General features: G+C 39.4%; 5 protein-coding genes and 3 long non-coding RNA genes across 11 annotated transcripts in view; 4 read left to right on the top strand and 4 right to left on the bottom strand.

Moving 5' to 3' along the window:
- Nucleotides 1-6,513: 6,513 nt before the first annotated feature.
- Nucleotides 6,514-37,915, bottom strand: LOC137851199 (uncharacterized). The gene is made up of 3 exons (XR_011093051.1): nucleotides 37,785-37,915; nucleotides 16,404-18,114; nucleotides 6,514-8,912 (listed from the first exon to the last, which is right to left on the bottom strand). It is a non-coding gene; the product is annotated as an uncharacterized lncRNA (long non-coding RNA).
- On the top strand, nucleotides 24,989-39,779 carry LOC137851200 (uncharacterized). Its single transcript, XR_011093052.1, has 3 exons — nucleotides 24,989-25,407; nucleotides 26,136-26,210; nucleotides 37,525-39,779. It is a non-coding gene; the product is annotated as an uncharacterized lncRNA (long non-coding RNA).
- On the bottom strand, nucleotides 39,712-45,477 carry LY96 (lymphocyte antigen 96). Its single transcript, XM_068672116.1, has 5 exons — nucleotides 45,113-45,477; nucleotides 43,598-43,687; nucleotides 42,476-42,604; nucleotides 41,561-41,613; nucleotides 39,712-40,297 (listed from the first exon to the last, which is right to left on the bottom strand). The coding sequence occupies exons 1-5, from the start codon at nucleotides 45,204-45,206 to the stop codon at nucleotides 40,196-40,198; spliced, it is 468 nt and encodes a 155-aa protein (XP_068528217.1). The 5' UTR covers nucleotides 45,207-45,477; the 3' UTR covers nucleotides 39,712-40,195.
- Nucleotides 45,478-55,178: 9,701 nt separating this feature from the next.
- Nucleotides 55,179-59,604, bottom strand: TMEM70 (transmembrane protein 70). The gene is made up of 3 exons (XM_068672107.1): nucleotides 59,344-59,604; nucleotides 58,922-59,033; nucleotides 55,179-57,973 (listed from the first exon to the last, which is right to left on the bottom strand). The coding sequence occupies exons 1-3, from the start codon at nucleotides 59,470-59,472 to the stop codon at nucleotides 57,525-57,527; spliced, it is 690 nt and encodes a 229-aa protein (XP_068528208.1). The 5' UTR covers nucleotides 59,473-59,604; the 3' UTR covers nucleotides 55,179-57,524.
- Nucleotides 59,605-59,632: 28 nt separating this feature from the next.
- Nucleotides 59,633-71,580, top strand: ELOC (elongin C). The gene is made up of 4 exons (XM_068672108.1): nucleotides 59,633-59,761; nucleotides 66,772-66,828; nucleotides 68,951-69,094; nucleotides 71,150-71,580. The coding sequence occupies exons 2-4, from the start codon at nucleotides 66,825-66,827 to the stop codon at nucleotides 71,338-71,340; spliced, it is 339 nt and encodes a 112-aa protein (XP_068528209.1). The 5' UTR covers nucleotides 59,633-59,761; nucleotides 66,772-66,824; the 3' UTR covers nucleotides 71,341-71,580.
- Nucleotides 71,581-82,350: 10,770 nt separating this feature from the next.
- On the top strand, nucleotides 82,351-115,799 carry UBE2W (ubiquitin conjugating enzyme E2 W). The gene is made up of 6 exons (XM_068672106.1): nucleotides 82,351-82,500; nucleotides 99,616-99,707; nucleotides 104,872-104,974; nucleotides 107,205-107,360; nucleotides 108,394-108,469; nucleotides 112,869-115,799. Exons 1-6 carry the CDS (start codon nucleotides 82,486-82,488, stop codon nucleotides 112,880-112,882), a joined length of 456 nt encoding a protein of 151 aa, XP_068528207.1. The 5' UTR covers nucleotides 82,351-82,485; the 3' UTR covers nucleotides 112,883-115,799.
- A 2,040-nt stretch (nucleotides 115,800-117,839) lies between these two features.
- LOC137851194 (uncharacterized) lies at nucleotides 117,840-127,743 on the bottom strand. The gene is made up of 3 exons (XR_011093050.1): nucleotides 127,201-127,743; nucleotides 125,037-125,089; nucleotides 117,840-123,991 (listed from the first exon to the last, which is right to left on the bottom strand). It is a non-coding gene; the product is annotated as an uncharacterized lncRNA (long non-coding RNA).
- A 154-nt stretch (nucleotides 127,744-127,897) lies between these two features.
- Nucleotides 127,898-144,179, top strand: part of STAU2 (staufen double-stranded RNA binding protein 2) — a 169,474-nt gene continuing 153,192 nt past the window's right edge. For all 4 annotated transcript variants that reach the window (XM_068672105.1, XM_068672103.1, XM_068672104.1 and 1 more), the window contains exon 1: nucleotides 127,898-128,035. The gene's annotated coding sequence lies outside the window, so the exon portion shown is untranslated. The remainder of the gene's footprint in view (nucleotides 128,036-144,179) is intronic.

Raw genomic sequence — 144,179 nt, 5'->3', positions numbered from 1 at the left:
TCTCTTCCCTCCCTCCATCTCACACATCTACATTTCTTCTAAAAGATATTTGCAGGCTGACAGGGAGCAGGCTTTGTATTGTCCCCCAAGCACTTCACCTCTGAAGAACAACTGAGGTCCCTGGTCCCGAAGGAACTTCACAGACTTGCTGGCTGCTCATGACAGGAGGCACAGCCCCCAAGCTGAGGTTTTGTTGTCATCATCCTTCCACCATCATCATTTGCTGTTTAAACAGTGAGCCTGTACAGTTCTCTGGCCACACAAAACCCAATGAGATGATGGTCTGTGCTGAAGCAGGGCTGATCCTGCTTTCCACAACCCCCATGGAACTGTCAGCTACATGGCTGCTCATGGTGGCAGAGCAAAAACTCTCTCCTTAAGATGGTGTAATCACATCTGACATCTGAAAACTGGAGAAAGAGGAGTGGGGAGGGGAGAGAGCAGAGAAAAAGCTCCTTCTTCTGTTCCTAGCCACAAATCTCAGGACAGGGTTCAAAGAAAATCAGCACAAAGGGCCCAAAAAGTGTGGGCAGCATGTAATAGAAAGGCCATTAATTCAGAAGAAGGTAATGTATTTGGTAATACTTTGCTTATCACGTTAAAAGTTCTTTTTTGAGAAACAATATATACATATAGAAAAAATGCTCTAAAAGGAATATTAAGAGCAAGCCAAAGGAAAATTTAGGGCAAAAAGGGAAATGGTGATAAATAAATGATCATCTTAAAAGATGATGTTATTTTAACCTCTCCTAGCAAGCAGTGTCACTGAAGGCCCACTATATGTCCTAATACAAAAGCTCTTCTGTCTGTATACGTGTTTATTATTTAGCTGCCTCAAATTCAACAAGAAAAGAGAAAATGTGAGATAATTTCCAACTCTGATCCTCTCACTTGAAATTCACATGGACACCATCACAGAATTTTTCCACGCTCATTAATGCCAGCACATATTTTCTCTTCCAGACAAAGAATATTAACAGATCTCCATGACCCAGCACTGCTTTCCAGAGGCTGGCTGGAAACAACGGGGCTCGTACGGCCGCAGGCACTGACATCCCGTGGCAAGGGCTATCAGCTTGCATTAGTCACAACAAACCTCCTCCCATCACACAGGGCCCTCTGCTTAGGAGCAGTTGCTGGGTGAAGACTGCTTCATTCTTATCTCCTTTGGTTGGCAACAAAAGAAATTATAAACGAGTGACAGGCAGGACCAAACTCAGGAGGAGTTTTTGTAATGGAGACTTTGTCTTCTGGAACTTCAGCAGTGAAGCCTCATCCTACAAATCCCAGGCACAGAAAAGGTCATTTTCTAAATCTGAAAGGCAAGCATAAAAGCTTAATGATGAGTAGTAGAGGTTTCTTATTAGTTTCAGGATCTTTGAAAGCTATTTCTTAGGAGACTGTCAAGATTACAGCTTAAAACTTCTTGCCTAGTATTTTAAATTTGATAAAAACAAACAAACAAACCCCATGCTTTTTCTTTAGTCAAAAAAGAGAAGAAGAAAGAGTACTGGGGACAAGAGCAAGGAAACTTTTCATCTGTTATTTTTTAAAAGCAGACATCAAGGACATTTTGAGAGCTTCCCAGAGCACAGAACTTTTAAAGCCTGCTCCAGAGCTCATTTCCTTGCCTTTCCTTGTTCAAGCCCCTGGTTCTGCTTTAGTTTTAACTTCAAAGCCTGTTATTTCCAAGAGCACAGCCTTTTGACTCGAGTGAATGTGGACATATTGAGAGGTTTGGTCATGCTTTAGCAGGTGTTAGTTAATGGACTTTGCTGCAAATTCTAATTTAGTCCAGATACGAGCATTTGTTCTTAATCTTCTTTAAACTTAGGGTAGGGGAAATTGTGCTATATTATAAATCAAAATTTATTACAGCACTAGCTGTAAATAGTAAAAAAAAAATAAAAATATAAACCTATTAGTAACAGGAGCTGCAGAATAAGTATAGAAGGGCAAGAAAGACAAAAAAAAAAAAAAAAAAAAAAAAAAAAGAGAGGTTGTTTCTGAGGATTTTTTTTCCTTTTTTAACCAAGTAATGAGATCTAGGAAAATGGCATCTCCTCTTCCAAGCCAACAGCATTGCTTCAGTCTGTTATGTGAGAGGATCCCCTTGTCAACTCCGAAGTGCATGTATTTTTCAAAGGAAATATTTTGAAATCGGTATATAGAGTGTTCTGAAAATAATTTAAAGCACTTCTTACATTTTGACTGATTTGCACCTTGCCATGAATCTGGAGGAAGAATGGACAATTAGGCTAACAACAGCCAGAAAAACACACGCAAGAACAGCAGAGAGCTTACAAACAGTGCTGGGCAAGGAGGAAGTAGAAAAGTGGGGGTGGGGGAGAGAGATAACAAGTTCATAGTCATTTCTGTAGTATACATCTAGAGTAATTACATTTAGATAGCTAGTAAAGGCACTGAGCAAATCCCAGAAAAAAAAAAAAAAAAAAAAAAAAAAAAGGTGGAGGAAGAGCATTTAAAGTTTGCATGTCCAGGCTTCATTTCAAGGTATTTTCAGCTCTGTGTTAGTGAGGCCAACCCAACCTATAGATCAAGCAGGAAGGCAAAATCCAGGCAGCTGAAATTTGGGTGCATCAAAACCCAGATGGCCGCTGTGCTGAAAGCTCATCCTTGAACTGTACCTGAGTGGTTCTGAGATACGCAGCAGCAATGTTCAAGCTGTTTTGATTTGTGTGATGCTAATGTTTGCCCAGTGGCTTGGCTTGGTTGTAGCTTCTAGTCTCACAGGCTTAAACCTGCTCGTGACAGACTGGCTTCTCACAGCTGCCTTTGGTTGGCCTCCTGGAGAAAGGCCCCAACCCATCGGACAACTGTGGGCCATGGGCTGAGGCTTGCTGCTGGAGGGTAAGTCTGAAGACAGAGCAAGAGCAGCCGAGAGAGCCCTTAGTTAGTAGCAAAAACACACTAATTCACACATAGCAATGCCAAATCAGTCATCACTACCCTGCAAATGCTTAGACATATTTTCTGCATTGATTTTAGCAGAGGAAGGCAATCCCTATAGCACTAACATTTCTAGACAACTGTGATTTTACATAGTAACCACATATGTGGTTCCCAAAATTCCTTGTCCAAACAAAGGGAGTGCCAGACAAGAACATGCCTATTGGCCATTTCCCTCCAGCCTACAGCCTCTCACACAATTAATGAACCATTTCAGTCCTTCTGAAGCATGGCACAAAGGGATCACTTGGGCTGCAATTAATATGATCTATTTTGCCATGTTTGCTATTTCTGTCATATTACATTATGCTTGCTGTATTACCATTATTTACATTTTAATGTTATAAATTAAATGTATCAGGGCATTGCAGCGACAACCCCATGGGAATACAGGATGTTTCTACTCAAGTGGTTGATTAAAGTGCTGCCTTCACAAAAAAATGTCATTCAAAACCTCATTTTTTTGCTCACTAAATATGGGGAGTAAGAATACAATGTAGGGAAAACCGTTGATACTCTCAGGTCGTGGTGTTTGAAGCCATCCACCACTGACCCAAAGCCTGCTTGTCCTTCTCCACCTGTCTGAAGCCACCCATTCTCTCATCATCCAGACAGGGCGTAAACCATTTGTTTGTCTGGTGCACAGCTGAATCCTGGGCCAGAGCTGCAGCTCCTAATCATTAATAGAAACAATATATTTGTCCTCACATGTCCAGAAACATGGCCCTATTCATTTTGTGTAAAAATAATGTCCTTTAAATATCTGTAAGCAAATAAAGCAGCTGTCTGCAGGGGGAGAACCAGAAAGCCTTGACAGGCTAATCCAGCTCCTTGCTGGTGTGCTCGAATCACTTGGCTACACCAAGGCTGGCTTTTCAGTCTCCTCATGGCCCTCAAATCTCCACGTGCTTTGGGGAATTGTCGTATCAGAGTTCTGACAGCGTGAAAAACTGTCAGCTTGCAATCCAATGGCTCATCTTACTGATATTTTATCTCCCCTGTAAAGCTAACGGGGATGAATATACAGCACGCCTCATGGACGCTGCCTTTCACCATCTCCTCCAGTTTCAGTCACCCTCAGCAGTGACAACACCGCAAAAGGTCTACTTGTCTGGCAAGTAAGGATTAAAAAAATCACCTGTCTTCCCTGCAAACCACTTCTTTGGCTAAGATCCAGGTGTTTCAGGTGGTTATCAGATCCATTTTTAACCCCTGGATAAAAAATAAATAAATAAATAACAATCATGATTAAGGTTTCACTCAGCTAAACAAGACGAAGTGGGCCCATGAGAACCCCATAAAGTTCAACAAGGGGAATCCCAAACATGAATACAGGCTGGGTGATGATTGGACGGAGAGCAGCCCTGTGAAGAAGGACATGGGGGTGTTGGTGGACAAAAATATGGACATGAGCAATGTGTGCTTTCAGCCCAGAAAGCCAACCATATCCTGGGCTGTATCATAAGAAACGTAGCCAGTGGGTCGAGGGAGGTGATTCTCACCCTCTTTTCTGCTCTTGTGAGACCCCACCTGGAGCACTGTGTTCAGTTCTGGGGCCCTCAGCACAAGAAGGACATGGACATATTAGAATGAGTCCAGAGGAGGGTCATGAAGATGCTCAGAGGGCTGGAGCACCTCTCCTATGAAGACAGGCTGAGGGAGTTGGTTTTTTTCAGCCTGGTGAAGAGAAGGCTCCAGGAAGACCTTATAGTGGCCTTCCAGTACCTAAAGGGCATCTTGGTAACTATGCCGTTTCTTTTAGTAAGGAAAATGAATGTTACAGACCATTAAAGAACTAGAGAGGATAGCACCTAAGAGAGTCATATCAAGCAACAAAAACTTGTCGGAGCACACTGATCTCTCTAGTTAAGCCCATGTTTTCAGGGCTGGACAATGTATTCCTGCTCCACCACAGCTCCTGCAGGACAAGCCCAGTCCTTGAGACAACCTGTCCCTGAATCAATAACCACTGGCACCAGCATGATCGGGTTTCTTCTGCACTGCTTTGCAGGAATCCACACTTGATGCAGTAGTACATATTGATATCTTCGTTACTTTCTACCACACCATAAATATGTGTTGCTTTAATTACTTTCATCTGTGACATGATATTAAGGGATACACAGGGTGCCATTGAATTTCCTGGGCTCAGCAGCATCAGAGGCAGGACTCTGCCTCTTGAGGTATCAAGCGTCTTTCACACATCTGACAAAGTTAGAGAGAAAGTGAAAGAGTGAATTTGTTTTCCAGGCAGGCTTTTAAAAATTCTTCTTTCTGTTATGCATCAAAATTTCTTTTTCCTTTTTCTTTTCCTATCAAAAATGAATGACCCAACTCCTTTAGGTCAGTTTCTGTTATTGCATTGTTTGTCAACTTCTAGGTCATACAAATGATATTCACTAATCAAATGGCATGCCAAGGCTTTCCTAATTCACTTGTCACTGAACTTAATCCCTTGTCCTTCTATACACATTGTAGATAGATTTCAAGCAGAAAACTATCAGTAAGTACTTTGATTCTTTGACACAAAAGTTTTACAAATATAATTTTTCAACATTTTTATTTTTACAAGGTACACAATAATAATTATTAAGCTATTTCTACCCCTTATCAAGTAATTTTCTCTATTTCTTTGGATGTTTCCCCGCACGTTCTGATAAATGTAATCAGTTTTTGTCCTTGTTGAAATGACTTTTTCAATTTCAGATATTTTTTTCCAATGATCATATGCACATAAATATTTATCATTTTATATGTATACATATTATTCTTATTCATATGTTCACTTTATAATCAGCTTAATCCTTTTCGTATATACTTAATTATTTGTTAACCTGAGATAAGAAAGAAAGAGCTTTCTATGCCTTGTCTGGATTATGAAGACTAAGAACAGTCTCTTTCCAAATTATTATATTATTTTAGGTATTCCAGGAATTTTGAGTTATTTCAAAGATTTGTTAGATGAGCACTTGTTGTTGTTCTTTGAAAGATTCTTAACAGTAACTGGAATTTTAGGAATCCAATGCCTATCATTAAATTCAACAATTTTAAATTGAAATTACTCTTTTTAAAGTTAAAAGACAGTCTTTTGTTGTTGCTGTTCTTGTAAATACATTGTTTTATTGTACAGATAGAGTTCATCTATATACTTATTGCTGGCAAAAATATTAATATTTCTCCTATCTTTTCTTTTGGAGTTGCTGCAGTTCATCCATTGAAAGATGAATATAGTATACCTAGACGTAATTTCTTTAAGTTATTTGCAGGCCAATTACTTTGTGTGTCTACATCCTCAGACATTTTAGGTCAAATTCTTCTTCAACACTGGGTTCTTTTCTCTGGCCATGCTTAAGAAAACCTAGATATTTATCACCAGCCTTAACAATTTGTCGGGTTTATTAATTCCATTAATAAAGGATTAAAGATCTAAAGATGAAAAGAAAGAGAAAGAAAGAAAGAAAGAAAGAAAGAAAGAAAGAAAGAAAGAAAGAAAGAAAGAAAGAAAGAAAGAAAGAAAGAAAGAAAGAACGAACACAAGGGGAAAGAAAATAATTTCAAAGACCAAGAAGTTTATTTTTTCTGTAGAACTTGAAATAACAACTGACTACTTAAGTCATCAAAAGTTCTGAGACTTTTCAATATTGTTTAAAAATACACCATGCCAATGCTTATTTGTATAATACTGATGTTAGGATGGATGGAAGAGGCAGTCCCTGTGCTACCGCTACTTCCATAAGGTCTAGGAAACACTTGTATTTCACTCTTAAGGCTTTCATAGATTTAATGTCAAATGGTCAGTATTGATACACAGATGAGGAAAAGAGTCCTGTCAAAAACCACATATAAGGAAAATCCCCATTAGGCTGGCAAATGGTGGTGTGCATGGGGGCCTCCTGGGCTCTCCTGCTCTGCTTGCAGTCAGCTTCCCGAGGTTCTGGTGGGGAGACAGGGGCTGAAGGCTGAGCAACTTAACCATACCACCTGTGCTGCTTCTCCCTCTGCTCCCAGGCACAGACTTCCCTCAGATCTGTGACTGCAAGGCCACTTATTTTTGCCTAAAAGCCCTGGCACAGACCCTCGGAACTTTGTTCACCTGTGTGCCAAGGGGTTCCTCAAGGAAACCAAGTGTATTTGTGTTTTGTTCACCTCTTCCAGGACGATTCTCCCCAGATGTGACTAGGCTCCTGCACTTTGGGTTGTGTTACATGAAACATGGATTTTTTACATTGACATTTCAAAGCCTATCCCCACATCTTTCTGAATAAAAGGAACTCCTGAATAAGGTTCTAGCTATGATGGTTAATTGCAGTCAAAGGCATTTTTTCCTTTTACTGTTCACTTAGCATAAGATTAGAAGGGATCTCTTGAGTCCCAGGATATCACAAGCAACCACATCACACAGTCCCTTTCATCAGATGAGGAACCTCCATGCTAACATTCCTATTTTTGTCCCCAATCTGATTGGAAGATTGTTGTAGAACCCCACTTCTCTAACATACAGGAGTCATCTATTTTGGAGCCTAAATTTTTGTCACACATGTATTTATTATTTATTCATTTAAAAATACTAAAAGCCATCCTTAAATCACTGAACAGCCTCAAAACAACTTGAAATAAGAACATGACCTTTTACCAGTAGCTCATGCACAGGCATACACTAGATCCAGGCCCTGAATTAATAAGAAAGCCTTAATATTTGTCTGATACTATGGCTACTACTTAGGGGTAGGAAAAGAGATCTTTTATGGCATCCTATTAAGGAACTTAATAGAAATGTGTTACTTTGTGACAAAAGTATTTGTTGTTCATGAGTTAGGGATGACAAAAGGATGCTGGAAAACTTTTAGTGCCATATAATTCTGTATTATTGGCTTATGAAGAAGTTCAGTCACTTGCTTGAAAAATTTTCATGTCTGTGAAGCTTTCCAGTTACCTTATGACAGCAAATTTGGAGATACAAATGTATTGAAACTGTATATGTGGTTTGCCTCATAAATAAGCTGCTGGGGATCCTTAATGCTTCGGTACCAAATACTGTCTGCTGTGTAGTACAATGATGCAGAGAAAAGTCGGTCAACCTAATGTTGATGAAATGCTTTTCATTCAGTACTCAGCATAAGTGAAGAGATCGGCATTGCCCACCGTCTCCTGGGGAAGAAGAAAATCCATACAGTCTGGGAACTGAGGAAGTGCTGATGTTCATGCTCTTTCAAATTCCTTGAAGGCGTGACGCAAGGCAGTGTCTAGCCTGGGTGCCTGACAGACATCAGCTCACAGTGTTTGTCAACCTGCCCAAATGCCGAATACCTGGAACATGACAATACTGAAAACCTTCACATAAATATCTGAATTAAGTTTTGGCACCAAACTTTAACTAAGAAAAATCAACAGTCTAACAGAGAGCAAAGGAACAGGAAAGGATAAAATACATTACCAAGTTGGGAATAAATACCAGAGCAATCAGTAGTCCCTGAGGATGCACAATGGGAAAGGAGAAAACACTGCAGAGCAGAGCACTGTTTCTGACCTCTGAGCTAGCAGGTCTGACTCTCTTATGGGACTTTCATGTGTGGAAAGATGAAGGTTTAGGTGAGAGAAGTATAACTATGAACTTTGTTTTGACTGTGATTCAGGTGTTTTTAAATCACTCTCCACACTTTTGAAATTCTCTAGAAAAGGAAGACTTTCAGGTGCAGAGCCCCACTGCGCCTATTACAATACCACAGTTAGAAAATCACAGTTGTGCCAAGCAGGAAGTCGGTTTTACTAGATGGAGTATGAAGTTCCACCAGAGAGGAATACAGGAGCAGAAATGTCAGCTGACAGATGCACTCAGAGAAGACCAAGAGGGTTCTGCCTGTAACAGCAAGAGTATCTCTTACTTCCAACAAAGTGAATCAGCGTCTGCAGTCCAGATGGTGCAATGTGGAGGGCTGCAGTGCCTGGGAACAAATGAGAAAGGGAAGAAGATATTTATCAGAAAGGCAGAAACCACAGCCTAGCAGATTCTAGGCTTGTTCTCAATAAAAGAGTCATCCGAGTTACTGGCTAATAAGCAAAGTCTTTCCCACTTCCTGGGAAGGTGCATTTATTATTGATTCTTAGCAGAACAAAATAAAACCACACAGACACAGAATACCACACAGAGAAATGTCTCTTCTGCATCAGGGCTTACTGCTTTTTTATATTTTTACTATCTTAATAATTCATTACCAAAAAAAAAAAAATAAGTCAAAGCAAAGCAAACTCGTTCTTCCTCCCCCAGTATAAACTCTTCAGCTGATGATGTTAACAGCAAAATAGATGTGCAGATATGATGCACAAAGGACAAGCTGCACCAGCAGTATTATGCTAAGCAAGAATAATTATTCTTCTTTACTCTGGTACTGAGAAACATAGATGTTCAAAGGCAGAAAAACAAACAAACAAACAAACAAACAAACAAAAAGGCAGAAAAGGAATTGAGGAAAACTGTTTTGTTTTGGTTTGGTTTTTGTCCTGTCCCATTTTTCAAGCCTGCTTGCAGTTAAAAATATTTTTTTTCAAAGTTTCGTAATACAAAGTACATCAAAGAGTGCCTGTGCCGTGCTCTGTTTACATGCTCTGTCTACATGGCAATGCCATAGCCTCTAAAAGACGAATACTCTCACAGCGCGCTATGGTGCAACAGTGCCTCAGACACTCATAATTTAATTCACTGGCGTTCAAAAGAAACATTATCCTCAGATTATCACAGAGCACATTATATTGTAAAGATTTCCATTCACTTGAAGGACTTAAGAAAAAAATGAAAATAATAACATAAACCGGCTGGTTTATTTCTGTGTCAGCACATTCTTTGCTCCACCTTTCACCTGAACATCCTGTGCCCCTTCTAGAAGTTCCTTAATTAACCCTTACTTTATCTTACAACTATCAAATGTAAATTAATAGTCATGTGGGGTCATCTTTCCAAGGTTACACTGTGTGGCATCCACCTGCTCTTGCCTGTCAGAATTAAATGTGGAGAGTGCTGAGCTGCTCCGTAACGTACGTCATTTGAAGATACAGCTTTTCACCTATACAGCGAAGTGTGATCATAATTTGGGGTTTATTAAGTGAGCACCAAAGTCCCAGGAAGGGAAAAAATAAATCTATAAGACGCTTTTTCCCTCTAGGGTGGAAGAAAAGGATGAACACACATTTTGAGATTTCATAACCTTGCTTAACTTTTTTATGCATGGTGGGTTTATTTCAAAACAGTTTTCATTAATAAGGAACAGAATTCCCTTAAGTGACCTTAGACATATGCAGCCTCCCAGATGGTAAGGAGTGCTGCTTTAGGCTAAATAAGCAAGTGATGTATAGTGTATGAAATGAGCAGAATTCTTCTCCTGTTCTCAGTCAGCACAGCTGTGAGTGACAGCACATAGCAAGTGACCAACATGCTCCATCACAGTGCTGCAAATGAAGTTTTATTGCCCCTGAGTCACAGCAATGGCAGATATAACCATTCAGGTATAAAGTATTTTCAAACGCATTAGTATTAGTCTGTCAATTCCCTGAGAATAGATATGCCTCCCCTTTGTTTAGAAAAAGTCTGAGGGCTAAATTTGCTATTTGAAAATAGTAAAATTCAAGGCAGCTGTGTGTTTTTATTAGTGACTTCTTAAGTAGGAACTGTGAAACAGATTGAATGTTATTACACAGTGGTAGATGAAGTAAACTGTATTTACACAGCCACTCCTCCGGTAATCATGAGTTATTAACTGAGGCAAATAATTATTTTAGAACTAATAATTTTAGTAAATATGACATTTCCAAGTACATTTTTTTACACTTTGGTCCTGAAAAAAAGTGTAATAATTGCTATATTTTGCTACATGTACTCTATTCAGGTTTTAAAACTTCTATTTTTACCATGAAATATATATATTTATTAAAATTAAAAAAAGAGAGAGAGAGAGAAGGAAAAGAAAAGAGACAAGAAAAGGAAAGCAAAGCAAGGCAAAGAGGTGAACAAAATTTAAAAGAAATAGTTCATTTTCAAAGATCTTATGATTGGATTTATTGTTTGTTTTTTTCACTTCCAGATCAACTTTACTTAATAATGTCATTTATCTTGTACAAGCTCATTTTAATATCTAAATTAATAAAAATTATTAATTTAAAAATTATGCATCTTAATCTGTTACATTATCTATGTTGCATACATACCTGTAAGGTCTTGTAAATTCATAATAAAATCTAGAAATGTGACAGAAAAATAAAAGCATTTTCTTTACTTCTCCCAGATGGCATTCTTCATTAATTAGAAGGTAAAGTTTCTTAAACTTTTGCCATCAAAACAAAATATAAGAAAAATATATTGAGGAGGCCACGTGTAAGAAGTTCCTCATTTCATAACTCATGCCAACCAAACCTCAAAGCTCTCCAAAGTAGAGCCATTTGTGCCCTGTATTAACTTCCCTTTTCCTTGCAACACATAACCACACAACATGCATGTGCTCCTTCAGAATCACATTGATAATCCTAAATCTGACCCCAGAATAAAACCAGCTTTTGATCAGTAATGAAACCATCTTTTGTTTCTGCTGTTCTCTAGTAGTTCATGGTTGGATCTGAAGGACATGTCCATTAATAAGGTAGATTCGTACACTTGTCAGTCAGATAAGGGGAGTTCAGTGAGCAAAATGACATCTGAGTGTATGGCCATCTACTTTCCCATTTTCTCAAATCTGTTTATTTGGTTGAACCCAACTACTGTTATATCATTTATATCATTACCTGAACAAAATTGTTATAGAGACTAGTGTGCACACACACTTGCTCCCAGGTACATACACAAAAGTAGCAGTTAATATGCATTTGTGCACTGGGTTACACAAGGACCATGTGTAACAGGATCTGGAGAAGATAAACTTCCTTAATCAGGGTACAACAACAGTTATTTTAAGAAAGGCAGGATGTCTGTAGGGGTCTGGCCTTGGACATGATGAAGAGATCTTTTCTGCCTGTTTTGTTAGCGAAGAGGAGATGAGTGGGCTAGATTAAAAAAATATATCCTGTTGGAACCCTGAGGCTGGCTAATAATCCATGTTTCAATTTCCAACAAGATACCATTGTTAGGCTAGATGTATTGTATATGTATACTGTTGCCCTTTTCTGGGCAGAATCAAATCCACTGTGCATTGTGTTCTGGGCCTTACACAGCTAATAGCTAGCAGAAGTTCTCAGATGGTTTAGGTGGGTGTAGCTCCACCAAGCCAATGGAGATGTGTTTGGTTACATCACTTGTTGATGTAATTGGGCACTTTATTTGTGCTTTTGGCATATCAGTCTCACTCCTTTCCCAGCTCTTGCCATGAAATTCTGAGAACAGACCATTCTTGGATCTATCCAAGACAACACATCTTGGTGGTACTTTGGGGCAAAACCAGCTATGAACTGGCAGTTCAGCTCTTGCAGTGGAGCCATAATGAAATCACATTTTATATTTTGTGATTAATCTTTATTCCGTGGGCTGTAGTCAGCTTTTTGATCATTGCAGCTCTTTGCATATCTCTATCAAACACTGCTATTGAGGAGGAAGGGGTAGGATTTTTAGTCCTACTACTCCAAATAGAATATCCAAATCTTCATTTCTCTGATCATTTTGATCTTCTTTCTGATCTATATATGCATTTATTGCAATCTTAGCATTGGTCTTTAGTTTAAATAGTTCTTTCCCTCCCTGTCCTTTGTAGCCTTGAGCAATTCCCAGAAAGCAATTCATTTTGCTAGACAAAGTAACATGTTTTTAATACATTTGTAAATATCATTAATATCACAGTAATATTGTTTTCTGCAAGTATTATAAAATGAGTTGATGATTCTTGATTATGCATGACCAGCACAATACACACTCTACAGGGAAAGTCTAAACAGTGCCTTGCAGAGGGTCATACATGGTGGAATTTATCCCTGTGGAGCTAATCCCTATGGAAATATCTGCTGTAAAGGCGCTATATAATACATTTTAGTATCTTCAGTGCTTTTTCTCCCCCATTACCACCGTAGATGTTTCTGACTTTTTTTTTTACTTTGTAGTTTTCAACAAATGAAATCCTGTCATATTGCAAGAAACTGCTGTTATTCTTTCCTAAACCCATGAGTTTGCACTCTGTAGTGTTAAATTCAACTCTAATTCTGTTACTCCACTATTTATCACAGTCATACCCCTTGGTGGTGTTTTTTTTTGTTTTGTTTTGGTTTGGTTTTGTTTTGTATTAGGACTCATCTCTGTCCTAAAAACATGTTGTCAGCAAATTCTGTTAGCAAACAACTGCTCTCTGTGACAAGGTCATTAACAAACAGATAAAACAGGACCGGAGCCAGAACTGCAAACAGGACCCCTTTCTGGTCTGCCACAGATCCTTCCAACACAACCCACAGTTGTCTTCATATAGCTAGTCCTTCAGCCCTTCTCTCCAAGTGAAATAATAACTTCTCACGTGGTCCTGCATCAAAGGCATCAGTGAAGGCAGCAGGGTACTGCCTGCTCCAGCAAAGGTTGTCAAAGGCAGATGTCTAGCTAAGTCTATCAGTCTCTGACACTGAACCTCATCCTTTATTTAAATTCTTCCTTCAAATTGTCTTTTACATCCCCTTGTACTCTGAAGTCAAAGCAGCATACTCAAAGTGACCTAGGTGAGAGTGAGGGTAAGGTTTACAAAAGAAACAGAGCAGACTTCTTGCTGAAGTGGAGCTTCATCTCCTTTGCAGCCCATTTCAAAGAGAGCTCTAGTCTTTATTTCAATCCTCAGAGTAAAAGCTTTGGCTATTTTGCAGTGACTTGGTAGCAAAACTGACTGAACAGATTTATGAAACCAACCTCATAGCTGCAGCTACCATTTCTACCACACTGTGAATGAAAAAATCACTTCTGTTTGCACTAAGTACAGTGCATCCAGACTCCTTGTACCCTTTTCCTCTTACTTTCAGAAGGGCTAGGATGATATAGATCATAGGATCATAGAATGACTTGGGTTAGAAGAGACCCTGAAGATCATCAACTCCAACCCCCCTGCCATCGATAGGAATGCCACCCATTAGATCAAGTAGGCCAAGGCCCCATCCTGCCTGGCCTTGAACACTTCCAGGGATGGGGCATCCACATCTTCTCTGATCAACCTGTTCTAGTGCCTCCCTACCCTTACAGTGAAGAATTTCATCCCAATGTCTAGTCTAAATCTATTCTCTTTTAGTTTATGACCATTTCTCCTTGTCCTATCATTATTTACCTGAGTAAAGATTCCTTCTCCATCCTTTTCATAAGACCCTTTTAAATATTGAAAGGCTGCAATGAGGTCTCCCTGGAGCCTTCTCCTCTCCAGGCTGAACATCCCTGGCTCCTTCAGTCTTTCTTTGTAGGAGAGGTAGGTCCTCCAGCCATCTGGTCATTTTTGTGGCCCTCCTCTGGACCCGCTCAAACAGCCCCACATCCTTCTTGTGTTGGGTGCCCCAGACCTGGACACAGCCCTCCAGGTGGGACCTCACAAGGGCAGAGCAGAGGCGGACAATCTCCTCCCTTGACCTGCTGGTCACACCTCTGTTGATGCAGTTGGCCTTCTGTTGAACCAGGATACAGTTGGCCTTCTGAGCTGCAAGCATGCACTGTCAACTCATGTTGAGCCTTTAATCCACCAGAACCCCCAAGTTTTTCTCCGCAGGGCTGCTCTCAATGAGTTCTTCTGCTGCTCTGTGCTCATGTCTGGGATTGCCCCAACACAGGTGCAGCACTTAGACTTGTTGAACTTCATTAGGTTCACATGGGCCCACTTCTCCAGTATGTCCAAGTCCCTTTATCTACTATAAACTATTAATAATACTATAAACTGATTGAGGATACAAGAGAATTACTTTTTTTAATAGAAAAGGTACTTAAGAACATATTTCTCACAATGTCTCAAACAAGCAATTATTATTGTTACATACATCACTACAATTTTCAGTAGAATCAGACTTGGATCAGAACCCAGCTGTGCATAAATGCAATAAGATGATCTTACAGATGAGGATGTTACAAATAAGAAATAATTAAATATATAGAGAAAGATGGAGAATGCAAGATGCTCGAAACCACCTGCGTTAACAGCATGTTAGATCAACGATAATCGGAACTCTTTAAAACCTAACCTAGTTTCCGTCATTTGTGTCATTTGTTTTCTTTTGATGTTTCACTCAACTTGAATGATGACAGTTTCATTTGTATTTCAGTCAGTTTTGTTGTCAGGCAGCAAGCCTACATTGCAGTTGTGCTGTAAATACTTAAAGGGACATTTTGAAATAAACTACTTAAATGGGTTATGAAATAAAATCTTAGAAACCTCTTAGCATAGATTTTTACAGACATAATGCAACTTCCCATGGATATTTAAATAAAAAAAGTCTAATGCATGGACACATTTCTGTCTTTGAACAAAATAAAAACATGAAATTAAATTCACTCTTATTTTTGTTTCAGATGCCAGCCTTCACACCAATGAAGATTATAAAGGTGAAACAGTGAAAAGGTTTTTGTTTAGTATTGTTTTGTTTCGGTGGTATGTTTTTGTTTCTCTGAAGAACTAGATTTGATTTTCTTCTTCAGCCTTGAGGACTTAATGCACTGAGAGTAGCATAAGCTGTTAAACCCCACATTTTTTTTTGCTATGTTGCTGCTCCATGTGTCAAACAACAGCCAGAAAATAAGTTCAGTTGTTTTCCAAAGTTTGGTATAATCACAAGTTGGCTTCCGTGACAAACATCATTTTTTGGCCACTCCAAGCATTAACGCCCCAAAATCCATCTTTGAAGAGAGCAAGCATTCCTACCAAATTGATTATTCTTTAGTCTACAACATGCATGCAAACTGAACCTTAAACCTATCACTGTAAGCCTCCTAATTCATGGCCCAAAACATAGCATGGAGATGAAAAATCTCTGTACTCTTGAATTAATGACTTCTTGAAATATCTCAGAATTTAGAAATTTAGCTGTAACAATCCAGAATTTCTGCTCTTAAAAAGAAAAAAAAGAAAAAGAAAAAGAAAAAGAAAAAGAAAAAGAAAAAGAAAAAGAAAAAGAAAAAGAAAAAGAAAAAGAAAAAGAAAAAGAAAAAGAAAAAGAAAAAGAAAAAGAAAAAGAAAAAGAAAAAGAAAAAGAAAAAGAAAAAGAAAGAAACAAAAAAAAAGCAGATATGCCTTACTGCCAGTACAGCAGTACTCTCATGAATGCAAGGCCACATGAATTACTTCCATACAACTGACAGAACTTGAAGTGATATAAGCCAATCTTAAAAAAATAATAAAATAAAATAAAATAAAATAAAATAAAATAAAATAAAATAAAATAAAATAAAATAAAATCCTTTTTGAATTGATGAAGGGCTGCAGCATTATTTAAACAACAAAAGTATTGCAAGTAGACCTGACCTCAATGTTCTGTTTTTGAGACATAGAGCAGGAGAGTTTTGCTTTGATCAGGCTCCTTGTTGAATTTGTCAGTGCAAATCCAAAGGCATATCCAAAGAAGCACGGGTAGGAGGGTTCAGAGGAGCTGGATGAGCTCAGCCTGTGGACCTGTTACAACAGACTTATTTATAGTGTAGTAGTAGTGCACATGCATTCCCTGAAATACAAATCCGGCTTGCATGAAATAGGCATATTTCCAAAGGTGTTTGGAAGGAAGTTGGGACAAGGAATACAGACTTGCTGCAGTTGGAGTTTAGCTGCTCTTCAGCTGTTTTTCCTTTCACTTAACATATTTCCGAGTTTCATATTTATTTTTTCTTAACCACTAGTTTCCTCATTTGAGCTTGGAGAAGGAAGGGTCCTGGGGAGATTGGTTTTCCTGGTGCTGAGGAATGAGCAGAAGACAACCATGTCCTTAGCTGGTGAATGTGCACAGCATTAGCTGGCATGGCAACATCAGTGTGGAAGCTGCTTGCCTTCATCAAGCAAGAAGCAAGAAAGATAAAATTCAGATCTGGTAGGGGTGCCTTTAGATGGCCCAGGTCTGTAGCTGGGGTCCTGGTGCTGGAGCAGCCTGGAGCCAGATGCACCACACACCACCCCCCATCCTGCTCCAGCTCTGTCGCTGTGGGTCTTCCTCACAGGACTTTCAACAGCATGTTTTGATGTTTCTACACTTAATGTCACTGAGGATGTTAGAAAGGGTGTGCAGAAGGGACAGACAGACTGTGGGTGGGTGCAAGAGAGAATGAGGGGGAGGTACCAAATCCCAGTGATTGGTTGTGTCTCTTGGCCACACAGGGAACTGGCTGTGGGTGCCGCAGAGAGAAGTTCATGTCCTAATTTGCCACCTGCCTTTTGTCCTTCATCCAAACATTCATGCACTCAGGGTGGCAGATGCTGTTACCCTGCACCTCCACATCTCCCACACTGACCAGCAAACAAAGCTCTCAGAAAGACATATCTGGTCATAGCCAAAGCCTTTAAGCAGAGAACAGCATAGGTCAGCCCTGGAGATTTATACAGCTCAGTGGGTACTCAAAGAGAGCACAGCACTAGCTACAATCAATAGTGGTGAGGGTAGCATGCTGCTGCAGGGTCTGGTCAGCCATGGACAAAGGGGGTGACAAGCAACTCCCCCAACAGTTGTGTCATGATGTATCCCTCCCTTACCTTTTGGGAAATAGACAGTGATCTCACAGGATGCCATCCAAACGATTTGCTAGATAATTCTACACACTAGGCATTCTTCAGATATAGAAAATAATGAATGTAAAAGATCAATATGTGAATTATTGATCTTGGCAAGGCTATTTATAGTTAATTACAGCACTGAATGCTAACTGAAGTGGCTACTGGTTACCTACCACACACAATAAGGTCACTAGTAAGTTTACATACACACACACACAAAAGACAGACTCTAAAACCTGCACTGCTATAGAATTTCATCTCATCTGTTCCAAGGGCAGTTTACAGCACTTGGATTATTTGGGGCAAGGCAGTGTTTTAAATACAAACACAGTTGTTGCGGTCATCTAAAGATGAACATATTTCTAACAACAGGAAGCATCGCCAGCATTTCTGTGCACCTCCAGCTCAGTGGGGATTCACTGCAGGGCTTTGTGTGTTAGACACAGTACATGTCCTCCTCACAGTATATGTTCCCAGCCTGGAAGAAAAAAAAAAAAAAAAGAAAAAAAAAAAAAAAAAGACTTGAAGTTATTGCAGAATCTCTCCTTTACTTTCCCAGTGTCATTTCTGTTCAGTTCATGAAGACTTTCCACAACCTGGGGTTGCTGCAGCAAAGAAAGTAACCATGGAAAACATGTAAACTATACTTCACCTAGAACTGAATCTATCTGGACTACCATCACAATTTTTTATTAAAACAATTTTTAAAGGTAATTCATTCACATAAGTCAAACCTAAAACTCCCCTGCTCATCACTCTTGTATTATTAGCAAAAGTCAGGTGCTTTTAAATTTGTCAGCCTCTTTCATGAGGTGTCCTGGATAATACCCTTCATATTTTAAAAGGCAGCATTTGCTCTCATTTCATACCTGAATGATGCTAAGACCTCTCAAAGATTTCCAGAAAAAAAAATAATAATAATAAAAAAAAAAATTGAAATGTTTCTGTTCCCTTTTCCACACTCACCAGAATGGCTGGTAGTGGATCTACCTAAACAGAATCTAAACAGAATACTCACAGGACATGAACCCAGGTTATTTGTATTTGCTGACCAAGCTCACTGTCTCTCCCAGTACCACACAGCAAAAGGCTTCACTAGAAAAATGTATTTGGAATTAGTGTATTCCTACCAGTCCTTTTTACTTCTGTGAACACTCATTTTCCAGCAAGGAATATTAATCAAAAAAATCCTGACTAGCTGCACTGTCATCCCAGTTTATCAACATACTACACATTGGTACATCAGAACTCACCTTATAGTATGTAAGACACCTGTAGAGTCAGCCAGTCTAGGTTGAGGGGCTACCTGAGAGAGGCAGGGCACCACTGGGGAGGTGCTGAGAGCCAGAAGCCAAGTACTGCTCTGTCTGCATGTGCAGGAAAGGCAGGAGAAACGTTTGAGAGATGTTTTGGTGGAAAACTGATTTGAGTGGAAAACTGAGAATCTATCACAGAAAATTTAAAGGAGAAAAGCTGAGAAGACAAGGCTTGGATGCCTTGTAGCTGTTCAGACAATGTGAGCTAACCTTTTAAAAACTACATATTCTTTCATGGTGGAATTCACTCTCCGTAACCTTATAGTAGACACCTGAAGATGTCTCTATTGTCAAGAGAAAGAAACAGGAACTCCTCAGGCACCAATCACCTTATAGTGCATTGACATCTGAAACACTTTAGCAGAAGCAGTCCTGTGTAGCTATTTATTTCTCTCCATTGACTATTATAGACAAGTTGACAGCTAGCTTGGATGTAGGCATTGCAGATGCCTGTAGTTTGGCAAAAGGAATCTCATCCTGTTCGTGGCTGAATCACACACTATGTCCCCATGAACTAGTCTTTGAGACACAGGACAATCCAGAAAGCTCTGTTGCAGAGATACTTCATGGATGAGAATGTTTCTTGCTTCCTACACTCTCTTTCTACTGAATCGGTCAGCATTCTGAAAGGGGACAAAAAAAGCACTTCTGAAGAATCAAACCCTTGATATGAAAAAAGAACATTCTGGCAGGACACAGAGTGCCTAATATTCATGAACCACTATTATTTTTCCTCTTTATTGAAATAGAGATCTCCTTGTAACTTGCTCAGATGGCATAGTCAGTGCCTCAGGCAAGCCTATGCAGCTGGCTCCACAGCTTGCAAAGGCCTTGGCTACATTACAAGTGTCATATTTTCTCACAGATAATTTGTTCTTGAATAACATTGCCTAAGTAATAGGGTTTCCATCAGTATCAGCTTTGCATATCTCCTTCCTTCTTTTCACCCCTTTTTATCGTACAGACACATTAACTGTGAGCCTTGCAAAAAAGCTCTATTTATGTTTTAGTTCCCCCGAGTCTCTCTTGCCACCTCCAGGGGAATGGAGGGCACACAGGATCAAGTTCCATATTCCACCCTCATGTCTTTTTTTAGCACCTGCTTTAAAGAACCCAGAGCCACAGTGAAACAAGCAAGGTTTAGTGAGTGTCTACGGCACTTGTTATACAGTAGGCCAGTGACTGAAACAAACTGTCTTCACCTGGTGTGCCCACTTCCATGATCCATTCTTGCAAGCCCCGGGACTTTTGAGGACTTGATGAAGGCAGTGGGATGGGGTTTGTGCATGTACGAGTGATGGAGAAGTGGATATGCAAATTCCAAGTAAGGAATTGACTGAGATACACCAAGAAGAAAGGCATCTATTTTTGTTTAGCTATATAATTTCTGTGTTCTTCATATGAAATATTTAATCCACATTTGCTTCTTTGCAGTGCCAAGACAGGAAAGTTTGACACTAATATATAGCCATTTTTATCCTGAAGGAATGTTGCCCTTCTAATTAAAATCTCTTCCTCTGTCTAAGTAATTCCCCTGATGACACAAATTACACATGGCATGAATGGCAGGACATCAGACTGTGATCTCCTGAAGACCATGGAGTGAGGCCATGCGTGGTTATTATTTCACTTATGGACAGTGAAACTCCCTGCACCCTAATCCTGGCTGAATAACAGATTTCAAACTTGGGTTATGAAAACAAGAATTAAAATCCACCATATCCTCAGGAGGCAGCCCCTCTCTGCTGCAGGAACTGTTTGCTGTAGCTGTTCTTCACCCCGCATGCCCTCTTGTCTGAGCTACCCTGCTTAGTGCTGTGCCAGCAGAAGTCCCAGCTTCTCACCAGGACAAGCACTTTCCTCCATATCCGTACAGGATTTGACACAAAGAGGGCAAATGCATTAAAATGGTACTACGACAGCCTTCCTCACCAGCTCCTGAAGCCTAACACTGAAAACCCTGAGGAATCCAGACACTGTGATCGATCTCTTTCTTTATAAGTTTTGAATAAATGGCAGTCTGGTGCTGGGTGGGAGTAGAATGGTTTGTTACTCTACCCACACCTTCAATAAAAATAAACCCAAGCTTTGCCAGAACAGGGAAAGCAACATGAGCACAGGCTAATATTTACAGCATCTAGCTTTCTCCAGCTAGATGAATCTGGTTAAAAAGCAAACAACTTCCATAATTATTTTTTTCTGTGTTACTTCTCCAAATATATCATTGGTGGGGTCTAGATTGAGGGCAACAACCAAGGGAAATTTTATCAAATGTTCAGTAATGTGGCTGCAACCCAAGTTGCCATCCAGCATGTAATTCCACTCCATTGAGGACTCAGCAGGGTTCGCTGCAGCAGATAAACAAGTCGCTGTATTACCCTGAAGTGTGACAAGTGCCACCACGATGCTGCCTGGAGAAGAAGGGATTGAATACAAAATTCAAGCTCACTTTCCCACCTGGGAAAACTGAAGAAAAAGTCTCAGCACTCTGCTATGTGCTGTCTTTTCACAAGCAGTGCATATAACCTATTCCTGACCTGGAGGCAAGACAAAACTGGAATACATTGTCACACTGATGGCTTTCTCTCTTCTTTCCTATGCATAAAATGTTGAGGGTGCAAGCAGGGGGATTTGGGTTCCTTCCACTGCAGTCCCATGGACTTCAGAAAAATCACTTTGGGTATGTCTATATATATATCTAAGAGGGTAAAAACATACAAACCCTCTCCTCTTCCTCTGGGGCCTCTCTATGCTGAGAAGAAGAAGCAAAAAAGAGCCCAAAGCAAAGACTAGCTGCACTGCTGGAGTCCAGAAGTACATTTCCTTTTGACATAACATTTCAGGCACAGTTCTGCAACATCACTTTTGTATTTTTCCAGCCCCAGCATGTTATACTCCTGCAAAACCATTCATGTTTGCCTAATAGAAAAACAAAACAAAACAAAACAAAACAAGACAAAACAAAAAAAACTATGAGGTGCTTAGGTAGGAAGCAATATAAAAGCCCCAGGGAAATATCTTGCATGTCATGATAGCCAGTAAACTTTGACTGAGCTTTTGACATATACTTTCCATTAGTGTTCTTGGAAAATCAATGAAACGTACTCCTAAGCTACTTCAGTACTTTTTATTTTTTTTACCACTAAGTGCAGAGACAGAACTCCCAAAAGGTATCAACTGCATCCCAGCACAGGAGAAGTGCAGACAACTTTGTGAAATATTTCACAGTTGAAACTATATTAATATGACAGAATATTAATATGACAGAAGCCAGTTAACACCTCTTATTACAATTTCACTTGAGAATAACAGTCGGGCAAGATGTTCTTATTCCAAACAAACATGTTTAACATTCCCTGAAACACCATAAATTTTTCCATCAGCCTCTCTCTGCCATGCTCCCTTCCTCTTGAAAAAAGTGCCAAATCATGAGTTAATATTTGAGCCTCTCTCTGACTACCAGTGTTGAAGGTATCTACCAGCTACACCATGTTCCAAAACACCACACACATGGACTACTTACAGCCATACAGTGAGCAGTCAATCTTGGACTATCTATAATTCCACCTCTTAGGGAGAAAAGACAGGATAAAGATTAATTCAGGATCAGATTATCCCAAGGAACTCATCATAACACCCGTAGTTTTTTCCTAAATTAAGGTCCTACTTCACTCAAATGGAATAACAAATAATATACAGAAAGTTGCATGCTGCTTCTAAAAAGCCCATCAGCTGAAGAAGCAGCTACACCCACAACAAATCCCAAGCACTGTCTATCATTCATTCAGCCGAGCTGTTTTGTGTGAAAGTCATTACAAGAGTTTTACTGGCAGTTAAATGCCATCCTCAAAATGTTACTTGATGACAAGTCAACAGTATACACTCGGGTAAGATGTTGTTCATACTTGTTTTGGGGTTCCTGTCCAGATCAGTCCTATGCAGACTTTTTTCTGGCTAGCTGGCCTCCTTGAGGGTTGTTCAGAAGAGGATTAAAACTCTAGTATTTACATCATCACTACCTGTACACAATTAATTCTTACTTATTGCTACATTTTTACAAAAAGAACCAGTCAAAGAAATCAGAGTTTTGCAGTTTGTTTTATTCAGAACGAGGACAGTTTTTGCTGTTTTGTTGGAGCATTTTGCTAGTTTGCTAGGACAATACAAAGTCCTTCCACTTGAGGACAGCAGAAATCACATCAGAGTGTCCAAGACCACGTAACAATCAGTCCCAAATGCTTTCTGTCCCTTCCCAGGCTGTCACATTTTTCAGTGTGTCCAGAAGTCTGCTTCTGCCCAGGGTATGTGATCCCCAGAAGCACCACGTAGCATTATCCCTATGTAGCACATGCACAGCCACCCTGCCACACGTGGGGTGACAGGACCTGCTGTCCCACAGCTACACTACCAGTCAGACACGTTTGTGGTGCTAGAGACATAAGGTGGCAGAAATACTCAACAGTTTCCCTGGTACTTCTGTGTGTACTCTTGCAGGAGATCTGGGATTCAATTCAAAGGGGTTGAATCAGTTTCCCCTGAGCCCTGGGAAGGTGCCTCAAACATCAGCCAATCTTTCCTGTGGATAATGAATTGCATTTTTGTGTTTACTACTCACTCTCTGAAGACCATTGTGTAAACTACTTGTGACACCAGCAACAGGACAAAAACAAAAAAACTAAATGAACTGTCACTTTGAAGGTCCCAGTGGGGACAAACCAAAACCGTAGCTCTGAATACCCTCAGGTCACCTCAGCCCTTAGGGAAAGGATGCAGAGGGATGGCTTGCAACAACACAAACCAGATGTCAGATCAGATCCTCCCCACACTCTTTATTACTCCTTGCTGGGACCACAAAGGGTACTTCCCCATTTTTATTTATTTATTTATTTATTTATTGCAGGCCGCTGAGAATTGCTGTATCCCCACGTCAGTTTTCCTGTGCCAGGAAATGCTAAGTGCAACTCATAGACCTTCATTAGCCACTTTCCATAGATCCATGCAATAGAAATCAAAGGCGCTGACAGATGAAACCTGGCAAGTTTCCCTGGGCTGCTCCAGGATTTCTGCCCTCAGCTGCTTGCTCTGTCGGAGATAACCATCCATGGCAGAGTCAGCAAAAGGGACAGGAGCCCCAGCCTCAGCTCCTGCAGGGTCAGCCCAGCATTGCAGGGCTCAAGGAGCTGTCAGACCACTAACAGACAGACCTTACAGACCTCCCCACAGCCAGTTCTTTTGCTACTCCTTTGTCACCTCCCTGTAGAATTGTTTTACTTTGCTGTTGGCTTGCTTGCTCTTACAATTGCTTTTTTCTCACTGGACTACAGATTTCTTCTAATACATGTTATTTCCTCCTGTGCAAAGAAACTGAATATAGCCACCAATCTTTCAGTATATATTTACTTTTCTTGCTACCATCTCTCTGCCAACTAATTCCTGAAGTTCAAAAGGAACAGGTAATAAAACATAAGAGGGAAATGCAGGTGCAGGTGAATTCCTTATTCAGTTATCCTCAGCAGTGATGTTATTGTGAGTTATTGCTGCGTCAGACATAAAGCAAGTGTTGGGCTTGGCATGCTTTTGAATTAAGCCTCTAATTTTGTGTAACAGGACTATTAATCCCTTTTGTAATCAAAGTTCCTTGAGCGTGTTCCCCACCCATGCTTTAACCCACTGCTGGTGTAGTCCTAATACAAACATAGCAGCAACAGTTGAAACTGAAGTGCCTGTACATCCAGATCTATCAAAGTGAACTGGTCTCAATCTCAGAGAGAGACAATTGACCTCTCACACAGAAGCCAAGAGCCTTAAACATAGCATTTTGGTAATTGCCACTTTTCTCAGCAGCATCAGGGGAAATGAAGCATTTGTCGCTTTTGTTTCTAGAAATCCCCAGCAATCAAAGCCACTGACAGACAGTGCTGGAGAAGCGACACCTACTAATGAAAAAATACATTCTGTTAGAGAGCCGGGATGAAGCTTTTCCAGAGTGCCTCCAGCCAGCCAGCTTTCCTGCCAAACACCAAGGGGTTATAGAGTTGATCATCTTTTTAGAAGGGAAAGCAAAATTTTCACTGAAATCTGCCAAGTAAATTTGTAACGAGCTTATCTGACTCACTAACTAGCTAGTGGCACAGCCTTTCTCTTTGAAAACCTTGCCCCTGCCATTTTCATTTTTGTTATTGTGAAGCAAGCAAAGTAAGCTGACACAGCCAGGAACTGTGTTATGATTCGTAATTGTGGGACTGAGAATCTATTTTCATTGACTGGACAACAGACAGAAAGGGTGACTCTGCAGCTGACTCCCAGGACAGCATGTAAGATATGCGTGGTATGCAGTAAGCTTTGTAGTCTCCTTCGGGAGAGGAAAATTCCCTAGATAAGGACAAAGCTAGGAAAGAAAAGGAGGAACCAACTGAAAAATCTTACAGCAGTAGAGAACTTCAGAGAAAGCTAAGGTATGTGTGAGGATCTAATCTTTTAGGGGTAACTTTCTTAAGCTAAAACAAAGAAAGAAATGAACATTTAAGCACCTGAATTAAATAATTGTACCTAAAATACACCCCACTAGCACAAGTGCAAGTAACCTTAATTTACCTCTGGTCTTTTGAGATCAAGGCATGTCTTGAGCTATTTCTTCTAACACTGACAGAAACAGTAACAGACAAAAATAAATAAATAAATAAATACATACATACATACATAAATAAACAACCACTACCTCTTATCTGAAAGGCTTTGGTGATCTGGTGTCTGGCAAAGATTATTGTCCTGAAAAGCCAGAGCATTGTTCCCTCTATTTAAGAAAAATAAATAAATAAACAAAATTGTTACTCTATATCCACAATCATTTACAGCTGTCTTAAGCCATGTATTGTATATCAATCTCATATCTACACTGAATAGTGGGCCTTTGCAATCAGAGATACTCATTAATTTAAGGAATGAATATGCCAGCTTTCCCTTTCTCTGCTGCTTTATTACCTCTGTCACATGTCAAAATGTCACCGTCCATTTGGATCTCTCCAATTTATGGGACAATATACTCAGCAAACTAAACTTTATTTCACGAGGTCATTAGGTTATAAAGAAAATCAAATGTGGGCTCACTCCCTTTTGTACAGATGAGTTTAATGTGAGTTCTCTAATTCATCCCTTCACTAATTCACAAATTCCTCCCTCACAGTGCAGGCATCCCTTGCGTCACACTGGAAGCATAAGAGCCTCAGACGATGGATCCACTCCAGAGGCTTTTTTGGGGGTAAGTTGGTATGGTTATACCCCAGCTTGGATAGCTGATCTACACATTTCCATAGGTTAGTGGGTTTTGAAGACTGCCAGACATCTTCTATGCAAAGCTTCAGTAGAGAAGAGCTGCAAGGGACAGGAGGCTCAGGTGACAATGGCAACAGAGTGGCCCTTAGCTCTTCCTGCCCTGTGTCCTGCCTACGCATTGCTCTTGCTGTGACCTAATGGCAGTGCTCCCAGTGTACACCAGGTTTTGGCATGACCAGGAGCTGGCGCACTCACACACACGCCTTGCTGTGGACCAAATATCTAGCAAACCCAACATCTCAGACAGCGTAGGTACAGTTGTTCTTCTTGCCTCGATGAAGACATAAGAAAGATCTGAGCACTCATGTCTAGCTTGACAGTTGATTTTCAGGTAACAGTTGGTAGTACATGCTTTCAACACAATGAGATAAGTGATAAACGTGGATATAAAAACATATTAATAGCAAAACTAATAAAATACAACACAATAATACAATGATCATGCGATGTAACACAAGATGCAATGTGCCATTTGCAGATGGTACGTATCTCATAAAAACGTCATACCAATGATGTCCAGCAGTTTGTTCTATTTCTGTTGCAATTCTGACAATCCAGCCAGCATCGTGTTTGATAGCAATGGCCACCTGTTTTTGGCAAATAATAGCCTTTTCATGTTTGGTGATTAAAGTTTCAAGTTCTTCATTTTGAGAATACCCTGTGTCACATATTGAGCCTAAGGTTACAGTCCAAGTTGTAAGTCCATTTTCAACCAGTATTAGAGAATCATTAAGGATGGAAAAAACCTCCAAGATCATCTGGTCCAACCACCCCCCTACCACCAATATCACCCGCTAAACCTAAGTACCATGTACAACCTTTCCTTGAACACCTCCAGGGACAGTGTGTTCCTTGAACACCTCCAGGGACATCACCTCCCTGGGCAACCCATTCCAATGCCTGACTGCTCTTTCTGAGAAGAATTTTCTCCAAATTTCCAACCTGAAATATCAATGTCGTCACTGGGAATACCAATGACCTTTCCTACAGAAGTAGCTTAGGGTCTCCAGAGTGAACTGCAAAGCTGTTGTAGCAGGTAAGGGCTAGGCAAGGAAATTCAGACTCAAGCCAACCCCAAGGCTGTAGATTATGCTGAATTATTTTTCCTTAGGCCTTCATAAATTGGCCAATATTCCATTCAAGTCAAAAGACTTTCCTTTTCTTGTGTATGTAGAAACCTAAGAATATTATTGTGGCAGAATTTTGTGTGGAACCTCTTTCTTCAGGATAGAGTTAAATTCACATTCCACAGAGTAGCCAGAAAAAAAAAAAAAAAAAAAAAAAAGTAATACACTTTAGTAAGGTATGAAATGAAAAGTCTCATCACTGCTGGCTATTAAACAAATAAGGCAAAGCTCAGTAAATGAAGTGCTAACTTGGAAAGTCTAATGAACTACCTTCTCTCTTCATTTCACTTTGCCAACATCAACACCTTCATCTTTAAACACTTAAGTGTTTGTCACTAACACTGCTGTACAGTATTTTATGAACCCAGTGAAAAGGTTGCTTTACATTTCAGAGAGTAAGGATTCCCTATTTGCTGAACAGCCTCCAAACTCAAAGCCACATGCAGCCCACAGGCCTGTAATTTCTTAGCAAACAGGTCAGAATAACATATTGCATTCAATTTTAACACCAACCCATGGAGATATAAAACCTCAGTTACAAGAAAGCTGCCCAGAAAATCCTTTAGAGAAGGAACACATACAAGTCCAACAAAACTACAAGGCACTGAAGTTTCTGCCTTTAAATATTTATCCAGTCCCATTGGGTTACTTGTTTGTCTGTTGGTATGAGGGGGGTTAATTACTTGTGTTTTCACCCAACCAGTCAGGGACAGAGCTTTGGTTCTGTGCCTAGTCCAGTGTGGTCAGAGCATGTTCCCAGCTTTGTGGTCTGCCAAATTGCTTGAGATCATTGGTGCCCGTGTTAAGGGAAGAAAATCAGGATCTCCACACTCTGTAACTCTCTGTGCCTGGCCATCCTAAGTAGCAAGGTTTTTAGTGAAACCTCTTTCTGGACAGCATGGCCAGAAGCCTAACAATATTTTCTCATTTTTGGATGGCTCAGATCCAGCATGTTATAAGCAAAAGCAGGTTGGCAACCAACTCCCTGCAACCCAGCAGTAGCACAGGATGTCTTTACCAGCATATCTGAAGGACCACTCCCCATCACAACTGACAGCAGCAGCATCAAGAAAGTGATCATCCCAAGACTGAAGACATTACCTTAGAAAAATCGCTGTAAGAGTTTTACAAATCTTTCTACAGATAGACATTTAGCTATTCTTAGCACTTCAGTGAAACATATAGTGATGTTTCCTTCTCATTTCATGGGACAGATACTCTGCAGTTCTAAAAGGAGTATCCCTTCAGGCCCATATCTGCTCATTATCAAAAACATAGCCTATGAGCAAGTAGGTGAGTGTAGGATTTCAAAGTTATGAAAAGTCTTATAGGTGCAGGACTTCTATTAGAATAATATCTGCAGCAGCATTAGTTCAGATTAATTGTTAATATTTTTATAGAGACAAAAAAATTCTATCTAAACTGCAGTGTCACATTGGCTTACCAGAAGAAGGACAAAGACTTTCCATCTCTAAATAAAGTTAATAGGTCTGTATCAGCTTTCAGCACATGGAATTTACCCAACAGATGTAAGAGAATAGAAAAAGTTGTGTTTGTTCCAGTTTTGAACAGACTGTGATGAGTAAAACCAAACACAGGAGCCATTTCTGAAAATCCCTAACACATGTGTTCAAATGAGCTGGCTTCATTTTATCACAGGATTCTTCAGCACCCTTGATGTTGTAATACTCTAAGCTGTGGCTGCTTAACACCTCTTAACACAAGGTACAGCCTACACAGAGAAATAACTTCTTGCTGGTTTTCCCCGGGTCAGAGGGTTTGGGGTTTTGTCTGTTTTTTGTTTGTTTGTTTTTTTGTTTTAAATTGAAATTTAGAAAATGTTTAGGTAATTTCTTTACTTTATGGATGAGATCCATGTCTGTACAGACGGGAAATACAGAGGTCTATTGATATTCTTTTATCCTAATATGGCTTCCATCCTAACAAACTCAAGATATTCATGCAGTAAGGGTAGTTGCAGCCTCATCCAAATAGGAAGAGTGAGGGGAACCTGTGACTACATCAGGCAGTACAGGAGCTTTAACTACATCAGCTAGTGTTAAAAAGCAGCTCCCACTCCTTTGCTATGTCTGCTGCTAAAGCTTTTATGTATACAAATATATATTGTACAAACACATAATTTCTTTAACAAACTATTACATTTATTTCTGTTTGTCTTTATGAATAAATATCTGTAGCATATGCTGATTAAAAGAACAATAATTTTTAACCATACATATTATATTCAAAAGCTGCATGCAGAACAAATTTATTGTAGAGATTGTAAATAAAACAAGATTTAAAGAAGACATAGAATAGCTAGGGCTTGTCTTGAAAAGAAAAACTGAAAGAATGTGTAAGGGCGTATGGCTGGCATGGGGCTGGAAACTGAAGACAATAGCAGAAGCAAAACCAATTAAAATTAATCCTAAGCCTGTAAAAGAGAATGGCAAAACTGCATCTGAAAATAATATTAATGGACATGACATTGCAGGATATATTCACAGTAGTGTCCCAGGGAAACAAACAAACAAACAAATTAAACCAAAACAACAACAAAACCCCACAAAAAAAAAATCAAAGAAAATGTGCTTCTAGTTAAATTAAAATTAAAGATTAAATAAAACATACTTTCTGTTTTCTCCAGAATTTGGCTTTATGTGAAATACCAACACAGGGGTCACTTTGCAGTATGAAATACCATTATTACAGCAGCTACTGTACCACTTAGTTTTTTCACCTTTGCAATGCAGGCTTTGGACAATTTTCTATTGTCTTTTGCTTTCTTACAGTGTAAGCACACTAGGCTGGTACATACTGTTAATCACTGTTTTTAATTTGAATTGCTATTAGTTTCTTTAATATTCAAAGCAGCCTTGCTAGAGAGTGAAACAATAGCTCCAAGGCAACAGAAGCTGTTCAAGTCCTTTATTTCACAGCCTTACTTTCAGGCTGATGCTGAACTATGGGCAGAGGTGATCCAGCTGTCTCTACATCCAGATGACTCTCCATTTAGATGCTGATGGACAAGATAGCCTCCTCTTCCTTCTTCAGAACAAAATGGGAGTAGAAGAAAAACGAGAGAAGAGTGATACCAGCCCCAGATTGGTGCTCACAGAAACAGCTCAGGTGTTGGTAGGCATGCAGCACAGGAGGCCTCCTGACCTTGGTGACATGACACTTACATCATTGCAGCCAAGTCAGTCAGATCCCCACAGGCCTCATCATCAAGCTCTGAAGGTGCTTGAGCAATCATGAGCAGTTTTAGTCACAAACAGAGCACAAACCATGTACCCTTGGTAAGGGATTCTTGACTATGCTCTGCTGCCTGTTTCCTCCGTGGCTTAGCATCACTGTTACTGCTTTTCCTTACAACTTTTCTTGTATGATCTCAATCACTCTCCAAGTTAATTAGTTTGGATCTAATTAGTAGGATAATTAACACCTCATTTTAAGAAAAAAAAAATATATATATAATAGTTCTTTTCATTTCAGTGCTGTATGACTAAATCTGAGCTTTGCCTTCAACTCAACAACTCTTGAAAAGCTTGACCTGATAGCAAATCCTTTTAAGTGTTGACCAGGAATCAGACTCCCAACAAATTATAATTCCAGGTCTGTTTCAGGAGAAATACACATGATCACTATGTGAATTGCCATTTAGGTTGCTTTTGATAGTGAGCCTATAAAGGTGACGATTCAGCCAGTGGGCAATGTTAAAGCCTTCTTCAAAACTTTAACCTGTTCATGGAGTTGAGTGACCCTGAGTTATCTGACAAGCAAAAATCCTCACCATATTGTAGGAGATTTTTATACCATAGTTAATGTGCTAAGGGGAGGTGAGGATATTTGCTAATACAGAGAAATTTTCAGGAAAAAAGGAAACCTGTAACAGGGAAAAAAAATAAGGCAATATAACTTTAGGGGAGATTCTTCTTTATCCGTAAAGCTGCAATAAGTTGTATTTGCCTTTGAAAATGCAAAAGGAACATCTAGGTCTGGATGCTAGCACCTGGGTATTTAATTTGGTGATTGTCAATGAAATCCCATGAGGCAAAAACTGTTTAATCTATACCTACTGAATTCTAATATTGCTGACTATATAAGGGACAGATTTCCACACAGTTTAAACAGGTATTCCTCCTTTCAGCTTTGGTATTTTAACTGAATTGATTGTCAGTGAAGACATTTCCAGTACAGCTAAACTTTGATCATGAGGCAGGGCTTGTGATGTGCTGTACTATTCAAATATGTGCTTATTTTTAAGTGCCTTCTCTTAGACTGTAATAAGCTTACAAGGTGTTCAGAAACTGCATAAAGACTTCTCTTCATCAAAGCAAATATATCTGCAGATTTTGGGAAAATGCCTGCACTGCACTCCCTAAAATGTGATATGTGATTAGGTTATTAAATACTGAATAGCAAGGCTGTAGCAGAAAGGAGCACATTAAAAATGAGTGACAACACTTCCTGATTTGAGTGTATAACTATGCAGTCTTAATATTCTCAGTACTGTTTCGATTTTTTGCATAAAATTTCTTGCAGCAGGGACTTTTGGTTGTTTGACAGATTCAGACTGACAGTCTACAGGTGAACAGCTTTCTGCCATGTTACTAGTTTTCTGAGCCATTTAGGAGCTTAGTGACAAGTGCATATTATGTGTAGGCACTTATCAAGGGCCAAGACGTAAAAGTCTGTCTAAAAAATGGCTTCATTGACTTAAGCAAGTTTGTGTCATGCTTGAGGATGCGTAGAATTTGATTCAAAGTACAGAGCTTCCTTTCACATTTGATTGCTCATTTTTTATTCAGCAAGATAATAACCTGTCAATCTTCAGCGAGAATAAGCTCTCCTAACACTCCAATTCATAGAGCAGTTGTTGATTTTACAAAGTGAGGCACTAACTTACAGCCAACCTCCCTCTTTTATTCCGGGCTTTGTACCAACTTTGGAAGAGTTATTAAGAATTTAAAAGCCTAAACAAAGCAAATTCCATTTCTTTCTTGAACAATTTAGTATTTATCTTACCAGTTTAAACAGTCAAATATTGCTTCATTTTTTACAACAGAAATGAATAAAGTATATAAAGTATTCAGTCAACATTGTGCAGTTTGCTTTCATGAGCAACAAGATCTCCTGAAGGGAATAATGCTGTCTTGATAACTCAAAAAATGTACCCTGTAGAATATGATAAGTTTTATTACCAAGCATATAAAGTAGCAGTTGCTGGTTTGTGTGAAAATCCCTGCTGTTCTGCTGTAACTGACACCCTCCGAGGAATGGGGCAAAAGCCTCACCCCTTGAAGAGGCCTTCGCTTCAACTACAAGTGCACAAATTGCTTCACAAATTTAAAATGGTGTGAGGGGAGGGAGGAAATGGGAATACCCACAACCTCGTGCATGGAATTCAAGATCAAGAACTTGAAAAATTTGGAAATGCAAGATAACCATCAGATTGGTGTTTTTGTTGTTGTTTTAACCTTTTGATATTTATTTCTTCTTGGTAGAAAAACATGGCATGTGTAGATTGGTCAGGTGGCCATGTAATTGTTATGTTCTCTCTATGTTATTACGCACGTGACAAGACACTTACCCTGGTATAAAATACCTTCATTTTTATTGTTTCCAGTATCTTGAACTTTGGGACCAGATGCATTCATATTTCATAGTTTGTAACTGGCCAAAATGTAAATAATACCTTGTTATGTAATACCTTGTTATGTAATTAGTGAGCCTGACTCTAATTATCTTTGAGTAAAAATCAAACAGACTAGGAGACAAGACAATTTCATCTTGTCAGTGCCAATCATTTACTTCCTCTAAGGTCACTCTTGCAATATATAGGAAAATTATACCTAATTATACTTATCCATTATTACTGTGATTTTAGGCAATTCAGGCTAATTTATAAGATCAGACTACTTCAAACCTATACCTTGGTGAAAGCTCACCACCCTGCAGAGTAGATGGTGCTGGGTTTTAGCTGAAAGTAGACAGTCAGGTACACTGGGGAGTGATACTGGCTTTCCTCTTGTGCACCAGTTACAGAAGTTCCTGCGAATAACCTCTGTGAAACTAGTAAACGATGAAATGCCCATAAGAGACAGTAGTCAAAAAGGTTTCCTCCTGATTACAGTGAGCAATGTGCCTTAAAAAGCATTTTTTTTTTCATATATTAGTTTCTTGGTTAAATTCTAGGTTAAATTAGTCACTTGGTTAAATTCTGGGATGCTCTTCAGAGATGTCAAATAATCTCATTGCCCATTACAAAATCAAAGGATTTTTGGGTCACTTTCTTGGGGCTTTATGCGTAGTATGTGCTTTGGATCTGGCCATGAATCATTTCAAAGAAGCCTTAAAATATTATTTCACTAATTTCATAAATATTTATACAGTAACCAGCAGGGAAGCAACAATCCTGATTACAAGCTACTTACAGAAGGCATCAATGCAATACAAATACTAAAAACAAACAAGTGATCAAACAAATAATTATAATTGTAGTTGCTGAATACCTTGACCTTATGGTGAATTTTAGCTCTTCTCACAGAATTATGACATCTTAGTCATTCTTGTTGTATTGACAGAATGTTTGGAGAAAATCTTCTCTTACAAATGAATCTAATATTACTGCCTGACTCACTGATACTGTGATCTATAAATATTTTAAACATCTTTCTGCATTTGATTATCTATTTTATGTAACTGTTTACCCCACCTATGCTTTTTCCGTATATTCTTCCATACTTTCAAAACTGAAAAAACGATCATCATTTTATTCCACATTTTTTCCACCAGAACACTGTGATTTTTTGTGAAAGAGTAGAATTCTACAAAGATTGTCTGTGACTGTTGGTGGAGAAGCAGTGAAGCATGAAGCAGCTGTGTTTCTGCACCCTTCACAACAGTGACTGTGATGGTGAGCTTTGCTGATCAGTGTCCCTCCACAGAGGCCAGAAGAAGGCATTCTCTGTGTTGCTTCCCTTTCCCATGCACCGGAATCGAGTCAACATTGTAGCAGAACCAATACCAGCCTGGAAGGAAATATTGTTTATTTTATCACAGACTTTTCATTTATACTTGCAGGACTGTGCTAAGACTGGTACATATGAAAATGTATGCTGCTGAGTACCTCCAATAAGATTTGGAGATGCTCAACACCTCTAGTATGGCTTATCAGAAGTTGGCAAGTCAGGTCCAGAATTTCACTAAAATCCTAGTGCCAGTCATGGCAGTGAATTGTTAATCATCTTCATGCTCGGGTGACTCATTCACAGGCTTTTGAATATCACTTCTAAAAGACTTGCACCATCTTTCAGCTTAAGCCCAGAGCAAACCCTGTGAGGTCTGTGGTTTCCCCTCTCTATGCAGAGAGGCAACAAGCCAATTAAATGCTGGTGCAAAAGAAGGAGTTGTATAGGTCAGTCATATTTTATATACTTACAGCAATTGCTTGTTATAGACCCAAAAACGCTAAATGTCAAAAAATATGGTTTGGTCTGCTCCCCCAGTCACCTTGCTTCCTGTTATATTTTTTTAAGTCTTCAGATTGCCCTTTACATACCAATTCCAGAAGGCAGCATATAAAGTCATATAAGCATATAAACTGGGCTATGCATCTGCATCCTATCGGACAACACAGATTGTCAAGTAGATGTTAGCATGAGTACAACTATTACAAGTTGACCCCTCTATATTTAAGTGAGTTGCAGCCCAATAGTTTTATAACTTATTTGGTCAAAATAAATAGACAACATTCTGAAATTATCAAAACTATTTATTTCCCCCAACCATTTTTTCCTTATTAGCCATTTGTGAATCTTTTTTCTTTATTTTAATAGTTTGATTCACTGCAGATAAACAATTTCTTTTGATTTTTTCTTTTTATTTTTTTTTAGGAAATCCTTTCTTCCATAATTAGAATATTAAAATCTTCAAAACTTTTACAGATTAGAGAAACTGTATATCTAACAGTCAGAGCCTGATATGCACCTTGGAGAATCAGTAAGGCATACTGCTGCTGACGGTCTGTTTTTCTTACAGTTGTACGTGAAAATTTCATTAATGATGCTTTTTGATCTATTTTTAAAGCTTTAAACATATAAATCAAATTGCACTATGTGAAATGTCCCTACACATAGGACAGATTTCAGTACCACATGTGATCATAAAAGATAGCTACCAAAAAAATCAAAATCAAGCCATTCTAAAACAGGGTTAATTTAGGGTCAAAATGAACAGCAGCTCACTGTATGTATTATGTTTTGTTTGATTATTTGTATTTTTAATGTATTTTGTAAGTGAAGGGCAGGTTTTTCAATTCTATTATTTTCAGAGGACTAACACTGACATTTTGCCATGTTTTCTATACTTAACTTATTGAAGTTGAGTGTTTTGTTTTGTTTTTTAATTTCAATTAATGAAAATGTAAACTACATAACTATATTAAAATTTTAAGAAAAAATAGATAATACAGTGAAATGTCTAAATTGATTCTGCTTGAACAGAATGTGTAAGAGAATTAATCCAAATTCAAAATTAGGATGGAGGTATTTCTTCTGGAGAGATGTCAAACGTCATGGAGAACTCAAAACATAGTGGGTGTGCCTGACTAACAGAAGTTACAGTTTAGAAAAATCTATTCTGTTGTACATTAAGTTTTTGTTCAGAACAGGAAAACAGGGGCATACAGGGACCTTAATACTCAGAAAGAATGACTGTTCCATCCTGTGAGCAAAGAAACAGATTTGCTATTAAAAGTTTTGATTTGTTAGTTATGGCAGAAAGAAATTTAATTTTAAAAACACCTTTGACAGGTATTTAGTCTATATCACAAGACAGAAAAAGGTTCTTTTGCAGGCAGAAGCTTTGGGAAACTGTTGGGCCAAGTACATATGTGTATGTGTACATACATATATGTATATGCATATCTATTATATACATATATATTTTTAATATACATATAAGGCCTCTCTTTGCCAGTATGAAATGTATGTCAAGAAAAAGATGTCATGGACATACTTATCTACAGGAAGCATGCAGCAAGGCCCGTGTCTAGGATCCATAAAACTCAGTGCACGTGCACAGTGACTATTTTCTGGGATTGCTAAAGTCCACTCATTTCTAATGCAAGCAAAGAGAGTTTCCACAGTTCCTTTCTCCTGTCCTCTCTCCCCTGATCTCTCCAGGCATGCCAGCCCTCCTTTCCCATCTCTTCCCATTGTAAATGTCATATCCCCATCTGCTGCCCCTGAACTCACTGTGCTGGCAGGCTCATGCGGGCAGAATGCAGCAGCTGAGGTTACTCAGCACCGTGCACTACACTGACGCTTCAAAGGCAATTACTAGCATTTTCCACAGAGGAAAAAAAAAATGTGCAAAAGGGATTAATGCTGCTGTTTCTCCTTTGATGCCTGTAGTGCAGATCAGGACCTATCTCCTGCATCATCCAGTCCAACTCCTTCTTGCTGCAGGCACTATATAGTTTATTCCCTCAGGAGAACTATGTGTGCTTTTTACCAGCCAAGCCAACTGGTGACTGAGTGACTGCTTTTGTCTTTCCAAACACCCCTAGAAACACGATATGCTTTCGTAAAATCTCAGTTATCTGGAATTTTCTTTCTACTTCCATCCCAAATGATGTTACTATTTGAGCCAGCAAATGTGTGCGTTACTCTGGTCAGGAGGACTTCTCTTGTGTAAAATTATGTGTGCTTTACTGTTTTTATCAAATGAAACCATAATAACACAGCTCAGAAAGTGTGTGCTCTTATTGAAAAACACATTTTACAGGAACTGCTTCTTCTGATAATTACATATTTGGCGACAGAGGGTGAGGGGGTGAAGAAAAGCTATTTTCCCATCTGCAGCAAATCCTGACAGCCGCTTAAAAACAACAGTAATGAGACAAAGAGAGATTTGTGAAGGTTTTAGATATTAGTTTCATGCTATAGCTGCACACCAGGCCTTCCTCAATTTGTTTAGGTTTATAGCTGGGGGATGGGGGTTTGCACAGCTCACTGGAACTCTTGGCAAAATACAGATATATCAGAACCTGTGTTTCTCATTGAATGTTTTAAGCCAAAATTACTTAGTGAATGGCTTACTTCACAGCATTCACACCATTCAGATTCTGAACGAAGAGCCAGGAGATGAAGAAGTGAAAAAATGGATCAATGTTTGTTGACCCAGTAAGTGGAAGAAAATTTCAGACCAGTCTTTACTGAGTTCAAGCAATTCCCCTCGTCCTAAATAGACTCCTCTTTGTTGGAGAGTCCTGGGTGTGGGCTCAGAAAGAAATTTGGAAAGGAAGCAAGTTAAATGACAACTTTTGTCAACTACAGGCAACAAGGGAAGAAAGAAAAGTACTGTACCAGCAACTCCTGGAGAGCAAGATACAGAGAGCAAAGCTCTGCCTTCCGCTGCTCCATGCACACTGTGGTACCTGGGCAATGTCAGGGCAAGCTGCCTGCATGATCTCGCACCTTACAGAAATTCTGTCTCTTCTTGCACACAAGGGAGCACGGAACGACAGCCAACAATACTGCAGTGAGTGGAAACCTTCGATCATGTGCAGGAGAGAGGCTGGAGGCCTTTGAAAGGTCTTGGCTTTATAAAGTTGTGGCTCCTGCCCTCTGCCTCGCAATCCTAGCTGCTGGCATGTGTAACCATAACCTTTCAGCTAGAGCTACACTATAAAAGTCTGCAATGTAAGCTGCTGAATGAATATGTTTATCTGTAAACATCCCTATTTAGATACAGAAATTCTAATTCTACCTCAGCATATACTGTAAATGTCTGTAATATTTATAAGGCATTAAAACTCGTGTTTATGAAAAAAACATGGGGCACATGAATATATTTGATTTCCAATAGCTGTTAGTTTCTCCTACCTGTGGCACCTGGTACTTAATAAATAAAACATTTCATCTAACCTCCAAAATAATTCAGGACAAAAACAATCTCAGAACACTGTCACTAAAAACTCTTTTGAGGTTTCATCTGGTTGGAAAATTTTGTGAAATAAGTACGAGAGATCATCATAGTAAGTAAAACCTTTCCCTAAGCAGGTAATACCAACAAGCAAAATAGAAGAAAAGTAGAACTTGGTTATCAGCCTGTCTGGCTGCTATTTTAGCTTAAGAGGAAATGGGTTACAACGCTGGTAATTTCATTCAAACATAAGCAGTAACACAGTGATGGGCTGCTCCTGTCATGGTCTGTGATACATGAATGTATCACAGATGTTTTTCACTGCCACTTGGATGTCATTGTTACTTCTTGTCTCCAGCCATAATGAAGTCCTATCTCATATTTTTATTGATTCCTGGTGACTTTACCTTGGATTGCCAAACTAGCTTTTTAAAAACTATTTTAAATGGACTAAATATATTTGTGTGCATGTGTTTTCATATACTTTTTTTTTTTATTATTATTATTATTTTTTATGCGGTGCCCAACTTGAAATATTCTAAAGTGGGATGAAAAGCTTTGCTTCTGCTAATTTTCACGTTTGCTATTTAGCAGCCTGGGAGAGGAGGGGTGGATGGTTCCCGTTTTCACGTTTTCGGACATTTTGAAACAATCTGCCAGACACAGCACGACCTAGCGGCCAGCACAACGCACAGCATCAACACGGGGACCTGTAGCGGGAAAAAGTGCCTTAATTCACCAAGCCTAAAGTTGAGTGTGAGGACACAGCATCCTGATGTTGTACGTACAGTACCCGTCTGAAAGCAGGAAGCCCTTGCACACTGCGCCAGTCTGCTGTCCTTCTCCGTGCATGACACCAAAGGGCCATGAGACCTGAAGGAGTTCTGGTTCTCTTCCTAAGGGCCAAAACTTGTCCTCCATCAAAGCTTTGTGGAAGGTCTTAAGCACAGAGGTGCAGCAGGGAGGGAAGGTGGGCACTGAGCACTGAGCTACCCAAGAGGCAGAAGCCACAGTAAGACCTTTCAACTTGCTTTTGGTAACTGAGAAAAAGTTCAAGCAAGAACCACCCTCCTGCTTCTGAAGGAGACAGCCTGCGGGTTCTCTGCCCAGCAGATTTTTAGCTCCTTATTCAACAAAACATAAAAACAGGCTATGAACCTGTGTGTTTGTGGTTATAGCTCTGGTTGGCTGAACTCAGCTGTACTGGATGAGTGCAACTGGAAACATACTTCACTTTGGATTTTATTAACGTCAGCCATGTAACAGATCATTGCTCCTCTTCTTCAGCTCCATGAAGATGGAGTGGAACATTAGGAAACATCTAAAAATCATCAGAAGAGGACCAAGAATAAAAGGGTTTTCACAAGCCGATTGTACTAACAAATTTTATTGTTAAAAGAAATAAAAAAGAAAAAAAGAAAAAAGACAAAAAAAAACGACAGTGTTTCCAGATTCAAATGCTGTTATATTTCAAGTTGAGTATTGGCAAACCTCTAGTTCTTGCAGTTCAAGGCTTCAAAAATTCTTTTTGTTTGTTTAGTGTAACCTGAAGTACTTGGCTTTTTTATAACCCAAGGCACCACACTGAAATGCGGCTCTCTGATATCCACAGGGAGTTATCCTGTGGGATCATCAGGATGCTTGATTCCAAGAGATTTTGTGTGCACTGGCTGAGGATCCAATTGCAGCCATGCTATGAATTGCTAAGACTCTCCATCTTGTAGCTTTCCACACAGAACACGATGTTTTCTGCTTCAGGAAAATTAGAGTGTTTCATATTTCCTAGATTGGATTCCAGTTGCTTGCAGAAGCAGCCTCTGTGTTCCAGATTCATTTGAAATGTCTGTCACGTTCAGACGTGATCTTTCTTCACTATCATGGTGTAATTCACGCACATGACCATATTCTTCTCAGAATCATCAGAGAACGCTTCTATAATAACACTATAATCTCCCTAAATTCCAACGAGAAAACAAGGAAATTAGTGCATAATGCTGCCCATTCTTGGCCAAGGGGCTACCTGAGGTCTCAAGCTGCCTAGTGACCTTTTGGATTTAGCCTAAACCATAGTGCCAGGGCTTTCAGCTCGCTCTGGTCACAGTCACCAGCCCTGCATTGCTTGCCTTGACTGGGCACTGAGTGACAGTGCCCTGCTAGTGCCAGCACTGGTGGCCCAGCGGTCCCAGCTCACCTTCCCTCACAGAGCAGAACTCCAGGACTTGAGCAGAGTTCCTGGTTTAACACTGGAACATTGCTTTTACTTTTGAATATTGTTATCCCTCTTCTAATCTTTGAGAAGGGTTTCAGGGAGGAAGAGATCAGCATGTGAAAAGAAACTAAGAGAAATCATAATGGGCAGAAAGAATATGGACAGATTTATTCAAAAGGGAAACAGAAATAATTTACCAAATGGAATGGAACAATAAAAGTTACATTAACTTATATCTTTGATCTTTTCTTTTACAAAATAAAGGAGGAATGATAGGGGAATAATAACCTGAAAACATTTAACATTTCAGAGGTACTATTAATCTGGACTCATCCTTTCAAGCATAAAAAAAAATTCTGACAGTTGCTACAGTTTGGGTGAACTTATCTTTCCACCAAATATATTAATGTAAGACATAAGACTTGTTAAAGTGAGTCCAGAGGAGGGCCACGAGGATGATCAGAGGCTGCAACACCTCTCCTATGAAGACAGGCTGAGAGAGCTGGGGCTGTTCAGCCTGGAGAAGAGAAGGCTCTAGGCTTTGAGAAGGCTCTAGGTCAGAGAAGGCTCTGACCTTACAGCAGCCTTCCAGCGCCTAAAGGGGGCCTTCATGAAAGCTAAAGAAAGGACTCTTTTTCAGGGGGTGTGGTGACAAGGGATAATGGCTTTAAATTAAACAAGGGGAGATTTAGATTAGATGTTAGGAAGAAATTCTTTACTGTGAGGGTGGTGAGGCACTGGCACAGGTTGCCCAGAGAAGCTGTGGATGCCCCATCCCTGGAGGTGCTCAAGGCCAGGTTGGATGGGGCTTTGAGCAACCTGGTCTGGTGGGAGGTGTCCCTGCCCATGGCAGGGAGTTGGAACAAGATTAGCCTTAAGAGTCCCTTCCAACCCAAACCATTCTGTGATTCCATGATTCTGTGATTCTACAATTCTGTGATTCTATGATTCCATGATTCTATGAAGTATGTTATTTTATCACTATTTATATACAATGTGGAAAAGTACCTTTGGAAACATTGTTCTTTTTCCTTTAATGTCAAATTTTGTTGTAATTGTTTCTGTAAAACAGAGAGAATTACAATATAAATGGTTATTTAATCATCGAGCCATCAATGAAACTTTCTGAATAACTTCAACATAGCGTATCTCTCAGCAGCACTACCAATGCCATTTACTCTTCCAGGCATAAAGCCTTCACCTCTTTATTCTTCTACAACTCTGCCTATTTGTCTAAACCACATGTTAGAAAACAGAAAATAATCAGAAAGCCACTGCAACATCTTCTACCATTCCATCCTACTGTGATAAATCCAATAATTTAACTTGTAATAGTAGTTCAGACAAATGATAACTGAAGAGATCTGATATTCACTTACAAAGAAAGGAAAATGTGGAAGGCATATTCTGAGCACTGTCCTGGTCTTTTTGGCTTTTAAAATGATATCCTGAATTCTCTGCATCAGAGCCTTTGGCATGTTAATGTTAGTTAGCACCTGAAACAGGATAGACTCTTCTCTAATAATAATAAAAAAAAAAAAAATTACACGTAGATGGAGAGAGTATCTCTAAAACACCATCCATACATTTACCTGAATAAGCTGTTGTCTGTAAGGTAGTAGTGTCCCTAGATCCTAGTTTTGTGTGTAGTCCAGTCATATGTGGTCTTCCTATGTAATTTTAAAGTTGTTTAACAATAAAAGTGTCATAATGTGATAAAGGATATTATCAATCCCAATTTAAAGAGATGGAAACCACCACATGAAAACACTAAAGAACAGAAGTTGGAAACTCCACTTTATCTATCTGCATGGGTTGATCGATTAGTCTTTTAAAAAATCTGATAAGTAGTAAGGAACAGGTTATGCCCCTGTTGAGAGGGCAACCTGCAAGGCAAGGAAAAGGTGTATTTTTCATACTGACCTCCTTTCAGCATTTCACACACATAGTACTCATCGTCGGCCCCACTGCAAATAATTTCTTTCCAGTGTAACGCTTTGGCACCATCATACCAGACAGTGAAGACTACCTTCAAAAAGGCGATGTCACTTTCTAGTAGAGACATTGCAAGTAAGAAAAATGTAACTGGCAGGTAGGAAAAGCACATGCGCAGACAAACACTATTTAAATAAACACTATTTTTCTCTGTAATATGGATTTTTTAGAGTTCCCCAAAATTAACAAAAATGCATACCTTGAAAACTGTAATTTCCAGAAAAAAAAAAAAGTTGTTTTCTTATCAAAAAGCATCAGTTTTAAGAAATATTTGAGTGACAAATTTCACAATCTGTTCTAATTCATTCAGCAAAGACAATAGAGTTCACTCAGCTCCACAGCTCGTCCAAATAAATCCCCAGAAGAGAACTCTGGAGGTCCCACATACGTAGCTGTGAGCAAGTATTACAAACAATCTGTGCTGGTTGCTTGTAGCCCTTGTAAAGATATCTTTCTATGGAAGCAATCTTAGCACACCTCCAGAGCTTTTACAGATTATGCGAAATTTATGATACAGCTCTGTCTTGACTAACACAATTTACTGGCTTAAAGCTGTGTTTAAAGAGTAGTTTAAAGCTGGGTCTGCACACACAGTCCATTACCACATTTCCAGCTTCTGGAGTATGCATGTTCTTAGTAGAATTCCTGCCAGGATATTATCTCTCCTTAAAATGGCTTGTGTCTTTTTCAGACCAGAAGGGCTTATGTGCTGCAAAATATTGTCTGTTTTCTCCATAAGTACCTGAACTGTCTCAAATTTGCATGTACAGTACCAGTCAGTGTGCTGAGCTCTGGCAACTGCTCAAACAAGTCAAACTCAGGCACACTTATTCCCACAAATGGTCTAGAAATCATAATTTCTGTCCATCGCTGTATTTCGTCTATTGCATTGCTAATCACAGAAACATATCTCCTAAATAATTTGACATTTAGTATAAGGTATAATCCTTCTGCCTGCACTCTCTCTCTCACCCTCTCTCTCTCTCTCTTTTTTTTTTTTTTTTTTTTTTCCATTTGGAGAATATAACTCTCTAGGCACGAGTGACTCACTTGGAACCCAGGTAAGAGCAGCATGCCAGATGGATGTGTTCAGCATGGTGCAAGGTGTCACATTAAACATGAAATCATGAGCTGCAGAATCTACAGGATAAAATTATTTCATGTTATTAGTGTGAACAGTCTTCTCCAGTGAAATGATAAAAACTTACATATGTATACACACATATATATACAAACACAAAAATATATTAAAAATATATTTAATATAAGGTATATACTATAAAGTTATGTTATCTAATGATCCATAGTACACATTAAATATAACTTAAAGTGATATTTCTGATTATTTACATGCTTAGAAGACAAAAGTAGTATCACATTACTTTGAGATTCAGTAAGAAGAAACAGTTTCAGGGTCATTTATATTTGTACTCAAACACTCAGAGGCAAAACTATGCTTACTTCTACTTTGAAGTTACACACTTTTTATTAGCATTATGCCAACATGGACCTCTGATGAACATATGCTGACTTATACTAACCATTGAAACTATAAGCTTATATGTTGCCCGAGGCTAGCTGAAGGCCTCAGGTAGCAACAGTGATTTATTTCATCATGATTACAGCGAGTTCTGTCTTCTATTTTGGGGATTAAAGCAAGGGATGTGCCAAGGGAAACTGTCTGGCTGCTGGTAATTGGCACTCGTGTTCTTATCATAGCTACATACAGGAAATTATGATAGAAAAAAGGTCAAACAAAACACACCCTGGTCCCAAAGGCTCAATTTGCAAGCTTAGGTATAGCCACTTTTACACTTGTTACATTTTTTAAATGTGTGTTAGCATCAAGCAAAGTACCCAAAATAAACATTCCCTCTTGAGCCTTGGTTTATATAGCTATTTTATGGGTAATACACATTAGTAATGCACATAGATTTTCAAAAGGCCTTGTGAAATATCCTTTCCTTGTGAAATATCTCCTAAAAATCTCACCTTTTTGCCATTGAGTTCACATGGGAACACTGAGCCTGCCTAGCACTCAGAGCTGTGAGGTGCCTAGTTGTTGCAGAATTATGAAAAAAAGCAGTAAACTACACAGATCCAGTGGCCTGTATCTCAGAGATGGTAAGTGAGGAAGAGAGAAGCTTTGTTGACCCAGAGCTTCTCTGATCCCCCAGCCCAGAGCAGTCTTCCGCTTTTTTTTTTTTTCAATAAAGTTAAAGCTTATGAATGTAATTTATTGGTTTAATAAATGTGGATATTTTATACAATACATCACTTGTAAAACAAGTTGAAATCTTTTATCTTTCAGTTTTTCCTGAATCAAAATATGTCTGCTTTACTTAGCGGTAAACAACTTCTCTCTTAGCTGCTGTAGCCATCATTGTGGTAATATTTACACCTATGCAGCATAATTCCCATAATCGGGTGATTAATAACAGAAATATACATCAGCTGAAATTCTTATTTATATTTTCCTATATTCATCAAAGAAACTTTTCCTTAGACTGCCACATTTATTGTGTACAAGCCAGTAAGAAAAGAATAAAATATTTTTTTACTTACCACAAAAAGTATATGACATTTCTAGGTCTGACGATGTACAAAAAAACCCACTGACTCCACGGGTGAACAAAATGAAAAAAACAAGCCCAAACATGGTTACTTATTTTGATCGGTACCAGACAGAACGCTTTGTTTGGGGGAAAGAGGAACAAAAAATCAGCATAGTCATCCTCAGTCACATGTCTTCAGGGAATACTCAGTTATTTTGTCAAGTTCTCTGCAATCTTAATTAATCCTATTGCAGCACTATCAGTTATCATCATAATAAATTTTGTGAATAAAATTTCTGCCTTCGTTGTTATGTCTTCCCCAGACAATGTAGCTCAAGCCACGAGTGAAAACTGAAAGAGAAAACTGTGTGAAATAGGGAAGTGAGAAAAACTAAACTTATGATTACCAGAAGAGTGTAAAAGGCAAGTTGAGTTGACTCAACAGAAATAACATTTGCTAAGGCATAATTTCAAATGGCCACAAGATTTTCTGTACATAATAAAGAAGGGAAAAGCTATATTCGAACGATAAAAAAAAAAAAAAAAAAAAAAAAAAAAAGTGCACTCCTATTGATGGGTTAGTCAAGAGTTCTCACACATTTTCAGAATGAATTTCTTGCAAAATTTGTTACACCTTAAGTACACTCAGACATTATGGATAAGTTTAATCAATGACATATTTCCAAATGTCAGCAGTAAGGATGGAGCTCAATGCAACCATCTAACACGTTATCAACCAGAACCACTGATGTTCTGCACTGCCAGCTACTCCCTTCAAAGCTGTATCTATTACAGTTATACTTCTTAGTGAAAACTATCTTAAAAATCCATAAAATTAGTACTGATGAGTTCCATGACCCCCTTCTACCTCTCTGACCTTCTCTTCCCTGCAATCTCTATCAGAGTAGCTGCACCACCTGATATGTACAGGAGCACCAAGTCCAAACACTGAATGTTTTGCCGGTGCAGTGCACAGCCATGCATCCAGAAGGATACTGAACATGAGGCAAATAACAGCCAGTGCTGTCAAATTTAGATTGAGATGTTTCTGTAAGAAAACAGAATCTACCTGTCATAACTGAAGATAGATTTTGAGCCTGATTTTAACCTGGGACATTGGAAAGCAGCCTAGGTTGCAGATTTTGGTGCTTATATTTAAAACACTAAAACAAACAAATTTCAAGCACTTTTGATTTCAAGCACACACACACATTTCTCTCAGTACAATAGAGAAACGAATAAAAACAGAGAGCAACATATTTTGCATTTATCTGCTCTACCAGTTTTGTGGACTAAACACAGTCAGTTTTGCTACACAAAAATTTAATATTGCTAGTCAGAAAGATAAAAATACCTCATTCAAGAAAGTACAATCACAATCTAACTGGTAGGGAATGGTTACATTTGTTTTCTGAATACAATAAATTACAGAAAGTTATGAAGACAGGGAATAATAACTTACAGAATTTAAATTATTTTTGATCAATTAATTTTTCATGAGCTACCTTCTTGATTGATATGTATGCCTGCAGATGACTCATAGATCAGAAACTGCATTTGTTATGAAAAAGAAACCACACATGCAACAGGCAGGTATTTGGTTTTGTGTTAAGCAAGAAACAATAAGAATTAGACACAACAAATATAACTTAATTGATTGTACTGACTCTCTCCACTCCCCATCTCCATGTTTAAAAGCTTTTAGTCTTAGAACTTATGTGTACACTAAGGCAATATTTTATACACTGTAAAGGTGAAGTAGCAAAGGGTTAAGAAATTGGTTTTCAGAAGTCCAAACATATAACACTGAACATGATAATTTAGTGTGGTGGTTTTACCGTACTGGGCAGCTAAACCCCACAACCGCTCTCTCACTCCCCCTCCTTTAGATGAGGAGGGGGAGAAGTAAAGCAAAGAACAACTCACGGGTTGAGATAAGGATAATTTAATTAAAGGGAAAATAATTATAATAATAAAATAAAGACTACCGAACTAACAATTTAACTAAGGGGAAATAAAAAGGGAAAGGGGAAAGGGAGGGGAAAAAAGGAAAATAAAAAGAAGGGAGGAAAACAAACAAACAAAATAAATGAAGGCTATATGGAAGTGCAGAGGAAAGAAATTACTCTCTACTTCCCACAAATGAGCGATGATTGACCACGTCCTTGAAGCAAGGCCTCAACGCACGCAGCCGGTGTTCGAGAGGAGGACCGACGTCTTCCAAACGAGAGCCCACCCCTCCCCTCTTCTTCCTGTTTCCACCTTTTATTGCTGAGTGTGACATCACATGGTATGGAATATCCCTTTGATTGGTTTAGGCCAGCTGCCCTAGTGATGTTTCTCTCCTCACCTTTTGCCCACCCCCTAGGAGGGTTAGAGAAAGGCCTAATACTGTGCCACTGCTGCTCAGCAGCAGACACAACACTGGTGTGATAACACTGCTGTTCCAGCTACAAGTACAGAGTACGGCACTGTATGGGCTGCTGCTGGGAAAGTTAACATTCCAGCCAGACCCAATACAACCTCCACCCCTTATTCCATAACATTTGTGTCACACTCAGATCCCCATACTTTAGCATACAAGCATCCTCATCATTATTCCTTGTCCTTTAACAGGACAAGGATTTAATAGGACAAGATTAATAGGCAGGTGTATCTTCTCATTCCATAGGTCTTTCTTGGAAAACGTTCATAAGAACTGTTGATGATTAGGTCTTCATCTGCCAAAGTGGCCACTCAAGGCAGGTGGAGTTGGATGTCTGGACGCGAGCACCAGCTTAGCTCAAGTTCTTGTTGCACTGCCCGGTTCCTTGCAACGTTGACCTGTCGTTGATCCTACAGCATCTTCCTACAACATATAACTTAGATTACAGATTAGTTTTCTCTCAGTGTCAAATCTCCTTGAGGCACACACTTGATATCCCCATTCCTTTGCATGACCCACCAGGTATACCCTGGTCCTTGGGCAAAGACAATCCCACGAGTGGGTTTGCCTTTTCCCGAGGCAGGAGCAACCCACACTGCCTTCCCCATCCACCTTCCTACATGCACTACGGGAACTTTAGCTCCTTTCACAGTGTGTAGGGGTTTTGTTTCGGCAGGACCAGCACGGCTGTCAGACCCCCTATTGTTAACTAGCCAAGTGGCTTCTGGTAGATTTGTGTCCCATTGTTTCCATGTCCCAGCACCTAATGCTCGTAACATAGTCTTTAACAGTCCATTGTACCTCTCAACCTTCCCAGAGGCTTGTGGGTGATAAGGGATGTGGTATACCCACTCAATACCATGCCTCTTTGCCCAGGAGGTAACAAGATTGTTTCGGAAATGAGTCCCATTGTCAGACTCAATTCTCTCTGGTGTACCATGACGCCACAATACTTGTCTTTCCAGGCCCAAGATAGTATTTCAGGCCGTGGCATGGTTTACAGGGTATGTTTCCAACCACCCAGTAGTTGCTTCTACCATGGTAAGTATGTACCGTTTGCCTTGGCGGGTTTTTGGAAGTGGTCCAATATAGTCAATTTGCCAGGCCTCACCATATTGAAACCCTAGCCATCTCCCCCTGTTCCAGGGAGATTTTACCTTCATGGCTTTCTTGATTGCAGCACAGGTCTCACACTCATGGGTAACCTGTGTGATGGCTTCAATGGTCAAGTCCACCCCTCGATCACGAGCCCATCTGTAAGTGGCATCCCTCCCCAGATGTCCTGATGTTTCATGGGCCCATCGAGCTACAAACAGCTCACCCTTACGTTCCCAGTCTAGGTCCACCTGAGCCACTTCAATTTTCGAAGCTCGATCCACTTCTTCGTTGTTCCGATGTTCTACAGTAGCGCGACTCTTGGGCATGTGGGCATCTACATGACGTACTTTAACATCCAGGTTTCCTACCCGGGCAGCAATATCTTGCCACAGGGTAGCAGCCCAGATAGGTTTACCTCTGCGCTGCCAGTTGCTCTCTTTCCATTGCTGCAGCCACCCCCACAGAGCATTTGCCACCATCCATGAGTCAGTATAAAGATACAATACTGGCCAATTTTCTCTTTCGGCGATATCTAGGGCTAGTTGTATGGCTTTTACTTCTGCATAAAGACTCGCTCACCCTTTAATAGTCCTATATGGCCAGTACGAAAGTCTAATTGATTGTACTGACGTAACTTAATTGATTGTACTGACTCTCTCCACTCCCCATCTCCATGTTTAAAAGCTTTTAGTCTTAGAACTTATGTGTACACTAAGGCAATATTTTATACACTGTAAAGGTGAAGTAGCAAAGGGTTAAGAAATTGGTTTTCAGAAGTCCAAACATATAACACTGAACATGATAATTTAGGAACAGACACACACAGAAAACTTGACTGACTGTGCCCAGAAGGTGGGACAAAGGCACAGGTTGGTAAGGAATTCTGCTGTAGGAGGATTCTACTGAAAGTACCTGAAAGTGCCCCTAATGAGCAAACATATGTAATAATTCACAAAGGAGATTTTTTTTTTCAACATTTAGTGAAGTTACAGAATTCTCTTCAGCATTTCCAAATCTTTGTGCAGACCACAAGAAGAGTCTCACTGGCCTGATAGAGTTCAAGACTGAATGAAAGTTCTAACACTTGGATTTTAAGTGTGAATTCAGAATTATACAACTTCCCTGACATCCAGAGTACACACACCATGCGCAGATTTTAGCTGTTGTTTAATAGGACACCAGAAAACATATGAATATTTTACAATTATAGCAGTAATAGTTATGTTTCAAAATAGCCAAATTTTGCTTAAAAATATACGTGTGTAATGCAATTAAAAATAAAAATTTATTAAAAACAAAAATAAGACTGCACTGACTGCACTGTGCTGACACAAGATGACCCAGCTGAAAGCGTGTCCCAGTGCTGCTAGGCTGAGACTTGCTTTGCTGCACAGCACACTGGATAATTGATGGACCCACTGGAAAGAGCACAGCAGATTTACAAGAGCTTATATAAAAGCTCTTTCACCTAAAATGAAGATAAGCTGTCTGCTGAACCCTGTGACTTGCCAGACTTGGTTCAAGACTAGGTGTTTTCTCTCATACTTGCTGCAGTAAATGAAATACATGAGGAAGGAGTCCCCCCTGGTGGCTTGTTGAGACACATGAGGAAACCTCTGCATTTTCTGCTATTCCCTATCGTAGTTCTTCTTCACCAGACTATTTCAACGCTTTAAAAGTAATAATAGTATAGAGAAAAAATAATAAAAAAGCCTAACTAGACTCCCTTTTAAAAAGGATCTGACTGGCTAATGAAGGAAATTGAACACGTTCTACTGGTATCAGGGCTAAAATACCACTTATGCTGATGATTATAAAGACTTCAACTTTTACTGTTGTGTCTGGTCAAACTGTCCTTAAATCAAAATAACCTCAGGCTTTTTAAAATCTTTTTGGAAAATTCAGTTTTAGATGCATGTGTCTTCAAATGCCTGTATCAATGGCATTCACAGAATTGATCTCCTGTAGCACTCGCTGACAAAAACCCTAAACTAGTGTATTTTAGCTACGAGGAACTTGCTTTGCCTCTTTCAAGTCAGTATGAAGGACACTGGTGAGAAAGCGCATAAACTTCTATGTATTTTATTTTTGCTAGATACTCTTTCTTCACTATATATACATATATTTATACTCTAATCCAGGAGGAAGATAAGAAGGTGAGAAAGTGCAGTGGAGAGAGCTATACTCCCCACTTTATTTTTCTTTTTGTTATTTTTCTAAAGCATTGTGACAATTTACTTTCATTTTGAAATCCTTCATAACTACATGTAGTAGGTACTGGCTGGCATGTCCAGTTAATGGAACATAACATAATTTCAAGTCCAGAGAATTTAGGGTTTCATGCCTATGAATTTTCAGTTTGTCTACATGTAAGGTGCTGAGAGCAAAATTTAACTCTAAACCTCCTAACTGACTTGCATTTAAAACCCTCAAACTAATTTATGAGACTGTCTTTTTTCTCAATGCATCCAAAAAGTGCTTAGATTACATACGAATGCTTTTTGGAAAAAAAAAAAAAAAAAAAAAACTGCATTTGGATTGATGGCTACAGATGAATACTTTGACCAAGTGAGCACTTAAAAGTCACTGAAATTTCTCTCAGGAAATATTTGTAGTATACATAATCATAATATCCCATCACAGAAAAATAAAATAAAATAAAATAAAATAAAATAAAATAAAATAAAATAAAATAAAATAAAATAAAATAAAATAAAATAAAATAAAATAAAATAAAATAAAATAAAATAAAATAAAATAAAATAAAAAGAAACAGTATTTCAGAACAGCAGAGGAAAGCACTCTGTTCCAATGTGTTAGTCAGAGAGAATTAAATGCTATGTCTTAGTTCTTGGCATGTACCAAGATTGTTCCCAAAACCTCATCTTGCTGGAAAATTCTTTTAAGATGTCAAACACATTTACTCAATAAAGAAAGGGGAAATTTCTTCTGATTTTCCTCACAGGACCATTTGTAATAGTTTTTCACAGAATCACAGCATGGCTGAGGCTGGAAGGGACCTCAGGAGGCCATCTAGTCTACCCCCTCTGCTCAAGCAGGGCCACCCAGAGCAGGTTGCCCAGGACCATGTCCAGCTGGCTTTTGAAGATCTCCAAGGAGGGAAACTCCTCAGCCTTTCTGGGCAACCCATGTCAGTGCTCCATCACCCACACAGTAAAGAAGTGCTTCCTGGTGTTCAGAGGGAACTTCTGGTGTTCCTGTTTGTGCCCAGCACTGCCTGGCACTGGGCACCACTGAAAAGAGCCTGGATCTGTCCTCTCTGCACTCTCCTTTTAAATATTTATAGACTTTGATAAGATTGCCCCTGAGCCTTCTCTTCTCCGAGCTGAACAGTCCTAGCTTTATCTCAGCCTCTCCTCACAGGAGAGGTGCTCCAGTCCCTTGATACTTTCGGTGGCTCTCTGCTGGCTTCTCTCCAGTAGCTTCATGTCTCTCTTGTGCTGGGGAGCCCAGAGCTGGACACAGCACTACAGTTGCAGCCTCACTAACACTGAGCAGAGGGGGAGGATCACCTCTTTTAACCTGCTGGCAATACTTTTGCCTAATGCAGCCAAGAATACTACTAGATGTCTGTGTGGCAAGGACATGCTGTTCAACTTTGTGTCCACCAGGACCTCCAGGGCCTTCTCTTTCAAGCTGCTTTCCAGCTGGGTAGCTCCCTGCATATACTGATGCTTGGAGTTATCCTTCCCCAGGTGCAGGACTGTGCACTTCTTGTTGAACATGAGGTCCCTGTCAGCCCATTTCTCCAGACTGTCAAGGTCCCTCTGGATGGCAGCAGGGCACTCTGGTGAGTCAGCCACCCCCCAGCTTCCACGTCATCTGCAAAGTAAATTAAGTAGAATCTTTTGAAGTAAAATCTCTGGGCAGCTGGAATATGACACTATTACTGCTTCTGATCATGTATTTAGGATTGCTTCTGAAGACACTCCAGTATAAGGTGTAAGGCAGAAGGTGGTTATTCACAAAACAAAAACCCACTTGGCAATCAACATGAAAAGCAGAAAAAAAATCTAGCAATTCATGGGTAAATTTCTCTTTACAAATCCTCTCATCCCATCTTTGACAATGATTGCAGTGAAAATAGAAAGTCATGACCAGTTAGATTAGAAACAACGAGAGGATTCAGGTCCTCCACATGCACCTGATGGAGTACTTCAGAGTGCCAAGGAGAGACCGATCCCAAAACAGTGCACCACTGCTAGGTCTATCTTTTGAGTAAGCATGAAAATAGTTGTGGAAAGAATGAAAAGGAGCGATGTGCATTATTCTAAATATATATTTTAAAATGTTGTATGCACTTTGGCTTAGTGTTTGATTTGAATATATCACTTTAAGCCATCAAAGGCTGTTAAAAGTGAAGCAAACAGAGACTAGGCGTTACACTGTAGAAACATTTATGTTGGAAATAACTCTTTGCCTGTTGCCAGTAGGCTTAAAGTTTATTCTCTCTAAGCCAAGTTTAGGATCAAAACTTGTAGTTACACTCTAAAGTATACATTAAACAATTAACTTGGCAGGAAGAAGAAAAAGCAGAGGGTAAAGGGGGATGAAAGTGGTGTGTCCTACCTGCAGCTGATAGACAGAAAGCATACCACAGCAACACTATCTACCCTGGTATTCCAGAAATGGAGACAGCTGGACATGTTTTCTGGCTGTTTGCTCTTGTTCTTGCTCTTAAAATAGCTGCTCATTTGAGCTTATTTTGAGCTGCTCACTGAGGCCTGTGTAGCTGTGGTATAATCTTATTACCATGGATCCAACTCTTAGCTGGCTCACTTGTCCCATTTCTTAGTGAGGCTGAATTGTTGCAGGCTATGCTGTACATGGGGTCACGAAGATATTTGTAGTATAACCATGGAACTTTAGGGCAACAAAATTACAACAGTTTATCAAGTTTCCACCTATTAAGTTTTAATTAAGTTGTAATAAATCGTGTGCCCTTAATTTTTACTGCACAATTACTTTAAATTTCCATCACCTTAATTAGGCTCTCACAGTACAGTGCAAAAAGGCTACGCAGCTTTTCTTCATCTTTGCCCATGCAATGACTTTGGTTTGTATTGAAGCATGCTCCAGTGAAACTATTTGCCTTTTAATCTTAGGGAGCATGGTTAAGAGTGTGAACTACCTCAGAGCTTTAAAGGTTTCTCTTTGTAGTATCAGAAGGGGATAATTTTCTGATTAGAATATTTTACACATGCAAGAAAAAGCTGAAGGCTGCGGGATAGCTTAATTTACCAAAAATAAAATAAAATAAAATAAAATAAAAATAAAAGACGGGGAGTGTTGTACTTTATAACTACGAACAAATAGATACTAATGAGTAGTATTTTCGACTAAATCAAAAACTTGAGAAAAAAAAAGGAAAGGAATGCCGGCAAGAGAACACTGTGTAGTCAGAGACTCTAAAGAAAAATCTGTACTTTCCCAGGGAAAACAGCAGTCATCTATGACCTTCTGTGGAAGCTCTTAAGGCTGGAAGCGGATAGGAAGTGAGTGTCTAGGAAGAAGGCTTGAGTCATTTCATATGTTCCTGCTCTTCACACCAGATTGAGAAAACCTAGTACTAACTTGAGTAAGATGTGAGACCCAGCTGCTAGTAACAAGTGATGGGTTAGCACTGAAAGGTTGCAGGAGCTGGCAACTTCCAAGGTAGGTGTAGCTTTGCAAATATGACAGCTTGTAGAGCATCTATTTTAGAAGACCAGGCTTCTACAATCTTTACCCACGTGTATAAGCACCAGGTTTTCCAAATTACTTTTCTTCCATGTTGTACACGAGATACCTGCACCAGAAAAAAACACTAGTAATTACCAGGGATGAAAACATTAACAGGTAGGAAAACCTTTGCAATTAGAACTGCTTTCCACCAAATATATAAAACTGAAGAAAAATAAGAAAACAGTAGTTCACAAAATTAATAGAACTGTGAAGAATATGGAGCTGATACTTAAAAAATAATATATATATATATATAAAGATAAAATAAAAACATAATTTGGCACTAGGAATGACTTAAAAGCAATCTCAGTTTACTGAAACACAATATAATCAATACTCTTGCAGAATTTGTTAGCAGCAGGATGGCCTGTTTTGCTTTATGCACATTTCTTAGCTTAGGAGGACATCAAAAATTTCAGTTTCCCACTGGGAAATGCATTCAGTGCACTATGGAATGCATCTGAACTTCAGGACCTTGAGATTGCATAGTTCGGTATAAGGATCACTTCTGCAAGTGGAGAGTAACAGCAATCTAAACTGAAATACCTGCATTAAGACAGGCTATTCAGTACCCAAAGTAAAATAGAAATGCATCAAAAAGTGTTTTTGGATTGCATTTCAATTTTTCATTTTGTTGCTAATGTGAAGAATGAACTACTGTTGCTTGAGTAGTAGTCTTTTCTGGTCTCAGCAAGTTCCACAAGGGACCTAAACCAGTTACCTATGTTCAAGTACACACTGCAAGTAAAAATTGCAAAAACAGCCAAGTCTGAGAATCCTGGAATTATACACAAGGACAGGCAAATGCTAACAGGTCAAAGGCACATTTATTTGGTGACCATAAAAAGAAATACGATTTGAAGATTTACAGTTTGTTTCCTGAATTCACAGTTTGCCAAGTTAGCAGCAAATAAATTGTAGACCCAGTGGAATACTGTGCATCTCTAGGAAATTTGACCTTTTCCAGTGCTAGAAAGCAAAAACTCTTTCCAAATTTTAGTAAGATTGTATTTAATATAAAAGTACTTTTAAAAGAAAGCTATGGAATTACCACTATTTTCAAGGTGCACATTTGGAAGTATGAAATATTCATCTGAGACTGCATCGTGGCCAGAATTGTCACCTACCTGCTGGTAAAAATCTGGACATTTATTTATTTATTTAAAATAATCTAGGTTTCAAAAGCCACTTACTCACTGAACTTGCATTTCACTGTCAGGAGACAAACAGGTAGAAAAAATGATGTTTACTGCCTCTACTTTTTTTGAGAAATTCATCCACTGGGATGGAAAATTCTTATTATTGCTGCTTAAATCTGACTCAGCAAGATACCAAATTCTAACAGTGAAAATTCTTACTAATCAGAAGAAAAGGCTGAGGATTTTGATGTTACTTAAGAGTTCCCTCCCGTCCCCTCTCTATTTGGCATTTAAAGATGATGAACATCATCAGTGAGCACAAAAAGATGAGAATGAGCAGAGACATGGAAAGAATGGACAATTTTTTTAATTAGGTATAAAACATCACTTTACTAAAGATGAGTACTACAACCACGTGATCAAAATTGCTTGTTACTGGCCTCCTGTCTTCAGTATGACGCATTGAATGAATTTTTGTGTATTACCACTTACCTACCGAGTGATACTGGCTTAACGGGGTTAGATCAGGCTTTTCGAATGAAAACTGTTCCAACACAAACGTGCCTCAGAAATAACTCAATGGACTGATTTGCTTTTTAATTAGCAACTGTATCAAGAGTGGTTTCAACAGTAAGAACGATTTTTAAAAACACAGATTTTTAAAATGATCTACAGTGTCAACCTACAAGAAGAAATTGGAGTAATAGTTTTAGAATACATTTAGACTTTTCAGTACATAATTTTCCTTGGCTACAACTTCGGAAACATCTGTGAAAGTAGTTAATTATTTTTTCTTTATTCACAGGATCAGGATGACTAATCAGGAATTAGTAGCAAGCATCAGATTTACAAAGTACAAAGTAAACTCCTAATAGGAAAGGATCAATTTGAATTCTGTATGTATTCTTGTTTGATTCAGCAATTTTTTAAGTCTGCAAATATTTAGGACTCTCATTATTATTTTTTTTATACAAGTACTTGTCAGTTTGTGTAACAAACTTCTCCTTGGATTAAAAACATTTAAATCCAATTTTCACATATGCAGAGTGCAGAACTAATTTAAGCAATCCAGTCACATGAAAAAATCTAATGCTCTTTACTTGAATTAAAGATGTCTTTCTTTGCAGAGCTAGAAATCAAGAAGTATACTTTTTAAGGCACAAGCTCTAAACAGTATTCTATCAGAGATTTCCTTTTGCATCCCCAACTTTCAAAAATGGTGAGAGTCCATTTTAACCATTAACTGCTAGCATTTTAAGTTGGTCCAAATACAGTATGCTTTAACAGGATTTTGACAGCACATTTCTTATGCTAACATGCTCCCCCAAGTACACACACAAAAGACAGGCTACTTGTTTTCCATATCTGGGAGCAGCGTTCCTTGGGAATGGGACTCTATCTTAACACACCATTTAGTACCTGTGACTATACCTTGTTGTGACTCAGCTGTTCTTTCTAACTTCTCCAGAGGCCCCCAGACCTCTAGCAGGAACTAATAACAATACCTGTCTGCTTTCTGAAGACTCTTCCTGGCTAAGTAAAAGCCAATACCACTCTCAGGGTATGAAGAGCAGCATCAGGAGGAAAAAAAAAATAGGAAAGAAAAAAAAAAGCCCTCTCTTTTCGCATTAAATGTAATTTACTTGACAGGTAATGAATGCTGATCATTTTTTTTAATCTGAATTTTACAAGAGATTGTGAGTTTGCAGCACAGCCCATGCATTTTACCATTCTCCTGGATAGTTAATAACAGAAACTAAATCAAGAATAGCAAGCAGAAGACAGACATAAGCATTTTTAGTATGTTTTGTGTCATTAACTTTGAAGAAAGACTGCACATTATTTAGAACCTTTTTTTTTTCAGTACATTCCAAAACACATTTGGGGAACTCAAATGTTACCTGATACTTAAGAAAATATAATAGAACACAACATGCTTTTACATATATAGCTCTGCACCATAACCAGGTAATAAGTAACAATTCATGTAATAAGTGATATTCCTGATCTTCAAGTTATTTACTTTCACTGTTTTCCTTTTCCTCCTCAAAATCAAAATATAAGGATTTGTCATAGCCCATGAGACGGTTAAAATCCTCAGGATTCTGGAAAAGCAGCGGATTAACAAGCATTGATTTAGTTTTAGCATAAAACGTTGTAAACATCTTGGTGATGTCTGGAATCTTCACATCTTTCTGCTGGAAGACAGTCACTTTCTCTGTCAAGATTGCATTGTACGTAATAGCTGTATAGGTGTCCATTTCCTCCTTATAATAGAGTCGAATCACATAGCCTTTTGTAAGGATATGCAAAGTGACTGGTGTTACAAATGTAAAAAACCCTATCAACCCATAAAATGCAGCTTGTATAAGCAGGCTATCAAATCCAATGCCAGTTTTGAGCATGATGTAGGGCACCATGAACAGGTTGAATATGCTGGTGGAGTAAGAGAAAAACCTCACACCTACATAAAACAAGAAGAGAAAACCAAGGTTAATACTTAGAAGTAAAATCATCTCTATAATTGCACGTGGTCTGCTACTATAAATTTATGTCATTACTTGAATAAATAAAGTTATTGAAAATCCACTTTTTAAAAAAAACTCTCCAATACAAAAAGCCATTACAAAGAACCAGGAAACTCAGTACTCTCTTCCTTCTACTGTTATGGTTCGTATATACATTCACACTGGGTTTATCAAAGCTAGCAGCTGGCTCCATTTCTACGATGAACTCAGAAATTCTGTGATTCTTTGATTATGCAATTAGGCACAAGTATGAAGTTTTCACTTCACAAGCAGGAGTAATCACCACAGATATGGCCAGGCATTTCTCCCTTTCCCAACAGTCAAAGCAGACATTCAGTGGGCTTTACAGAGAAAAGTTTGATTGGTCCCCCCACTATGTTGAAAGCTGAAAAATCTAGGTTAATCAATACTAGTACTCCACATAATAATAATAATAATACAAGTACTCCACAGCCATCTTTGCATACAGCTTAGAAGACCATAACCATTGCTGTGCGTCACCCCCAGTCCTTGTGCCTACTTCATAGGCATTTCAGTAACATTCAGAAGCATACAGAACGCAAATATCAGGTCTCTGTTTGCTCCTGGGTTGAGAAATGCACTCCACAGGCTGCAAGAGAAAAAGAAGCAGGCTGAGGGATTACGGAGTTGCACTGTACCATTATAACTCCCTGCAGACCTAAAACTAATTAGAATATAGAAAAATTGTTAACATTAATCATTACACTGTACAGAAGCATAAAATCAAGCAACACAACAAGATATTTTTTTTTTATGTACTCAAAAATTGGGTTTTAGCAGAGATGGAAAGAAGAACATTCAGTTTTATAACGTTGAATTTTAAAGTTATTTAAAGAAAGAGTAAATCTCTTCAAGTGACATACCTAACACCGCCTTTGCCAAGTTTCCTTTATAAAGTAATCTTCCATGCTCCGGGTGGTCAGCAGGGGCGGATGTGCTGAGGCTGCGAACAGCCAGCGCTTGAAAAGACGTAACCTGGAAGAGGAGAGCAAGCAGCATCAGTACCAATCCACTTCACAAAGGTTTCTCCTTGTCCTGAAGCCACCCCCAGGGCATCCTGAACGAGGAATTACACTCAGGGTATAGGCCACGAGGCACGCAGAAATTCCAAATAACGTACCGATTGGCTATTTTCACTATATCCCAACTAGTTATTCCAAGGCAGCGCTGGATATCGACACAGCGATGTGCAAACGTTACACTTGCTTTGGGGAGGCCTCCCAAACCCGTAACCCTCCAAGCCCCGCTGCACGACCTCCCCCCCCCCCCCCTCCCCGTCCCCTACCTGCCGCCCCCCCGCGCTGTCCCGGCGGCGGCAGGCAGCGGGCAGCCCTCGGTGCGCGGCGGCCCCCCGCAGCCAAGCGGGGCCGGAGGCGGCCCGGCGGCAGCAGGCGGCGGCTCGGAGCAGCAGCATGGCGGCGGGCCCCGCGTTCAGCCCCCCACAGCAGGCCGGCACCGCCCGGCACCCGCGGAGGACGCAGCGCAAAGCCGGCCCGCTCCTAACATGGCGGCCGCCCCCCGGCCCCCACGGGAAACTACATCCCCCAGCGTGCCTTGCGCGCCGCCGCGCGGCCTCGCTCCTGTTCCAAGGGCAGGGCGCTGGGGGGGGGGGGGGAGCGGAAGTTGCGCCGTGCCCTGGCGGAAGCGCTCGGCCCGAGGCGGCGGGGGCCCTGCGAGCGGGGCGGAGGGAGCGGCGCCGACGGGTGAGGGGGCGGCGGGGCCGGGGGGAGCCCGCGGGGCCCTCCCGGAGCTCGGGGGCAGGGCCCCGGCCTCCGGCGGGTCCCTCCCGGTGCTGGGGTTAAGGGAGGCGAGGGCTGGAGGCCGGGGGGAGCCTCCAGGAGGGGTGGGGGCCGCCGCCGAGGGGGGGGCCTGTTGTCGGTGGCCGCTTCCCGGTGGCCGTTTCCCGGCTCCTCTCAGCGCTCGTTGGGAGGGGATGGGGCTGCCAGGAGAGGGGGGTGTCCGTGGGTGTGGGTACAGGCGTGGGGAGGGACGGGGTGACACCAGCAGGCTCCTGGCAGCCGGCGTTATCTTATAAGGCGCAGCGCTGCCTGAAGGGGCTTCAGGGAAAGGTGCTCGATGTCGCATGTCGCGATATTAAGCCAGCCCGGCGCGATAGGGACGCCCTAAATAGTCGTGGGCTTTCTGTTTACTCTGCTTCGCCGTGGGTCGCTCGCAAAAGTTCAGTTTGGAAGGAGGCCAGGAAAATGTAAGTAGCAGACAGCTGAGGCACCTTCGGAGCAAGAGCAGCTTTGTGCCCGTGTTTGTGAATATCCCCTTCTGTGCGCGAGTTTCCTCTTTTTGACATACTAAAAACAAAAACACTGCTGGGAGCGAAACGCTGTTCATTAAATCAAGAGTTACTTAGAAGAGGATAAGCGCTACTTTTTCCCTAATACATCTGGGGATCAGCTGTCCGGTGTTTTGAAGACGTGTAAATAATTTTCTCCCTAAGATTTGCCAGCAACACTGGGAAGCTTAACACAGATAACCTTTACACACTGTAAACACTTTTGGCAGTTTTCTCTTGTTAATTCAGAGAAAAGTCATTTGAGGTTTATTTTTTGTTCGTACTAGAATGGGTGATGAACAGATTTAGCTACTTTCTTGCAGTCTTAATGTAAAGACTTAATGCAAAGACTTAATGCTGGTACGGTGAGGAGATCCAGATGATTCTCTATTGAGATGATTCTTCTTCTGTCTCCCACCTTCTTATTTATTCTTCTGATATATTTGTCTTCATGCTTACGTCCCTTATGCTGTGCGTGTGGACAAACTGATACCTTCAAAAAACTTAATTAGCTTCAGATTAAGCATTTTTGTAATTCTGAAATAAAGGAATTTGGATGTAAGACAACTTTTTGTTTATCTGGAAGGGTTCAGAATTCGGTCATCTTTGTTATAGGGTAGTTTGCATAACAGTAGGTTTTGATGAATGTTTATAATGAAAGGGCAGAGATCTGTGCCCTATAAAGAAAAAACATGGAATATGCTATCAGCTTGTTATCCCTCCCAATAACAAGAGGTATACAGTAATCAGGACTTCTATTGTATGTTAGGAAGAAAACAATAACCCTTTTTTTTTTTTTTTCCTTTTTTGGGAATCACTGGAAAGTTTTATTTGATAAAGGATATCTTAAATAAAGTGAGGTCTTTGATACTCCATGCACAGACAGCATCCTAGCTCATCTCCCGCTTGTCTGAACTAGCATTCACCTTTAGTGCACCTCCTGTCAGTTTGTCATTTCCTGAATGTTGGAACTGGAGTGCACAAGCATGGGATGGTGAACCAGCTGATTGGGAAATTGCTGTGTACCAATTTTCTTTCATGGTTTTTCTAGGTCTGCTTCAATCCTTATTTACACTTAAGTTTTTTTGGTGTGCCCTGAAGAGCTCTATTTTTAAACTAAATAGTATAGGATCCAGAATAGGACTAGAGTTTAGGATTAAACAGTAAGGGACTATTGTTCTAGCACACAAGAGCTTTTGTTTACTGAATAACTCTTCCTGATATACAAATGACACCCAGAAAATTTCACATTTGATGTCTCAACTAACCCAAGAATTGTGAAGGCATTTGTGTTATCTGCCCTGCACTTTCCAAAAAGTTGATCATGTCGAATGCAGAAATGGCACCAACTGAAGCATACAGAAGCCCTGCATGCATCTGCATTGCATGGCGAAGAACTGGAAGTTACCCTGCACCAGAGTGTGAGGTTTAGAGAGTTCTCTGTGGGAACAAAGAATCTGGGTGCTTGCAAATGTTTGTGTCCATTTAAGCTTCTTGTGCCAGCTGGACTAAAATGTTGGGGTTCTGGAATCTGTACGGTGTTTGCACATGTCCAGTTGAATTTGTGTATGTCCATCAAGTGCTTTCCAGTCTTGTAGATACACCAGGTACACTTGTATAGGTACTCTGAAAATTGTGGGAAGCCTGGGAGATGCGTGTGCATCTTTGGCAGTAAGCTAGGCGGGTCATGGATGTATTTTTTGTTGTTTTTCTTGCACTTGATGCTTCAAGAGAAACAGGAGAGAGAAGTCAAACTGTGCTGTACTGTACTATTTCTGCTTGGGGTTATGAGGAGGACAAGAACGTATTTAAACATGCTAACAAGAACGCTTGCCTTGTGTTGTTTAGCTATCGTGGTTTATGGTACTTAGCTATATTCTACCCCAAGGTGTAAATCATCTGCTGTTCCCACAAACTTTTCTGTAAGCTTCTGAAGCACTGAATTAACTGAAGAAAACAGGCTGTGGCGTGCGTGGGATTAAATTAGTATCATTTCGGATAACTTGGGTGTAGTTGTTGGAAAGAAGATGGTTTTCACAAAATCATTTCAAGCAGCAGGATGTTCAAACCTTCACAATGTGTCCTGACACATGGAACACTTCTTAATGCGGAAGAGAACTGATAGATGTTAACAGTTTGTTATTGCTTTTTTAGCTTTTCCAGGTTTCCTGTTTTCCTCTTTCTCTGATCTCCTGCTCTCCTTTTGCATTGACACTATGATCTTTCCATGCTCTTTGCTTACCATATTTTGTCAGAAGTAAATCTGAACTGCTAACATTATCCACAGTTATATTTTTCAGAAATGATACTTTGTGTCAGGGTAACTAGCAATAGGACTACAGGGAACGGCCTCAAGTTGCACCAGGGGAGGGTCAGGTTGGAAACCAGGAGACATTTCTTCTCAGAAAGAGCAGTCAGGTACTGGGACAGGTTGTCCAGGGAGGTGGTGGAGTCACCGTCCCTGGGGGTGTTGAAGGAAAGGTTGGACGTGGTGCTTAGGGACATGGTTTAGTGGGTGACATTGGTGGTAGGGGGATGGCTGGACCAGATGATCATGGAGGGCTTTTCCAATCTTAATGACGTTGTGATAGCAAGAACAAGGCTCTGTGCCTTGCTTGCAAGTTGCATGTGTCATATAATGGAACGTATGATCTTTTTTTCTTAAAGTAGGTAGGATTTCTGCATCTTCCGCTTTTAGCAATGCCATGTTGTTTTTGTTCTGTATTCAGAACCAAACTTGGATTGTGCAGTTCTGATAGAAACTTTATTCTTTGTTAGTTTATGCTCATTTGTTAGACTTAAACTGAGGGATAATCTTGGCAATGTCTCTCCCTCTTTGTTTATCCTTTTAATGAATTGTTATATTTATCTTCATTCCAGTTTTGCTTTGCTAAGCTGAGCAAGCAAGACTTTCAATTTCTCTCTCTTTTACAGCCTCTTTGGTCATGTCAGTATCTCCTTTCTGTAGTTTTTCCAATTTGAACTTTTTTCTTGAAAACAGGTAATCAGAACTGCATGTGATACTCCAGAGAAGTTGTCACCGATGTGTGATACAACAGCATTAATGTTTCCCTGTCTCTGTTGCAAAAAGTTCCTTGATTTGCATTTGCCTCCACCCTCCCCCCCCTTCCTTTTTTTTTTTTTTTTTTTTAAATAGTTCAGAGCTGCATCAGCTTACAGCTGACCACAGAAAGACTAACACTTCCAAATGATGAGCCATGGCTATGTAAAAGAAGTCTGTTCTTACATGCAGGGCTCTTGCGTTTCATAGTTTCATTTCGTGTAGCTTCTTGTGTGCCATTTTTCAAAACCAGTCACTTTTTCGTGTGCCTTCCACTTCTGTCTCATCTAAACCTGATGTGTTTTTTTTTTTTTTTCTGGCAACACTGTTAAAATAACAAGTTTCGTATCATTTTTGGAGGAACTAGTAGTTCTTTTGCAGTCCAAGTGTTCCACGTTTGCAACATCACATGGTATCGTTGGACAGTTTTTCTCTTTTCAAGATTATCCTGTTGCCACATTTATTTAACCCCAAACGATTTGCTTAGTCCAGATTGCATCTAATTTGCCCTCCTTTCCTGTTTTCAGGGAAATGACTGGTTTTAGGTATTAGCTAGTCCAACATGCCAACTTGTATGAAATATAAAGGCAAAGAGGATACAACTGACCACTAAGCCTGATCATGTTTTCCCCCCCCTTTAGGTGTTAATGCCTGCATTTTTTCTCTCTAATCATATGATAGCACATTTCATTTGATGTCATTAAAATGCTCACTGCTTTTTTGCCATAGCTCTAATATTTTGGTGTAGACATTGTTTTGTTTCCCAAGGTTTAATGTGCCCTCAAATCATGCTTTCACTGTGGGAAGCGTTAATGTAACTGCGTTCACACTAACTAGCCTGACCTTCTTCCTATATTTAGTGGAATTTTTTGTATTGGAAACCGAGGCACACTTTATTTTCAGCAGTGCATCCACTGGTATGGATGGCATCACTTATGCTTATTCATAAAAACAAGCAGTTTCACTACTCTCTTGGAGTGTACAGAAGGGTTTTGTGGCTAGAGGAAGGGGTAGCACAAGTGATGCTCTCTTCTGTGAAACAGGAGTAACAATGTAAGGTATCCTTTCTGGTCCTGAGTAACAGATACTTTTCAGGATGCTTGATTTCCATGTACAGAACCTGCTGAAACAGGTGAAAGATGTCATCAGCTGTGGTGCTGCCACTGTTCTGGCATCTGAATGTAATTTCCTCGCAGGAGTGACTGGAATTTTTGAAAATGACAAAGGCATTTAATGTTCAGTATTGAGGTGTGATGATCTACACAAATTAACTCTCAAAGCGCATCCTGGGATATGCCTTATGTTAGGAACTTCTCACCTGGTAGAAGATTTGCCTTATACCAACGGGAAAGGAAGATATTTTGGTCAAGTTGGGATCATTTTCAAAGACAACAGCAATGTAGACAGAGGATGCTTTTTGCTCAGTGTTCCACAGATACCTAGAAAACATTATTTAATCTGGTAATGGATGTGCAGGTTGAGGTATGCTTAACAAAGTGCCTTCTCGTGGAAGCTTGAGGAACCATTCAGATCATTTCATACTTGCTTGCACAAAATAATGGTGAAAAAGAGAGCTGGAACAAATCAGCACACTCAGCACCTAAGTATTCTTGGGTAGTGAAGCCATCTGCAATAGCAAGGGGCTGCATCTTCTAACGAGGTAATTCTTTTAGACTTTGCTCAGGAATCTCTGTAAAACTTCCTCCAGATCTTTCAGGTCCCCCTTCAACTTGCTTGCAATTTTTTTGCTAGGTTTTTACCACAGCTGTAGGAGGGAGAAGATAAGGGAAGCAGTCTCTCTTCTGGTTTTTCACACGTTACTGCTCTGGGGTCCTTTACTGTAATTGCAGTTCATGCTTCTGATGTTGCTCATTGCTTTTTGAAGCAGAGAAATGAATTACCAGAATCCTTACTGGTCTCTGTGCTGCCCCTGACCCTGGGTGTCAGCTGGGAAACCAACCAGAATCACTGGTCATGTTTTCCTGGACCCGTGGGCACACAACAGGATGTCATTGATTTGTGCTGGGTTAATGTTTGGAGAGAGCTGCAGACATGAAAGGAATTTGAGGACAGCAGGTGGGTGGAATTTCTCTCCCAAAGCTTTCTGTTCCTCAGCAGAGATGCAGTTTGATGTAACGAAATGTATGTTGAGCCTGAAAATACCGGATTTGTTATACAAATAAGCGTTCTGTTTCTATCACCCTTTAGATCCATTTCTGTGGCAAAAAATGCCTGCAGCAGGCTGTGTGTCAGCTTATAAGCTGTGGCGCTCCTGGCTCCACACCACACGAATACCTGCATTAAATATCCGAGTAGATTATCGAGGTGACATTGGCGTCCGTGTCGGGAACCCTCAATCTTTTAGGAAGGACAGGTTGGAAGGCCAGGTATTTAATGCACACTGATTAGCTTGCTCCCTGAGCCATCTCTTCTTGAGCCTCAATAGTCCCAGCTCTCTCAATCTCCCCTTATGTGACAGGCGCTCCAATCCTTTGCCCATCTTTGAGGTCAGTTGCAGGATGCCTGTCAGTCCTTCTTGTACCAAGGATCCAGACTCCAGATGTGTCCCACTGGCGCCGAGCAGAAGGGAAGGATGCCCTCCCTCAGCCTGCCAGCAGCACGCCTCCTTGAGCCGCCTGGGATGAGCCTGGTTTGTTGTCAACCTTCTTTGCTGCAAGGGCACGTTGCTGGCACATGTTCAACACGGTGTCTGCCAGCACCCTCAGGTCTCTTCCTGCAAAGCTGCTGTCCTGCTGGTCAGCTCACCGGCAGTACTGGGGCATGTGCTACTTTGCAGCTCTTCCAAAGGTGCCTCTTCCTTTGATGAACTTCAGGGGATGCCTGCTGGCCCCTTTCTCCAGCTTGTCGAGGTCTCTCCTGAATACCAGGATACCGATATGATAAATCTCCCTCCTCTATTCACATCGTACTGAGCTATTCTCTCTGGCTTCTTTTCTCCTGTGGACAGACTGGTCAGTTTCTTAAGTGCCTTCTGTAGAACTGACTTTCTTCACCTCCCCACTACCATTGCACAGGTAGTGTCCGTAGTAATAAAAGTAATGAGCTCCTGAAGTGACTCTGGCTTGAAAGTCAAAGGCTTTTAAAATCCTTAGGGGAACAGTTTCTTCCAAAAGCTACAGTTTAGAGATTCCAGAATGTGGCGAGCTGGTAGGGATATCTGGATAGCAAAAATCAAACAAACGAAAGCAAAACAAAAAAATCTTGTAAACTTTGTTAAGTGTTCATAAAATTGTATGTTGTCGTTCTTTTTATTCAAGTGTTTATAGTAATATAAAGGCTAGTAACTAATGCTGATGTAAGAAATTGGACTACTGACTGCAAACGTTGCCATTTGTGTTTTTCAGACGCTCCTATTGAAAAAGCTGCTGTTGAAAAGAAATAATTTTTTTATAAGAGAATGGGTAAGTTGATTTTTCTTAGACTTGTTGTTTCCTATGTGAAACATTTTCTCACTTACTCTGGTAGAGAAAGTGAACTATAAGATTTTAAACATTGATCCTGTCACTAATTTTTCTGGTAGCCTGAAGCCTCAGTGGAACTTCCTACAGATGTGTTTTATTTTTTTAAGAGGAATTCCTCAAGTGAATGTTTGTTTCTTGAACAATTTGTTCAGAGTGTATCTATCGAACTAAATTTCATTGAGCTTATTATGTTTAGTGATTAAAATGTACATGGTAAAACAGGATACTTCTAGGTTTTATAGCAAAAGACTTTTAGATGAAGGACTAGAAAATCTCACTATATACTGACTTAAATATTTTTTTGTTTATTAAGGTCAGCCTGTCTAATTCTGGCTGAGAGATCATAATAAGCACTGACTGATAAATTACAGTGTGAGACTTGACTAATTGTCTGAAACTGTCATTATCTGGCTCGCTACAAATGATGGTTAATGAAACAAGGTTGGACAGCTTCTGGATTTAGCTACACTTTTCCTGAAAGTATTTTAGCTTCTTTGGCACTTGACAATACTTTCTTAAAATTGGCAATAACTGTGGTAATTTTATTTTAACTTGTAATTCACAAAGCAACTTAATTGTTAGGGGGGAATATTGTACTTGCTGTAGCACTATATACAAGGAAAGGCAATATATTATAATTAATATAATTTCTTTTTTTATTTTGTCAGAAGGAGAAACAACACTAACAGTCAAACATCAAGTTTGTAGTCTCTGGTTTATCTTCTGTACTTCTACATGCGATCATGAAATACTGAAATACTTGAAATTACTTTTTTAGAAGTGTACAGATCTCTTCTGTTACACTTTCCGAAGCTGTAAGAACTTTTATAACTTCCATTTTTACCCCTCTGCCAAAATTAATACTGTTCTGAAAATTAAGTCTTGTGGTATAGTATTAAGTTCAAGTATTAATTTTTAATAGAACTGAAGCAAGACTTATGTCAGTTCTTGATTCCCTTTGAAATAAGGCATTAACTGTCCAGTCTGAATATGATAGAAATGGTAGATCTAATGGGTTGGTGGGTGTTTTTGCACTGAAAAGGCTGTTTTGTTTTTTTTTTTTTAAGTTTTAAAATTACTATGGTCTTAATTACTCAGCATTTTACAGGAATGTATGAAGACCAAGTACAGATGCAGTCATCTTGGTGCTCTGGGGTCATATAGTGCAATGTGGGCAGAAAGTAGTCAGTGGTTCCTACCCTAGAGAGCATGCTGCCTGAACAGGCAGGGCAAGTGCAAGAAGGGAAAGTGTGAGTGTACAGAGTGAGCAGCACAATGGTGACAACAATAATACTGTTTTTTCAACATAAAGGTAGTGCTGTTACTTATGAGAGAATAAATGAATAAACAAAAATGAAAGGAAGGTAAGGGTTTGTAGCGAAAGTAAGGAACAGGTACATAATGAGACAGAGAAGGGAAATAGAAAAAGCATAGTCAAAACTGCTGGAGGGGCTTTCCAAGTTTCCTTGGTTTTAGTGCTTTTTCACCAAAGGTCACAATATGGGTATGCACTAATGCTCTTGATGTGACTGGGCAGTGGGGAAGGAATGAATCCTATTTCATTACTCTAGTACAAAAATACCTGGTTTGACTGCTTTCATTCCTGCTGTATTTCAGAAAGCTCTTTTTTCTTGCAGTCTGTATTTTTAAGTGGTTAGATGTATTTATGACTTCTAGTAAGTATTAGCATGACAGTCAAGGTGATAGCATTGTGAGTGGAAGAAGTAGCACGTTCTTAAAACAAGTAAATATTTTTCACTTGAGAATTTGTCTAAAGGAAAATTTATTTTCTACATAGATTTTTGAAATGTCAGAATTTGGTGATGAACAGAGGGGAGATATTAATCGAAAATCCTACATTTTTCTAAAAATTCCTCCATTTAAGTAGGTTGCTGAACTCTTCAGAGAAGTCTTCAATTATGTAAATTCTTCTGTCTTACTTTTGGTGGTAGTCAATGGTTCTTCTGTCTGCAAACATAGTCACAGGAAAAACTGCAGCTTGTATTTTTGGTAATGTGAATCAGTTACTGTGTTCTGAAACTGTTAATGTTTTCCATCATAGATGGAGAAGAGAAAACATACGGTGGGTGTGAGGGCCCAGATGCTATGTATGTGAAGTTAATATCTTCTGATGGCCATGAGTTCATTGTAAAAAGAGAGCATGCGTTAACATCAGGAACAATAAAAGCTATGTTGAGTGGACCAGGTAGGTACAAAAGATTTAATGCCTTTGTGTCCTTTTTCTCTCTTGGACTGTTTAAATTTATATCATGTAGTGAGTGAAAGCTGGAACAAATAATTACTTGTTCAAAACCTGACAAGTTCTGTTTCCACTGGAACAGTCTACCTCTGTGGAGTATTGTATACCATATAATTGGACTCTGTTTCTGGACAGCTAGCAATCTTATGATGTTCTTGCTACTCGTTTCCTCTGTTACGAGAACTTGAGGGCATCATGTGAAAGTTGCAGCTGTCAAATTCAATACAAGCAAGAGTTGGTAGTTTTTCAAAGTTCCTCCTCTGTGGTGGAACTTGGAGTATTCACAAAATCTTATGGCAAGGAGTTCCTGAGCTTAATGACAAAAGTTAGCTTAAGTTTGAAGGAGGGAGATAAATTTACAGAAGGGAAAGCCCTCATGTTTTGCTAGATGCATGAGACTACCTCCAGTTTAAGAAGTATCTGAACTAATTGTTGAAGCCCGAAATGTTGGGAAGAAGTTAACGTTTGTGCTTTCCTCTTCCTTATCCTCATGCCATATATTTATTTTTGGTCACTGGAGTGGTAGACAGTGGTCTCTGATTGCTGGAAGGATCTATTTGCTGACTATACTTTGAAATTACTCAGCAATTGGGCAAAGTTGGGTAACTTGAGCAATTAAAGTTCTCAATTTAATATTCTGCTAAATGTCATTGTAATGGTTGTGCTTGAAAACACGTAGCAGATCTATTGTGTCTGATCCAGGCTGTGCCAGCCTCCCAGGTGTGTAAGAGGAAGAGTAGTTACAAGATCTGCTCTGAATTTGTTCCATGATCTGTAACAATGTGAAGAAGTAAAAGGCAAAGTAGCCTGTTCAGAGGGCTAGAAAATGGGCTCCTAAAGAAATCAGCTTTTAAGCACATGCTGTATACATACTTACAAGATGAATAATTTTCCTTGCAAACCCATTTTTGCTGTCCACTTAAGTAGGTCATCATTTCACTGATGGTTGTGTTTCAGTATTGTGACATTTTCAATATGCTAATGTTTGTTGCTTCCTACTGTTCCTGTAATAGAATTCAAGCCAGATTAGCTTCAGTACATGTGTTCAGATACTTCTACACAAATACATGTAGACATTTGTAAATAACTCTGGTTTGTAGTTACTATAAAAGGGATTCCTATAGAGGTTGTGGTAACTGCATGTTGCTAGGTCTCCCATAAATGTGGATGTTAGTAGGCTTTAGTAAATGTTAGTAGGCTTTGTATTATCTTTCACCTTAATGAATTTGAAATTGAGAGATGAGAATAATGGTGACAAAGAAAACAGTAGGATGGCAGTGGGACTAACAATGAGGTGATGTCATACCTTCTAAATTTCATCCTTAGAGGACAGAAAAGAAAGGTTCAAATATACTTGAGTTTTGAGATTTGAGCTTTGGATAAGTTCTTCAAATGTAATAAGGATTAACCCCTGCTATATGTAAACTTTCTTCCCATACTTGGGGTTTCCTTTTTCTCCTGCCTGCCTGTTCTCACAGCTCAGCAAGTGAATTTAACTTTTTTGAGATTTCAGCTGAAACTGTCCAAGAAATTCAAAGATAGTGGGATGACAAAGGGAACAAAACTGATATGTTTGCCTATGCAAATATGGAATATATATTAAACCATTTTGTTTTCTTGAGAAAGCTAGCTAAAAAGTTGGATTGATACCTCTACTTGTAGATGTTGTTAGTGTAGGCTTTAGCATAGAACGTGCTACAGCTTTAGAGCACCTGTCAAAAGCAAGCATCAGAATTAAACCTAAATTTCTGGTGTAGTTGTTTAGAATATTATTATTATTTTCCAGCCAAAATGAACAAAGATTTTTAAATGCAAGGGATCTTTATATTCCTGAGGGCTGTGAATCTGGCACATCCTGCCTTGCATTGAAGAGTGTAATACCCAGGAATGTGGGACCTAGCAAGTCTATTTGGAATGCGTTGTATTAGTGTAGTGAAGTGTTTCATTTCTGCAGTGAATTGAGATTCTGACTTTTGGTTTGTTGTTTTTTTTCTTCTACAGGACAGTTTGCAGAAAATGAAACAAATGAGGTGAATTTTAGAGAGATCCCATCCCATGTCCTATCCAAAGTATGCATGTATTTCACCTACAAGGTCCGCTATACTAACAGCTCTACGGAGATTCCTGAATTCCCAATTGCACCTGAAATTGCACTGGAACTTCTGATGGCTGCAAACTTCTTAGATTGTTAAATAAAATAAATTATAATAAAAATGTAAAACTTTTTTCAGTATTTAATACATGTAGTTCAGTTAGTAACTTTTTTCAGATAGCATGTTGCGTGTGTGCTGTTGAGAACTGTAAAGTTCACTGCAGAGGCAATTGCCTTCAGTCCTTTTGCATATAGCAATCATTCAGTTGAAATTTGTTTTGCTGCTTACACGAATAAGGACCTTTTCACAACCGAGACAAATAAACAAATATGCCAATTAGTAGATGGCTATGCCTTATCCTTTAGGTGTGGTAGAAGTTTCTTTTAATACAATGACCGTATAAAATACTGGAGTTTAGTCTAATGTTCTCTAAAAGGTAATTATAGTTAAACACAAGTAGCTGTTTAGAGTTTATAACTTTCTCTTACTGTTAAAGTTTCTAAACATCTGAACTTAATCTCCTTTGTAAGATAGCTGTCCTTTAGCATAGTTATACTAACTAGATTAGAAGTGCCCTCTCTAAGGTTTGTATATTGACAGCAATATTCCATTTAAGTTGGAAGTGGAGTATGTAGGAGAATGCTTAAGGCTTTTAATTTAAATCATAGTATAGACATTTGAAGAAAGTGTGTTTGATGCATTTTTCTTTTATAACCTAATTTTCCCCTTTAGTAATTAGAAATACTCGAGTCACCTGTCTGTACAGTAAGACTACGATCGTACTGACAGTGGCTTTTAATCTATCTGCATTACCTTCTGTGTAACATGTAAGGTTATTCTTAATGTACCGTCACTTGACCTGATATGGATTTTATATGGTTTCAGTTATGGTTTATTTCCACTGTTGTGATGGATTATGTGAAGTCTGTATTTAATCTTTAGAGCAGTAGTCATTCAAATTTTCTATCATAACAACTGAAAAGATAGCAGTTATCCTATCTTTTACCTCTTCCCTGACCTCTCCCTTAAAGCCACAAAAAAAGACCCTGAAATATGGAGGTCTTGTATTTGAAGGAAAGGGCATTAAGCAGATGTTTATAGAGCTTTTTTTAAAAATAAATTTAATAGTTATTTCCAATGTTTTTACAAATATTTTAGAGGAAAAGGATTGGCAAGCCACTCGCATAATACTAGAGTGAAACACATCACCTCTTGGTAATTCCTGTTGGTAATTGCCTATACTATCAATTCTTTGTTTAAAACAAATTTCCATTTAAAGAAAAAAGAAAAGCTTAAACTGAGACAAGAAGTTGCTTTTTGTTCAGTCACAGCCTGAAGAACCCTTCTGCCAAAGTCATCTGTAAATGAGAATGTATTGTGAAAAATGATGCAAGAACAATGTAGTTAGCATTTCCATCGGCTGTCTCTGCTTCTGATTTTTGACTAAGAAATGATTGTGGTCTTTTATGGAAAAGTCCTGCTGACAGACAGTGGGACCTCGTCGCTGATGTACTAACTGATTGTGAATTTAGAGGGTTAAAACTCTTCTCTAAACCTTATTGCCAACATAAGTACAGCTTTTGAGGTTTTCCATACAAAAACTGGTATCTTTATACATAGACTATGCAGTCTGCCCATGGAGGAGTTCAGTTCTGACAAATGAAATCTTACTCTGGACTTGAGCAATGCTTGATAGACAAGCTGACATATGTCAATGTGTTGATAGATTAGCTGACGTTTATTCACATCACATACTTTGGCACAATTTATCGTGTTTAGTGTGGGGATGTTTATAACTAGATTGGTTTTGCATGATAAAGCTGAAGTGTACTGCAAAGCGATTGTCTGAAATCCTATGTTTGAGCACTCTGGTCAGTGCTATTAGTAACTCATTTTCAAGAGCACTAAAAAAAATGAACACAAAACCAGAAATACCCTGTTATGCTGCTTTTATTAGAGCCACTAGGAATATACCCTAAAAGTTAAAGGAGTACTGATGTGGATATTTTAGTCCCAACTACTTTTCTGTCTGAGTAAATCTTAAGTTCTTCATCCATTTTTAATACTCTCAAGGTTAACGAATTGAAGCTCTAAACCGTTTAGATTAAAATCCAAGGAAAAAGGATGTCATTTTAAAAATATTTTTTTAAAGTAACCCAAAACAATTTCCTGTCAAAATGCATCGCGTTTCATGATTCCATACTTCAGCAGTAAGTTAAAATAGCTATTTTATTTCTGAATGATAATTTCATTGTTTGTTTGTTTTTGTTTTGTTTTGTTTTCTTCAGCTTAATGTATCATACAGAAGCTTTGAACACTCAGGAAATGCAGTAGTGTCCGAGAATACACTATTTGCAAAACCACTGGCTGTTAAGCAAACTAACCTGCAGATTTCTAAGGGGGAGGGGGGCAGAGGGAATTAGTGCAATTTACTTGGTAGTGACATGGGTATGCTATTAACAGACAATTGGAAACTTGCCACGCTTAACCCCTGAGTTCTAAATAAATTTCAAAGTTGAAAATTTTTAAAACTGTGTTTCTGGTGATTTGATTTGTGACCTCTTAGAGCAGGTGTTCTGCTATGGAATCGTAGTCCTCATGAATTGTGTGGTGAGTGAACTGTGAATATTGAAACTAGTATTTGGGTGAAAGATGGTGAACGACCACTGATAATATTAAAAGGTTTTTTCATAGTTCTGAAGAGTTTCATGGATTTAGTTAGTGCTTAGATCTCTTCCTGCTTCTAATGGCAACTATTCACAATTCTCCAAAGAAGTGACGGCATACTGTAAATGCCTGATATTCCTAAACAGCCTTGAAGAGTCTTTAAAGACAGACTTTAAGGACTTTGTGTGTCCCGTAATATTGAACTCCCTTTTGCTTGGTAAGCTAGTCCTGTATCTGATGATTAAAATTTTAAACAAGTTCTGATTTAGCCATAAAAAGTTGCAGTCTTTACCAACGGTAAGCAATGAGGAAAGTCCAGCAGCATTGTGATTTTTTATAAGGTGGTGAAGAAGTCTCTGGTGGCCTCCCAGCATGAAATAGTCTGTGTATCTGGAACAATCCGAACTCTGTTTTACAAGACTTTAAATTCCCTTTTGGCTTTGAGGTTCAAGAAAAGAGAGCTTGTCATCAAGATTCACCAGGCTGTTAAATGCAACAACTGCATCAAACACAGTATTTAAAAGGCTTTTCTTAAATAATGGTATTAAATGTGGAAAATCTGTTGCTTCTGTTCACATTTACGAATTACATCAATGTTATAAATAGCAGCAGTGGCTATTTGATTTTTCCCCCTTTCTTGTTTTTACAATCCCATTGAAAGGGATAGTTTTTACCATACCCAAGCCTACCTAGATCTGCTGGTTTATAGAATGAAGTGGACAAGGAAATTATTGGCACAGAAATAGTAACTTACCAGGCCATGTTTCTGCTCTTCTCTTTTTTCTCCTCTTGGTCTCAATTGTTGCTTTGTAACTTAACAGTACCAGCTTCTGCAGAGTCAACAAAATCACGACACCAGTGTGTTGGTGCTAATGAGAAATAGCAGATTTTCCTAGCTGAAACTAACAGCAAAGGCTAGGCTGTAAGCTTTATTTCAACAGCTGAAAGAGAAAAAGATAGCAGGAACTCTTATTTTAAGATTGAGTGAATCTGGAAATAAAACTGTAATGCTGTTTTTAAAATGCAGGCGGATCAAAGCTCTGTAATTAGCAGATGAGACATTTGGTGCTTTTTCCCATGGAAAATGTCTAGTTTTGAAGGATTTTTTGACAAACAATAAACTGGACTGAAGTGGGATTTCTTCTAAAAAGTGGCTCACTAGGTGGCAATGTTATGGGAATATATCAACACTGTGACCTCGATGTGTTGCACAACAGCAGGAAGATCCAGAAAAGAGCACGTAGATTTTGTGATTATTAGTCATCTATGAGGCTTGCTTGAGCGTCGTCAGTAGGGCAGCCAAGAGGGAAGACTGTTGACTTTATCAGTTCAATTTTAATGAGTGTTGCATGTCGTGAAATAAAGCTCTGAGCGCGATGCTTCTACAAACACAGGTTATGGTGCAATCCCTCTTCTGTGGGAGAAAGGTCACTGAGATTAAAAAAAAAAAAAAAAAAAAAAAAAAAAGTTCAGTCATTACCATGTTAATGTTTTATGTTTACAGTGTAGAGGATTTTCCTCCCACACTCTGTGGGAGGAGAATAATGATGTAAGATCACAATTACTCTGTGACAAATGGTCTACTTCAACTTTTTCTCCTCTTAAACTATGTACTCGGATGATTTTCAAGATGTTAATCATGTAGGATTTTGTAGCCTCGCTTGTTGAGGGTAGAATTTGGAAAATTAAAGTTGTCCTTAAAATATGTTCAGCACTTTACATTGGAGAAAGTAACAACTCAAGAGCTTTTAGATAAATTAAAATCTTACTGTACAATGGTAAAGCTACTGGTTTTCAAGATAGTTTCATGCAATTAATGAGTCTGGGGGAATACAGGCAGTTTGAGGGGGGAAATTTATATATATATAAAGTATATATTATATATACTCCTTATATATTGGTCTCCAAATTCTTTTGAAGTTAAAACCAAAGACTGTGAATTCTTTCAATATTAATTAATTAAAAGTGTTTTTTGTTTTTTTTTAGATGAGAATTCATAGCTTAGCCTTTTCTTCCCATGTAAAAAAAAACACTATGGATATCCTATTTGCACCTAATAATAGCAAGCTGTTATCTTCAAAATCCCGACTACACAAAACCATAAGTAATGCATAATTAATGTCTTAGGCTGCTACAAATTGTTGTTATTCTGCTCAGTAAAACAACAGAAGACTTGTTAGGCAGGTTAATTCTCTTTTGCATAAATTGTTTGGTATCACTGAGCCTGAAAAACATCTAGGATCTATTTGCATTTGGCATTTCATCCATCTTTTTATACAGGAAAAAGCTTCCTGCATTACCATACTAGATTGGACATACAATGCTTTCCAGAAGTGAGACTCCATTTGAGTAAGAATTATTTCTAGCAAATTATTTGAAACATGTAAATCATATCCCAATATCACACCATCATTGAAGCTGCTTCCAGATTTGTCATAGAGCACTTAAATTATGAGAAATATTTAACTTGTAATAAATAACTGACTTAACAAGAGAATTGCCTGAAAATATTTGCTGAAATAGTCAAGTAACTGCTCATCCTTTTTTTTTTCTTAACATCATACTGCATATGAAGTCTTTCCCAAGGGATGTTAAAAAAAAAAACAAAGCCTAACCAAGAGGCTGAATCAGTGACATCCTGGTGCACAAGCCTGCAAACTGAAATTCTGTAAGCTCTGTACATAGCAGGCAGGGTCTGGTGATGGCAGCGCCCAGTACTATGTGCACATTTGGAGGATTTGCTTTTTATCGTGCAGGAGCTGTGATAGCTTATTGTATGGCTCTGTAAGCCACCCAAGAAGTCTTTTCTCCAGCAAATATATCTTGCTTCTGGACTAGCATAACTAAACAGCTACACAGATCTGAGAATTTCTTGTCAGCACCTTCTACATTGGTTGTGGAGTTTGAGTCACTTCCGTGCATCTCCGATAACCAAATCAGTAGGTATTCACATACCCCTTGGGCTTACCTGAGAAGCTTTCTGTACAGAGTCTTTATAAAGATTAAACAAACAACCTAAATGACAATGCTATTTGAATCTTAAATGTACTTATTATCACGGAGCAGAGTCTGAACCCTTGTATTTGATAGATGCAGTAATCAACCTGCTTACACGGGCTCTGGATAATGATGCTTTTTTATGTGGCAGAACTTTTCATAATTACCTAACAACAAGCTTTTAAATCTATTTATCTATTGTGTGATTACAGGTCCTACACCATCCTCGTTATTTACATTTTTATAGCTTTTATCTTTATAAGCATTTGTCTTTACAGAATTTCTAAGAGTTATAGGAGTACTGGTGCCAAAAGCACGGCTTGACAGTTACTTCAAAATGGTGATTGCAGCATATTACTAAAAGAGGCAGTTCCTCTTCTTTCCATGGCCATGTGTTCTCCTTCCCTGGCAGTAATTATAACTGTGCGTCTACAGAATAGGCCAGATTATTTTTTCTGATCTGATGGAAAAACATTTTGGTAAGTGACCATTATGCATGATGAAGTCCTGCTCTCCTGGAAGTGACTGAACATCTGCATGACAATGGGAAGTAATGAATGAATTCCTTATTTTGCTTGGCTTGTGCACGCAGCTTTTCCTTTATGTATTAAAGTGTCTTTATCTGAATTCACAAGTTTTCTTCTACCTTTTCGAAGGAGTAAGACTTTCTTACTTCCACCTTTCTGATTCTCTTCCCCACCCCTCTGGGGGAAGAGTGAGTGAGCGGTTGTCTGGTGCCCAGCTGCCTGCCAGGATTAAACCACAAAATGGTTTCAGTCTTCCTGTGGCTAAACTGAAAGCCACAGATCACTTCCAAAATTGATAAATCCTGTGTAAGAGAAGAAATGGAAGCACATGACATCTGAGAATGGGATCACTCACACTGTGTTTTCTCTCATATCGGGAATAACGTGAACCTTTCCCCTTGCTTCCATTCATTCCTTTAACAGACCTGGGACAGAAGCAATAAATGTGCCTCTTACTATTCAGAACTGAATAAGATAAAATTGGAAGAAGCCATTGATGAAAACTCTACATTACCAGCAAGGAATAAAACAGCAACACAATTTCAAACACATATGAAAATGTAGCATATTTTTCATTTTTAGTGATGCATGTGTTGTGGTGTAACCCGGCTGGCAGCTAAACACCACACAGCCATTCGCTCACGCTCCCCCCCTCCCTCTCTGGGATGGGGGAGAGAAACAGGAAAGTGAAGCCCGTGAGTTGAGATAAAGACAGTTTATTAAGACAGGAAAATAATAATAATAATAATAATAGTAATAATAATAATAATAATAATAATAATAATAATAATAATAATAATATGTATGAAACAAGTGATGTACAATGCAATTGTTCACTACACGCTGACCGATGCCCAGCCTAACCCTGAGCACCTGCCCCCCCACCCCAGCTAGCCACCCCTATATATCGTTTAGCATGATGTCAGAGGATATGGAAAACCTATTTGGTCAATTTGGGTCAGCTGTCCTGGGCCTGTCCCCTCCCAGCTCTTGCTGCACCCCCAGCCTGCCCGCTGGCAGGACAGAGCGAGAAGCTGAAAAGTCCTTGGCTTGGTGTAAGCACTGCTCTGCAACAATTAAAACATCAGCATGTTACCAGCACTCTTCTCATCCTAAGCCAAAACATAGCACCCTACCAGCTACTAGAAGGAAAACTAACTCTGTCCTAACTGAAACCAGGACAGCATGTAATTTATTTGTCTTCTCGATACAATTTTGTCTTGGTTTGATTCCATACCTTTTACTAGCATGATGCAGACCACTTTCTGCAGGTGCATCACATGTGTTTATCAGAAGATCTCTGTTCCACAGACTTTTTAAGCTCAGTGCCCTTACTGGCAGTGGAAGAAGTTGGCACAAGTCCTCTGTGCGGTATGTAGCCCTCCATGCTCCTGAGACGTAGTCTCCTGGCACTGCAGATTATGGTTGCTATGTCACTGGAGTAACAAAGGGAGGTTAATGTCAATGCGCAGTTAACTTCTGTGTAAGATAGAGATAAGATGGAAAGCTACAAAAAAGTACAGTGTACAAAGACAAAAGAAATCAAGCACGTGTTATAGTGGCAGAAATTGTAAAGAAACAGGCTGTGATAGTATGGTGTATAGAAGAATGATATAGGAAAAGGGAGACCAGAGGGAAAAAAAAAGTTTAGTAATAATAATGGAGGGAATGGAATATAAAGCTATAAGAACCATAATCAAGAAACATATTTGACCTTTGTGAAACTGGTTAGATACATCAGAAGATTATCTAATAAATGCAGACTGAATGTTGATTACATTTTTTTCTGTAAATGTAGGTAATGCAAACCATGAAATGGGTTTTTAGATCACATTCATGAATGTTTTCAGGTACATTTTCAGTAGGAGGTACAGTTGCAATTTCATGATTTTCACTATATATATATATATTAGATATGAGTCATAATCATGTATTTGATCAGATCAATGCAAGATACCTCCTGAAATAATGTAGATACCAAATTAAAATCCTCTTACCTCTAAAGTTTTGAGTATTTGGGATCAAACGTGGAAGCTCCTGGCAAAACTTAAGTTTACTTGTGCAGGATGAGACTGCGCTGGCCAAATACTAAAGATTTATTTAATTAAAAACAAACAAAAAAACAAAACCCAACCAACTCCCCCCACCCCCCCAAAAAAAAAAAAAAAAAAAAAGGCCACCAAAATTTTTTCATTTCTGCTTTGGCTGTCTCTACACCTGCAAGAGATTAGGAAGGGTTAACTGCACGAGTGTTTTCTCCCATATTTTGTATAGGTAAAGGTCAATGCTGAAATGAACAGCAAATTACAATATAACCAACTCATTGCGAAATCTTCCCACTCTGGGATTTGGGGCTTTTTGTTGTTTAGATTACTGAGCAATTTAGAACAAAGAATACTATGAGCCATCATAAAGTCAGGAACAGAACAGTATTTAAGGAAGAAAATACTGATATTCATTAAAAAAAAAAAAAAAAAAAAAACTCTTCCTGAGAGTCTGCTAATAGTATTTGTTTCCTTATTGTGCTTGAGGGATTGAATCCCTGTGGCATTATGCACTGTACAAACAGTTACTAAAAAGCACTGCCTGTAATCCAGGTGATGGAGACATGGGGGAGGAGAAAAAAATAATAAAACACAGGAATAAAAATGTTGCACAAATATATTATGCAATTGCATGACACCTAAAAAAAAAAATAAATGTGTAGTAGAAAAAATACCTTTGGTATAAGAGTAAACTATTCAAAATGAATTTAGGAATGGCGGATGGGTTCTGGTCAGAATGTCTGTTCAATTTCTTACACATTCAGTTAAGACAGGGTGGGAAGTAGTCCATTTGTGCTTTATCATTTATGCAAAGTTCATACTCTGTTCCTTGCTTTTCATGTCTGCTATCCTCAGGAATGGAATTTGCAACTGGAGGAAGTTATCTCAGTAAACAATATTTTAGTCCAAAATGTGGTAGGTGCCTTTATTTTTAAGATCAAAAAGTTACTGTAATAAAAAAAAAAAAAAAAAAAAAAAAGACGCCTGGAACTTAAGGCTAGTTAAAAGGTTAAGAATGTTTGCTAAAGCAGCTTCTTGGCCAGAGATGATTTTTCTTTATTACAGAGTGGAAGTTGTATTTTTATTGGTTACAGTTAGCATAAGGCTACAAAGCTGTTCTTTTCCTGCAAAACTAGCTTGCTGGCGTTCAGACACTTAGGCCTTTTTGTATCTTCTGACCTTGAACAGGGTTTTCTAGAACATGGTTAAGAAACTGAATACAATGGACTCAAATCAGTTTTATCTCCCTGTGGTGACAACAACACGAATAGTCAATATGTCCATGTTTATAGCTGAACACATGTCCACTGCTTAAACTTGATGTTCTTGCTATCTTTGTGGCATATGGCACAAATGTATTTGGGGATAAACATATGTTTGAATCATGCAAAAAAAAACAACATCTAGTAAAACAGTAATAGTGCCACTTAATACTGTAACTGCCTAAGTAAGTTCTGAAGAACCACAGGAAAAAGAAACCTCCACATCTACCGAATGCAATAAATCCTCTGCAACCTAATATGAGTTGAGAGATCAGATGTTAATATTGACCTTCAGGGTAAATGCAATGGCAAGACTCTTGACACTTCAATGTCACTTCAATGAAGGCAGTAGAGCAAAGCCAGCTTGCACGGCTTCAGGAGCCGTGACTGGGAATTGAGGTTGGATTTAGAGGGCAAAAAGTATAGGATTCAGCTTACATTGCAGGTTTTTCCACCCTTTTAGTAGGCTATTCTCATTTCCTACTCAAAAATCAACACATACTCAGTTCTGTCATCAGCAAAGTCCTCCAAAGCCCATGGGTTCGTTCCTTCCTGCAGCTAGCTCACAGAGGAATGATGCTCCTGCTGCCTTCTGCTGCTCCTTTTATGCAAACCACAGGAGTTTGGACACTCATTTTAATGACAGCAACATTGTCCATGCTGGACACGAGTTGGAATCTGATGCCGCATTACACTGGATTTTTGGTTTCCTCCAGTTAGCCATCTTTAAATCTGAGGATACAAAAATACATCCCGGAAGGTAAAGCTTGTTCGAGGAAGCAGTATCCTGTATCACACCAAGTAATATGGTTAAAGAAAGTAGGCAAGCTTTCAGATAGGTACACAACCCTTCTTTAGGCCTAGAATTAAGGTGGCAGATTTCAGAGGCACATACAAGCTGAGAACAACTGTTTAATCATCAAATTGGATCTGCATCACGCCACCTCCACAAGAAAATTCAGGTGTTACCACGGAGCAGAGGTATCCAAGGGGACCCTTTGGCATCATGATGAAGTGTGGATGTTCAGGGGCAAGGAGAGACAGGTACTATAAGATTAGTTATTGGAACATGTAGTGAGGTCAGTGAGGAGATGGAGCTATAATGAGCTATAAAGTCAGGATCATGGAAACATTAGGGTTGGAGAAGACCTCCAAGATCATCTGGTCGAGCCATCACTGCCTACTAAACCCTTGGTTTGATGTATACTCTAACATTATAGGTTTGATAGATTTGTCTTCAAAACCACTATTTTGTAGGTTTACGTTGAAGATCAGGTAGGTATGGGACACTATAGGTGGAACATATAGCTTGTGTATTAAAGCGTTTTGGCAAGGTGCTTAATTCACTGACTGTAGCTCCCAGTGGGGCTCTTTTATTCACCTCCAGAGCTACCACCCAATCACCTGGTGCAAATCACAAGGCATATTCCACCCCAGGAAACGAAATCGCCACATCCCACTACACCCCCACCTAACACACGACCCCCAGAGGGCACAGCTCAGGAGGCTCCACCGTGTACCCCCCGACCCCAAACCCGCCCGCCCGGCCGCCCGCCTCACCGCCCTCCCTGCGCCCGCCCGCACCGCCCCCTGCGCGGCGCCTGCGCGGCGGCGGCACCGCGTGACGGCCGAGGGCGGGGACGGAGCCGGGCGCTGCGAGGGCCGGCGGCGCGGCGCGGTGCGGGGGGAGGAGGAGGAGGAGGAGAGGAGGAGAGGAGGAGGAGAAGAAGAGGAGGCGGCTCCATCATGGCGTCCATGCAGGTGAGCGGCCGGCCGCCAGCCGCGCCCCGGCCTGCGGGGCGGCGAAGGGGAGCGAGAGGGAACCCGGCGCGGCCCTGAGGGGGCGCCCGGAGGGCTGAGGGGAGGGTGAGAGGGGAGCAGGCGGAGGGGAGGGGGAGGGAGCGGGGTCGGGGCCCTGTGTGCGGGGGGCGCTGAGGGGGCTGAGGCGCCGAGCCCTGCTCCTGGGGGTGCCCCCCCGGGAAGCTGCGGGGCGGCAGCGCCCGGCTCTGCGTGCTTGCAGCCGGCTGCCGCAGGGCCGGCGGGGTGCAGGCAGGGTGCAGGCAGGGTGCTGCTGCCCACAGGTACTGCCAGGCTTCGGCCCCGCTCCGGAGCAGGCGGGGATGGCAGCCGCAGGATCTGCTGGGGGCGGTGTGGATGGGGGGCTCCTGCCCGGGAGTACCGCGGCGTGCCCGGGACAAAAGAGCGCTGGGCTTTGCGGCTGTGGGCCCGGCCTTGCCTATTTCACCTGCTCCGCCTCACCTCCTCGTTATTTATCTTTTCGTTTTGTCTTTAAACGCGGTCGGACCTTTACTTCTCGTTTTCCTTTTCAAATCTCTTTTTTCTTTGCGTTCCCATCCACTATAACTCTTTATTTTTATTTTTTTTGTCACCGGTAATGGGACGACCCAGAAGGAGCGTACGAACAATCAGATTAATTCTGATAGCCTGGATTTAGTGCTCACAAGAGTTAAAGTGTCAAAACGCCGGGCCTTGTGGGGCAGAAATTCTGCTGGCAGAGATTAGAAGCATAAAAGAAAAAATAATTGTAGATCTTTCTGAGTTACTGAAATGCGACGGGATCGAGAACTTGAACAGAGTTGAACGTGCTGTACAGAACGTTCTTGATTTAGCAGCAGTTTAGGCAGAGAGGCTGATGTGTCTTCGATTCAGCCCCTCAGTCTGGCGAACGCGTTCCTGTGATCCTTTTTTTAACATTCAGATTTCCCCGAGTGCAAAATAGAGACAGGCATTCATTAAGTAGAAACTTTTTATAAAGCTACATAAAAAAAACACAAGGAAGTGACGGTTGTGAAACTTGAAGGAGGCAGTCTATCTGTGGGGCTTTATAAACCAAGGCTGTGCTCTGTCTTTGGCCTATTAAATGACCTTCTGCAGCTTGCCTCACCCTCATTCCTGTTGATCCCTTTGTAAAAGGGAAATCATGATTACAAAATCATTGCTTAGGAGACAGGAATTACAAATGTTGTCTAAAAGATCAGTTATGTGCGGAGGTAATACTCTCTTCCTGAAAATGTGACTCTCGTGTTGTAACTGCTTCCATTTTAGAAATACTTGCTGTAAGATCATTCTTCTTTCTCATATATATATATATTTTTTAATTCTGTTCTGTTTTCTTTTGATGAGGAATTTTATGGAGTTGTTTTTTTTTGTTGTTGTTGTTTATGTCCTACCAATTGCATGATGTCCTGAAAATAATGTCTTTTTCCTGAGTTTTAGACATTCATTTATGCTATGCTCAAAAACTAGAGAAATGGAAAAGGAATTGCCTAGGAACCTTTGCTGTAAATAAGCAGGAAACCTAAACTGACTTCAGTAAAATTAGTAAGTTTCCCATTATTGGGCACCTTCACAGGTGAACAAGATTTCAAAGCTCTGAACTTTTCTATTGAAGAACATTTAAATCTTCAGCATGAAGAACGTTTTACAAAGGAAGCTGTTGTATATAATTTTGATTTTTCCATTCATGTTCATTCATTGCTGCTAACATTTAATATGTAAGTAGCCTCACTCAAAAAAAAAAAAGTAACTTTTCTGATTATTTACAGTTTGCTTTTTTAATACTCAATGTCTGACATGTTTGTGCAACTCATTGCAGTCTGTAAAATACCAATAGCTTATTGCCGTACCATTATGGTACGGCAATCAACAGTATTGTTGATATTTCTGATAAAAATGCTACATCAAAAAATGACTAAAATTTATTTGAGCTATAATGCCTCAAATGCCATATTATGGCTCAAATGCCGTAATTTCTACAACATTGTGATGCCCTCAGTTGCTTAGACATTGTTTTTACATATCCACCAAAATTTCTGTGATTAACTTAAAGGGAAATTATTTGATTGGCACGTTCTAAGTCATCCTACAAGGAAAGTGTTAAAACTCTATGAAATCACTGCTTTTTGGCAGTATTAATGAAGATCAACGTGAACAGCTACTGTGGTTCAGTTGATGTGTTGTAACTCAGAACTTGGGAGTATGAGCCTTTGTATTTATATTTTAGGTTTATTATGATTTTTGCCTGCACGGACACTTGTTATGGTAGCTTTCCGTAACACTCTTTCTAGATAATAGAAGCCCATGTTGATGAGATCCCATGTCGAGATTTTTCTCAGAAGTGCAAGCTTGTGTAACTTCTTTGTGAAGGAGAGAAAAAATATTCTAAGAAGTTATGAGTACAGTAGAACAAGCAAATAGAATGGACTTTGTATGAAAATTTGGTGTAGCATCATTAGTTTTAAAGCTAGAGTTAACATAAAAATGTGGCAAATACTGCAGGAACACTAGGTAATAAACAGTTGTTCTCAGAACAGCTGGGAACGCAGAACTTCCATTGAGAATGGAAGAATGGGTAAAGAACAGAACCAAGGTAGTTTAGCTGAAAATGCATTGTTTCTGTACAGTGTTACAGACTCGGTTAACGCTTTTCCCTAACCCCACAGGTATCAACTGCTTGCATCTAAACTTAAAAGTTTCACTTTATATTGCTGACACTTGAATTACTGCTATTTTACCTTTCCTCTCTTAATACTGAGTTTCTTGAAATTCTGACTTAAGACCAGATATATTTAAGGAGATTTCACAAACCTGTCTATGGGGACAGTTTTAGGTGTTTATCACCAAAATAACCTTTCGTCTTTTCATTAAGGTAGGCACACGGGGCTTGTACATGCAGATATTGAAATCTGATTAAATTCAGGGGTAATGTAATTAATGACACAAACAGCTTTAGTAAAGATTGTAGTGTAGAATGTCAGCCTTGTGTTTGTGCATGCTTTTATGTTATCACGACTTTTTTTGCCCTTGAAAACTGCCCACTGTTGCGCCACTATCAAAGCACATGTTCACATCAAAGTAAAAAGTGCTACTTTAAAAGTCTTGTTTCAGCAACAGATTTTTTTTTTCTAAATACCTGCAACAAAAGGCATTTAACAAAATAACTGTGCCAAATGACAACGTGGAATTTGTGTTAGTTGAGATCATCAGTGGCTTGATCACAAAACACAAGCTGGTAGTAACACAGAAGCTGCCCACAAGTTTCATCCCAGTGTTTTTTTTATCAGTGGATGGGGAAACCATATGCAAGCCACGGAAATCTCAAGGAAAAAATGGCATTATAAGAAAACAAAACGTTCTGAATATGCCCATTTTCATCTAAACTTCCTTGTTTCTATTCTTCACCTGCTCTTCTTGTCGGTAGAAGTTCTCTTTCCAGCTGCTCTCAGGACAGTTGTTTATTGCTCAATAGTTCTTCAGTATTGACAGCAGTTTTATTTAGTAGTTGGGAAATAGTTCTCTCTTTGACATAGTTTGGCCATGAAGAAGTTTTAAAATCTATATAATAATAAAAAAGACAACTTTATGGAGTAAAGCTTTCAGTTGACTGGAACTTCAAGCTTTCAGCTGACTGGTGCACGCGTGTTTGGTGCTGTTGAAGGTCACAGTGCAAGATACTATTTGTGTTATGTCAAATTAAGTATTTAAAAAGAAAATGAGTGGCTACACAATCAATTCTGGGATACAAACACAAAGATTACTGGTAGTTACTAACTGCGTGAAACATTTAGTGGTGCCTTTGGTGAAATACCATTGAAAGGTTAAAAAAACAAAACAAAAATATATATTTTTTTGAAAACTGAAAGATGGATGTATTGTAACTGAAACCAGAATGAAGGGAGAGGAAATGCCATTTCTCCTGTCCACTAAATGGTTGTTAGTCCTCTGTGTAACCTTCAGTTATCAGTCTGTACCGGTACGCAGTGTATTAGTTTTGGCTATAAGCCATGCTACAGTAAGGTGAGATAAATACAGAATTTATGTTTGTTTTACCAAGATGAGTTTAATCTTGTTTTTTAATTAACTTTTGAAGTGAGTTGAAAAATCCAGTGAAGTTTAAAATTTGCAGCTATTAGTTCAGCAAAGATAAATAAAATAAAAGTCATGGCTTTAGGCCCTAAGGAGTCCCACTTTTTGCATCTGCCTGTATAAAATATTTTGGGAAGTGCCCTACTGTGCAGAAGCTGCAGAATTTGGGGGCTAAAACAAAAGAATTTACTTCATAGAAAGAAAGCAGTGGTAGACTTTAGTTTACTAAAAACGAACCTTAGGTACCAGCAGACTTTTCTTCCAAATAGGTCAACTGTATAGCTAAAATATGGAAGACCACGAAGGCTTTCGACCTGGTATTTTGAAAGTTGCTATCTGATCCACACAGGTATGATTTAAATCAGGGAAACAGGAGCAGGCAGATACTGGAAACAACTCTTATCCAAGTCGGCTTGGATATTTCTTGCTCAGCTTCCTAATGCCCTGTTCCTGCTTTTAGGCCTAGCTATTCAAGCCCTGAGAAGGGGAAAAGAGAAAACAATAGATTTGCAAAAGCCAGGGAATGCTGTCTTGTTAAGCTGTACCCTTGGAAAGCTCAGGGAGCTTGTAAATAATAAGCTAAAGCAGCTTAGCTCAAATAATGTGCACAAGGTAGTGGATCAAGCACTTTCTTCAATTGTTTGGTCAAATTCTATCAAGCTGAGACTTTAAGACTAAAGGATCTTCGCTTCTATAATATAAAGGCATAGGCTATATGGGTGAATGCTGCAGGAGATAATGGGATTAAATTACCACTATTACGATGACAGAGGTGAGGCCCAGCTTCTGTGGAACTCAGCTGTTGTGGTCAGGTTCAACAAACCCAAATGGTAGAATGACCACGTCTGACGTAGCCTTGTTTAACAACCTAGGTTGAAGCTTGCAAGCTTCTGGAGGCTGAAGTTCTTGCTGGTGTGGTAGTGGTGAGGATAAAAGTCTTTCTCTCTGGACTTGGAAGCAAAAATTTCATGCATCTTGCATGGTTTTGAAGTTGGACTGACAGCTGGGAACTTGGGTTGTTTTCTTTTTTCCTTTGGAAGGGAGGAAAAGGCAATGTTACAATTTAAATCCGCTGAAATTTTGTTAATTAATAGCAAATTACAAATGCATTTTAAGTCTTTTAAAACAAGTAGAGCCACTACGCAACCTGTCATGGTAGAATGAGAAGTCTCAAAAGGTCTTCTGGAATCTGTGCAAGTCCTTGCAGGTTGTCCTGTCTGTCTGTCCCCTCCCTGACCTTTAGCATTTAAATTAAGAGCGGGGTTTGGTCTTGGGGGTGAAAAGGAGGAGGTGGAACCCAGCATTTACCTCCTTGGCACCAGTATTAAAAAGTTGAATGAGAAAGGACAGAAGGTAACACTGGCAGAGCAGGAATTACTGATTATTTTTTTTTTTTGTGGTGGTAATTAATGATGTTGTTGAGAATGCTATTCATCCTTTAATGCACAGTTTTAAAAATAAGTCTTTAGGGTGATAAGACCAAACTTGTCATCTTTATATTCAGTTTAATTAAAAATACTGCTTGATCAGCCTCAAGAAGAAAAGATCCTGTATATATATCAATACATTTTGTTTAGTTTACTGGAGTATAGCAAATACTGTTTCTAAAATCTGCTGGAATAAAACCCTTCATTGAATTTTGTGCCACATATTTACATTGGTATATTCTTTCTTGATTAGAAATCGGTGGCCATTAAGAAGAAGGGACAAAGAAACTGAATGGATTGAGGTTTCCTAAATTTTCTCCCTGCTATACCTAGGGATATGGATTAGATGAGTATTTAAATCTTGTTACAGTTAGCTGTTTCTGACTTTTTTTACTCCCTTTTCTTCCCAAAAGATATTTTGTCAGCATACAGTATTTTATCTCGGTTATCAGCCTCTGGAACGTTCTTCGGGAGGATGAGAAATTCCCTGGTAGACATATGGTTGCCCTCATTATGCCAGTCCTTGCTGTTATCTTGAAGTCATTGCTTTAGCTGAAGCAGTTTAAATGATGTCAGACGCTTGTCCTTAAAAGACTGAATTATTTGTGTTTGACTTGTTAGTACTGTCTGCGGCTTGTGCTGGGCATTGTTATGTCTGAAGAATCCTTTGAAAAAGCAGATTACTAGCTGTCGGGTTCCTTTTATTCTTCATTAGTGGATTTCACTTAATTTGCTTTGAAATGACAGGTTTAGTGTCAAAAATGGGATTATCTGGGAAAAGCTTTTCAGGCTGTGGTGTGTGGAGTGGTTTTGTGTGTGCGGTTATTGGTGTCTCTTTAATTATGTTGTAGTTCTGTTTTCAGGTTGCTCTCGACTCTTGGTGACCTGAAGTCAATTCCCTTTAGAAGAGTGCTGTGTGGCCTTGACCTTCCAGTCAAATACTAAGAAATCCCCAACCTGCAGTATTTCTCGCTTTATTTTAGAGCACCTTGGGGTGGAGCGTGTGAAGCTCTCCTGGTCAGTGAACTGAGAAATCAAGAACCTCCACCCAGCCCTAGTGAGACCTTAAAACGTTCAGAACAACAAACCATTAGTGGTGGGAACTTCTTTACAAGTAGCTCGTTAAAAAGCTTCCTGCACTGCCTTTAGGCTCCCTGAAAAAGAAAGAGACACACAAAATGCCTGACGCTGGGGACTTGAACTGCGGATTGGTCTGGGAAAATAACATTGTAGAACTGGGTTGCCAGATGTTAACATGTTTTATTAGAAATAAGGAGGAGGATACTAATCTGCTTCTGCACTCTGAGTACAGATTGAAAACCTGATACTCAGCCAAAAATAGATAAAACTGAAAAACAATTCTTCCAACTCAAATCCTGGCATTATTTTTTATGGGCATATTATTCTGCAAAGCAGTTTTGCTGTGTCCTGCTGAAGCTCTAATTGGGCACATCCAGCCAATTCGTCTCTCTTCCCTCCTCCTCTGGGCCTTGATTAAAACTTACTATAAGTAAATTTCCACTGATTAGGAAAAATTCTCCCAGGATTGTGATAGTTGAGGATCTGGATGGCTTGTGTGCCTGGGAGTCTGGGCTGAATGATTTCACCTGGTTAATGCAATATACTCTGCGGGGGCTTTTTGAATGACCTGCTTGTTAGGAAACAGAGCTTTTTAGGAACTGTCTCTTTCATCTTTTCTGTTGTTTGCTTGACTTTAGTAGATATATATATATGCGTGTGTGTGTATGTATATATATGTGTGTGTGTGTATATATATATATATATATATATGTCAGCATTTTTAATCTTTACCTGTTTCTCTGCTGTTTGAGAGCTTTTTGGTATTTAAATTTGTGTCTATTTAGGAATAGAATACTTAAATAGAAACGTGGAATCAGTTGCAGCAGTGCTTGTGCTGCTAATAATGTATTTTCTATAGAAGTGTTTTTTTCTTTCCTCTTTTTTTTTTTTTTTTGTCTGACAACCGGGGCTATTTACCCAGTGTTTAGAATTTCATACGCCTTGAGATTTGAGATGGTTTTCAGTAAGAAGTGTGCAAAGGGAAGAACGAAAATGCTGAAAATAGAGCTGTCCCTGGTCTCGTTCTCTCAGGCTGGGAGGCTGTCCTAGCAGGCCTGTGACAGCTATGCCTGGGAAGCAAGGTGACGGTGTTGTCTCAGCACTGGTGTTGCAGCCTAGTGACAGCTCCTGCTCTGGTACGAGGTTACCACTTGCCTCCATTCATGAAGGAGATATCTCTGTGGATATCTCCTGGGTATAAAAACTTCTCCAAATCAGAAAGGATGTTTCTGTGAAGTGCTTAGTAACTCGAATGGGGGAGGAGGTGACAGCTTGTAGCTCATAAGTGAAATGTAAATTCTTTGCCAAGGCTCCATCCTGGGCCTGTCAGCGCTTTTGTGCCAGCGGTTTGCTAGGTGCATGTAAGTCTCTGGATGTGCAAGAGAATCATTAGCAGTTATTGAAGAAATACTGCTGGGTCTCCCTGGGATGCAGCGCATTGACTAGCATGCAGCAAGAGTGGAGCCCCTGTGGGATTAATTTTTAACTCCTGTTTATGAGTTAGCTTTTCTTCCTTGCAGATCTCCGAACTAGATAAAGAGCTGAATTCACAGTGTCTAGGAAGGCACGGCCTTGGAAGGCTGCTCCTTTCATATATCATCACAATAAAGAGAAGGAATGGAGATAGTGTTTGGAAATGGGTTTCTAACAAAATTGATGAGCAGGTATTTTGGATACCCATCCTTTCCTAGTGCATGATATTTTGTAATCGCTGTTCTGTCCCTTGCTTTCTTTGTTCTTCTCTGTTTACACATTTTCCACTCTGGTTTCTGCTCTCTTGCTAGAGAAGAATTGCTTTCCCATCACTGTTTTCTGCCAAGCTCTTATCACTGCCCATAATATGTCTGGTCTTGTACTGAATCTCCTTTTGGTTTAGTCAGCTCAGCATTTTTCTGTTTTCTAAATTTTCAAATCTATTTGAAAGATTGCTTATAGGTAAAGTATTTTACTAAGATAACTCATTTAGCTCTCAGATTACCCATTTCAGACACTGCACATCTCATGCAACATTTCTTGAAACACCAAAAAGTAGAATATTCAAGAACTGCGAAGATAAGATGCCTGAATATGTGCACTGAGCTGTTTTTCAATTTTATTTTCTGTATATCATTTACCTTTATGAAGTATATTCAGCTCTGAGGATACAATAAGCCAGGACTATGGGCACACAGTCAAATTTGATTGCATTATGGCATCAATATTTTACCGCTAATTGACAAGGCCAATGTAACACTGTGTGTGCTTTGTGTGCTTTGCCCACTCCAGTTATGAAGTACAGTGCCTTAACCAAAGCAGTATTTGTTGGCTGTCTTAATAGCTCTCAACAGCATATACATATATTCATAGCTGGCAGTGACCCATATAACTGAGGGTACCTTACTTTTTCACTGTAAGCATACGTATTTTTCTGCATATAGCTTTATTATGCTTTAACTCTTTCTAGTCTCCAGTTTTCCAAGGGAAGGGCAAAGCTGTTGCTGGAGTTTAGAGCTGGAAGTAGACGCCTGATACTGTGATGCCCCTTTTTAAGGACATTGAGAAGGGTTCTTTCCGCTTACCTACAAGAGATAGGCAAGTTTTTGTGATGGGAGGAGGTGGGGGATGGAGTGCCCTGTTTCTTTGTGGGAAATTAGGGTTAAAGGCTGTCTGCCTTGGGTGTGAGCCTCATTTGTGGTAGAATCAGAAACAAGATCCCTGGCTTAGGGAATATGACAGTGGTATTGTCACGTATGCTTTGGGAATACAGGTTACTCCCTTGTGAGACCAGTGAAGTAATTTTGATTCTGTTAATAAGTGTTTGTAACATACCGTGTGGCTTAAGGGTGCACAGTAACCAGCTGTCTGATTCTAGGAGATGGATTCAGAAACATTCACATCACCAGCCTCCAAATCTTCTCCTGTCCTAAACTGCTACCCTGTCCCCGTTTTTACAGTACATCTTTTTATATGCCCTGCCTCTTCTTCTTTATGTGACTCTCCAGGAATCAATACAAGCGTGAAATTTAGCTGTGGCATTTGAGATGTTACCACGCCAGATCCAGATTGGCAAAGAGAAAGAGAGATGTGTACCCCACTGGAGAAAGAAGAATGTATATTTTTGCCTAGCAGAGGTGCTAGAAGCTATTGGCTTTGGAGATGTTTAAACCTAAACTGTAACAGACAGTGGCTTCCATCTTTCTGGATTAAAATGGTAGTTTGTTGTGAGCTCTGTGAGGAGTTGGCAGGAATTCTGCTGCACTGACACCTGGTTAATTTTGTTCTTTGCTCCACGTTCTTTGAGAAGTCATACGAGCTTCACGCCTCAGAAAATCTGTGGAGGATATCTGAGCGGGCTGCACGAATCCTATTTGACAGAACTAGGTGTAGGGTACAAGCCATTGCTATGTCAGACAACTCAGCCACTGCAGTAAGCTTTCCTTGGAATTGATGTTTGGATCATTGTTAAGCTGTGTTCTTTGGTTTCATCCCTGAGTCACCCTTTCCTGTAGAGGTAGGTGAATTAAGTAATCGTGGTTTCAAAGGCTTCCACCTTTATGAAAACACTTGTGTAAACTGCTGGTTGTGTTGTTACTCTTTGTCTTGCAGCTGGTTAATTGAAGGACTGGGATGTTACCTATTCTTGGGTCTCTGATCTTCGTGCTCTCTTCATCCCTCTCCCTCTAGGCAGTGAATGTAGTACCAATTTCATACATTTTAGTTTATTTGGAAGTTGTGTTAAAACAATGTTTAGCACAAAATCCTCTATCTCAAAAATAAGGAAGAGCTCAAATTGAGATTGCCTGTGTAACTTGATGTTTGCGGTCTGATTTCTTTCTCAGTTGCCTTAAATCAGAAGTGGACAAGCAGGAAAGGAATGCCTATACGAAATCTGCAGTGGAGTAGCAGAAGCATTGGAATGATGGTTTTATGATATCAGGAAGAATGATACAGCAAGCACTGATCCCAAGAGCATATAAATTATAGAGAAATCATCCGAGAGAGTGATGGAGGCTGTTGTGGGAGTGAGTGGCTGTACTGTCTTGTAGCTTGACTGGAAGGAGCTGGCTGAGAGGCTGAAAGCAACTTGAATGTGTGATGAAAGGGTTATCATTCTTGATTCGCAGTAATTAAAAAGCAAAAGTAATAACAGTATTTACTTCAGATGTGTATTTCTCAACAGAGGTGGAGATTTGTAAATGAAGATGGACTACTGATAAGCGTTGTAGCGCTACAGGTTTCTAGAAAATACTATTTTACAGTGGGAAGTTGTCTTAATATGGAAAAATAGAGGAAGTGTAATAAGTGTGGCTACGTGAGGAGCTATTTAGTGAGTTGAAGATCGAAAAGACTTTGTACAAAACAAAGTGAAAATAAGTTGTCACTTTTAATGCTCCATATAAAAGGAAGGGGGAAGCATGCAAGTGTGAAATTTACCTGTGGTTCCTTGTTTTAAATTAATAAATAGATCTGAAAATGCATTAAGAAAGTTTTTTTGGAAATCACCTAAAAGAAAGATGAAGAAAGGGATGAGTCTGTTAATGGAAAAGGAAAGCAAAGAACAGATGACACAGATACTTAATAACAACGAGGCAGTAAATCATGGCAAACAAATAGGACAGATTTAATAGCTTTCTGGTATTGGATATTGTGTCTGCCACTAGTATTCAGCTGTTTAGTTTTTAGTGTATGTTTTTTGTTGTTGTTTTTAAGTGTTTAAGCAACTGATTCTGATTTGCTTTTTTGGCAATTATTTTGAGTGAGTTTCCAGATGGCAAATACTATTTTTATTCTTCTGCTTTCCTATAAAAAAGTGGCTTCTGGAAATCACTGAAATGAATGGTGTCTGATACCTACGGGCTACAAATAGACAATTAACTTGTACATAGATAGGAAATCCATTTTAGCTATTTTTTTAGAGCAAATTGTATTGAACTACCATTGTTTCCTCTTCTGCTGTGTCGTAACTACTATGAAAACAGAGCAGTAGGTGTTTTCTGATGATGCAAATTATATGTATTTTTTGCTTGTGTTACTTTGGCCTTTGAATGAGCCGGCAAGAAAAATGTGGTATAAATTAATGTGTTTTTTTTTTTTTTTTTTGATTAAAATCAGCAAAATGGCTTTCAGGAGAGAAAGCTACAGCATGTTTAAGTGGGGAAGGAGAGGGGAGAAGCAGGAGTAGCAGACTAACCAGTGCAGCAGCAAGCAGATGCAGAGCTGGGTTAACTGCAGCAGGCAGCCCGCCCCACGCGGCTGCTTGCTCGCTCCATTCTGTGATGTGAAAGGTAAAATGAGAACTTGCGCATTAAGATCAAGACAATAGGTAAAGCAAAAGCTGCATGTGCATGCAGAACAAGTGAGGAATTCATTTGTTACTTCCCTTTGGCAGGTGGGTGTTTAGTGTTTAGCTGTTTCTAGCAGAGCAGGGCTTCATTTTACTTGGGAAGACAAAAGTCACAACTCCAAACATTCCCCCCCCTTTCTCCTAGCTGTTAATTGCTAACCCTGATGGCATTTGACGGTGTGGAATATCCCTTTGGTCACTGTGGTCAGCTGTCCTGGCTGTGTCCCCTCCCTGCTGCTCATGCAGTGCTGGCCTCCACTACACAGCAGTGCGAGAAGCAGAAGAGGCCTCGGCTATGTGCAAGCACCGCTCTGCGACAACTAAAACGTCAGTGTGTAATCAGCACTGTTTTTCATCACAAACTCAAAACATAGCACCACAGGAGCTATTTTGAAGAAAATTAACTCTGTCCCAGCCCAAACCAGTACAGAATGCAGACAAAGTGTGTAAAAAGCCTTGTGCTGCTACAAAGAAAAAGTAAATCTGTGGGATGTGCATGGAAGGGTAATGATGAAACATTTTGCAACTTGAGCCTTAAGTGGCTGGTTTTGAGTATTGTGTTGCTGTATATGCATATGTATGTCTATATATTTGTGTGGTGTGTAAATATATATATATTTATAGTTAAGGAGTCAGCTGCGAAAATGAAATGCACAGATAATGAGACTTGGAGGTGGGAGGAAGTTGAAAGAGTTACATGGGTTTAGTTTAGGGAAGATTGGGTAAGGAGAGAAGTAAGTTGAAAATAAGTCAAATAATTCTGTCTCCACGAAGAATAAAAAGTGGTTTGGCATAATTCACTCACCTGGATCTATAACTGTGGAGAAAACTATTCCAGTTGGAAAAGCAGTGGAATAGGCAGAGATAGGGTGATGTGGGAAATGTTAAAGGCTTTTAACTTCAAGGATATTTTACATATCTTTGATCCATCCTTATGTTAGAAAGATGGAGGTGACTTCCCCGAGGTATCAGCAAGCCCTAAGTTGTTAAGATTCTACAGATGGCCAAGATTGTTGGAAAAGTGTTCATCCAGTGTCCTTTGTCCCTCTAGTTGTGCCACCCCTCATGAGGGAAAAAAAATAGGAATTTCATGCCTGAAAAGCAATTTCCTATATTCATGTCTTTAAAACACAAGGAAATGTCTCCCTCTGAAACCTTCCCTTTCCAAATGTTTAATTTCAGAAGTTTAGTTTCAATGAGCCCTTTGTGTGTAGTGTGTGTGTGTGTTTGGTATAGCAGTCTTCTAAACATAAGAAAATAATAACAAAATAAAGTAACTAAACGAATATCAAGCTATCTTGATGCTACCAGTGCAGGTTTCTAGTTTTCTGTATGATGTTACAGTAGTCTTTAGGTGTTCTTGGTGTTACTCTGAGGAAATCAACACTCTTTGAAATGTATTTGATAAGCTAGTACAAACACTTCTAACCACTGAAGAGGAATCAATTTCAAGTTGTTTCATTTAAACTTCGGAAATTTTCTGAATTGCTTTGGTAACAAGGAGCTGAATTTCCCAACTGAACTGTATGAATGTGGGCCTCAAGGGCCTCATTTAAGTGTGTATGGGTTTTTTTTGTTTTGTTTCTTTCAACTAGATCTAACTGCTGATACTAATGAGATACTACATGAAGCAACTTTAAGTTGTGGTAAGTGAGAAGGGATAGAAAAAAAGTCCTCCATGGTAGCTTCGGGAGAGTATCCTCAAAACCTCCTGATTGTACATGTATTTAGCTGCATCCTAGCTGCAGCGATGTGCAAGAATGTAGGCAGCAGCGCGAGGAAAGTGTTTATTCTCCTCCCTGGCACTGGAGGCCACATCTGAAGCGCCGTCTGTCGGGGGCCCTGCTACAGGAAGGGCCTGGTGTGCTGTAGTGAGTACCTCATGTGGCTTCTGAGGTGGTGAGGCTGACCTACATGACTCACAAGAGGCTGCTCAGCCTTCACAAGAGAAGAGAAGGAAGATCTTGCTGATGTCTGCAGCGACCTGATGGGTGTAGCAAAAACAGAGCGTGACTCCTCCGAGATGCACAGGAGGAAGACAAGGGGCAGCAGGCAGATCGAAGCGTGAGGCGTTCTAGTAGGATACAAAGAAAACCCTCCATACCATGAGGGTTGTCCAGCACTGGAATGAGTTGACCAAACAGGCCAATTAAAAGACAAATTTCTGCATACTAGTTAGCCCCCCTCTTAAACAATTTGTCGGTAGTTGTATGAATTCTGGTTAGTAAGCCACGATTCCCTTTTGGTCCAGTTTCTAGAGATACTGGACAGTGTCTTCTGAAAGAGGTCTGCAGGCAGCTGGTTGTCTGCAGAGTTAACTGGGCTGGTGCCTGGTAGAACAAACCATGTTTTGAGAACTTGTGGTGAGAGCCTGATCAGATACCTTAGCTGATAAGTATACATGGGTATGATTGACTCACGTGGCATAGTTGATGGAATATTAAGAGGTCATAAAACTAGATTTTATATCTTATTTTTCCAGTTTGGAAAAAAATCCTGTCATGATGGGAGAAATCTAGGAATTTATAATAAATAGTGTTTTTGTCCTATAATTTCAAAGGTTGTTATCCAAGGTAGTAGGTAGAGCTGAAGTTGCATAACGTTCTCTGATAGAGAACCTCTGAAAAATGGAAAGTCTCTGTGCCATATCTGACAGCAGTCATTGGTCTTCTGTCCTGAATTCCTGCTGCTGTGATCCTCTTCACTTCTATACTTTTATTTTTCCTCCTGACCTTATCCTCAAGTGAATCATTGCTGGGATACACGAAATACATACGGGCAAAGTATAACGGAGAGCACAGCTGATAACTGACAGCAGTTAGTGTGGGTGTGGTAAGGTTGCAGGGAATAGTGCTTTCTGCTGATACCTGCTTGTGTTTGGGAGGTTCTTCTGAATGAGGAACGAGTCCAGAAGAGTGGTGGATTTCTTGGCATCCTCCCTAATCCCCTCCCTGCCTTTCCAGAGGAGCTATTCCTAGGAACTTCTGCTGGTCAGAATGCACCAGAGGTGCTCCCTGTGTGATAGGTAGTGACAGGCAGGTTTTGGTTTTGGATTCCCTTGTTTCAAAGCAGTGAGTTTCTTTGCTAAAGCTTGTTTCCATTTTCTGTGTGCAAGTAATATTGCAGGTTTGCTTTCCTGGGCAAACGCATTTTACTGAGTTTGTGGCTGAATATCCAAATAACTTGTCAGTTTTCTATTAAACGTGCTCTTTTCATCTTTGTAGGGTAGCAACCCGAATATGCTTTTTTATTAATGTTCTTAATGAGAGCTGTGAATTCAGATCAGGCTGAACTTCTGTTGATACTTGTTTGGAATGGTTAACTTGGAGAAGATTGAATTTCTAAAGACAAGGAAGAAGCAATTTTGTTTATTGGTTAGGTAAATAATAGGTTAGGTGAATAATGAGTATCTCTCATTATTTCTCTAGGGTACACTTTTGGATCTTACAATTTTGTATTGCAGTTGATGGACAATGTGTTGTCCGTATATATTATTTGATTTTAATGGACAGGTCCCCTTGAAGGTAACAGCAGATGTTGAAGATGAGAACAGGGCATTTCAGTGGTGCTCTGCTGACTATGTACACATTTATTTCCTCTTCTCTGCTCTCTGCTCCCTTGGGTTACTGTTCTTTTAGAAAGAACCAGAAATATAACACGTGAGAGCTGAAAAGCTGCAAAGCTATTGGAGAGAATATTTGTGCACTGATGAGGTGAATGAAAGAATGACTGGCACTGGATTACACTGAAAAGCAGGTTGATGAAGAAAAGAGTCATAAATTGAAACTTCAAATGATATTTTAAGTGATGGCAATTCAGCAATTTTTGTAGGATGTAGATCAAACAAAACTTCCTCTCTTCAAATTATTGTTTGATCAGATACCGGTACTGTAGTGTGGGTGTTCTTAATTTTAAGATAGATTTTAGGTTCCTTTGTAAAGACACTGTTGCAGTTGGGCTATATGTATCAGTAAATAGATCTACTCATTCTTTTGCTGTTCTTGTGTACGTTTATTCTTTCCTGTTTTACCTAACATTTCCAAAGGTCTTAAGTGAAAGATTTTGAATTTCTTTTATCACTTAAGGTTCTAGTCTCTGAACTTTAGTATCTTTTCCTTATGACAATCTGTATGATCAGGCATATTGGTTGAGGTTTATGTGGCAATCATCTTGGAAAGTATCAGAAAAAGAACTGACTTGAAACCATTCAGGATTTGTAAAAACTATTTGGGAGCTTTGTGGTTTAGTTCATGTTAGTGGTGTTAAATATGGTTTGTGTATAATCTTCCCCAATCGTGTATAATTTTCCCCAAATGTTATGCAAAAAGCAAAAATTGAACACTGGGAATCTGATTTGGTTCTTGTTGGTGAACTGTATAGATGCTATGGAGGCCTTAGCGTCTTTTATGGAGAAAATATGCTTTGAAAGCACTGCCAATGGTAACACTTCATACAGGCTGTGTATCCCTCATGACATAAATTGTAAGCAATGGTTCTGTTAGTTGTTGCAGAAATGGTTGCAGTTACTGATTTATCCCTGTCAAAAGAATTACCTGAGCTACTAGTATAATGCTTCTCTAAATATTGCATATCTGGGGATTTGAAGGTAGAGTTATTTTATAGTTAGAAAGTAGTTTGTGCTCTACAAAACCACATAATCCTGTTTAGTTTTGCTTTATGTCCTTTGGGATGACTTGGAACAAGGAAAATACTTGCACAGATGCCAAATATAAGCATCTTAAATAACGGAGAGAAGGAAGAGTTGTTCTGTTAAGGTCTTGGAGAACTAATTGTAAATCCGATGCAATTTGGGGAATTTGAAATGTTTACTGCTAACTATAGAGCTGTGGTAGACATCTGTGTAGCATGACAAAAAATCCTTGATACTGTTTCATAATGCAACAGTGCTTCACCTAGTAGCGTTGTAAATTTTACAAAAAAATATAATGAAAAAACACTAAACTTAAAGCTTGTGAATGTTCAGTTTAATTTCTTGGGGAGGATTCTTTCCTTCTTCTCCTGCTTCAATTTCACTTTGGATTTAATTTTTAAATAACTCATTTTACCTTTTAGTAATTGATTAAAAGCTTACTTTGGTGCATGTGCTAATTTTTGAGCTTCATTTAATATTTGAACTTATTTTATACAATTTCTTTCTAGAAAAGATTACAAAAAGAGCTATTGGCGTTGCAAAATGATCCACCTCCAGGAATGACTCTAAACGAAAAGAGTGTACAAAATTCAATTACACAGTAAGTATTGTTCAATTTTTGCTGCTAAGTTGAAAAGTATGTCGTGGAAAGCCTCCTCATGCCACTTTCACAATTTGTTCCAAGTAACGTTGTGAACTTTTGTTTTTAATCCAGAGAATGAAACTTTTTTAATGGGCATATTGCGGTAATGTGCTGGACACTCTCAGAACATGAATAATGAATTCATTAAGTTTGTATTAGGCATTTTTCTATTTAACAAAATGATAATCGGTAAAAGCTTCTGCATATTTTAATTTAACAACCTCTCGTAGCTACTAACCTGTGAAACTCCTTTAAATTTAATGAAATAATGGAGTAGCTGGTTTAGACTTTCTACATTATTGTTGTGGTTTAGCCCTGGCAGACAGCTAAGTATCACAAAGCTGCTCTCATTGTCCCCGTGTGGGATGGTGGAGAGAATTGGAAAGGTAAAAGTGAGAGAACTCATGGACAGAGATAAAGACAGTTTAATAGCAAGAGCTACACTAAAGCAAAGCCAAACCAGGAATCCGTTTGCTGCTTCCCATTGGCAGGCAGCTGTTCAGCCACTCTCCAGGAGAGCAGGGCTCATTGTATGTAATAGTTGCTTGGGAAGACAAACACCGTTGCTCTGAATGTTCCTTCTTCTTTACCACAGCTTTTATTGCTGAGCACAGTGCCATGTGGTATGGGACATCCCTTTGGTCAGGTTGGGTCAGCTGTTCTGGCTGTGTCCCCTCCCAGCTCCTTGCACACTCCCAACCTGCTTGGTGTCAGGGCAGCACAAGAAGCTGAAAGTCCTTGTCTGTGGTCTGCAACAGCTAAAACATTGCTGTTTTACTGCCATTATTTTCGTCAGAAGTCCCAAACCAGGTATAGTGTAAGACTCTGTGAAGAAAATTAACCCTGTCCCAGCCCAAACCATTATAAGGAGTGTATTTCATAGTTACTAATTTCCATCATCTTACTCTAAGCGGAGAAAACATCTTAAAGAACAAAGTTGTCCAAATTCATTTTTGAGACTCTTCATCTTTCTGTAATTTATGTGTGCAAAACAAAAATATGGTTAAATATTCTGTGCATTTTATTGAAATTGACAGGTGTTGTTCCCTATATTAAACAAGTTTTTTTTTCAATTGACTGAAATTCAAAAACTGTGACTTTTTTTTAGGCAATTTTCTGTCTTTTTTTCTTAAATTAATTCAGAGAAATGTTAGAAAAATCTTTGCAGATATAAAAATCAATGAGTCTGAATTTCAGAGTCGTTGTTCTCGACATGTAGCCTGGTGGTGGGTCAAGGTGTAGCCTTGATCGATGGATCAATTTAAATACATAAGTTGAGCTGACGTGATGTTTCTTAACATTTGCATTTCTGGTGCTGGCATTCTGACCATGCTACTTGAGGTTTCATAAGCCTTCAGTGCTTTTGGTATACTGAGTTAAATACTGCTGTTGCTTTCAAGTGGTACTGTTCTTTGTGATACTTGATGCTGAAGACTATGACTGAAACGAGTTGAAATAGCACTTTCCAGAATTTGGTACTAATAGCATACCATTGTACATTCGGTGAATTGAAAATTGTTTCTTGCTTTACTTGGAGTCCTTTTTTTCAGGAGAAAAAAAAAAGTATTTTGCTTCTCAAAGAAAATCCAATCTAATTTTTCAAGAGCTTTTTCACTTGCTTAAATAAAAGTAGCAATTAAGGGAAAGTTTACAGAAGGTGAAGAGATGTAAAAGGAGAAAACTTTATTCCATTCATGGATTTCCATTTTTCTTGGGATGTTTTTGTCACGAGTGCTACTGCATTGTTTTTTCTGCTACGTGCAATTTTCATACATGCAAATAAAAACTTCCAGTTCATGGCATTTTTTTCAAATTGTCACTAACTAGCTTCCCAATGCTAGAAACATCATATTTCACCCTTCAAGGGTTTTTGATGCAAAGTAGCGTGTTCTCAGATTTTTAATCAAATTGAAGTTTGTGTTGGTGCAGTATGGATTTGTGTACCAATACTCTGGGGTTTAAAAGGAGCTGAATAAATTAATTGGAGCATATGATGTAACTGGGTCATTTGAAACTTTAAGCAATCTTTTCTTTTTAAATACCCAATAATTAGAAGTTTGAGATGGCTTAAAAAGGAGAAAAAAAAAAAAAAAAACACAGGGAAGATGGGTTCTAGTGATTCCTTGACCTTAAGAGGAACAGTGTCCAGGCAGAATTTTCAGAATTTTCTTCATAAATGAAACTAGTTCAAAAACTTGAAAGTGGAGATTCTGGATCACAAAGACCAATAAAGCTGAATGGTATTGGTGGAGTGTGTGTATAAATGTAAAAGCAGAAGGCATAGCAAGCTATGTAATCTCAAGTGCAGCTAGAATAAATCAGAACAGAATATCCTGAGCTGGAAGGTACCCACAGGGACCATCAAGTCCAACTCCTGGCACTGCACAGGACCACCCAAAAACTAGACCACGTGTCTGAGAGCGTTGTCCAAATGCTTCTTGAACTCCAGAAGGCTCGGTGCTGTGACCACGGCACTGGGAGCCTGTCCCAGTGCCCAACCACCCTCTGGGTGCAGACCCTTTCCCTAACCCCCAGCCTGACCCTCCCCTGTCCCAGCTCCATGCCGTTCCCTCGGGTCCTGTCGCTGTCCCCAGAGAGCAGAGCTCAGCGCCTGCCCCTCTGCTCCCCTCGTGAGGGAGCTGCAGGCTGCCAGGAGGCCTCCCCTCAGCCTGCTCTGCTATGTGCCTTCTCCTCCAGACCCTTCATCATTCTTGTAGTCCTTTTTTCAACACTCTAATAGTTTTGTGTCCTTTCTATACCGCAGCACCCAGAACTGCACACAGTACTTGAGGTGAGGTCACACAGCGTAGAGCAGAGCGGGACAATCCCTTCCATCAACCATCTAGCAGTGCCATGCTTGATGCAGCCCAGGGTCCTGTTGGCCCTTTTGGCTGCCTGGTCATGCTGCTAGCTCATGTTCTATTTGCCATTAACCAGCACCCCCATGTCCCTTTCCATGGGGTTGCTCTCCAGCCTCTCATTCCCCAGTCTGAATGTATAGCTAGAGTTGCACCATTTAGGTACCGAATCCAAAGCTTTCTGTATATTTCATAACATTGGTGATGGCTCAGCCCTCTAATCTATCAAGATCTTTCTGCAAGGCCTTTCTACCACTGACAGAGTCCATAGCACTTCCTAATTTAGTATCATCCACAAACATGCTCAGTGCTCTTAGAGTCCTGCATCCACGTCATCTATAAAAACACTGAACAAGAGACCTGGACCACAAATAGAGGCACTGCAGAACCCTAATAGTGGTGACAGGCTAACAGCCCATTGTAACCCCACTTACTGTATGCCTTTGAACCTGACCCACCAACTCATTGTTCACCCGTCATACCATGTACTTGTCTAGCTGTATGCTGGATGATTTTTCCAGAGGGATACTGTGAGATAAAGTATTGAAAGCTGTACTGGAATCCAAAAAGATAAGTATACTGGCTTCCCTTTGTTAACCAGATGAGTAACCTCATAAATGGCAGTTAAGTTACTAAGCAGGACTTTCCATCATGGAAAAAATGATTGTGTTATTTCAAGTGTTTTTTCAATAAATTCTAGATTTGAAAACAAATCTAGGAGGGCACTCCTGATCAGCGTCCTTAGTAGCTGTACCAAGAAGTTATCTTCTGTCTGCGTCAGGAATTTCTTGGACCCATTGCTATCAGCTGTGTGATATTCTCAGTTAACATCTGGGAAATTGAAGTCACCCATAAGGACAAGGGCAGTTGAGCTAGAGATATCCCTTAATTACTTGTAGAATATTTATCAGTGTTGTCATATGGGTTGGATGGATGAACTACAACAACAACAACAACAACACTTTATTTACCTTAATCCTTTCCCAGAGGCTCCCAACAGTGTCATTGGCACCTGTAAGTGCCATTCAGTTCAGCTCTGTTACATTCAGTGCCACCTGCCCTGCAATCAAAGGACAGTCATTGCCCTCCTTTACCCTCCTACTGTTAAAGATAAGTTCCTCCTGAAGAGTGCAACAGCAGATCAGTGGAGAAGTAATTTTTCTTTAAAAAAAAAAAAAAAGAAAAAAAAAAAAAGACGATGAAAAATATGCACCACTTAAATACAGGGACAGCCTATATGGTATGAGGGTGGAGAGAGGTTGAGAAAAGGATCATCAGGACTGCCAGTGGAACGGGACATTGGCTTTTCTGAATGCGTTGCTGTTCTAAAAAAATCTCAACTGCCTCACTTGGGAGTGATGTACATGTTTTTGTCTGAGACATTTGTAGTCTCTTGATAAATCTTTACATTATTGTATTCCTTAAATGTGTAAAACTCAATCAAGGGTGAAAGACAAAAATGGGGAAGTGATGCTATAGAGGATTGTATTAAATGAACAACAGAACTACAAAATGACAGAAGTGAGATAGCATGGTGTTGTTATATGTCTTGAACACTATACAGAATCTATTTTGACTGGATTAAAAAAAAAACAACACTAATTTCATGTTACAGTGGAAGAAGTAGATGCAGAAGAAAAACATACTGTGATATGTTGCATCTTAATTCCAGTTGCAAGTCATCCTTTTTCTGCTTTCAATTTACTGTGACCTTTTCATTTTTATATTACTAGCTTTTACAGTTTTAGTGTTCCCTTGCACGCCAGATTGCGTAATACTTAGTTTCTGACTTTTCTTGTAAGTTCAAGAGCAGCATTCCCCATTCCCTCTTGGATATTGATTTTATTTTAGTAAACTATAACGATGATTTCAATGATAGAAAAATGAAAACAACATGGATAAAAGATGCGTACTACTTTGTTCCCTTCCAAGCCCGATTTTATGTAGGAATAAACTTTGGAACAAGTCTTTTGTGTCAGCTTTGGCTCATGTAACAGCCATTTATTTGGGAACTGATGGATCCATGATGAGTTCAAGTTATAATTACTTGTATAATTTGTAGTGCTTTAGCAATGCATGCATGTGAAATACTAAGCTTGTTTCTTCTAAATGTGGGCTGTGGGCTGTATGCGTTATTCTCTTATGATACTGATTGAAAGTTTAGAAAATTGGCTGATTAGTGGTTGATTCTATTTGTCCTGTGCTCCAGGAGTGAAATTATAATTTATTAGTCTATAGTACTGATTTTTTTCTTAATTCCTTAGGTGGATTGTAGACATGGAAGGTGCTCCAGGAACACTATATGAAGGGGAGAAATTTCAGCTTCTATTTAAGTTCAGTAGTCGGTATCCTTTTGATTCGCCTCAGGTAATTGTTTTCTTACCACCTGCTTAACTCCACCTCTAGGTTATAGCTCATTTCATTTTTAAATGAAAGCTAGCTAGTTCATTTTTAATACTCCTGCATCTTGTCTGCTGCCACGGTTAATATGGTTGCCAAAAAAAAAAGTTATTGTGGTAGGAATTCTCATAAATACCTGGCCACTTTGAGAGGCCTACAAATCTAGTGGTTAGAATTAAGGGATAAACTCATGTATTGCTTTCATGGTAACACTAATTGCTGATTAATTGCAGCGTTACTGCCAGGGTGCAGAATGAGCTCTGTACATCCATCTGTCCATTACCTGTGAGAAATGTTTTTTGTTTTTTAAAAAAAAAAAAAGGCTTGTAAGAGGTGTTAGGCTGTCACTTCTGATCTCCTCAGAAGGGAAGAAGAAAAGTGAGGGTGCCTTAATTCTTGCCTTGTTTCAGCTTGAAGTTCAAAGGGGATCTCTGATGCTTTTCTCATGGCTATTGAAGCTCAAGCAAGGAGCTATGAGAGTCACTTAAACTCTAAACATACTTATCTTTAGGCATTATGTTAAAAACTGGAATGCTGACTTTTCAGTCTCAGGTTTTAAGGAACAAACTGGCACTTGCACATCTGCATTTTGTCAGTTTTGCAGTGAACTACTTGTAGGTGATCTGTGAGAGGTTAATCACTTTCATTTGGTTCCAAGTAGGTATTGTTTGTGCTCATTACCCAATGTGTGTGTGTAGCTGTATGCAATTTATTGTAAAACAGCAATGTAGACCAGTACACATACACTGATGTATTTATTTTTAAGCCCAAAAGGCAATTAAGAATTTAAGTACTGAGTATTTGTTTGTTGTAATGTCCAGCAGCATGATGAAAATTCTAGGCGCTGAGTTCGTTTATAGTACAAACCTTTGGATTATAATTCTTCCTCCTGTAAATCTATTTTAGATTTACAAAAAATAATTTACATGTCCTCTGCTTAATCAGTCGGTTGTTTTCTACATTAAATATGTTATCTGTCAGAACATGCATGCTTTTACTTAGTCGCCTAGTTTCGGTTTTCCTTTAAGTGAAGACATTAGATAGAAATTAAATATGTTACAGGTTATGAAGGTAAGCTCTTCAGTACTTAAGAAATATCTGTTAAAGATCTATGAAAGATCATTCTGCATCCAGTTTTTCTGCTGTTACAGAAGTCTCTACACTATTAGGCAAACAGGTTAAGCTCTCTCCCTTCAGGTTCACATGTGATTAAGGTGATACTTCTTGTAGGCAACAACGAGATGGGTGTGTGTGTGTGTGTGCATGTACGTGAACTTATGAAATGCTTAAGAGGCAGCGGGATATTGTACAATGACATAACAAATCTCTACCATTCATAATCATAAAAGATTACAGTGGTTGTGTTGGATAAGGAGCTCAGGAGTATAACGCTGCTGTGAGGATATCACTTTTACTCCATTTCCATTTGTCCTGAGCTAACTGTGTGTTTGACAAAACCTTCTGTTAGAGCAATAATTGTTAAAACTGGTTTTCTTACCTTTTTTTGATAGTGATGTTATCTTTCAGTAGAGAAGAGTTAAGGTTCTCAATGCTGTTTTTGTTGTTCACCCATGTTAAATAAAAACAAATTCTATTTAAAATAATGATCTAAAGCATTTCCTATGTGGTAACATACTGTGGTTGTAGAAGTTATAATTAATTGGGTTAGTTCATTTAACTCTTTATGAGTTGTCCAGAACTTACTTTGTTGTGTCCAGGATTATAGAAATACTCATTTTTAAGTCTCATTATGTTTCTTGGTATACATTATTGTGGCTTATGAAACAATTAAAATCCAGTGTTTTGGCTATGCAACTGTATTTCTTAGGATATAAAAGACTGAGACTACAAGATTTAAATATTTTGGTTTGATATCTTTACACTATTGCCTTGACGTTTTTTCTACTCTGTGTGGATATTTGTAGGAAAATAACTGCCATTTAACCATCTATGCAACTTCATCTTCATAGCTAATAAGGCTTCTGTCATTTAATTTTACATTTCAATTAATTGCTTGCAAGAATGAATGGATGTGGTAAATTGCATTATTTACTGTAAGTGAAAATGGCAGAATCCACTTCTTAAATAAGATATTGCTGTTTTTCCAAAAGCCATGCAGTTTTAAATAAAACGGGGACAATAAATAACAATTAATGTAAAAAATAAATTACAAATGTTTGTGGTTTCTTTTTTTTAGGTCATGTTTACTGGTGACAATATTCCTGTTCATCCACATGTTTATAGCAACGGTCATATCTGTTTGTCCATTCTAACAGAAGACTGGTCTCCAGCTCTCTCAGTGCAATCTGTTTGTCTTAGCATTATTAGCATGCTTTCCAGCTGCAAAGAAAAGGTATGGGTTTTTTAGCACAGTTGGAGTAGAGTAAGTGAAAATTACTAGTTTTCTTTTTTTACAAAGTAAGTTTTTTTTTGTTTCTGAAATTCTAAAATAGGCAAATGTACTGTATCTGCATTTCTATTATTGAAAAAAAGCTAAGCTAGAGCTGCAAACTTGCAGTGCAGTAAGTACTTTTTAACGTTCTTTATGGTGACTTGCTCATATTTCTGGAAAAGCAGCGTGGATAGAACCCTTCTACTTGTACTAACAGTGAAGTTAAATTCTTACAATTCTGTGTAAATTGATTGTCTCTAAAGGCAGTGCAAAGTGACTATTTAAATGTATTTAATGCGGATGTCTAAGATGTTTTTTGTTAGTAAATGAATGGCACTCAGACTTCTTTTGTAAAGGAGGCTACTCTTTTACTCGTGACCACTTGTTTTGGAGTGGAATTCCCGTGGAAATTAATTTGAGCTTTTATATCTGTGATATCCAAACGTGTATTTATTACATCCCTGTCACTCGTAGTCATGTGTATTTGGTAGAAAAATACCACCCGATTGCTTTGTATTATATTCTCTGCCTCCTGATGATACTTATAAAGACAACTGAAGAATATGAAGTGTTGATGAGACATAGATACTTGTTTGATGACAGCTTAAACAAAGCCCATTTTTCACCCACTCCAAGCTGAGATTTATGGATGTGAATTGGACCTAATATATAAAAATGACATTCCAAACCACAAAGGAAATTACTCTTTTAAAAAAAAAAATCAACAAATGTTCCTTTCTTATGTGCTTTATTTTTTTTTTTAATTATTCCCTCCCCCAGCCCCAGTCTGTCTTCAAGTGGTTTGGAATTTCTCATGGAATCTTGGCATGAGTATCTCCAGTAAGAATCATTACCTGGATTTTTCTTGCAAGGGCCCTAGCCCTGTTTGCTGCCTTGTTTTCATTGCATTCGCTTTCCTAAACTTATTAAATAGTTCATGTATTTACAATGTGGGGATTGTTTGATTATTTGTAGGTCTTTTCTTCTGTTGCAGAGGCGACCTCCAGATAACTCATTTTATGTAAGAACATGTAACAAGAATCCAAAGAAAACAAAATGGTGGTATCATGGTAAGTATTTAACTAGGACCAGAAATTTTGAAGCTCTTTTAGATTGAAGGCAGTTAAAATGCAGGAAGGCAGTGTAAAGGCATTCAAAGCCTAAAATTCTTTAATTTCCAATATTTATGAAAACCCCATTTCTGAGATATCTGCTGTGAATTTCTTTATATCACACTTCAGTGATTCTTGGCTGAAATTTAAACAACACAGATTTGTGTTTTAGGTTGTAGGACTGAATTTGAATAAAAGTTCTTGTGAACTACACCAGTTCATGACAAGTCTTAAGGTGTGGGTGGGGAATGTCCTTAATTGAACTAGGTGTAGCTTTAAAACCATTTTTTTTCTTTTGTTGGTGGTACTTTAAAAGCTTTCACTGCAATAAAAATACACCTATATGTTTATAAGCAGCCTTGTTTTTTTCAGTAATTTCCACTGTTCATCAGAATTTTCAGTGTGAGACAGTTGGCTGACTTAAAGGTTCTTAGGAACTTATAGTGGTGTAGTAGTAAGATTCTACACGTACGTGATACATATATACCAAAATTGCAGGGTCAATAGTGCTAGTGTTGTGTTTTTTTTTCCTCTCTTTTTCCTTACCATCTGCTCTCTTTCTGACTTTATACTGTGTTGTTTCTTTCTTCTGGCTCAACATTTGTCATCTACCCAGAGCTGGGCTTGGTTGTATGTGCTTGTCCTATCTGGTCTGTTGGTGAGAAAGGAAAGGAAGAGCGAGGCAGAGGGTAGAGATGGACTATGCTCTCCTTCTCTCTTCTCCTGTTGGCCAGTACTTTCTTTGCTTTCCCTAGGATAATGCTATCAAATGGTGGTTATCAGAAGCCTGTGTATTTGGGGAAGGGTTGTATTAGAGTAGAAAATACTGTCTGTTAGGATAGTGCAAAAAGAGCAGGTCTTATTGCTACATTTCACTGAAGCCTCTGTCATGAGACATCCTGATTTTTTCACTGTCTCCCCACCCCAGGACACGTTCTGTCCTGTATGTGAAATGAGGTCAGGTAGTTTGAGATAACAGGAATGGAGAGGCTAAAGGCTTCATGCTTAAATTCTTAAAAACCCACAGTGCCCATGATGATTAAAAAATTGAATTTTTCATAAAACTTGCTGATACCCATGTTGTTTTTTTTATAAATGGTAATGTAGCAGAATGAAACTGTGTTTCTCATAATACTCCAATAGTCTCTCTAAAACAAGTTGACTTCAGTCACAATAAGAGGAGTGCTGTATGTCATGGGGTCAACAAGTATGTAAGAAATTTAGGACTGTTTATCATGTGGTTGTACATTACGCTGTTTTCCAAGAATAATAATACTCTTGTCTACAAGGATAATAGGCTGGATTTTTCATCTTCACTAAATTACTCAGTAATTGCTTTCTCTTCATTTTCTGTTTTCTCACTCTTGCAATATGCTTGGTCCTTAACTGTTCCTAGTTTTGCTTTCTCTTTATTGGCAATTTTAGGGGAATTCTTATTGACTTTTAATTTTGTTTTCACTTGCTAGTTATTTCTAAAGAGAAATGAGTTAAGTTTAATTTAGTGGCTTTATCTTGTGATTAAAACATGTTTTGTTTACTTTGAATTTGTACTAGAGTTTCTTTTTGATTCAGGATTGAAGTCTTAAGCAGAACAGTCTGCAGATACTACTTTGATTTCTTATTCATGAAATTCAATTTGAGTTAAACAGGCAAAATTCCAAATGAGTATGAGAAGAAATGTGGTTATCTGACTCTGAAATTTGCTATATAACTGTGGCTCAAAGAAATCAGGCTTCTTATAGTCTACTGAACAAATCATTTAATTACTTCAAAGTAATTACTCAATGGGTGTTTTTTGAAAGTAGGAAACGCTTTCCTCCCCCACAACATCAGAGTAACCTAAAAAGGCAACCGAAGAGGCAAGAGAAAACAAATCAGTTATTTAAATAACTTTTGCTGGTTTGTTCATAATATTTTCATTTGTTTTTAAGTCCTTTTTTAACTACTAATTACAAAGTAGGTCATATTTTCAAGTTTATTGGGCTTCCCCCCCCCCCCCCCCCCCCCCCCGCGCTTCCTCCCCCCTCTCCCCTTAAATTTGTATATATATGAAGACAAAACATTGATGTCTGTTGGACAAAAGTTTTCTTAAACTTTGGAGGTTTTTTTTGTTTGTTTTTCCACTAAAATTTTGTGCACCCCCCTTGCTCCTTTTCCCAAGTAATAATAATTTTGTTTTTCTTCTGGCCATATAAAAAAGTTTCTAGAGGTTGATCTTTCAATTTTTGGTACTTTCCTAACTGGGTTGAAGTTTGAAGAAATGGAGGATTACACTAAAATGGGAAGTATAATTTGCCTGCTAATTTTAACCCTTTCTTTCTGGAAAAGATCTGTATTGAAGCAGAGGTATAGCTGAAAAAATCTGCAAGCTCTTAGAAGAGATGGCTCTGTCATTTTACTTTTCTGCTTCTACTTCAGCTGAAGTCTCGCATATCTAACCTTGGGGTTACCACTTTGGGCTGGGTAAATTAGGGGAGAAAAATCTGAAAACCCAGAAAGAAAAACAGTTAAGTGCCAGTGCTAATATGTGAGGGAGATGCAGAGTGGTTTTGCTGCTTCTGTTGTAAGGTAGCCATTAAACTGGCTTAGCTTTAATGTGAAATTGAATCTTTGTATTGTGAAAAGACAGGAGGAAGATTGTCATCATTTTTAATGTATGCCTTTGAAGATTGTTTTGTTTTCCAGTAGGTGCCTGGGATTTGTTTAGCTGGGAACAAGCAGTGCATGACTGGGATGTGATGTAAAGCAAACCAATGTAAACATAGAGGCATAAAGTAGCACTTAAAGCTACACTCTGACATGTAAATGTGGTTCTGTGTGCATCTATCTTATTACTGAATTTTTAATCTCTCATTTCATCCCTTCCTCAGCAAAGCAACTTATTCCATGAGCAGAATTATAGAGCCTACTTGCTACAAACTCAATGTCTTTGCAAGCTTTCAAAACTCTTGCTTCCTCTTACTAATGATATCCTTGATAACTAAAAATATTTCTAGATTATCTTCCCTACCCAATGTCTCCTCTAGCTGTATGTTGAGTTTCATGCTGACAATTTCAAAGTTGGTTATGCTGTGTTAAAAGACAAAGGAGGATCTTCCAGATAAGATTTTCTTGGTCATCCAGGCTGAAATTGGTTTCATAAAGCTGTTCTTTATTCTTTGTGTTGTCAGGAGGTAGATTTTTGTGAAAAAGAATTGTGCAATGGTGTTAATTTTCAACTAGCACCTCTTTACTGCTTTCAGTTTTTCAATAAGGAAGTGTTTTCCATCGTATTTGTTCTAAACTTTGAGTACACCATTTAAACACCCCTTCTCTCTTGCATCCTTGCCCCATTTTTTTTTTTAACATGTAAAATTGTTGTTCCTTGCCTTCTTACCAGAACAAAGGCCTTTTTTTTTTTTTTTTAAAAGTAATAGTATTGAGGACATAGTATTTTTCAGTGAGAATGTAGAATTGTTTGTTGCTACTCCTATTTCTACTGTTTACAGATTTAGTAATCTGTATGGTTTATAGGACAACTGTTTCAGTGTCTGCGAGGTTACAAGTAAGTGCATTAAAAATAACCAGACAGGAAGTTTACTTTCTATTAATAAACTTAATAACAACTGTTGCCAGTTGCAAATATACTACAAGTTGATGTGAGGAATAAAAGGTTTAAAAGGAAGAACTTTCTCAGGCAAATGCATACATTAAAATCTTAAAGCATAGCACAGAAATGGCTGGCCTAGAAGACTCTTTCATAATATGTGCAGTCACAGTATCTAAAATTTAATGAATATTAGTTATTTTTGCATTTGAGGTTTAGTATTGCAGTTGTAATCTATTGCTTTGGCATGATTCTGTCAGCTAGAGTTTGTGTTGACACTTGAGAATTACATAAAAAAGGGTTGAGAGCAGAAGCATCAGGAGAAACCAACTCTGCCAACTCTTATTGCTACGTATTCATTATAAAGGATTTCTCAGTTCAGTAAATTGATGTGGACCTGCTGTACTTGAAGGGGTGCAAAATGTTAAGCATATTTGGTATTTCACTTTCCTAATGAGTAGCTTTCTCTAATTAAATGTGGAAAGTTAAATGTGGAAAGTTTCTCTAGTTAAATGTGGAAATTATTGTCCTTTTAATGGAATATTTGCTAATACTAACGTGCTCAGGGGGTGTACATGTGTTTTGGAAGGTTTTTTTATGTTCTCGCCTTTTTTTCCTAAGTCATTATTGAACAAAACTGCAAACTTAGTTGATGTGTTACTGCTGCATGTTAGTATCTCTGCCAGGAATTGCTTCTGCGTACAGCGCCGTGCTAACTTGAACTTGGAGTGTTTACATGTTTTCCATAAATACTCTTTTTTTATTTTAAAGATGACACATGTTGATGCCACCATTTTGTGATCCTCGTAGCAGAAGATAGTCCTACTGAGAAAATGAGCACTTTGATCATTCAGTCTTTGAACTTTAACCTTTGACTGGAAGTGACCTATAGGCAATGAAGACTACTTCTTTTGACTGCATTTTTACTAGTGTGCATTCTGGGCGCATGTTGATCGCTGGTTCAGTCCATGCAACTGACATGCTTTTATTAGTCATACAGTATTAATGCAGGTGTCCAGAAATGTCAGAATAATTCCATTATTTTTATTTTAAGCTTTTGGAAGAATTCCAGGTCTTCATATATTGTGCAATAACACTGAGCTCCTTGGCGGTTTTGGTGCATCCATTGCCGGCAATGGACATTGTACCAGGGAAAGGTTTTGCTCCTGCCACAAAAAGATTGATGCATGACAGAACTTATGAAAGTTCCAGATATATTTGGATTATAAGCAAGGGATCTACCATTACCTTAAAAGCCACCCCATTCTTTTATATTTGGATTCTATGCACTGTGATCACAAAACTAGCAGCATGAGTTAACATGCTTAGCTGAAGGACTGTAATAAGATCGTTGCGTATTTATTAAATTGTTTATCTGCTGTCAAATTGTTTTGACATGGAAGGTTTTTCAAGTGACGTTGGCAGGGAGGTACAATGTTATCCCTATGGTGAAATAAAACTACTTTTTGTATATAGTTATTCATATCTCTGAAGCAAAGGTATGAGTAATTTAGGGTATGAGTGATTTAATCAAGAATTTATTTTGGAGATAAGAGAGGATGGCAGTGATATAACTGAACTTGCTGCAGTCCGTAATTGGGCTTGTAATTTGTACTTTAGAGCTTTTTCCAAATAGATTGCACACTGTTATTTCTGGCTAGCCATCAGCATGAGCCCTACTGCCTACACCAATATTTCATTTATTTATGTGTTTGAAAGCAATCCATATAACATTTTTTGTTTGCATTCACTGTTTCCTTTCTTGTTGTATGTCATGTTTGAATGTTACAAAACAATATTTTGATTGAAAAGCTTTGTCAGAAGATATTTTCATGTAAATTATTTCTTTACCTTGTAAGCATCATCTTGTCTTTTAATCCTGTACTATAAAAAGAAAAAAAATACATTTTTGACAGAGGCTTAATGTTTTGACAAAAAAGTGTGGACCTTCTTATTTAAGTTTAGACTAAAATATATTTTCTTAAACTTGCTTGTCCCACGCAGCCATACTGTGTTTTTTTTTTTTGTTTTTTTTTCCAGGCTTTTACTTCACCAAAAAAAGATGAAAAAGCCTAAAATCAGATTAACGTTTTTTCTATGGAGCAACATTTATTGAAATAATAAATAGTTGTTCTCACCACTCTGTAATATTTTGATACTGCAGTTAGGTTGTCTTTTTAGGAAGCACTTTTATAAACGTAATACCTTTACGACGTATGCAAAATTTCTATGACTTTTTTTTTTTACTGTTGCCTTATTGTTGCACTCAAAAAATAAAAATAAAGTGGTCAATACGTGAATGTCTAAACAAGTATCTACTTGATTTAAAAAAAAACAAAAACAAAACAGAAAAACAACAATGAAACAACCCAGAATGAGTAACTACAATAACAAACAAAAATTTGGCTGATAATGATGATTTTTTTTTTACTGCTGTATAATAACTGACAAATTTTATAGCCTTGTACATACTTCTCTGTTACCTAATGTTTAAAACATTTTTAAAAAACATAGATACATAACTCAGGGTAGATAGAGGTCAAATGGATTTACTCTAGAGAAGTATTTTGTACAGCAATTTAATTAATCGATATTGTCTGTGAAGTAAGGCTACAATATTCTTCAGGAACTGCTATTTTTTCTACTGTATTGAAAATATTTCTTGGCCTTTAAAACTCGATGGTAAAATCTAGCTTTGGATATAAATTTGATGTGTATATGTACTTTCACAGTGAGCCTTTAAAACATAGAATTCAGATTCTTTTAAGAGCCAAAAATAATGATTTTAAGAAAATGAAATAGTTGTGCTCCTAACTTCTTGTTTAGCTAAATTTTATTGTTTTAAGTTAATCAAATCAGTTATTTTTGAAAATGGTTCTTACGAAAGAGCAGTAATCTGAATACTTAATCTGTATGTTCATGTTAGCTGCTCTGTATTATTGATTGAAAAGATTGTTGCATCTTTGAGAAATTCATGTATTTTCATACAGCTGGTTCATATAATGGATCCTATCAAATAGTCCACAATGAAGAGACCTGATTGTGACACAAGGTAATGTGTCCGAAGAACTGGTTCAAGTGCATCTTCTCAGATACACGCATCTTTTCATATGTTGGATTGCCCTAGTACAATATGTGGTTTCAGAGAAGCTTTATTACTGTATGTATTTTGTTGAAGATCTCCGTTGTAATGCAAAGCATTTTATGTTTTATTGACCTATGCTATTCTGTGGACTACGATGAAGTAAACCAAATTTATGCTGCTCTTTAATTTTATGAAACCCTCTATAATAGAGAAGCAGAAATCCAAGATAGTTTAGAAGAGAAATTACCTCAAGTCTTTTAGTTTACAGTAGAAATGCAGCCATTGGTTCTCTCGTAGATGTGTTGGTAAGTTCATCTATATGCAGAGGGCAAGGACAAAACCTATACACCACTCAAGCCCTCAAAATAATGCAACTATTCTGACAATACTATGATGCCCTGAGAAGGGGCTTAAATTAGATGAAGGTGGTGCCATCCTTTCTGTAGGGTGACCCTGTGTATGTAACTTTCACTTGGAATTTCTCACATCAAATGGTTACAGAATTGGCTTGAAATGTTCTTGCTTTTATTTTGTGTCAATGTTGATGTTGTTAAACACTTTGTTTCGTGTTTAGTGTCTTTATACTATAACACAATAAATTCTTGTTTTAAAATAGATTACTACCCTTGAATGGAAATACGTGTGGACCTTTTCATGGTGGAGTGCAGAAGCATTGTTCATTACATTTAGCTACTCTTGAGACAAAGCTGTCAGTAATTCCTTAAAGCTGTGATGGATATCCAGAGAGGGAAGTGTATAGTACTGAGATGTCTTCTCTTTTCTCCAGAGGATATCTGTTGTACAGTTGAAGAAAATAGTGTCTTTAAAAACAAACGAACAAAAACTTAAGATGTATTAAATTACCAGGTAATAAGTCTTCTTGGAATGTGTATTTTCTTCAGGATAGGATGGCTTCTGTTTTGGAAGAAGACACCACCTTGATACCTGAAAAAAAATGTTAAAAAAAAAATAAAAATAAAAAAAAAATTAATGCATACCTGTTGCAATATCCTCTTCTGGATGTTCGATTTTTAGTTATTACTTTATTTGAAATTCTGGCCAAGCATAGTTAATATCTAAGGCTTTAAAGATAAAGTCTAAAGAGACCATAAATTTCCCATGCCAGTAACTTTTAAAGAACAGATTAGGCAAATGTCTGTCATGAAAAGTTTCCATCTTCCAGCTACCCAGAAGGATGGGAACGTTGATTTAGGTTTTGGTGTATAATGCAGGTACTTGTTGGCCTATTGTTTCCAGGACTTACACAAGCTTTCCAGACCATCAGGCTCATAAATATCTTAAAAAAAATCGAAAGAGTATGAGCCTTTCTTTTAATACATTAAAACATAATTCAGAAATACAAAATTGAAAATATTTAGCCACTGTATTTAATTCTACTGATAAAAACAATGCAGGATATTTTATTCACTTGCCATATTTTTCCCCGGGTTTTAATTACTTTTTAATATTAGTGTTTGAGGGTTTTTAAGGAGTTTTGTAACACTGACAATGGTTGCTTGACTTGTGCTGGTATGTTTTCTTGTCTTTAAAAGCTCCACGGTAGGACCTTTAAACTTCTGTCATTTCTTCAGCAGCTGGGAACATATTTGTTGGAGCACTTTGGAGTGCGGTCTGCCAAGCAGGTCAGGGTTAAATCTGTTCAGATGAATGTTCTGGGCCCTTTCTCTTCCCAGACTACAATACTATCTGGAGGATGTTAATGCAGTTGTCCAGGGCAGAGTGTTTCATCCTTACAGATGAAAAGAGCAGGGTTACAGCCGTTCGGTGTCTCAGTTTACTGCTACTAAAAAGGAAGACTTTGTACTCCTCTTTCCTTTCCAGCTTCATGTTCTATCTTGCACCTACCTTTGTCCATGTTGCGCTGAGATGATTTGGTAGATGTTAAGTCAGAAACTGAGCTGAGAAGAAAAAGTGAATCTTTCATGCAGCAAACTGATTCAATTTGCTTAGAAGATCAAGAATTTTGGAGCTAATACAAGAAACTGAAAGGATTGTGCAGTTGGGCATTGGAAGGTAGTGACTGAAATCTGATTCGTATCTTTAGACTTTTCTGCATGGTGTAAAGTACTAGAAGCTTTGTTTTATGCAGAAGCTGAGTTATGTGCTCTGAGAATCCTGGGAGCTGGAGGTCTGGACTATGGCCATCTTTGCTGGAGGATATTCTTTCTGTCTGTTTTAACTCTCTTTTATAGTAAAAGCCCCAAAGGTGTTCCAGAGCTTTCAAGTTGTCTGTTACCTTATTACCTCTCCGTTTAGATATCTTTAGTATCTGTGCACATGACCCCCACTTTTTTTTTTTATATCGAGGCTGCTAGCATTGATTATTATTATTTATTTTTTACTATTGCTTTTTTTTTTAAAAAAAAAAAAGGTCCTCAGCACTCTTCTGGTGCAGATCCATTCCAGAATACTTGAAAGCTCATGTTTTGGCTTACGATTATCTCAACTCTTGATCCATAATTTGTATCTTTATGCTTGCTTTTATTTCAGACGTGTTTTTTTAGAAAAGGAAAGAATAATCATGTTCAGCTTGTTGTCATTGGATTAGGTAGAACTGCTAGCCAAAAGGGCTGAGATAGCTAATGCTGTGAGGCATGGTCAGCAGCTTGCCAGATTTGTACTGGAGGACAGGACTCTTGCACTGAGGTAGGTGGTTTTTGAGATGAGTCCAGGCTGTTTCTCATTTCACCCCTTCCTCTGAAGGTTGTGTTCAAAAGGCAGATGGAATATGCTGGCTTTCATCTGTATTTTATTATTTATACCAGGTTAGTAAAAAGTTTAAGGGTCAGTAAAGAATGGTAGCTGTCATTCTGACTGGTGAATGGGAATAGAGTGAACTCTCATTTGTTGCACAGGAAGAGCCCATCTTTCTCTTTCCCTCTAAACTGTTCATACGTCTACAGAACAAGTTGGTACCCGTATTTTGTGTGCACAAGATAAAGTACACGTTTTTATTGAATGTAGGTAATTTATTGAAGATTAGTATTTTGAAAGTAGTAGTATAGGAAATAGACATCACTAGGCAAATGAGACAAAGATCTGTAAGAATCATTTAGAGCATACCTAACCTGAAGTCTTGATTTGCAACACTCTGAATTTACAGGGAAAAAAGAAGTTGGGGGCATCTCGCTCTGAAGTGTGTTTTTCACACTGAGTTTTAGACTTTTTTTAGTCTGTTTCCTATCTGTACATTATCATGACCCCCAAGCAGCAATTCCCATCTTAAGCATCGTGCTGGGTAATGGATGGCTTTGGTGTCTTCAAGTAATAGTCCAGACAATCCTGTGTTGTGAATGATCTCCACATACTCCTGTGAGTTGCGTTGATTAGTGAAGTATAGGGATGCCATGTGAAAAGAAGCTGTACTTGCAAAGGAGGTTGGGAGGGGTGGAAGAACCAGTTCTTGAAGATCAATTTTGATGGATTTCTAAAGATTCTTAAAGAATTGGTGGTGGCTATAAGTTTTTTTTGAAGAGGACGTCAGTAATTGCACCAAGCTGTAAACCTCGTGTAGTGAAGCTCTTCAAGGGCAGATGCAAGGCAACTGTGATAACGATGCAACTGAAGGAAAGGCCAGAGATTTTAAACTTCTGATTGATGTCAAACAAATCGGTGTTGGAAAACCAGTATCAGAGTTTGCCAGGATATGCTCAACTAAGAAAAAACATTGGTCCAAGCAAGCCATGACTCAAAGGATGGATAACCTTCTACGTGAGCAGAAGTAATAGGTTTCTTTTTGCCTTTGCAATAATTTCTGCAGAAATCCTAGCAAACTTTGAGCCAAAAAAAAATTAATGCTATGCTAGACAGGAGAGAGATTCTGAAGTCTTGCAGATGAAAAATAGATCTGTTGCTATGTGTTTTTGTAATTCTGCAAGTTCTGTGTGCTTCCTTTCTTTATTTAGTCTGTTTGAGTAGACCAAATCATTATCTGGACATTACTAGTGTCTTCCTGGTATCCCAGGTGTTGGCAGGAAATACTATATAGAAAAGCTTGTGATCCTTTTTCATAAGAACCTCACAAATTCTGCAAAGAGTTTTTATCCTCATCTAGATATGTTTGTACTATCCACATCAGCTACTTTGTAATTTTTCTTAGGTTCATTTCTGTGCAACACTTTCTGAAAGTGAAGATTTTAACAGTTTACCACTTGGATGCTATGTGAATTGTTGTTTTATCCTGAAAGCAAATTTCCTTACCTTAGAGACGGTAATGTGCAATATACTTTAGATGTTCCTGAAAGACTTCTACTAAACTTTTTATATACAGTATTGGATGCACCCTGTAAGTATGACAAGAGTTGCCTTGTGCCAGCCAGCCTGGAGCATCGACAAACCCTACAGGGTTCAGTGACTTGAGTGGTCTCTTTAGAGTAAATTAAAGATTTAATGGGAAAACTTCTGGTAAAGTTCATATAAGCCATACTGTTTTGTGGTGAGGTAACTTCCTTGAAGTGCACATTATACACCTTTGTTTGATTTTGAGTAGGTGTCCTGCTGCTCTTAGGAGTTTGTCTCAATACAAAGCATTTACCTGATTTTTTTCTTTCTTATATTTACAAAACGCCTCTGAATTTGGCCTCTGGAAAAGGAATCTTGCTGTATGGTTTATGCTAGAACTTGGTTGCTTTCCAGCTTAGAGCTTTATTTCTTGTTATGATCTCCATGATAGTTTTATGTTTGGGCACGTGCTAAAAGATACTTTAGAAGTCTTGCTTAGGCCATGCATTAATCTGAGTTGATTTTTGTGTATTTCCATCTTGATATGTATGTTATATTTTACTGTATTTATTATGGGCTTTTCATTTTCTTTGGAAGTGTGGCTTTCTGTCAACTTCTACATTTCCATTCTTTGTTTTCTTAAAAGTAAAAATAATGCATCAAAAAGAATCTGAGGAAAGTGAGAGTTTGCTAGCTTGTGTCTTGAAGTAGAAACTTAAGGGCTGTCTCCCTCCAAGTTTGTTTTTCACTATACGAGACGTCTTTTTACTTTTTTTAATGTGTGTGTATATATATACAAACAGTAATTTAATTAATTTCATTGTGAACTATGTGCAGTGAAAAAAAGTATTTGAAAATCTTGGGATGCTGTTCATTGATCTGTAAAGATGCAATGCATTATAGATTGCTTATGGTTTGTCTTATATGGCTTTGAAGGATAAGACATTTTCAGACATAGGGTGATTTTGCTAACCACTGTGAAGGCATAGATGCTCTCTTTTAAGCATTTTAATTGCTGCTCATGTAGATTGGTACTATTTTGTTAAGTGAACACTGAACTCCACAAATTATGTGGAATTTTACTTTTGCTTAAATAGCCAAATTCATCTAGGTTCAATAATAACAGAACAAGCACTTTTGGTAAAGAAATTATTTAATGGGTGAGAAAGGTCTGGCTAAGTTGAGTGCTGTACAGCAGCATTTTAGTATAGAAACGTCCAATTAATGCATTCCTGTCAATTTTTTAATATATTGTGGAACTCTTGTAACCCACAAATTGCCATTACCCTGATAGCACATAATTGCAAACTGATGATTTGGTGACAGTGCACGCTAAGATTTTTTTCTTAATGGGAGAATGTTGCACTGTCCATAGAAAAAATAATGTTAAAGTTTGAACTGCTGCAAAATTTACTCTCAATGCTATTATTTCTTCATATAGCAACAGAATTTAGTCCTGCTCTTCTTGTCTGACATACATGAGAATATTTGTGTTTCCTTATTTCCAGTACTCCAAACTCTAAAATTAAAAAATCTTGCTGTCGAGCTTATGGATATGTAATTTATAATTCTTTTAGCAGCCCCAAAAAACCTTTACTGAGGGTTGGAGTCTTCATTTTAACAGGATTTGAATGTTATACTAAGGAATGTTTTGAAGACAAACAGCTTTAACTAACTTTATCTAACAAATACTAATCTTCCAATACCATTCTTCTGTCTTTCAAAGTACATTGTCATAATATTAATTCACTGTTGTCCTACGGAAAAGTTACAGCATTAGTTCTTATAACATGGCAAAATTCTGGCATGATATGGCTACTTTGTAGGTGAAACTGAGTAGTTAAATTATATGATATAGGTGTAAATGCTTAGATTTTGTATTTTTAACTTATATATTACTGTTTATTCAGTAATGCTTGGCATGTTTTGAAGCTGTATGTTGCTGTCATCCCTAAAAGTGGCAGGCACTGAGTTGTTTTGAGAGCTGTCCCTTAAAACAAACATACAAAACAAAAGCAACAACAACAACAACAAAAAAAACAGGCAAGCTGAGACTGAAGCTACTGTATGCTGCCAGGAGGTAGCATTAATGAAAAACTAAAGGTATCAATAATCAACTAAAAACAAAACATCATTTGATTTGCAATGCTTCCTTCTTGTCCTTGCATTTATTTTTTTCCATTCATGATATCACTTAACGGTTATGAATGCATGTAGTCAATAACTTTGCTTTATTGTTGTCCTATTGACTGTGATAAACCCTCTATATCAACCCTTTTCCTGTATGTCTCCTTAATGCTGTGTACAGAGGATTTCTTTCTCTTTTCTGCTTACTACATGACTTCATATATGACTAAGACAGTCCTTGTTCCAAGAAAAGTCTTTTTAAAACCTACTCATTTACTGTAGGTTTAACTTACTGTATAATTTTATAATCCTGTCCAATTGCCTTAAGTCATTTCTTTTTAATTCTAGAGAATGGTTTAATGTCACTTGCAAGTACAAATCCTTTTCATTTTGCTGCAGTTCATTCACTATCTTGCGGTAAAAGGAGTATTTTTGAATGGTTAGGCTTTGTTTGTCTTATAATCCATACTATAGCAAGGTAGTCAAAATTGTTAATGTAGTATGCAATACATTTTGTATCAGTTTACCTTACATAGCTGGACGAAAAAGCAAACAAACTGTGCAGCACGGAAAGCAGCTTTCTACTGACATAATTCTGTCCAGACTAACTATGATCTCTTGCATCTACTTAAATACATGAGGTAAATTTATTGCTAGTACACAAATATGTTTGGCAGTGAACTAAATACTAAATTTTCATGTCTAACACTGTCCTGGCCTGAACTTCAAGATCTAAAAAGGCCTGATTCCTTTTTTTTTTTTTTTTTAAATGCGGCCTGGTCTGTTGAAGTCTATGTCTTAGGAAACATGTCAATAGGTATGATCAGGTACACCCTGGCACCAGCACAATAAGTGTGCCTGGTGTGGACGCTGGCATATGGACAGATGAGTGCTGCTGGTGGTGAAGCTTTGTGAGTGTTTGAAGGGTGCTGCTATGATCTGCCTCTGCGGTGAGAGGCGCTAATCAGAATCCAAAACATCTCAAGATGGGCGCGATGCTCTCTTGCAACACTGTCAATGAAAACAGCATCAAGTCTGAACTTGTTTGAACACTTCTTTATATAGTCAGAATGCTATCAGTAATATAAAACAAAAAGCTTGTAAACATTCCTGTTTAATCTTACAGAATCTATTGCTGCTTTGGCCTGTGATTACGCTTCAGCTTTCCCATACTTTTGTTCTGTGTAAAGCTAATGTGTTCTCACAAGGTAGCAAAGCCTTGCAACTCAGAAGCAGGCAATTCCTAAACATTTGCCTGTGCATTTTGTAATGAAAAACTGAGGCACCATGATCTTCAGGTTGGTAGTTCTCTATTATTCTCAGTAATTCGTCAAACTGTAGTTACATCTGTCTACATTGCCTATAGTAAGGAAATTTGAAAAAACGATTGGCTTGAATTATCTGTCTTTTTAAAGCTATACAATGATTGTTTTACAGGGATAATCCAAACCAAGTGTTTTGTAAATCTGGGAAAACATAAGAAATACTTACAAATTCTAGTTGTAAGAAGGCAGGATGACTGTATGTTAAGTTCTTAAAGTTCTCTGTGTAGAAAATAAATTATGAAGATGTGTGATGATGGAAACAGCTGACACAAAAGCAGTCATGTCTTTATAACCCAAAACAAATTAAATGTACAAGTTCAAAGCAGAGATTTAGACCTCACTTTCATGCAGCTGTGGATAAATGAACTAGGATAATGAATAATGTGAAGTTTTCTTAATGTGTAAGTACAATTACTACGAAGTGCTAAATAATTTGCCAGTAAAATTTTTAAATTTCACTAGCATTATTAAAAGGATGAAGTTTTTATGTGGGCAAGATCTTACTATTTACAGCATGAGAGTAATAGGAGCAAATAATTACAGGGAAATACAATTCTACCTGCACAGCAATCAGAATTTGGGTCATTGGGCCAACAAACGAAGAACTGATTTTCATACTTTGATGTCAAGTTGCAAAATCAGCAAATCAGTTTGGTTGGATTCACCTTGTTGGTGTGTTTTAGAGTAATGATGTTTGCTAAAGGAGATAAGGACCTTGTGCTTGCCCAGCATACTGAGCACTAGTGTTAATTTGAAGTCATAGGAAAAGCTGAATATATGCTGACAAACACAAGTTCACTTCATTTTGATTTTCGAAGTGATTATGTGATTCATCTACTTTAGTAGGGAACTTGCATTTTAGATGTGAATCATGAAAGAGTATGTGAGTTGTTAAAATTTGGTGCTCACAAATCTGGAGTATAGAGAATAAATGGTTTCTGTTAGCTGAGAAAGCTCTGTATAATATTTACTTGTAAATTTTATAGTTGTATCTTGCTTTGTTCATGTCTCTCATTTTATGTACTACACAAGATGTTAAATGGTTTTAGTCACTTATAACATACATTGTCCTCCAACTTCCATAGTGGTCTGCTTTCATAGTCCTGCACCTGTATCTGGCAAGAACAAGAGTTTGATTAGATTTAGGTTTGTTAATAATACTGGGTTTTAATCAAATAGAATCCAAAACACTTGACTTTTGCTGTGCTAAGAAGTTTTACTTATTGTGGAAAAAAAATTAAATTAAAAATTCAAGTGACCCATTCTTCTAAGATATTAAGAGTCTTTAATTCAGATAAATGACTCTGACTAATACAAAGCATCAACATCCCATTGGTATATTATGAGCACTCTGTATTAGCTTAATTACTATCTTAACTTCAATATAAAAATATAATCTAAGCTTGTTAATACACATTTTAAAAGTAGAATTAAAACAACTTTTTATCAAATCCTGGCCAGGAGGAGTTGTGTAAATTCTCTATCCTTGGACATTTTCAGAAGTAAACTGGATGAGGCCCTGAGCTAAACCTGCTAAATTCAAAGTCAGATCCAGCTTTAAAGCCATCTGTGCTTTGAGGGGGTAAGGAGGTTGTAGGGCGGGTGACATCCAGAGGTCCCCTCCAACCAGTTTTACTGTTTTTTATATATGGATTGAAAGCAGGCTCCTGCTTCTGTGGCTTTGTCAAATTCCTCCTTGCTGACTACATCACTGTAAGTAAGAGTGGGCTTTCCTGGGTACACCAGGGTTATATTGAGGGGTAGAAATTTATTTCTTGATGACTTAAAGAAAATCCACACTATTCTAATAATATCAGTAAAAAAAATTATTTTGCAAGTCAGTTTGAAAGTGCCAATTTGTTCTTTCTGAATCTGAGCTTATAAGTAACAAGGCCAGCTGTCCTCAAATACCCTTTGCTCATATTTACAGACCAAACAGAACATGTTTATACCCTTTCCCCCAGTTAGGCATTTGTGCAGGCATTTATAGGTGTTAGGTTTTCTTTTTTTTTTTCTTTTTTTTGTTTTCAAATAGCATACTGAATTAATCACGCCTATTCAGAATTTACCTACTGAAGCTAAAATGTTGCGCAAGTCAGGGCACTCCCATTGTACACAGAGTAGAGCAGATACGTATATAATACAAACTGCATCTCTTACCTTCAAAAAGTGAGATTATTTTAGCTTCTATTAAGCTGTTTGTACTGGAGGTACTGAGTGGAAAGGAAAAAAAAAAAAAACATTCAGAAAGGTATAGTAAATCTAAACAGTGGTAATGCAACGCAGTGTTTTGCTGTTTAGTAAGTTTCTCCTATGTGATTGGAACTTTATGGATGTGAACAACTATCATGGGATCTCAGAGATGATAAAATACGTAATCCTTTACTTTATACCTGGAAAAAATAGATCCAGAACTCATCTGTGTATATAAAAAAAAATATAAAAATATGGTAAGTTTATGGATAAAATGTTCTTTTTTGTCTTGTTTTCTTTCAGCTATATACCATTTGTGGCACAGAATGTATATTAAGATATGAGATGCATGAGTTCATAAGTATTTCAAGATGTGTTTTTAAACTAAGCTATTACCTGTTTAGTAATATTATAAAAGCATTGAACATTGAAATCATAGCACAGACTGGAGATTTTAGAGGCTTGTTGCAACCGTATCTATCGATTGCAGGAAGTTCAGAAACCTTCCCTTGTAATCTGATGCTGACATTCACTGAATGCATTTTTATGCTGGGTACACTAAGTACATGCTATAATATAGGGTTCCTCAAGTTACTAACAGTAACTAGAAAGAAAAAGTTGCCATAAATTAAAACAAAAAATGCTTATAGATTGTCATGATTAATCTTCTAAATGAGCTTGTGCAAAAACTTTTGTAGCCGCCTTATGAAAAGTATTTGCATTATTGCTCATTAGTACATGATACCAGAAGAATATGTAAGAAATTGTATCATGTTGTGTATTTCTGAACTCAGTTCTTAAATGAAATAAGGGGTAAGGAATCTAAGAAAACTAAACAATGGAGGAATAAGAAGGGAAGGATGACAAGCTACCCCAGCTGAAAAAAGGGTACGTATAAAACTGTCGTAGCAAATGCTGTGTTCCCAAAGTGTATTTAAAGAAGTTATGTCATGGCAGCGTTCTGTTAGTATGAATAAAACCTTGCTGTCACCTAGTTACTCACAACACAGTCCTGTCACTAAGTGTCAGTATGTGTATTTGGTGTATAAATTATTGTCTGTAATACACAAACTTATACAGAGCACATCTGGGGGATGTGCCATTCAGATGCGATTATACCGTGAGTGCTTGGGAAGCCGGTCAGGCTACATCTTGTTCCTTCTTTTGCTCCCAGCTGTCATACCAGTCCACTGCTTGGTTTTAAATCGCGGTTTTAAAAAATTCACATGGAATAACATAAACAGGCACTGAAGGAAATGTGAACTTTGGATTCATTCTGATCCTCAGTAAGTATGTTAGTTTGTAAATTAGTTTTGATACATCTCATGTTCTAACTCTGAAAGCTATCATTAAAATACAGTTGCATAGTAAAAAGATAGTAATTTCACAAAAAAATGCTAGTAATTTTAAACATAGCAAGTTTAGTTACTGCAGCCTTGCTAATCAGCTAAATTAATTGCTCCAAGTTCTAATGCTTCTAGCTAGCTTTGGCAGGGGTTTAAAAGTGTTTAGTTTGTCTTACTCTGGATAAATGATTACTTAAGCCAATCAAGAAAGCAGATTTTTACACCCCAAATTAGATATTTGTTGATTAACTCAGAACTCTTCCCTTTTTCATGAAAAATAAACCAAAAACTTGAGGTTTTCATTCTTTTTAGTGGTAAAGATGGTCATAGGAGTGCTGTTGGTTGGAAGCAGAACCAGAGCCATGGCTTCATCTAGCCTAGCTGTGGCAGCTTTGCAGGGTTTGGAAACCTCTTAGGTTGCACATCCCACCTGGGGCTGAGGCTTCGTGTGGTGCAGCAGCAGCTTCCACCTCCGCACCTCACGGCCTCGGGTTGTGGCCTCCCACCACAGAGTAGTGGGGCAAGGCCCAGCAGGCTCAGCAGCTGCCCTCCTCTCTCTGCCACGTCTCCTGCTGGATCTGCCACAACCAAATTGTTGACACAAGTCGCGTTTATGACTTTCTGCCTTCCTCTCCCAACCCGTGCCTCTGAGGGGAGAGGAGTCCTGTTTGAAACCAGCGTGGTGTTAACAGCACGGGCAGAGGGAGAGGAGTAAAACCGAATTAAAAAGTTAAAAAAAAAAAAAGGGTCTCTCTGTTGTGTTGTGGTGTGTTGTGTTTGCTCACCTCTCCCTGCATCGCTGCAAGCCGTTAATTTCATTTCCCGTGCATTGAGGGTGGCTGTGGTGCTCTTCAGCTGCTCCTGGTGCAGACGCCACCTTCCACCCAGCAGCCGGTAGGGGTCAGGTCCCTGCAAAGAGAAAACGGGAGGAAAAAAAAATCACAAGAAACAGGTAAAACCTTGCGAGGCCGTTTCCAAAACGGAATAAAAACCTCGCGGCTCGTCTTGTGGCACACGAGTGAGGCTAAGGCGGCTGCTGCCAGCCGTGTGGTAAAACCCGGTGCTTTCCAGGGACTCCTTCCACGTATTGCCAAGTTTAAAGACCGGGAATGGGAACGGGGCCGGGGCTGCCCTGCCCGGGCCGCTCCTCTTAGCCTCGCCCCGCAACCGGGGCGGGGGCGGGGGGGTGAGGGGGGCTCGGGGCCGGCCCCGCGGTGCCCGGGGTGGGCCGCGGGGGGCTGCGGAGCCCCGGAGCCCCGCTGCCGGCCGCCGCTAGAGGCGCTGCCGCCGCCGCTGCGGGCCGGGGAAGGGAGGCGGACGGGGCCATTCGCGGCGCCGGAGCAGGGGGGGAGCGGGGCCGGGGCGGCGGCGCCGGGAGCCCGCGGGGGCGGGGGGCGAGGAGGCGGCGGGAGGGGGGCGGCGGCGGCCGGGGGAGGGGGGTGGAGGGAAGGAGGAGGAGGAGGGGGAGGAAGAGGAGGAGGAAGAGGAGGAGGAGGAGGAGGGGTGTCGTTGGGGGGGGCGGAGTGGTTGGGGCCGGCGGCGGCCGCCGCGGCGGCGGGGTCAGTTCTCTTTAGTGTTTGCCGATGTTGGAGGCGTCCCCGAGGCGTCCCCGGGAAGCAGGTAACCGGGCACGGGGCCGGACACAGCCTCGGCAGCGCCGCCCGGGGTGGGGAGGGGGTGGGGGGCGCGGGACGGGGGAGCCGGGACCCGGCCGGAGGGGAGGGAGGGGAGGAAGGGAAGGGGAGGGGGCTGCTGCAGCCATGATGGCCGGGGCCCCGTCCCGCTCCTCTTCCTCCTCCTCTTCCTCCTTCTCCTCCTCCTCGCTCCCCCGGCGCGGGGGCTCCGGGGCCGGGAAGGCGCCGCTGCGCCACGGCGGGGATGGAGGAGGAGGGGGGAGGCGGAGGAGGAGGAGGCACCAACTCCGCCATCCGCCCCACGGCCCTCGCCGCCGCCGCCCCTGGGGGGCCGGGGGCTCGCAGGTGGGCGCCCCAACGCTGGGGACCCCGCGGGAGCCCCCGCCGGGCCGCCGCCGCTGCGCCGAGGCCGGGCGGTGGGGCTGGGCTGGGCAGGGCTGGGCTGGGCTCGGCCCGGCGGGGGCTGCGTTTGGCCGCCGGGCCTGCCCGAAAGCCGGCTGCGAGCTGCCTCGGCCGCCCGGGGATCCCCCCGGTGTGAAGGGCACGGAGCCCTGCACGGAGCCCTGCACGGAGCCCGGCCCGGCCGCCGCCTCGCCCCGTTCCCCTGGCTCTGCCCCCGCGCTCCGGACCCGGTCCCAAACTTGTTGGGCAGCGGGACCCGCGGCGCCGCGCTCCCAAAATGGATGGCAGCGCGGAGCGGCGGCGGCACCGGCGGCCCCAGGCTCGGGGCTGCGGGGCCGGGGAGCCCCGCGGCTGTCAGGCAGGCCGAGGCCGGGCAGGCGGTGCTGGCCGTGCTGCCATCGAGGTCTCCGGGTGGAAAAAGTTGGTGCTGCCAGCAGCCGGGCCTGGACGCGGCGGCCGTGCCCTCCTGGGGCACGAATCCCACAGCCCTCGTGCTCAGGGCCCTCGAAGTCCTCAGTGCCCAAGCAGCAGCTCCCCAGCTGTGCATCCACCCGCTGCTGGCTCGCAGCATGCCAAGCATCTTGGGCCGCATGCGGGGCGTCCCCCATGCAACTATTTCGGTACTAATAAAGTTTCTTAGACAGAAGAACGGATGGGGTGTCGCTGCTGTGGCTCCTCTCTTTGCCCCGCTCTCGGTGTTGAGCAGTACTGCCTGAATTGCCCCAACGTAAGGCACAAGCAGGGCTATTGCTCTGGTGTAACTAGGTGGGGTTGCACCGCACACGTTGCTCTATCTCACTGACATTACTGCTGGCGTCAAGCTGTGCAGGCACGAAGCCTCCCTGAGCTGTGTAGTAACTCCGGGTTAGGGATCGACACCCATGTAATAATATTAACGTATTGAAGCCGTTTTCTAAATATAGGGAGGTTCTGCACAGGTTTTGTTGTGACATTGCTGCCTATAAACAGTGCCAGGTCTGACAGCTCTCTGAATGAAATCTCTTTGCTGAAAAGCCAGCAGCAGCACGAGATTTCCAGTACTGACTTCCAATCGCTCAACCTTAGCTTTGCCCTAGAAAAGCTCCCGGAGAGGAAGATTTCTGTTTCTGCCTGTGTTTGCTGAGATTCCTGTTGCTGGCAACTAAAAGCTGGACTACGACCGGCTGCTTGGTCATAGTTTTTGAGGGGAAGGTGCAATTCAGGTTTTCTTTGCTTGAAAGAGAACTTTTCAGTGATGTTGTTCAGCTTTGGCAGAAGTCATCCGGTTTGGGTTCAGCTCAGACTGCAGCTCGGAGGCCAAAGTCTTCAAATACCTCGTTGCCAGCTTGAGCTACCTCGTTCCCCAAGAACAACATCGAAGTAATAATGAATTTGAATAATCTTTCATCCCGAGTTGTGAAAGTAGTTTGCAAAAGAGCTTCCTAATTTTACTTGCAGGAAAACTTTGTCAGAGGTGTTTTAATGACCTGACCAAGCTTAAATAAGCAATTAACTCAATCAGCCCCTTCCTTGGAGGCAAATTCCGGGGTTGAGAGTCTGCTGCAGAGGGTTATGAGCATGACTCTACAGACATCCCAGCTGATGTAGGTGTGCATGTGGGAAGCGAATCGGATGCTGCGTGTTCCAATTGCCAAGTGGCACGAGGAGTGACCTTGGGAAGGTTAGACAACCGGCCGAGTAAGAGCAGGTCCTCCGATTCCAAGGCTGCTTCCCCAGGCACTAGGAAGGCTGCACCTGTCATGCTCTGTCTAGATAGTTTGCTTTGACCTGCTTGAAGTACGTGGCTATTGATCTGTCCGTCTTTGAGAAGGAGAGAAATGCTCAGGTCAGTTACGTCTGAGCCCGCAGCCCCAAATGCATCCTATTACAACATCATGTAACAGGGGAGCAGGCCTTACAAGGTGGGCAGGTTTTTAGTGCTAAGTTGCGTATACTTCATACATACACGTAGCCATCTGCACAGATCTTGTCCCATCAGAGAGTCAAATATCTGCTTCTTCCCATGGGCCACACAGATGTGGTGGGGGAGGACTCAAACCTGCAGCTTTCTAGGATAACTCTCAGAACACGACTTCAGTTAATGTGCTACCAAGGCCTTGCTTTTCCTTCCTTGGTTATATTGATTTCCTCTCATCAGCTGCGAGATCTGTCAGATAAGTTAGCCCTGCCTTCTACCAGCACCAATTGCATTGCGTTTCTGATCTTTGGATCACTTTACAGCCTCTTGATTCTCACAGCAGTTCCTGATTTTTCTCTTTCTTCCCGAAAGAGGAAGAGAAACAAAGAAAGATGTTGCTTTCTTAAAACTGCTCTGGGTAGTGTTACCGGAATCCATGCAGGAAGGAGACCCCTTCAAGTGCTCACGTCTCTCAGCCATCCCTTCTGCTGCTTTGACTGTGTTAGGCTTGCGAATACATCCCTGTAAGCATCGGGGCTCTAATGAGGGGGTCCTGACCCGGCCACCCCTCTTTCACCCACTTGCTGTTCATTAACTGCTGCTGTGTCCCTCGTATCTACAAGCAGCAGTTCAGAAGGATAAGGCTGGGGGGTTGGTTTGGTTGAGGGGTGTATAAAGCACAAGACCAGGGTGCAGTGAAACAGGTAGGGTGGAGAATGGGGTGGACAACTTTGCCCAGGGGATAGAGGATACATGGTGTAAATCTGGGAGTTAGAGCTGGTGGGAGCCTGTGGCAGACCCTGGGAAGAGAAGAAACGGAACCTGCTTGTAGCATTTAGTGTATAATGTGAGCCAAGGGCTCTGCTCTCAGAGATCGCTCGGGTCTGCTCATTGTCAGGGAGCAGTCACGATCAGCATTATCCAAAGTGTGTTTGTGTTAAAAGATCAAGAGTTCAGGAAAAATCTGAGAGGTGGCTTGTCATGCGTTGTTCTGGAAGCTATTGAGAAGAGAAAAATTGCTTGTCACAACTTCTAAAAATGAACTTTGAAAAACCATCTGTAGTAGTGTAACACTGAAGTCGCATGTATGCCTGTAGCTGTTAAATGTTGGTTCGTTCTTCACCTCAGCAGCACCTTTTTGTTTGTTTTTAAGCTGGCAGCATTTGGAATGTTTCCCAGCAGTGAGATCGCGCTCCAGGGTTGTAGGGTGCTCACCTGTGTCACGCTGCATCTTTTATTTTGGTGTAATCGAGTATGCTTCCGTATAGTATGTTACTGGTCTGTAACAAATTTATCAATGCTTAAATAAAATCAGAAATTTATTTTTCCTGGTAAATATTTTTTTTGCATACAAAACGTTTAATTTTGTGACTCCTGTATGTTTATGTATCCCCATGATCTTCTAATTTAGTCACCGTTGAAATGATGAAGGGGATTCTTGTTAGACTAACTGGAAGTCAGCATTTTGGGCACAGATTTCGGGTGGTGTTCAGGGAAGGCCCTGCTAATAGCTGGTGGCTAAGTATTACAGTGTGTGTGGGTTAACCTGCTATCCTTAGTTTCTGGAAAAAGGCAGCTTACAAAGATGTTTACAATAATACCTCACACTCAAAGGATATGTTTACAGTCTCATCTTCTCTTGAATAGCTCCAAAGGATCATGCTAACATTGGTCATGCTTCCAATTTCTCTGCTTGCCAGCTTTGAGGAACAGGGAATTAGTGCTGTGTGCCTCCTGGCTGGAGGAAATGTTTTTGAGGGTAGGAGACTGGATTTTCAAGGGAATCTCCTTGCAGTGAAAATGGGCACCTGTGGGAACAAGAAGAGCTCTTCAGAAGATGAGGAACCTAATCTTTACTATTATTGCTATTCCTAATTTCTTTTTTTTTTTTTTTTTTAAGCTGTCATGCGTTTATGGTTTCCAGTTTCTCCTACAATAAACTCAGTTAAGAAAAGTGGCGTTAGACAATGTAAGGAAATTCCAGTACAGTAAACATGTGGCTTATTGTCAGTAACTGAAGTTGATCAGATAAGCAGCTGGCTTATCTGACTTTTTGGAAAAGAGAACTCTTCCTGTGTCATCCAGACGATGCATCCATACAGCTGATAAGTTTTGAAGTGAAGAAATTGAGACACGCTATTCCCAAGGTCAAATAGCAGAGTTGATACAGGGCAACGTTGGGTCAGTTTGTAGCATATCCAGTTGTACTGAGACAAATAATGAACTGAAGTAACAGTCTATAGGAACTCCAGCTATGTTAGACAAGATAAAAACATGAAGTAATCTAAAAGTTCTTGTGAAAAAATCACCTATTTTTGTTTGTTCTATTTTTTTCCCTTCGGATCATCCTTCAGTCCTGGATACTAGCTTACAGGGTTTTTTCCTTTCTCCAATGTGGTAAATGTTTCCTCTGCTTTTGGTTTCAGTCTTGTGTATCTGATAGTACTTAAACTGCCCTGCTTTGAACCATCTTCCATCTGTGGTGGCAATGTTCCTCAAAAAGACATTGCCAATGAGTAATTTTCCTCAAGAGTATACACCCAAGAGACGTCTCTTTTTGTAACTGTTGTGAAAGGCTGGAAATCTTGATGAATACCAAAAATACTCCAGAGAGGTTTTCATGAAAACCCTTTTTGTCTGTAACTCGGTCCAGCATGCTTACTGGTCTTGCATGAAATAGGGGGTTTCTCAGCTTCTGTACGGGAATTGAGACCGTCTGTCCTTCATGAAGGGTGATGAGAAGCTTGTCCTAGATCAGGAGGCAGGTAAAGCCCACCCTGGTTCCTCAGGGACTTCTCTAAACTCTCTCTTAGGTGAATCCGTAAGGTTATATATGGGATTGGACCTCTGTGAAAGGGAGGATGGCCCACTCTGTCTTCTCTCACCCTTCTTCAACTGGACAGCCTTCATCACTAAGGCAAAGCATTAAACAAGTGAAAAGTCATTGAAGATACCAGGAGAGGATCCCATTTCCATGGTCTGATGGAGTTGTAGGACATGAGGACAATGGATGTGGACTTGAAGGCAACCGTAGGTATTTGCCAGGTTCCTGGAGAAGAACTAATCCAACAGTTTTTTCCAGCTATTGTTTGTAATACAGGGCTCTTCTGAAACTGGCTGCTCTAGGAATTACTGTGAATGGGAACTCACCAGAGCAGGTGCTTTTGAGGCACGTTTTGGAGTCACCTCTTTTATGTGACCATTAAATCAAGCAATAGCTTTCTTTGCTATCATTGCAAATACTGCCTTGTGCAGTTTACCTTTGCTCAGACACCTCATAGTCTTGAGGAGCAAGGGAAACATAGTTGGTATCAAACTAAAATACCTAATGGCCTGGGTCTTTATCAGCTTCCTCACATTTTCAGTTCTGGCAGCCAAATATTTTATTACAGTTTGTGCATTTTTCTCTTCATTTCACTATCACAAAAGGTCCTCAGAAAGACAGTGCAGGGCAGAACTCTGCAGCTGAACTTGTTCAGCCAAGGCAGTTCTAGTTCCAGGGCCCATTCTGCTTTTCAGGTTTGTGTGTTTCTGCCATTGCGTTGGATTGCAGACCTCTGCTCCACTGCTCAGAGTGTGCACATCTCCCCAAACTTCTGCTTCTGACGCATCACAGTCTAGATACTGGACAGCTTTTGGGCTAGGAGCACTCCTTCCCTTTGCTAATGAGGAGCATTCCTCTTGGCAGGAGGCAGGACTTCATTAGACACATACATATGTATATGTAACCAAATAGCACATGTTCTCTTGGAGATCTTAGAAAAGTGGGCCCTTCTTCCCTTTTGAAGTGTTTTTTATGTATTTGATTCTAGTTCTGAAGGTAAGAAACAGGATTCTTAGCTCAGTAATGAACAGGAGCGTTAGCTCCCTGGAAGTTCAAAAGCAAGTTTGTTCTTTCACCCTGATTTAGGGTGATTCCAGATTCACAAAAGCTAACTTCACCCTGCTGGAGTTAATGGCCCAGGAGTCCTGAAAGCATAGTGAGTGGTGAGAAAGACATTCCTTTAAAGTGGAGCTCAAAGCCCGTCCGCTCTGTCTCCATGTAGTCAGGGTGCTGTTGCTAGCAGTTCTGGCATTCCTCCTGTATGCAAACTTCTTTTTCTGTTGTCACTCAGCTATAGGTGCTGTTACCTTTTATTGTGAATCTTTTCATGTTACCACTGAATCAGGTTGCACTTTTAGCCAAGGCTGTCCTTTGTTTTATTTCTGTCTCTTTCTGCAAAAGTATTTAATTCCAAATTTTTATTCACTGTTTCAGTTCATGTATTTTTTTTTCTGTAATAGTTAAGCTTATAACTCCCTTCAGTCTGGGGAAGCCGGGTTATTCTGAATCAGCAACTACATGGATTGATATCTCTGCTGTCTTGCTATATATCCTGCTTGGTACTCCTAATCATTAGTACATAAGTAGTTGGAGGCAAAAGTCTCATGCTTTTGTCATGCTGTTTCTGTGTACTCACACTGTGCTCCATTTCAGCCAGATCTCTTTTTACTGGCCTCTTTTCTGCTGTTTGTTGTTAGTTTAATATCCTCCTCACTGATTCAACTGTAGAGATTAACCTTTTGCCATCCTGCCAGATGCATGTAGCCTCTGCTGTGCTGGAATGTGTGTGCTCAGTGTTCAGCAAGTTTTTAATGTTTAGCTTCTCAATGATCTTATAGGCAGCAGTTTTTTTCAACGTTTTCTGCCTTTGCTAACTTGCTTCGACTGAAAGGATTTGTAACTGTACCACCAGGATTTTTTCCCCGTCCAGGATTGCCAAAATCTTCCATAATCTGCACCTTCTTGTGGAGATAAGTAATTTGTTAGAATATGTTTCATCACACCAGTTCCTAATTTCGGTCCAAAGCGTGGTTTTGCCACAAGGAATCAACAGGCCATTGCAGTGCTTGTGTACTGTGCTGAGTTGTTGCTGATGACTCTTTGCATTCTCAGGATGCTTGAAGAGCTGGTATTGATAGCTGCCTGTGGTGGGGGCACTCAGCTCTGTTCCCTTTGCCTTTCTCTGAGACTCTTCCAGGTGTGTGTCTCTTCCCATTGTGTCTGCTGGAGCCTTGGGTTGGTATCACCAAGTCACTGCTAGCTGTAGAAGATTTGTCCACTTCCTTAATTTTTGCACTTTCATTGTTTTCATAGTTTTTGTACCAGGCTTGTGTCACCAGTTTTGCAACAGTTCATGACCTTGCCCCCAAACTTAGCATCTCAGAACCATTAATTTCCTCCAGTTGAAAACTTGCATCTTGTGCTTTTCGTCAGTCAGAGAATGTAGTGCAGCCGATCCAGTACTCAGTAATTATTTTGCCTTTATTCACCAGCTGATGAGAGCTGCATGCAAAGTAGGAAGATGTCTCTTTCTCTGGATTCACTGCAGAACTGATCTGACAAGATGTGCTACAATTATGAGCAGGGAGCTAGTCTTAGGAGCTGCGCATCCCAAAACATGTAGATGGGACATCTGCGAGAAGGGGGAGCTCCAGGAGTGGTTCATGAACAGGAGATGGCAATTCCACTCAAGCTGTGTCTGGGAGTTGCAACTTTTGGGAAACTGCATGAGACTTACAGGTGGGAATTCACCATTTTAGCTGTGAAATGCTCTTTTTAGGCATTTCACTACACTCATGGAGAATTTAAAAAAAGTCACATAAATCAGAATTTTGATCTACTTATAACAGTGAAGCATAACATCTGCCACTTTGAAATATCCTTCTCTGAAGGTCCTGGAGCTGTTATAGGGGAATGATTACATTTTGAGGAGGGCTAGTTGCAAGGGCTGTAACTTTTTCTGAAGAAAAAGTCACATCTCTGCTGCTTCGCCAAGCTATGTTACTTGAAGTGATCAGAGTAGTAGCTTGTCACAAGCAGCCAAGGAAAACCTCGATCATTTTCTGAATTCCATTAATAATATGCAATTTGTAGTTAGGGAATGAGCTTTTACTCGAGAAGTAATTTTTGCATACTTCAGAACAAAATTAGAGTTGCGGGGATCTTTTACTTAGAATAATCTTCAAATAAGAGTATTTTGTAATTTAAAGTCAATCAGAGCTTATTTGAGATGGTAGGAATAAAACTACTAGTTGCTAGTAGAAAGTGAAAAAATACAGCATTTAGAAATAAAAATCAGAGAAATTAAAAGAAGCTAGAAAATTTGAGGGAGTTCAGTTTAGACTCTGATATTACAAATAAGGAACCAGTTACTGCTTTGCGAACAATTCTGTAGTGGCAGCATGTCAAGTCTGAGTCATGTTTTTTTCATTTACTTAATCTCCTTCTGCACTTTTAAGCTGATGATTGATTGTTAAACTAGTGGCTTAGGCTGCCCTTCTTTTCAGCTATTTTCCTTCATGAGAAAGCTTAGCTACTCCTTTTTGTTTAACCTAAGGCAAATGTGGTTTACCTGCCCATCAACTTCTGTAAGAGATGGTGTGACAACCTCTCTGTACAACCAATAACCATTTCAGTGTACCCTTTTTTTTTGAGTCCCAGTGGAATATATCAGTGGTTCACTTGAATGACCTGTCTCAGAAAGCAAAAAAATGAACAAACAGAAACTTATAATTCTTTCCATGAAACTCAGCTTCTGTGTTTACAATTTCTAGACTAACTAAACTAATTTATCATATCCGTGAGGCTTTCTGCTGTGTTTTGTATGGATAAATTTTGAGGTAGCCCTGGAAATCCAGCTTAGTTTATGTAGTCTCTCACGATGACGGTACTACTCTCCCTTCCTTTTCCAAGGGCTGTGGAACCAAGTGAGGTTGTATTTTGAAAAACTATCACAGATTGTCTAGGGAGATTCACATTTTCAGTTTTCAAAGAAGTCCTAGGTAGTTTAAGTTTCTGTACCATGATTGTTATGAGTTACGATGGTTCTGCTTTTGTCTTTTGGATTAGTGGTTGCTCCTAGCTACATTAGACATACACAGAAGGAAGGATATGACCTCTAGTGCTGTGGAGTACTTGAGATGTTCTGCCTCTGATCTGCAAAGCATCTATGAGCTATTTTTTTGGATATACCTCAAACCACGATGGCTTTGGGATGTGGAAGGCCTTCCACAAAGAAGGCTCTGGAGATTGTCTTGCTGTTTGGGTGGGGGAAAGTTTCACATTTTCTTTTCCGTAATAATTCAGGACATCTTGGCTGGACCAAATTGATGTCTGTGTCTGAATCAATATTCTGTCTGTCTGGTTCAATTTATTTTCTGGGCATAAAATTTGTGGCAGTATGAGAACTAGGTTAACTTGTATTGGCTGTTGGAAATTTCCTTTTTTTTTTTTTTTTTCTCACATTTTCTCTGTTTTCATTTTCTCTGCTTTTTTCTGGACAGCAATAATAAAACAAGATAAACAAACTTCCTCATGAGTTTATCTTTGTAAGATGGTGGGCATTTCTATGAAACAGCCTAATCTTTCCCCCTTGGGTTATAAACAAGTTGAAAAGCATTGAAATGTCTGGCTGGCTCCGTTTTTGATGCAACAGATTGACTTTCATTATCTTCTAGTTTTCTTTTGGCATTGAAATCTTTGAGTTGATAATCTCATTGATCTCCCTCGTCATTTCAAACAGGAGTTCTGTAATTATGCTTCTCACACTGCCGTCATGCCAAGTCGCTTTCCCCAAGAGGTGTTTGCTCTGGTCACAGACCGTGTTCTCTGAGGAATTCCCAGATGTCTGGGTTTTTTGTTTTGTTTCAGCTTCAGTGATCTTTGATATCAGTGAGATTGTTTTGTGAGAACGGCAATCCTTTCTTCCATCGTGGTTCAAGATGAATATTAATAAAGTTTCTCTTCTTAGGAACTCTGCTACATATCTGTAGTAAGAAGTGAAGTTTCCATTTCACCCAGGTGGCTGCTCAGTGTACACAGGACCCAACCATAATTTTTCTGCTAGACAAGAAAATCTTGTGTATGCTCTGGGGTGGTTCAGTTTTGCTGTGTGCAGAGAGATACAGCACAGGCCAAGTTGCTTCTTTCTCAGTATTTTCATTTCAGCCTTCCTCTTGCCACAGGAGCAAGAGTTACATGCTGTCCTTCCTGTCAGCATCCTCTGCTTTCTGTGAACGTCCTCCTGTTTTTACACTCTGTATACGTTTGCATGTGCAAATTATAATCAGCACCCTAACCCCTGCATTTTCTATCATTCCTTAGGAGAATGCTGGTCTTTGGCAAATACATTAGGTGTGGCGCTTCTGTCTGCAGCGCTTCTCATGGGAGTTTATTTGCTTCTGTAATTATGCCTGTTAGTTTTAATAAGGTCCGTGATCACTTGTTTGTCTAAGACAGGTTTGACTGAGTACGCTTCGGTTGCCTGTATTTCAACATCTAGCGCAGTGAGATGGTAGTTACCTCGTCTGGCTGTCAGCTGTCACTCAGCTGAGTGATTCAGCCTCAGGTAGATGCCTACTTGTTGATTGCCTTGCCTGTGTCGACTAGTGGCATAATGCATTCGTTTAAACACATACATTCGTGCCATTTCATTGCCTTTTCATGCCATGGTTTATTTGAACCTTCTGCCGTGCGCAGTGCTAGATGCGGCACGGGTCTTTTGAGAAAGGACTTCTGCTTTTTTTGGAGGTATCCAGGTGTGATATCCTGTGATATCTCAAATGGTGCTGGTAAACTGTGGATGAACCACTGGGTGGGCTACTGCGCCTACCGAGGTGCAGGTTGCTGTTCCCCTGTGAGATGCACTGTGCATTTGGATGGCCCTGCAGGTCACACATCTTTCATTTTAGTCATTTGTCTTTCGTCGTAGTGGCCCAAGCAATTTACTAGTTGCAAAGTGTTTGCTTATTATATTTTTTTCATTTCTGATGTATACTATGTATTTCAAATTGTACCCATCTTATCACAATTGCAGGGCAACCCTTTTCTGTCCCAGTCCCCTTGCTGACACGTAATAATTAAGTAACAATAACAATCCCCAGCTTTGACCACTTTGTTTATTGAGAAAGTCTTAGCCTTTTGATTCCATAATTAGTTACCTTACTTGTCTGTTTTGTTTTTCTTTGGAAATCTTCCTTTCTTCTCAAAATTGCACAATGCCTCTGTAAGGAGGGCTGTTACAGAAGGATCGAGTCAGGGACAGATGGAAGATGTATTCCCAAGTAACTGTAATCTAGTCACCGATTTAGGGACTCTCATGCTTCATGTAGCATCTTGGATCAACATAGTCTTGGAGATTAGGGAACCAATATAGTTTCATGGTGAAAGAAGTCTTCAAGTTGAAACAGTTTCTAGCTCAGCTTTCCTAGTCTGAACTCCCTTTTTTGTTTCAATGTGTCCTGTGTAGTAATTAAAAAAGTATGTTAAGCTGACTGTTTGAAGAAGTGGCTGAAAATTATTATGAGTGCAGATTTTTTCTACTTTTTTTTTTTTTTCCCTTCTAAAAATACCTTCCTGCCTTTCAAGTTCTCAGCCAGGAATGAAACACTCCTCAGAAAACTTCTCACTGATCATAAATAGGAGTTTGCGAAGCATATTCCTCTGTGGATGATAATACCCCGACAAAAATAACTTCTGTATTTTCTGAAAGTGTGATAGGATTTCATGCTCTGGCCTGGCGAAAGCCCAAAGAAATCTGCAGCTGCTCGTTCTGCCTGTGTCTGCTCGGCCTTCCAGGATTTGTGTGTGCCACCTCCCGTTGTGTTCAGAAAGCCAGGGAAGGCACTTTGCAGAAAGAGTAGTTTCTACTCATTCCTCCCCACCGTGCTGAGTGCTGAGCAAGTGGGTGAACTTTTCTGTAAGCCTCATGGCTCTTTTGCATTTGAGTTTCAGTCTATAACCTGTAATGTCTTCCTCACTGTGTGCTTTTTTTATCTTTGGTTGTAAATTGTTTAATAAACATCATAATAATAAAAGTTAGTGATTTATTTTTTCTTATGCCTCAGGAGAGTAACATGCTTTTAAGCCCTAATTTCACTTGCTGTGGTATATTACTTACTTGTTAACTAGCTTGCAGCTGTGTCCAGATTTCCACTGAAATTACCACACCCTAACATAGGCCATTGTTGTGTTTTTTTTGGTTTGTTTTTGTTTTAAATGCCACAGGTGTCTGGAGGTTGAATCACTGGGACTGAGGTAGCGGGTTTTATGTGGGACAGCGTGAAGGAGCTGAACTTGAGTGTATGGTTTGGCAGGGATGCTAAGCTGATTAGCACGAGTTGAAAGGGCTAATTCCTCGCACCCACGCCAGGTCATGAGTTTATGGCCCTCCGTGTACGGGCACGGGCTCTCCACTGATCTTCCCCTTGCTCTCATGTGAGCAGGTTCAGTGAGGTGAATTATCAGGGAGCTATTAGCTTTCTGCTGGGGGGGGAGAGAGGACAAATAGGGTCGTCCTCTGCTGTGGCAGCAAGGTGTGGGATCGCTCTGCCTGTTCTCAAGCCACCCCTCATAAGGCAAAAACCAACAAATTGATGGAGGGACAAATGGGGAGCACAAACAGAGTGGGGACCAGCACCGATACACGGGGATTCTGTGCACACTGATTTCATGCGCAGTTTGTCAATTTAGCCTATTTGAAATGTATACACAAGATAAATTTTGTTAGTAATTCTAGATAGCCATCTGCTCGCTGTTGCTTTAAGTCGTGCTCTTGCTAAACTGTTTGTGTGTGGCTATCTCATTATTTGATTTTATAGAACAGAAAAGATTGAATTAGCGGCTGCTCGGAAGGTAATGCGGGTCTGTATGCTTTCTGTCATCCCCAAGTAAGCTGCTGGATGCTGCAGTACCGCAAGAAAAAGAAGATGCATAAAGCTTAGGACTTGTGTAATACTTTATTTATACATATATATATATATTACATACATAGATATACACTTTATACATATATATAATATGCATATACAGATATTATACTTCAGCTGTATAGATGATACACGGATATCAAAATATTTACTGTAAATGTGAGAAGCATTCAGAAGATAAACATTTAACCTTTGGCAGTACTGTATGCTTTTGTGTAACAGTGGATGAAGTCATATCATGAGAATGGAGAGTTTAATGGATTTATAGGCTAAAACCAAACCCTCCTTGGTTAGGAAACTTTCAGCTGTATTAGGGTTCGATGACTTGTGAACTTTTGGCAGAAGAGTTGCATTAACAAGCTGCTAACCAAAGAAAGACTTGGTCTGGAAAAAAAAAAAAAAAAAAGACATTGAGATGCTGCCTAGCTAGACACTGCCCACAGTCTGTTATAATGCTGGTCCTGTGTCTTTCAATATTTTCATTAATGTGGATGGTAGAATAAGCAGAACTTTTGTTAAATTTGTGGATTCTGCAAAGCAGGGTTGGAGGAAACTGCAGGCATTTTAGAACTAGAAGTAGAAATCAGTGCAATCCTGAAAAATTGAAATCATAATTCTTTCAAATTTTTTTTTTTTATTATTATTTTCAAAGGGAATTCAAGGAAGACAAGAACAAAGTCTCATTAGCTGCAAAACAGTCAGCGTCACAAACAAAACATGGCATATAGCATGCTGAGTAGCAATTCTGCAGAAAAGGACCTGGAATCCTTTATGTGTGATACTGTTGTGAAAAATAGGCACTAATTTGAATATGTAAGTGGAAGTATAGATGAAAAAAAAAGTCAATTTTTTTAATGATTTTTTTTTTTAATCTGGCCCTCAATTCTTAGTCTTTGTAAAGCACTTCACAAGTAAGTGGAACATATAATTGGTTACACACCTGTACGTGTAATAGATTGTGTACATTTAGTTTTATGGCATAGTAGTATGAAAGCATGGTTGCACCATGCTCATGTGTATTTTCACATTCTGCACAGATGAACTTCAGTCTTCCATTTTCTATTCAGGTCATTAGTCTCTACAGCTGTGTTGCTTTTTTACCCAGCAGCTGCTATTTCAAGTCAAGATTTTGCTTTTTCAGTTTTTCCACAATTTGAAAGTACATTTAACATGAAAGCTCTTTGCTCATGTTTCTGCTTTCTCTGCTGTCTTATCTGCTTTTGTCTTTCTTTGCTTATTAGATTAGTTTGACATAGTCTCAGACTCGTTTCACCTCAGCATTTCATTCATATTTTATGTCATAAGATTTAAGGAAATAAGCTGATGTGTTCCAGAAAAGCACAGGAAATGATAATCATTAGAAAAAAAAAGGGGAAAAAAAAAAAAAAGAAGTAATTCTTTTTGCCATGTGGAGCTTTTTAGCATGACACAGGTTTGTTTGCATTTGTTAAAAATATTCTGAATCTGTGAGTGTAACTAAGCTAACATATTTCCCAGCTTATGGGAAAAATGAATGGAATATTTGACAGTAATATTTTCACTTCAAAGTGTGAGGGGTTTTTGTTCTGCTTTTTAGCATGAGAGAAAAAATCACAGCTTACACATTGTTTAACTAGAAAGTTCATACCAAACTGTCTAATGAAACCTGTGTAATTGCCTATACAGAAAATGCCTTCGAAAGCTGAACGCAAGAAAAATGCAGTTATAGTGTATTTAGCTCACCTTAAGTGCCTGCTGGAGCATTTCTAGTATCTGGGCAGGTTGGACTGAGAGAGGAAAAACATTGCAGCATTTTAGAAGGCACCATAAGCTTTTGCAGCCTCGTGCCTTACAGACTTCAGCTCTGTAGACACGTATGCGATTAAGACTGCAAGTAATATCATTGCTGCGATGTGTTGGCGTGGTAGTTGGTGACTTTATAAAGCAACAAAGGCGGCAGTCAGCAGCTGCACAACAAAGATATCCAACAAAGATCCGAGTGTCTGTAACCATTGCGCAGCATAAAGAAAAACTCCTTTGTAGGCTCTTTGATGTGGCAGTCCCATAGACGTGAGCTGGTTAGCCACTTGAAATGAGGTGTGGGGGCTATTCCAGACGTACTCATAATAGCCTAATAAATTATCCCTCTCGTATATGCTGTCTTTTTCAAAAATATCCAAGTAGCAGATTTAGAGTTATTTTAATGACGTTACCATGCTTTATCTCTGCCCAGTTTGGTAAAATCTCTCTCCCTGAGTCCTGCATTTTGTTTTGTGGTGGTGAATGGTTCTGTGCTCGGGGCTACAAAATATTTGTGCTTCACTCTTCGTAAAATACTGTGACACTGGTATAAATATGTGTAAAGAGAAGATGGAGCATGCAAGTTTTTGCCTGTTATTGTGACGACATCAAAGATTACTTGCTTGGTAATGTGAAAATGACATTACAACACCATGTCAACTGTGTTCTCTCTGTTGTCTCTAATTGGATTTTAGAACTGATTACAAATCAATAATCTCCATATTTCATGTACTGGAGGGTTACTCCTTGCACTTATATTTGCTTCCTGAGCATCTCTGTTTATGCAGATTAATTTACAAAACATCTGTGGTTTCTCGTAGGAGTTTTCCAGCTTTAGATATCTAAGAAAGCTAGTAAAATAAACAGACCCCAACATCTAATATGTTGTAATTTTATTCAGATTTCCTGCATACTTCATTGCAGTACAAATAATCTTTTTTCTCCTAAACTTCATTTTGTTTATTTTTCCTGTTCCTTGATACTATTACCAAGCTGCCTTTTATCCTTAATAGAAAAGGATCAATCCTATGATGTATCCCTTTAAAACAGCAGTACAACATAACAGCAATAACAACCATAAATATACTTCATAAAGCACTTGATTTTTATTTGATAATGAGTATGCTCTGCTTTCTTGAAAAGAAGAATAAACATTCAATACTGGAAGTCAAAAGGATAACTGACAGCTGATGAGGCCTGAGAATAAGTGTTCAGTAGTGTCTCATACAGTATCAAGATCATACAGTATACAAGATCATGAGTGATCTTTGTTATACTCACAGATACAAGCTAAAATGCTGTG

This window comes from Anas acuta, chromosome 2 (assembly GCF_963932015.1).
Source record: "Anas acuta chromosome 2, bAnaAcu1.1, whole genome shotgun sequence".
In the NCBI taxonomy this organism is placed as follows: domain Eukaryota; kingdom Metazoa; phylum Chordata; class Aves; order Anseriformes; family Anatidae; genus Anas; species Anas acuta.
The sequence above is the reverse complement of the archived record's forward strand: the minus strand, read 5'-3'. Positions and strand labels throughout refer to the sequence as shown.

Bases quoted from the DNA above. Each gene is read 5' to 3' on its own strand.
- TMEM70 (XM_068672107.1), bottom strand. From the start codon at position 59,472: ATGCTGCTGCTCCGAGCCGCCGCCTGCTGCCGCCGGGCCGCCTCCGGC. The intron at 59,034-59,343 runs GTAGGGGACGGG...CTCCTCTTCCAG, and splicing joins ACAGCGCGGGGGGGCGGCAG to GTTACGTCTTTTCAAGCGCT. The intron at 57,974-58,921 runs GTATGTCACTTG...TGTTTTATGTAG, and splicing joins CTTGGCAAAGGCGGTGTTAG to GTGTGAGGTTTTTCTCTTAC.
- UBE2W (XM_068672106.1), top strand. The intron at 99,708-104,871 runs GTAAGTATTGTT...TTAATTCCTTAG, and splicing joins GTACAAAATTCAATTACACA to GTGGATTGTAGACATGGAAG. The intron at 107,361-108,393 runs GTATGGGTTTTT...CTTCTGTTGCAG, and splicing joins TTTCCAGCTGCAAAGAAAAG to AGGCGACCTCCAGATAACTC.
- LY96 (XM_068672116.1), bottom strand. From the start codon at position 45,206: ATGTTTGGGCTTGTTTTTTTCATTTTGTTCACCCGTGGAGTCAGTGGG. The intron at 42,605-43,597 runs GTGAGTCACTCG...TGTCTCTACTAG, and splicing joins TGCTCTTACCTGGGTTCCAA to AAAGTGACATCGCCTTTTTG. The intron at 40,298-41,560 runs GTACTTTTCCAC...GTTGGAATTTAG, and splicing joins AAAGAACAATGTTTCCAAAG to GGAGATTATAGTGTTATTAT.
- ELOC (XM_068672108.1), top strand. The intron at 69,095-71,149 runs GTAGGTACAAAA...TTTCTTCTACAG, and splicing joins AGCTATGTTGAGTGGACCAG to GACAGTTTGCAGAAAATGAA.